Source organism: Mesoplodon bidens, assembly GCF_964165515.1.
Source record: "Mesoplodon bidens genome assembly, chromosome: 19".
NCBI lineage: Eukaryota > Metazoa > Chordata > Mammalia > Artiodactyla > Ziphiidae > Mesoplodon > Mesoplodon bidens.
Window position 1 is genome coordinate 27774864 of NC_138179.1, and position 132347 is coordinate 27907210.

The 132347-nt window shown below is 52.1% G+C and overlaps 4 protein-coding genes across 17 annotated transcripts; 2 read left to right on the top strand and 2 right to left on the bottom strand.

Moving 5' to 3' along the window:
- Nucleotides 1-5048: 5048 nt before the first annotated feature.
- Nucleotides 5049-5573, bottom strand: LOC308606910 (ferritin light chain-like; the record flags this gene model as incomplete). The annotated part of the gene is made up of 1 exon (XM_081218382.1): nucleotides 5049-5573. The coding sequence occupies one exon, from the start codon at nucleotides 5571-5573 to the stop codon at nucleotides 5049-5051; it is 525 nt and encodes a 174-aa protein (XP_081074508.1).
- Nucleotides 5574-10648: 5075 nt separating this feature from the next.
- On the top strand, nucleotides 10649-25466 carry ZNF287 (zinc finger protein 287). 2 transcript variants are annotated; one of them, XM_081219869.1, is made up of 6 exons: nucleotides 10649-10860; nucleotides 11701-12300; nucleotides 12971-13071; nucleotides 14940-15066; nucleotides 15510-15596; nucleotides 21225-25466. In XM_081219869.1, exons 2-6 carry the CDS (start codon nucleotides 11898-11900, stop codon nucleotides 22787-22789), a joined length of 2283 nt encoding a protein of 760 aa, XP_081075995.1. In that variant the 5' UTR covers nucleotides 10649-10860; nucleotides 11701-11897; the 3' UTR covers nucleotides 22790-25466. The 2 variants fall into 2 exon arrangements, with proteins under 2 accessions (XP_081075995.1, XP_081075996.1); XM_081219870.1 differs by lacking the exon at nucleotides 10649-10860 and having other exon boundaries at nucleotides 10990-12300.
- Nucleotides 25467-60278: 34812 nt separating this feature from the next.
- LRRC75A (leucine rich repeat containing 75A) lies at nucleotides 60279-96523 on the top strand. Of its 2 annotated transcripts, none has more exons than XM_081219046.1 (4): nucleotides 60279-60544; nucleotides 84908-85036; nucleotides 92477-92592; nucleotides 94577-96523. In XM_081219046.1, exons 1-4 carry the CDS (start codon nucleotides 60293-60295, stop codon nucleotides 95094-95096), a joined length of 1017 nt encoding a protein of 338 aa, XP_081075172.1. In that variant the 5' UTR covers nucleotides 60279-60292; the 3' UTR covers nucleotides 95097-96523. The 2 variants fall into 2 exon arrangements, with proteins under 2 accessions (XP_081075172.1, XP_081075173.1); XM_081219047.1 differs by having other exon boundaries at nucleotides 60279-60490.
- Nucleotides 96524-96629: 106 nt separating this feature from the next.
- TRPV2 (transient receptor potential cation channel subfamily V member 2) lies at nucleotides 96630-116427 on the bottom strand. 12 transcript variants are annotated; one of them, XM_081219040.1, is made up of 17 exons: nucleotides 116191-116427; nucleotides 114544-114780; nucleotides 112455-112588; nucleotides 110341-110631; nucleotides 109435-109733; nucleotides 107746-107919; nucleotides 107193-107348; nucleotides 106551-106646; nucleotides 105686-105756; nucleotides 105054-105219; nucleotides 104855-104921; nucleotides 104436-104761; nucleotides 103407-103534; nucleotides 102501-102634; nucleotides 99175-101105; nucleotides 98394-98459; nucleotides 96630-97984 (listed from the first exon to the last, which is right to left on the bottom strand). In XM_081219040.1, the coding sequence occupies exons 2-15, from the start codon at nucleotides 114741-114743 to the stop codon at nucleotides 101011-101013; spliced, it is 2337 nt and encodes a 778-aa protein (XP_081075166.1). In that variant the 5' UTR covers nucleotides 114744-114780; nucleotides 116191-116427; the 3' UTR covers nucleotides 96630-97984; nucleotides 98394-98459; nucleotides 99175-101010. The 12 variants fall into 12 exon arrangements, with proteins under 12 accessions (XP_081075166.1, XP_081075165.1, XP_081075169.1 ...); XM_081219039.1 differs by having other exon boundaries at nucleotides 98680-101105; XM_081219043.1 differs by having other exon boundaries at nucleotides 96630-97190; nucleotides 97906-97984; nucleotides 98394-101105.
- Between the last annotated feature and the right edge of the window lie 15920 nt (nucleotides 116428-132347).

Consider the following 132347-nt stretch of genomic DNA (forward strand, 5'->3'; position numbering starts at 1 on the left):
GATCCCTGGTCGCGGAACTAAGATCCAGAATGCCTCATGGTGTGGCAAAAAAAACAGGGAACAGAGGGAGGGGGGGGAGATTTTATTTAACAAAGAAAAAAGAAAAAAAAATAGTAGTTAACTCCCCACCCCGAAGCTCTAGCCAGTCACATGAACATCACCCACTTCCCACGATGCCATGATCCCTGATATTCAGATGGTAGCACACTCTACCCCACTGGACTGCCTTGAAGGCACAGGGGCAGTGGATGCCATTTAGCAAAGATATTCAGTTTCTAGTTCTCCTTCTCATAGATGAGGGAGCAAAAGGGGGTGAAGAGAGTGAGGGGCAATTCCATGACTTTTCTGGTCACTTTGTGATAAGAAACACTCCCCCAGGCTGTGAATATGACAAGCATCCTATGTAATAGTCAAGTCTCTGAACATGAATTAAAATTGGGGTCCCTTCCCTCCTGGTCCTGCACTTCTGGTTCCCATCCATGGCTTGCTAACAGGTGTCTCTGACTCCTTCTGAGTCAGAGCAGGGGAGGAAGGATAAACAAGGGTGCAGGGAACGTCTCCACGTCAGTAGGTCAGTAGTGTCGTCGGCAGGCATCCTACTCTCTGGGACTTTGGTGGAATTTTGAGAGACTCCCTCAGTGCTGAGGATCCTTCTGAATTTCACTTGGCCCTGGTGAAAATACTATTTCAGCTGGTTGCTCTCTATTGGGGCAACATTTAGGACTCTCTTCTAGGAGATGTGGTCAGCCCTCCAGGCAGCCCTGTGGATAGCAGCTAAGAGGAACTCCCCTCAACCCCCCACCCCATGCACATGAATCACGTCTAGACCATGGGAAGAATTCATGCATCTTTTGTCCCCAAATTTGTGCTTTAAAAAGTGTGCAGACACCTCTTCCAACTCACCATGAACAGCTAGTCTGGCCAGCTCTTGCCCCTTAGGTTTCTTAAGCAAAGATATACATCAGGCCACTGAGTCCCCAAACCCCAGGGGGACACATATCAAGCTGTCCAGGTGGCCTGTTAAAACCTCTCACTGGGTTTGAACTATGGGACAAGCAACCTCCCCACCATCTTTCCTCCGTGAAGCTGTTTCCAAAAGTTTAGAAATCCTCTTCAACCCCTTCTAGGAGCCCTTTGATACTTCAGTATAGGTGAGGGGCTTAACAATCCCCTAACAGTTTCTCAGCCACTACTTTTTTTTTTTTTTTTTTCCCAATTCTGCCTCGTGGCCTGCCTCACAGCTCACTTCAGGTATCTGATATCTGCTGTCTTAGGTTCTTAGCAGAAACCCCCATTTTAACATTTGTTGCACTTAAGCAATGGAAGGGAAGGATGGGGGTGGGCGTGGGGACAGCCCTCTCATCTGCACAGGATTGGGGTTGCCCAGGGGTCTGGCCAGCCACACTGCTCTGGGACGGCTCTCCCAGGGTCCTAACTTGTCCACCGCCTCCAACTGTCTCCCATCTGTCCCTGTGCGGTCAGCACGCCAGGGCCGGCTCCCTCCCCCTGCCTCCAGACTCAAGCTCTGGTCAAGGGGATGTGGACACGTTCTCTTAGGGCGTCTCCTGCCAGGACAGAGGGCGCTGTCCAGACCTCGGTGCTGAAGCACCTCGGTTCTCTCCGCCCTTGAACGAAGTGGAGATGATCTCGGAGACGCAACAGTGAGTGGTGGCGTGAAGGGAGATCTTAATTCCCTGCCCAGGAACTGAACCTGGGGAACCTGGATGAAAACCAGGAATCCTAGCCACCACACCTCCTGGCTCTTGCCCCCAGTGAAAAACGCATTTCTCACGGAGGCAAAACTGTAAAAACAGGTACAAAGTTTATTATTAGAGACATAGCACAACAACAAGTGGGAGAGCACACAGAGAAACAGTTTGTTTAGTTAAGACAGAAGCAAGGCAGAGATGCACACCCGGAGAGAAAGGGTGTGGGCGTCCCCCCAATGAGGAGGAGCACAGTAAAGGGCAGATCTTCCAGGTCTCTTTACCTCTGGCCAATTATCTGGTTTCTTTTTCCACACCTGCCCTGCCCTAGGACCCTCCCCAACATGCGTGTGCAACTTTTTTCCAAGATGGATTACAGCCCAGAGACATATGGGACGGCCTTAGCATCACCTATTATGGAGTGGTGCCCCTTCCTTTTTGACCCCCAAGGAGCCTTTCTGCCCATGTGCAATGTCTCCCTTGCCCCAAGCATGGCAAATGTATGACCTCTTGATCTTTTAACAGGGTTTAGTCCCACTCTGTCCCTGCCATAAAAATGTCCATTGTCTGGTTATTTACCCTATTTCTGTTGCTGGTTTTTATATCGAGGTGCAGATCTCGAAATATAGACAGGAGTCTGGTCATAAATATGTAGTTCTGGAGTCCGTTTGTCTCTTGCTTCAGGAAATGTAAACAGGGGGCTGGTAATGAATGTCCTGCTGGAGCCCATCTTCTTCTCACCCCAGGAGGTGTGAACAGGAGGCCAGTTGTAAATATCTAGCCTGGAGCCCATCTGTCTCATGCCTCAGAGCCTCAGCCTGCAGCAGCCTCCTTGTCCCCGCGACCCGCCCTCCAGACCCGGCCACGCGGGCTCAATAATCCACTGCCTCAGAGCTTCCGACCATGGGCCACCAGGCCTTTGAACCATCAGCATCTCCGCAGGAGGTCCAGTCTTCCCTAAGGAGGCCTGGAGAGGGCCGGTGGCTTGGCAGAGACTCGCAGGTGAGAACGGGAGGAAATCCCAGTCCAATTCCCCAGAACAGGTAGGAAGGCATGCACCTTGGACGTCTTCACCACCGTCTCAGGCCTTTCCTGTGAGTTGTGAATGGGGAGCTGGCCCCACGGAAGCTCCTCCCACTTTCTAGGGACACAACCCTTTCCACAGGCCTGAAGAAAATCCCTAAATTCCTCGCATGCACATTCATGCAGTAAAGACACCTCCACATCTAGTCTGGGTGACACCCAGCTGAGTGGACATTCACACCCCTTGTCCCCAAGCCCAGGCAGGGAGACACACACAGGCATCCCTAATGAAGGGCATCCTTGAGGGAGTAGATGGCAAGGTTGCCCTGGAAACTTGTCAGAATCTGATGGCAGTGACGTTGGGGAGCACGAAGGAGGGGCAGCGGCCAGTTCAGAAAAGAAGGGCCGATGGGAACCCAGAAGGAGCAGCCAGGTGGGCTCTGGGACCACTACCCAAGCTCCACTGGACTCACCAGCTCCACGGCCCAGGACCTCCCACCTCCTTAGGCAGTGTAAGGGATCAGTGTGGAACCAGGTAAGAGAGGTAGACCAGGTCATGTTCAAGGGAAAGGGGTTTGAGAGGGCATCCCAGGGAACCTCCACCTGGCCCTCAGGAACCTGGGCAAGGGTCCTGTCCTGGCAGCCCTGGAGTTTCGTGGGGGGCCTTGCCCAGCTCCAACCACTGCTAGTGGCTCTCCAGTCAGAGGCTCCGCCTGGTGTAGACAGCGGTGCTTCGCAGACCTCAGGACTGTGGAAGCATCCCAAGATGTTTGGTAAGATAGAGTATCTGCTGACCACTGATGGGTGTAGCCAGACCCATGCAGCCTGCAGCCTTCTTTATCCAGCAGACCAGCTGGGATGGGAAGAGGCACTTCAGGAGTCCTAAGTAAGGGAGGCTGACACTAGCCTTAAACGGGCTGAAAGCTAATTCAAGTCTTCACCTCATCCATGGGGACCATGTTCAGGACGCATAGGGTTATACAAGGGGGCAAGTCCTTTGTGGAAAAACACCTTGATCTTCATCCATTTCCAGATGGTTATTTGAAATATATGATTTTTTACACCCTAACATAGAACACATTGATGGTACATTTAACAACGTTTTTAAATTTAATTTTTTTGTTGTTTTTCCCCCTAGCTTCACTGAGGTATAATTGACAAATCATTTAGCAAATTTTTAAACAGCAATTTTAGTTACATGCTTGGCCATCATTACTCAGCAATATGATAGCTCTGAATAATCGTAAAATTTAAATAAAATTAACATACAGTAGTAACTCCGTCCCCGTTTTGTTTCATTTTCCTTGGTTTATGAGAGTCTCACTCTTAGGGTTTAGTTGTTAGGGTAATGGGAACATGGGCAGAATATCTAGAATTGTATTCAATATTGTGATTTAGCTGATGAAAGCAGTAGGAGCTCATAGGCGAAGACAGACAAGAAATGCTCATTCTGACACCAGGTAACATTCAATCTGCTTTGCAGAATTCTTCACTCCCAAATGCAGACAATGGTCCTCGGAATCTCTGATCATATATTCTTTGATGTGTTGTCTTCTTGTGATCACTACACTTGAGGAGAAACATCATGGCAGCTGGATAAGATTTTGTCTTTCTTTTTATGTGGAGTCAACCAGGACAGATATATTTTTCTTCCACAGCTCAGAACCATGTTGCAGGAAGAGATAGTTGAGACTAACAGGGAGACTGCCCACCTGAAACACAGGTATGGAATTTTGACATTTTTTTTCAGGGTGTTTGATATTTTTAAGGCTAACTTGTTTAGTATCTAGTAAAGGGCTTTATTTTGTAATTTTTATTAAAGTCATTCTATATTCAGGAGAACTGGAAATAATTTTTTAGATGACAAGGCTACAATAGAAATGCTGGATTAACAAACTACATCCAGAAAGACACCTCCCCACCCTTCAAGAGGCTGGGAGGCTTTGTGAAAAGCACCACTTTCTTTTCTGGGAAAAAATCCACAAAAATTGCTCTCTGGTCCAACGAGCATCATTGTTATGCTGGAAACAAGCCCAAGGATTTACTACAGAGAAAATTGTCTCACAGTGGTGACCAGACTGGCTTTTTGGGCCTGTCCCCTGGGAGCTGTGGAGTGTGCCCCCTGTCCTAACAGTGAAAACAGCCCTACACATGACCTGCTGGGCTCAGGGTTACTCTTTTTTTTTTTTTTTTTGCTGCAAAAAGCTTTACTGTTTCCCTTTGGTCCAAGGCTTGGGAGAGGGCTCCAGGGTGGTTAACAAGCTGCCCAGTGGCTGCAGAGAGAGGAGCTCCTCAAAGGCCGCTGGGCTCCAGAGATTTCTAGTGCTGCTTGAGGCTGAGCCTTTGGAAGAGATAGTGGCTTAGCCCAGCCTGGGGACCAGCCAGCCTGTGGAGGTCAGTCAGGTGGTCACCCACCTTCTTGATGAGTTTCACCTGCTCATCTAGGAAGTGGCTCTCCAGGAAGTCACAGAGTTGGAGATCTGCGCGGGTGGGACCCAGGGCATGTAGATCCAAAAGGGCCTGGTTTGGGTTCTCTGTGAGAATGGTGGCTTCCATAGCATCCTGGGTTTTACCCCACTCATCTCGAGATGGCTTCTGCACGTCCTGGAAGAGGGCAAGGCAGCCGCACTGGTTTTGCATTTTCAAGACACGCTCTGTGCCCTCGCACTTCTCCTTGGCCAATTCGCGGAAAAAGTGGCCTATGCCCTCCAGAGGCACCTCATTGCGGTTGAAATAGAAGCCCAGAGAGAGGTAGGTGTAGGAGGCCTGCAGATGCAGGTTGACCAGGCGGTTGACAGTGGCTTCTATCTCGATGGAATAATTCTGACAAATCTGGGAGCTCATGGTTGCTTCGGTAATAAGGAGTTAAGCTCAAAAAATGGTGTTGGCTGGTCCCAGTGGCCAAGGATAGCTTGAGTGGCTGATTCTGAAGATTGCGACTGGAAAAAATGTTGGGGGTGGTCGGAAGCTGGAGCAAGGGGCGTCCCTGTGTCTGTTCCATCCAAACACTGTTGAGGCAAGAGACAGATCTGCGGGGACTGCCGAGCGCACAGCTCAGGATTACTCTTTATGAAGGGACTTGAGTAAGTGTGCCTCCCGGCTTGCAGTAAACTGTTTGAAAGGTTCTTTTTCCTTAATTTGAAAAATCTTACACAGATATTTTACGAAGTGGGCTGTCTACCCAGAATAATGAAGAAAAGTTTCTTAATTAGTCTTTGAGGATAAACAGCCCACTGCAGTCACGATGGGGTCCTTCAAGAGAGAAAACTGAAATTAATGAACAATTATTTAAGATTGTCACTGAGTGTGAGAAATTGCCAAACATGTCAATTATCTCAAGTGAAACGAGATAAGGTAAGAAGCATATTTTTAAAATGTTATTGATGAGCTTGCTTCCAGTAAAGCCAGAAAAGTAGACATATAATAAGTTTTCCTTTGGTAATAAACTAAACATGATGTTTTAACACCCCTACTTTCCAATTTTTCAATGTTTTCAAGTAGTTTAACGTTACAGGAAAAGCGAAACATTAAAAAATTTATAAAAGCAAGTCCAGGAGAGCGCTTGTTTCCCCTCCCACTTCCAGCTCATATTGGGCTCGAAGGGACCAAGATTCTGTCCGTTCCTTCACCCCCGTCTGCGTTTCTTTCTCTGAATTTTATAAAATACTCCCTCACGTTAAGAGTACGACATTCAAAGGCCTCAGTGAGCGCTATTGTTGTAAAATAGGTCCTGGTACCATGAGAAAGTAAAGAACGAAATACACAGGATATTTCTAGAAAACGAAAGCTTCTGCATAAAAAGCCCGGAACCGCATTATAAGCTTTTTCCTCTTGGTGGACCAGACGCCCCATCCGCGGCCGGAACACGCATGCGCTCCAGGAGGGTCGGAAAGGGCGAGTTCGCGCGCCCTCTTGTGGCCAGAGGTGGGCAGCGCACAGAGGCCTGCCGCCTGTCGAATCACTGGAATTGAATTTTCAGTTTCATCTAAATTACCTAAATTTGTGGGCATACATTGTTCATAGCACTCTCTTATAATACTTTTCATTTATGTAAGGTCCTCAGCAATGTCTCCACTTTCCATTCTAGTTTGATTATATTGTGCTTTTCCTCTGTCTCGGTCAGTAAAGGTAAAGGTTAACCTCAACCTCCGGATCACCCAAGCCTTTATCCCACTGGATTGTATACACTGAGCCACCACCCTGTCGAGACGGCTTATTCTATTAATTGTCCTCATCGCTCTCAGAAGGTAAAGCACTCCCTCCACTCTCCCACCCCCCTTCCACTCTGGCCTTACTTCTCATTGAGAGAAGTCTTGTCTCTGAGGTTCAGTGAGCCGAGTTCTGCAAAGAACCCCTACCGTTGGCCCCCACAGAGCTTCTCAATGATGCCGGTGACCCCTCCCACCAGCACATTCTGTATCTCAGCGGACGGTCTTCCCGGCCTTCCAAAGAAGCAGAGCTTGTACATTTTCCAGCCCTACATCCTCTGCCTGCTCTGGATTGCCCACTTCTCTGAGCCTAGCAATTATGGCATCTCCGCTCAGCAAAGAGCCATCTATTTCTCCAAGCCGCTGAAAGCCCTTCTTGCAGTGTGTTAGCACCACCTCCTGGCATCCTCAGCAGAGCATGTAAACACTTATCACGGAAGTGTGCTCCTTTGCAATAAACTCTCCAGCACTCAGCTATATGTTCTACACTCCGTGGTCCAGCATCCTCCGGATCCAGACCCGTACTCTCCTGGTTCCTACAGACACAGATTGGCCAGGCCCACAGCAACTGAATTTCCTCCCTTATCAAACCCAGCGTTTCCCTGGTCGGGTTTTGTAGTGACTTGACCCTAGTTATTGGTCTAGTTATCTGGAGGGAAGGAAAGAGTAGACTGTGAAAGGGGCACCGGTTTTATCACAAAGTAGAGGCCTTGTCTGCATCATCTTCAAACAGGACTGGGAGGCGTGGGTCACATTTGCAGGCCCAGAGGGACTGGTGTTTAAAGGTGTTTGCCCACATCAACCTGAATGTCCCCATCCCAAGTCTCAGGGTTTCCTCCTTTCCAAACAAGATCTTGACCTTGACATAGCAAACTTTCTGGGATTGAGAATTGAACTTATCTGAAGTTATGCTACTCTTACATTTTTGCCATCAGGCTTCAAGAAGCCCTCTGATTTTCACATTTTCCCTTTACTTGGTGATTAACCACCCTCCGCCTGTCCTTGTCGATGGCTCCCAGTAATGGCCACTCAATTCCGCAGTCTGGAAAATTGCTACCTCCCCCAAACTCCTAAAGATCTAAGGTGCAGCACCCACCAGCGGTTCCCTCCATCAATATCCCATCCTGGTTCAACACCAGGGACAGTTTTAATGATTGTGCCACTACAGCCTGACATGTGCTATCAGTAGTCCATCAATCACAAGTGATAGGGTCCTCATTGCCAGCAAGCTGACAAGTGATCTCTCACCCAAATCGCATCTTAGAGTCTGCCTTCCTAGGACCACAGCTGGTACCACTTGTCATAGTGTAAGATTCCGTGGAAGCAGATTCTGAGATGGAAATTGCGTGCAGAGGTGTTATTGGATAGTGTTCTCTAGAAAAATACCTATTAAAAAGTGATACCTGGAGGGAAGAGTGGGCGGAGGAAAAAGTTGAACTGCTGTACAATTGCAGCAGAGGCCTCATTTGATTCTACAGGGAACTCAAACTAGGATGGCCCTTTAGAGAGATTGCAAGTTGAGGCAAGGGGGCAAGGTCTTTGAACCCCTGCAGCGAGCACCACTGGAAGTGGACTGCCCCTGGGGAGGACGTGGGACCTGAGAGAGGCAGCTCCCTTCAGCCAGGACAATTCCCAGGGAGGTATTCCCACACTGGCAGCTGGAGGAATGGGTGCCCCAGTCCTGAAGGGGGACTCTGGCAGCCCATCACAATGTGCCCTATCGAGTGTACTAAAGTTTCCAGGTTCAGTTGTTGATTTCTCTCTGCAGTTATATCAGTTATTGCTTGGTATCTTTTGAGGCATTATTTTTAGAGATATATATTTATGATGGATATATCTTCTGTCAAGTTTTATAACTTTTATAAGTAGATGTCATGCTTATCTTTTCCTAATGATTTTTTTGTGTGTGTGTGTGTGTTACATGGGCCTCTCACTGTTGTGGCCTCTCCCGTTGTGGAGCACAGGCTCCGGATGCGCAGGCTCAGCAGCCATGGCTCACGGGCCCAGCCGCTCCACGGCATGTGGGATCTTCCCAGACCGGGGCATGAACCCGAGTCCCCTGCATCGGCAGGCGGACTCTCAACCACTGCGCCACCAGGGAAGCCCCCTAATGATTTTTTAAGATTCTATTTTGTCAGACATTAGGCTTATGACTTGCATCAGTCAGGGCTCAGCCAGAGAAGCAGAACCAGTAGGTCATACATACTAGGAGGAGTTTTTTTGTTTTTTGTTTTTTTGCAAGGAATTGGCTTACTTGATTGTGGAGGCTGACTAGGCAAGTTCAAAATCTGTAGGGCAGTCTGTCAGGAAGGGCAGGCTAGAAGCTTTGTCCAGAGTTTCTTCTTTATCTAGGAAGCCTCAATTCTGCTTTGAAGGCCTTTCAACTGATTCATTCAGACCCACCCAACTTATTTCAGATAATCTCCTTTACTTAATTCATCTGAGTTTATGGGCTTTAGCCACACCTACAAAATACCTTTACAACACCACCTAGGTTAGGGTTTGATTAAACAGTGGGAGACTTAGCCTTGCCAAGTTGACACATCAAAGATCACCAAACTACCCAACTTTCTTGTTGTTCAAATTTGCCTGGTGTGGTAATATTAAGACTCTCTGACACTCCACCCATCATGAGATGGGGTCTACATCAGACTCCACTTGATTCTGCACAGACTTGTAACTGCTTTGACCAAGAGTACAATGGAAGTGATGCTTTGTGACTTCTGAGGTTATGTCACAGTCAGCTTTGGAACTTCTCTCTTGTTCACTAGAACACCTGCTCTTGAAGCCCAGAGCCGCCATCTCAGCTGCCGGCTGAGGCCTGCATGCCGAAAAGGCCACATATAGGCACTCTGGTCATATCCAAGCTGAGCTTATCTTTGAGCCATCTCAGCCAGAAGAGGAGGCATGTGAGTAAAGAAGACATCTTGGAAGTGGACCCTCCCTGCCATCAAATCATCTCAACTGAGGTTCCAGACACAGTGGAGCAGAGAAAAGCCACACCCACTGTTCCCCTTCCAGATTCCTGACCCACAGAATCCAGGAGCATAATAAAATGTTTGTTCTTTAACTCCATTAAAGAGTTTTGCCAACATTATCTAATGTTGGTTTGCCAACACAGCATTAGATAATGGGACCCCCTGAATGTTTTTCTATCCTTTTATGTTCAAGCATTTTATGTAGGCTGTGAGTCTTTCATAAACAACATGACGCTGGATGTTGTTCTTTTTTCCGATCTGAGAGTCTCAGAATCAGATTCCTGCGGAGGGATTCGGAGCCTTTAAGAGTGAATGGCTATGAGCAGTAAAGCCCAAACCAAGCACTTCGGGTCTTTCTGCCTTAAGACCCACATCTTCCCTGTCCATCCTTCCTCCGTGAACTCTGCCACCAGGTTTTCTCTGGTTGATTAGCGCGGGGCTCCAACCGCCCCCGCCCAATCCACATTCCCTTCCCCCAGGTGCTGTAGCTCCCCGACCTCCCTCCCAGTCGTCTACCAGACCTGACTCTGCCCAGGGAAGCTTTAAAGTTCACTCAGAACCTCTGCGGCTAACAAGCAAGTCCCAGCAATGGGCGGAGGAGGTTGCCATGGAGACGGGTCCATGGTCCGCAGCTCGGGCGGGGAGGGCCGGGCGCGGCTTCCGATTGGCTCCGAGGGTGCGCGGCGTCCTTCCTGCGCACATGCGCGGTGGCGCCGAGGCGAGGTCACGGCGGAGCCGGGGCGCGGTGGGTTCCGGGCCGGGCTTCCCAGGACCGGCTGCAGGGGCGGCTCCAGCAGAGACGCCGTTCTCTACGGGACGGACGCGGCGGGGCCGAGGCCCCTCCGCAGCGCGGGACCGAGCCCGCCACGCAGGCGCCGCGCCCGGCGCCATTGTTGCCCGGGGCTTTTCGGGCCGCTCGGCTGCGCGTCCCCGGTCCGGCCACAGGTCAGGATACGGGCGGCCTGCGGGGTCGGGGCTGCGGGGCAGGGGCTGCGGGGCAGCCCCCGCGCAGCGGCCCGCGAGCCTCAGACTGCGGAGTTAGGGTGACCTCGCGGGGTGGGGAGGCGAGGAGTGCCTCTGCCCTGTAGGCCTGGTGCGCAGCCGGCTTTGGGGGACACGACGGGTTGAGGGGGGCTCAGAGCTGGAGCCCGTGGACAGGTGGTGTCGGTTCTCCTCCAGGTCAGGCCTGCAGTGAGGTTTTCTGCGGGAATCCTGGTTTCAAATGTATTCCTTAGGAATTGTGTCCTGTAGAAGCTCTTCACGGGCTTCAGGTTACACCAGTCTGCTTCTTTCCCGTGCCCAGCCCTCTGGTAGTGAAGGGCTGGAACAGTCTGGCATTGATGTGCAGAGCGGGTAAACGGCTCGCCCTTTTTCCCTGACCGTTCCCTTGGGAACCTTGAGTTCTTTAAGGAGAAGTTCTCCTCCCATTTTTTTCTAAATAACAGATGTGCTGTTTTTTAGAGGCACTTCACTCATTACAGCTTCTGTAACATCAGTGACTATAATACTGAAGCTTTTTTTTTTCTGTAAAAAATGTTTGTTTCAACAAGTTAGAAGTTTGATCTGTCTTTTTGCTTTGCTTCTATCACCACCCTTTTATGGCAGTCCCAACCCGTGCCCAGGGCAGGCTGCATCTATGTTACAAGCCTAAGGATATCAGGGAGGTAGAGCACGGTAGACTCTCTGTGTTCATTTGTACACTGTGGGTCGCCTGCCTATTACTGTTTGTGCGTATGGCAGAGACCACCAGGAATTCTTGACCTGGTGTCTGTTCTTGTGTTTCAGGGTCTCTTAGCCACCCCTACAAGTTCTGGGCTCAGAGTTTGTAAGGAAGACTGCTAACTCTCCCTTGCCTCTGTCCTGCCCCTGGCCGCAGCAGCCCTTGGTAAATGCCTTTGTAGTTCTAGCATGCGACTTCAAGCATTCGGCTCACTCCTGGAGAAATAAAGGCTGTTGCCAGGTTGACTCTCCTGTGTGTAGCCATGTTCTCCCCGAGCAAGAGGACGACCAGTTCGTCACGTGCCCAAGTCCTTCTAATGTGGAAGCCGGACAAGGCTCAGAGTGGACCCCGCAGTGCTGAGAAGGAAACCCTCGCCTCAAGACTCCTGCGTGACACTGAGACCTGTCGGCAGAATTTTAGGAATTTTCCATACCCAGACCTGGCTGGTCCTCGAAAGGCATTGAATCAGCTCCGAGAGCTCTGCCTTAAGTGGCTGAGACCCGAGATTCACTCAAAGGAACAAATCCTGGAGCTGCTGGTCCTGGAGCAATTCCTGAGCATCCTGCCTGGGGAGGTTAGGACTTGGGTGAAGTCCCAGTACCCGAAGAGCAGCGAGGAAGTGGTGACTCTGGTGGAGGATTTGACTCAGATTCTAGAGGAAGAAGGTAAGACTTGTAAGGGCAGAGAGAGGAGGAGTCCTGAGTGGTCTGAGAAGACAGCCATCACGTCAGAGAGCAGCCCTTTGAGGTGATTAGGAAAACGGAGGTCAGGGAGTGAGTGAGAACAGGCTTCACTGAGCCCCGTCCTACCTGGCATTCCTCTTCCAACTGCTTGGAAGCCAACACACGTTCTGTAAACCCAGAGGACGTATCATAAACAGAGGCCAGACACAACCAAATTACCCCCATGTGCGCCCTCAGGAAGTTTCCCTGCAGAGGTTTGAACCATTCTGCCAATAAATCATTTGCTTTGTGAATTGGGTTTTATGGTAACATACTTCCAAATATGTAGAAAAGTGTCCAGAGAATATTTCTTTACTAAGTAAAAAGACAGCTCACAAAATTTCTATCACGCAAGGCTTTAGTAGAAAACTGTGAATTTGGTACATATTCTGAAGCATCCCAGAGCAGACTTTGTTTTTGAAGCCTGCTCAAAAACAGGATAAGTTTCAGGATAAGTCATTGCCCCTTCCCTTTGGTTCTGTGAAGCAGGGGCGCTGTTTTTGGTTTCCTTCTGATTCCTCGCTTTAATAAAATGTAGGCTTCTATTGGTGAAGAGTTTCCTAGGCTATTCAAACAGGGCTGATCTCCACCACGGTCTCTTTCTCTTCACTAGCTGCTCCTCAGAGCTCCACCCTTTCCCAGGAGACCCCAGAGGAAGACCCCAAAGGAAGACAAGCTTTCCAGGCAGGGTGGCTCAATGACTTCGTGACCAAAGTGAGTGTCAGTTTCTTCTGGGATTTTAAAATGCCTTCGTAGTGTGTGAGGACATTTTCTAACCTGGCCCTCTACCTTCTGTGACCCCAGAAGTCCTATGAAGGACCTAAGCCTCAGGTTTTCTCCTTAAGTCACCATGGCCTGTTAAGGTAGGTGAATGCCTTGTATAGGAAATGGGATCCATTGCTTCCCGTGATATCCCTTTCTTCACTTTTTTACTTTAAAGCAGTGGTAGTGCATAGAGGTTAAGGGATTCACCTCCACAGCCACATGGATCTAGATTTGCTTCCTGGTTCTGCCACTGAACCTGTGATTTGGGGCAAGACACTTAACCACTCATAGTCTGAGTTACTAAGCTCTAATGAATATTCCTCTTAGATTGTGACAATTAGATATTATGAGACCTGTTAGCCTGTATTACAGTAAGTGATCAAGAAGGTCACAGGAAGATTAGACAATAGTTATTATTTTACTTTGTTAACAAGTAATTAAAGGCCATGTATTGTATGATGTTACTGTTTATTACGAGTCTGTTATTTTAAGGAAGAGCAGCTCAGGCCATCTTAAGAGAAAGGTTTACTGTAAAATACACTGTAAAATATACATGGTCTGAAATTGGTAACCAGAGTAAATTATTATTTGTAGATAATATGAATGTTTACCCAAAAAACCTAAGAAAATCAAGGGAAAAACTGTTAGAAACAATAATAGAGAATTTGAGTAAAGTGACCACGACAGAAAATGGCATACAATAATTAATCACTTTCTTAAATATACATAAAAATCAGATGCTAAAATGAAATAAAAGGTTCCATTCACAGTATTACCCCCACATTTAAAATAACTACGACTAAGCATAGTATAAGCTTTGCAGTTCTGTGTTATTCTGTAGACATGAAAGAAGCCTTGAATACTGTAAAACTGCCAGCTCTCCCTAAATTATACACTTACATGTGATTTGAAAGATTCCAATACAATTTTTTAAAGAAACTTAGAGTTCATTTGAAAAACATGTGAGAGTAAGCAAGAATTTTTTTTTTTAAATGAAGGAAGAGCAGAGGGATGCTAACTTTACCAGACTGTGAAATGTATCTACAGGTGCAGTAGTTCAGTGTGGTTATTGGTACCAGTTTTATTTTAGAAAGGAAGAAGGGGGACTTCCCTGGTGGTCCAGTGGATAAGAATCTGCCTTCCAATGCAGGGGACGCGGTTTCCATCCCTGGTTGGGGAACTAAGATCCCACATGCCGTGGGGCAGCTTAGCCCACATACCGCAACTACAGAGCCCACGCGCTCTGGAGCCCGAACACCACAACTAGAAAGTCCACATGTCGCAACTACTGAGTCTGTGTGCCACAAATAGAGAGAAGCCCGCACACCACAACGAAGAGCCCACGCACTGCAACAAAAGATCTGCGTGCCACAACTAAGACCCAGTGCAGCCAAAAATAGATAGAGAGATAGATAGAGAGAGAGAGAGGAGGGAAGAAGGAGGGGCTCTGCATTCCATCATAGAGCACAGAAAATATCTTAAAATGTCAAACTGTAACACATTTAATTTATTTGTAAGGCAATGCTTGAAAGTCAAACCATTCTCTCTGTGTCATCTATGTTTAAATCCTTTTATTCTTTAAGATGGAGCCACCAACGCATGCACTGAAACTGATGTATTCTACTTTGTTTTCAGACTTCCCCTCAAGCCATTCAGGTCTGCTTATCTGTACATTGGGTAAAGGTATTGACTAGGTAATTTTTAGGGTCCTACCAGCGCTCAAGACTCTGGTTTCCCCCACCACACACACACCTGTGCTGTCGCTGTCCCCTTCCTACTAGTTCCTGAACCAAGTTAAGTCACGTTTGATGTTTCAGGAATCCATGACATTCACAGATGTGGCCGTGGACATCACCCGGGAGGACTGGGAGCTCATGCGTCCTGTGCAGAAGGAACTATACAAGACGGTGACACTGCAGAACTACTGGAACATGGTTTCTCTTGGTGAGTGTCGTCTGCGCCCGGCCCTCCTCTCTGCATACACACCCGAGTCTTTCTCCCCTCAGCTGTTAAAAATGGTCGGGCCTAGAGGTGAGCGTGCTTGTCCGTTCAGGCACAGAAATGGCAAAGTTCTACTCCCTTTTCCCAAATGAAAGGTTTCTAAGTGAAAGGTCATCAGAAGGTACGACGCACAGCCTTCCAGGGCCACCACCCCATGCCGTGCCCTGCCCAATGCCTCCTTCCCCGTGATCTCTAGGCCTGCATCCTCCAGCATGCAGGAAATTTTTGTCCCAGCTCCGAAAAGGACAGTGACCTCATTCATGAGGTCATGTCCGTGAACCATTCTTTTCCTGTAGAGATCTGTCCTCATGGGTAAGAAGTCAGGTAGTAAAACTTGAACAACTGTTTATCTCCAAGGTAAAACTCACTCTGTTCCTCCTAAACAGGACTTACAGTGTACAGACCAACCGTGATTCCCATATTGGAAGAACCATGGATGGTGATAAAAGAAATTTTAGAAGGCCCTAGTCCAGGTGAGAGAACCACCAGCCGATGAGATTCTTTGTGCTTAAGAGCCTGTACTATCCTAAGTATGGTGAGATGTGTTTTCACATGTGGCCAAGTCACTTTGCACAAAGACATCCCAGCCTGTTGAGAACACTGGGCTGCTTGGCGTTGCTTCCTTACAGAGGCCGTCTTCGGAAGAGATTTTCCAGGTGTCATTTTTACATGCTGCCAACCAACCCCCAACCCCCCTCTTATTTTGTGCTTCTCCATGACCCTTGGGTTCCCTCCCTTAGAGTTTTGTCTGGGGCTTTCTGTGTGTTCCCTCCCTCTATTTTAAAGCATGCATGAATGTCCCCTAAAATCTTAAATTTCAAACCTTCTCAACTTCTCTTTGAGTTTCTTTTATTCTGTTTATTGACAAAACCCTGTAGCCCCCTGCCTCCACTCTCCTCATTCCTTTCTTTTTTATGTTCTAATTATTGAAAAAGATAACATGTTTGCAAGATCAAAAATTGTAAAAATATACAAAGCCAGATCTATGCAGACAGAAGTCCCCACCTGTTTGCCGCATTCACCCAGTTCCTGCATCTTTGTCGTCACCTGTGGCTCGACACCTAGAGGTCACGTGACTGTTCTATTCCCTGATGACCTTCCAGTTAAGGTTCTGTGGATCCGCTGTGGATCCTTGCTTTATTACATTGCTGGTTGCAAAATGGTGATTTTTTTTTTTTTTTTTTTGCGGTACGTGGGCCTCTCACTGTTGTGGCCTCTACCGTTGCGGAGCACAGGCTCCAGATGCACAGGCTCAGCGGCCATGGCTCACGGGCCCAGCTGCTCCACGGCATGTGGGATCCTCCCGGACTGGGGCACGACCCTGTGTCCCCTGCATCGTCAGGCGGACTCTCAACCACTGTGCCACCAGGGAAGCCCAATGGTGATTTTCTAATTCCACCATCTCTTCTAAATGATTAATCTGTAAAGAATACCTATCCCTCCCACCCCATTTTTATGTGTATATGTCACTATGAACTAGTGGAATTTTTTAAAATTCAATGTATTGTTAGTCCATTAATTCCAGTTGGGGGGGTATTTGTTTTTGATGCTCAGTTGTCCCAAATTTCGGCGATGGGAGCCTTTCAGATCAAGTCCTTTTGAGACGTCCCCATTAGTCTTTGAGCATTTCCTTGCTTTCTGGCAGAGAATGGTCTGTGGGCTCACTTCATGCCTACCTTAGACCTGGAATTTCTCTAAGGAACAGTGATTCATCTTAGTGGGGGTTAGTGATGAGAGGCCAGGATCTGGGCAGTGAGTGCGCTCACTACTGTGGGTACCATTGCTTCTAGATCTGTTCAGTAGATAGAGCTGTGAAGAGAGAGAGAGAGAGAGAGAGAGAGAGAGAGAGAGAGAGAGAGAGAGAGTGTGTGTGTGTGTGTGTGTGTGTGTGTGTGTGTGTGTGTGTGTGTGTAGGTTTTTTGAATCCTGAGTTCATACTGGTGACTTGAATTCAAATCTAGCACCACCAGTGCAGTCTATCTTGTACCTCCCCATACCTGTTTTCTACTTCCTTTCCCACAGAATGAGTCATCTGGTTCCCAATATCAGTATATCTGCTCATTTGCTCTGTCATATAATCACACAAAAATGGTTTCAGAAATATATCATTATCTCTCAGATAACAGACTGCTCAGGTGACGTTCAAAATTCCTTCATGTCCTTAGAATATATTCCACTAAAGATATAGAGGATACTGGGTTCAAAGTTACTTGAATTCTTCCTTTCTGGTTATCTTAACAGTTTGATACACAGTTAAACTTGTTTGATTACATTTGTGTTCAAGTTTAGTATTTTCTTCTTTCTTGATTCTTTTTTATTTAATTTTACATTTTTGAGTCTGTAAAAACATTAACGCAGTTCAGAAGTAAAAACTATAGAAAGGTGTACACTCCCATCCCTTCTCTGCCCTGTTCCCGTCCACTTCCTGTAGGTTACAGGGCTCACTTATCTCTCGTTTATCCTTCCTGTGTTTCTCTTTGAAGAGATAAATCATAAATATAGCCTTATCTCTCCTTTTGTATACAAAAGAAGTACACTGCACTCTTTTGCATTTTGCTTTCCTACTCCCTTTTTTTTTTTTTTTTTTAATTTAAGCCACTGCCTTCTAGTATGTCTACTAGTATTGATGCTGGAATCTAGCATTAACAGCAAATTAAACAATAATGACAATATAATACACTACTTTAGAGTGAATTGCTTAACTTTTTTACAAAGTTAACTTTATCTGGTCATCTGGTATTTTGAGGGTCCTACTACTTGACAAGCTAGTTCTTCTCATAATTTATGGCCTATTTGCTTTAGTTGGCAGAATGACCCAAAATATACAGTGAATTCTTTAGGGAGTGAGTTCAGCACACTCTCAACACTGAGAAAACCCGTGGCAAGATGGAGCTAGGCCTTTGCTGGAGTCAGGACCATCTTCTGGGAGGTGCTGCCCATCTGGGGCCACTTGAGGTTTTTAGATGATTCAGGTTGAATTAAGGCTGTGAACCCACAAGAGGGGCAGTTTATGATTATGTATTTTGGGGAGAAATTTTGGCTCCCACCAAAGAGCACAAAACTGAGAAAGGCAAGGTCCTCTTTTCCTTCTGTAGAGGTGAGGTGTTTGAGTTTTGTTTGTTTTTCTAGCCTGTCCTTATACAGGGTGTAGCACAGAATGTGCATACTCCTGCCAGCTGCCCCAGGTTGGCTGCAGGCTTTGTCTTCTGGCCCCCAAGCCCCTTGCACCCTCAAGGGGAAGCTGAAGGTCGTCAGCAGGATGGAGGAGTGTCTCAGGAAGCCAGCTTCAACTTTCGCTGACTTCTGGTCTTCCTCCTCTCACTTTATTTTTGGCTTTGAGGATTTCACTTTCTTATCAGATCAGAGACGTATAAGTTGAACCTTTGGTTAGGGCATCTCATCAGTCATACCTGAAGGAATGGAAACTTTGATGATTCACAAATCGAGCAGTAGTGTTGGCTTTCGATGGCCATTCCTGTCTCAGAACTTTATGGTCTTTACATCATACAGGACCCAGCCATTCTTTCAGGTTCAGCCCAAACCAGATCTCCCCTAAAAGTGTTCCTTCATTACCTGGGCAACACTGATCTCTTCTGCTAGAAATATTACACCACTGTTTGATATTTAACACTTCTAATTGGTCCTTTCCAGTTAGTTATATACACATATTTAAAACCTGCTTAATGATCTTAATTTCTGAATTACCAGTAAACTGACTGGCTTAAAAATGTGTGCTTATAGTAGTGATTTCTTCATGCTCATCATTCAGACTTGTTACTTTAAGCCTGTTAATTATAACTTTAGTACTTCCTTCTCAGGTGTATGGAACAGTCTGTCACAGACTGATTTTGATTACACAGGCACTAAACTCAGCTTCTGGACTATCTCATTGTTTTTGTGTATGTACGCACCTACCCATGCAGTCCGTTAACATTCTCATTTCCTTTTTCTAAGGGGGGAGTAATAAATCCTGGTTTGAGAAAGTAGTTTTTAGATTTTTTTTCCTCTAGAAAAAGTAATATAGCAACACTTCTAGTACCCAATAACAATAAAAGAAATATAACCAATTTCTTGAAAATCAGAAAATATTTTTTGAAACTTAAACTCTCTTTGTTAGCATTTTGGTAACATATATCTAGTTCTAATGAGTTTTCATGCTAGTTATGGTAGTCTTTTTTTCATTTAACATTACTCCTAAGCATTTTCTAGTGTCTAATTTTTGCATTTGAATCAAGATAATAAAAGTAGTTTGTAAATTCAGGCAGCACAAGGAAGCATAATGAAGTATGTGTCTCCCTCCCCTCACTTAGCTATGTACACAGACCTGCAGGGAGTGCTGATCTCAGGGGAGAAGGCCCTGGTTTTGGGTGAGGGGTTGGAAACACATTTTTACACAGATGGGATCTTTCTGTGTGTACCATTTTATCCCTCTCTCTCTTTTTTTCACTTAATATTTCCTGCACACCTTTTCATATCGATGTACCTATTTTTATCAGTTATCAATATTCCATTATCTCCTATTCTAACTAGTCCTTTACTGATGGATGAGTCTACTGAATGTATATATTTGTAAAGTTATTATACTTTGATCTGCATTTTAGAAAGTTTCTGGACTATCCAGCACCATTTTTGATATATTATAAACTCCATATTTCATTATATTTCATATATATAATTCTTAATATTTGCAAGTTATATGTTATCTGATTTCAAAGGAAAAAGGTATTGCAACTTAAATTTGCTTTAAACCATCATAATAGAAACATAATAGGCATCAACAAATGTGTATTTGATGGCTTTTCAGTCAGATTTGGGGGTCCAGGTGTGTGTGTTTGTGTGTGTTTGTGTGTTTGTGTGTGTGTGTGTACGCTTTCATTTGAGTTCACCTTTTTACAACAAGGTATTGTCATTTATTTTACCAGTTCCATTCAGTGGCCTTCATATCCAGAGTCTTGGGCCATTTTCTGAAGGAAATGTAAAAGAAGCATAAGCCATTTCCAGAGTTTGCATCTGAGTTGGAAATACAAGAAACACACAAAACTGTGAAATAATAATATAAAGCCAAGTTCTGCCATGGGCCCAATATTTTATTAGGTTGGACCATATGAAACTGCTGATATTCAGCCAGATTGACCTACAAAAAAAGGCAGTTTCATATGATTCAACCTAATCTGTACTTTAGGATTCTAAGAAGGAGGAGAGAAACATGAGCTGGGCCATAAGCATCTTTTTCAGTAGGTGGAGAAGGTGTCATAAGAGAAGCCTGGAGTCTGGAATTAGTGGCACCTTTAGAAGATAATAAGGACATAGTTCTAAGTTATGTGGATAACTTTGAACTTTAAGCTGAATATGAGTTGTGACAGAGGAGGGAGTACAGTAGAAAAGGCTAGATTATTTGGGGTCTCAAAACTGAGTGGAGGTATTTTAACTTTTCTTTCTTTAACTTTTATCCTTTAAGCCGCTGATCCTGAAACTTCAGTGTGATTCAGACCTCCTAGAGGGCTCAGCCCCACCCCTGTTTTCTGACTCAGTATGTCTGGGAGGGGCCCATTCACTTGACATATTTCAGGTGACAGTGATGCTCACGCCACTGGTCTGGGGATTGTACCCCTGAGAACCATGGCTTCAGGCTGTAAGAGTTACTAGACGTATTAAAACACGGAACACACACCATGAAACTGCCTCCAGAAACTTACGTACTGTGTGCAGGGTAGATTGGAAGGAGGGGTGGTGACAGCCTGCTTTATGACCCATTATGTAAATTACAGCTTATATGATTATAAATGTGTGTGTAATAAAAGTCACCCCAGGTTGTCCCACAGTTTATCGTCTATTTTCAGTTCTTAGCTCTGTCGCCTGACCTAACCTATTCTATTAACTCCACGCCCATGTTGAATAGGGAGGAGCCTCTCCTTCTTCAACAATTTACTCCTGTTTTCTGCCCTTTTATTCTCCTTTCCCGAGCATTAAGGACCATGTTATGAGGTTGTCAGAGCCATAGTCTTTTTAGTCATTTTATTTATGTTCATTACTTTGTTTCTGCTTTGGCAGTTTCCTTTCTCCAAATAGAGGAAGCTTTTTATGTACTTTTTAAATTTCAGAATGGGAAACAGAAGCCCAAGAGTGTACTCCGGTGGAAAATGTTTCTAAACTCACAAAGGATGGAACCAGGACCATCAAGCTGGAAGAACCCTATGACTATGATGACAGATTGGAGGGGCAAGCACCAGAGACCTTCAGGAGAATTCCCACCAACGAGAGAGATTTCAGTTTGAAGTCAGTCCTTTCAGAAGAAGATGATTGTGCAGAAGACTATAAATATGATATATATAGAAGTAGTTTTGAAAAGCACTCAAACCTAATGATACAGTTTGATACCCAATCAGATGATAAAACTTCTGTGTACGATGAAGGCAAGGCCACCTTCAGTCACGTCTCTTATGGTATCGTACACAGGAAAATATATCCTGGAGAGAAGCCTTATAAGTGTAATGTGTGTGGGAAGAAGTTCAGAAAGTACCCATCCCTCATCAAACACCAAAGTAGCCACGCCAAAGAGAAGTCTTATGAATGTGAAGAATGTGGGAAAGAGTTTAGACACGTCTCATCCCTCATTGCACATCAGAGGATGCACACTGGAGAGAAGCCCTACGAATGCCACCAGTGCGGGAAAGCCTTCAGCCAACGCGCACACCTCACCATCCACCAGCGGATCCACACGGGAGAGAAACCCTACAAGTGCGACGACTGCGGGAAAGACTTCAGCCAGCGTGCACACCTCACCATCCACCAGAGGACACACACGGGAGAGAAACCCTACAAGTGCTTGGAGTGTGGCAAAACCTTCAGCCACAGTTCATCGCTGATTAATCACCAGAGAGTTCATACCGGAGAAAAACCTTACATATGCAACGAGTGTGGGAAAACGTTCAGCCAGAGCACACACCTCCTTCAGCATCAAAAGATACACACAGGAAAGAAACCATATAAATGCAATGAGTGTTGGAAAGTGTTCAGTCAAAGCACTTACCTTATCCGACATCAGAGGATTCATTCTGGAGAGAAGTGTTATAAATGCAACGAATGTGGAAAAGCCTTCGCTCACTCCTCCACTCTTATTCAGCATCAGACCACTCACACTGGAGAGAAATCCTATATATGCAATATATGTGGGAAAGCCTTCAGCCAGAGTGCAAACCTTACCCAACATCACAGAACACATACTGGAGAGAAACCCTATAAGTGCAGTGTGTGTGGGAAAGCCTTCAGCCAGAGTGTACACCTTACTCAGCACCAGAGGATTCACAATGGAGAAAAACCCTTTAAATGCAATATATGTGGGAAAGCATATAGACAGGGTGCAAATCTTACTCAGCATCAAAGGATCCATACCGGAGAGAAACCCTATAAATGCAATGAATGTGGGAAAGCGTTTATTTATTCGTCATCACTTAATCAGCATCAGAGAACTCATACTGGAGAAAGACCCTATAAGTGTAACGAATGTGACAAAGATTTTAGCCAGAGAACATGCCTTATTCAGCACCAGAGAATTCACACAGGAGAGAAGCCCTATGCATGCCGTATATGTGGTAAAACCTTCACCCAGAGTACAAACCTCATTCAGCATCAGCGTGTTCATACAGGTGCCAAACATCGTAATTAATGCATATGGGAGACTTCATTTAGGTTTTAAAACTTAACCATTTAAAATTCTATTTTGTATTCTGTGTTAGAAACATTATTCAAGAGAAGTGCAATATGGGTTAGATTGTCACTCAGCAGAAGTATCAGAATTAGTGATGTGGATATAACCTATTTAAATGTACTGTGAAATTTAAGAAGAAAACATTCACTTCTAAACCTTTATTTGATACCAGTTTAATTCATTCCAGAAAGAAACCCTAGGAAAGTAAGAGTACTCAAAATCCTGTAACTCATCAACTCTTACCATGTTTCAAGTACTTCTTAAGGAGGCCTTACATATGTAACTTGGGAAAGCTTCCATCCAGTAGAGCTTTCACACCAGAGAGTAATCCTGGGGTAACAGAAAAAAAGCTGCTTTCAGGCCTTTAGTTCTTCTCAGCTTTGAAGCCTTAAATATGTAAAGGTCCCTCCCCCCTCCCTTTTTTTTTTGCAGTACGCGGGCCTCTCACCGCTGTGGCCTCTCCCGTTGCGGAGCACAGGCTCCAGACGCGCAGGCTCAGCGGCCATGGCCCACGGGCCCAGCCGCTCCGCGGCATGTGGGATCCTCCTGGACCGGGGCACGAACCCGTGTCCCCTGCATCGGCAGGCGGACTCTCAACCACTGCACCACCAGGGAAGCCCCCCCTTCCCCCTTTTTACTTCCCTTTTCCTATTATGCCATAACTGCCATGTGGAGCCAGTAGGTTTGCAAAAAAAAAAAAAAAGTTGAAAGTATCTTAACGATTTCTTTGTGACCACAGTTTAATTACGCTTTCCTTTAAATACTGAAACATTAAAGAAAGAGAAGCTTAATGAAAGATGATCTGTTAGGAGAAACTAATGTGTCTATAATCCTTAGACATGTGTACAAATTTACAGGCAAATATTAAACCCCCAGGCTTAATATTTAAGACATACTAGCCTTAGTTTCACTAGCTTTTGACACCTGTCATCCAGAAGGAAAAAAATAAGAATACAATTCTTTTTTTTTTCCACCTGACTCCAAAATTCATACCTTAAAGTTCCCCTGTGACTTACTGTAGAAAGTCTGTTTCTTCCTTTGAAACACGTTTCTTGAGTGCCTGCTGTGCTCAGGGCCCAAACTTCCTAACTGGATTCTTCCAGGGCTTAAATGCCGAAAAACACAGCTGATTTAGGCAATAGAAAGCTTTCTAAAGTAATGAAAGATAAAGTCAAGGACATGATGTTAACCAGTACGTCATGGAATGAACCTAAGAAACCTGCTAAAATGGGTTGCCAGATGCAGCCCCATTATCTTAAGGAAGTAATGAAAGCAGCTGTTTAAATAGTATGAGGAAAAAATAAGTAGTGGAAAATAGGTTTGAGTTCAGTGCAGAAAGTGGGTTGGGGGAAAAAATTGAAGACGTAAGGGTGAGGAAAGAATACAGAGGCAACTGTTACAACTGAAGTGTTGCTGGACTTGGTTTACCTAAGAAAATGAGTGACTACTTGAATAAAAAAAAAAATTCAGCATGTTTATAAGAAGAAACTGAAACTGAAATGACTGATTTCAAAAGGATAATTGAAATCGGTATTCCTTGAATGTGTAAGTACGATAGGGATTACTCTTAAAATAACAGGGAAAAAAGTTTCATTGGAAAAAGCATTGATGCAGAAACTATCATTGATACAGTAATCATTCAACAATAATAACTGAGTTTGTGGGGTCCCAAACAGCATAAAAGGAAAACTGGTAGAAATGCAAATAGAAATGGGTGAAAATACTATTGTATTTACTATCCACAGCATTGCACTCAGAATTTAAGACCATGTCCTGAGAGCTGACCTTTCCTCTTGCTCTTGTTTGTTTCTTCAGTGCCTTGCATATGGTAGGTGGTCAAGTTATGTTGGTTGAATTAATGAATAAATAGTCAAGTTAGACTTGAGTAATAAGGTAGAAGTAACTGATACAGAGTGAAATTGGCAAAATTTTAAATACTTTTTGGTGCATACATGCAAAGATATATTGGTCATTTGTTAGTGACAGGAACTACTTAAAAATGAATGAGAATCCCCAAATCTTAACAATGGGGATATTCCTGAAAAATCATGGGACATCTTTGCACAGGAAGTTTTCCTGAGCTGGGTGAGGAAAACCTGATATAAATTCTGGTGTCATAAATACCAATTTAAGCATGTGTTGACCATGCAGCTTCATTTGGACGTTGGAAAAACCTGGTTGGCTGGAGGCGGGGGTGGGGGATGGGGGCAGTGGCGAAGGACCTGGGGTACCAGCATCTTCAAGTCTTTCTTGTTGAGTGTTTTCTTCAAGAAGTTGCTTTCCCCTTGTCCTCCTAATAGTTAACCTTGATGTCACGGAATCATCCTTCACAAAGTGCAGATTTTCTCCAGGTTGCATAATACTCAAATTATGCTTATGCCATAGTTATCATGTTAAAAAATAACCATTGTGTTTAAGATGCAATTTTTATAATAGCACTTCATACCTTACACAACGTTTTCTCCTGGAATGAATGTGTGGAATGTTACAGTCCATAGCACCTTTCTTTGCATTTATTTGTATTTCCTGCCTTTGTGTGTTTTATGTAAATAATGCATTTATAAGGTCTTCCACTGAAACACTGAGGCAACTGATGCTCTTATAAAATAACAATAATAATAATAGTGGAGAATCCGAGATCTTTGTGTTTTTCCCACTTTTACAGTTGTCTGATCCACGCTTTGTAGGTTTTTTTTTTAACAGGTAGTCTTATTTCCAACTTTTTATTATGAAAATGTGCAAATATACAGAAAAGTTAAATAATAATAAAACAAATTGTATATCCACCTAGATTTAAAAATTAACATTTTGCCATATTTTTTACTGAACAATTGGAAAGTAGCTTACAGACATTTCACCTCTAAACACTAAGCACGCATCTCATAAAAACAACCACAATAACATTATGTACATCAAAAAATGAACAGTAATTCTCTAATATCTAGTGCTCAGCCCATGTTTCCATTTTCCCTATTGATCCAGTCTCATTGCAAGCCTTACAAGTGTTTGTCTGTTCCATCTACCTGGAACAGCTTCCCACCTTTGGTTTTTTTCCAGGACTTTTTTTTTTTATTTAAATAGAGCAGATCAGTTGTAGAATGTCTGACTTTCAGGATGTACCTGATTGTTTACATGTGGTTTGTTTTTCTTGTTCCTGTAGTTTCTGTAAATTTGCAGTTAGGGCCAAAGGCTTGCTGTATTCAGGTTACAGATTTTTGACATGAACACCTCACAGATGTATTTCATATTGCATCACAACAAAAGTCTCATTAATATCTGGTTGACTCAGTATCTGTGATGCAGAATTTGATCACCACATCTTCCCAATGTAAGGTATGTTTTTGCTGTTGCGGTTAATAGATAACCTGTGCACTGACACCAGCAGTGCATGGATAGCCCGTTTACCAACAGCCTTGTATCTGGTGGTTTGGGGATCCAACGATGATGATCCTTGCCGGAATCAATCATTTCGGCAAGATTTGCAAAATGGCGATTTTCTTTATTTTTTTTGGTTGCGCCATGTGGCGTGCGGACTCTTAGTTCCCGACCAGGGATCGAACCCACGCCCCCTGCAGTGGAAGCGAGGAGTCTTAACCACTGAACCATCAGGGAATTCCCCCTGCAAAATGGCAATTTTCTAACATTCTTTTTACATTTACTGACTGGCATTCTTTAAGGAAGAGCTTTCCTTCATCAGCTGGGAATGCACGCAGGGTCATGCTCAAGTCTTTCCTTAAATTACCAGTTTTCAGAGAGGAGTCACTGGCAGTGATGACAAGTGATTCAGTGTGTCACAAACAATTATGATCATTGTTTCTGATGCTCTAATTATCCCAGATTTGGCCAGTTAGAACCCTTCAAATAGCCCTTGTGTCCTTTGACATTACCCCTCCAATCTCTGGGCACTTAATGGCCTTTTTTTTTAATATATAAATGTATTTATTTTATTTATTTATTTTTGGCTGCATTGGGTCTTCGCTGCTTTGCGCGGGCTTTCTCTAGTTGCGACGAGGGGGCTACTCTTCGTTGTGGTGCACGGGCTTATTGTGGTGGCTTCTCTTGTTGCAGAGCTCAGGCTCTAGGTGCACGGGCTCAGTAGTTGTGGCTTGCGGGCTTTAGAGCACAGGCTCAGTAGTTGTGGCACACGGGCTTAGTTGCTCCACGGCCTGTAGGATCTTCCTGGACCAGGGCTTGAACCCGTGTCCCCTGCATTGGCAGGCGGATTCTTAACCACTGTGCCACCAGGGAAGCCCTGGGCACTTAATGGCCTTTTGACAAAGCTACCTCAGGTTCACCTTGCACTTTAAATACCCCAGGTATGACATGATCCATTTCTCCAGGAATCGGCGCTTTTTTTTTTTTTTTTTGCGGTATACGGGCCTCTCACTGCTGTGGCCTCTCCCGTTGCGGAGCACAGGCTCCGGACGCGCAGGCCCAGCGGCCATGGCTCACGGGCCCAGCCGCTCCGCGGCATGTGGGATCCTCCCAGACCGGGGCACGAACCCGTATCCCCTGCATCGGCAGGCGGACTCAACCACTGCACCACCAGGGAAGCCCCCTGGCTCTTTTTAATAGACAGCAATTTAGAAACCAGATCTGGGCAGTGGGCAGGCTCACTGCTACTGGGCGTGCTTAGCAAGTGGGCTGAGCCCTTCCAACCATTGAGTCTGCATTAAGGCAACTCTGCCTTCAGTTTCATCAGTTACATAATATCTATGTAATGGGAGACATAATTACCTCCCAGACAAAGGACTCTGGGAGCAAACAAGTCTTGTTGAGCAAACTAAACTGGAAAGATCACAAGTGTTACGCTTACTAGGAAAGCAGCAAACTTAACCACAAGAGGTCTTTTGCCAAGGCCGTCAGCAGCGCATTTCCAGAGGACGGGAGCTTGTCAGTCAACCTGGCAAGTGGGTTAAGTAGAGGGCAGTTAAGAGCAACGAAGTGAAGGACACCAACTATGTTGTGTTTTAACTATGAAGTGTCTTGATGATTTACTGTGTTGATAAGCTAATCACACTCCTTTCCCATCACATTTCCTTAAGGCAGGTTTCTGATCTAAATTTGAATTCTGAGGGTCTATTTCATGCAAAGTACTAGTTTTTCTTGCTAAACTTTTATTTGGTCTTTAAAACTTAAAGCCATTAGTGTTCACTCGACGCTCTATCTTCCGGTACTCGACGCTCTATCTTCCGGTATGAATTCACTTGCATGTGCCTGTAAATGGACTTCCAGCCCTCTAGTTCCATTACTCTCCTCGTGGTGCTCTATTTCACTATAATTATCCCACCTCAGAACACTATCACCATTGAACATGGCAAGCATGGGCACTGCGGTGATACGTATGCATGTGTGTGTAAGCTTGTCAGCAGCATCGAGTCTGCTGTGTAGATGGGGAAAGTGAAGCCCAGGATGCTGACCTGAGGTCACGTACACAGTGTGACAGAACAAGGGTTGGAACCCATGGCTCCAGCACTTAGTTGACTTCTTCCTGTAAAATACTGTTAAGTGAAAACTCAGGACAGAGGAAGTATGTACCTAATTACATATTTTGATGAGATTAGAGCATTGAAAGTTTTTTGTCTCCCTTCACATGTTTTTTAAATTCAAATCTTTATATGAGAAGGGCCCAAAAAACGATGCACTCCCCTCCCCCTTCCCATTCTGATCTCCCACCCAGATCTTTTCCCCGTTCGGCAACCATGTGGTCAATGAACACCTGGACCATCGGGTTTGGGCTTTACCCCTCCATGTTCCAGTTCATTCTTCTCTATCCCAACAGCCACTACCTCATTTCACGCCTTTCATCAGCTCTTGTTTATTTTGTAGCCAGGTAAGTGTTCACCCTACCCCAGATCTTGCACCTCTCACTTTATCTGCCATATTTGCCAAAGTGAAGACATGTAACCAGGACCACCACATGCAGCTGTGCAGGTTGAGGAGTGCACGTGACTGTGTCACCATTTGCTGAAAAGCCCTCAGCATCTCACCGTGCACGGCAGTGGCTCTCACTCTTAGCTGAACGTTAGAATGACCTGAGCAGCTGATTTACTTCATTTGGGATGGGCCTGGACCTCAGTGTTTCACTGCCCAGGTGATCCTAATGTTCCAAAGTGGAGCAAGGGCAGAAGCAGTGAAGCCAATTAGGAAGGTGTGTTTACAGGTGATTCAGAGGAGAAGTGGTCACGGTAGAGGTGCTGAGAAGCAACCCAGCGCGAGGTGTTTTGCAGGTAGAATACAGGACTTGCTGGTGACTTGGAGTGGGGTGTGAGGCAGAGAGGAGCCATGGACGGCTGTCGTTGCTCCCAGGAGGAGAGACTGGCATATTCACTTCCGTATCTCCTGCACCAAGCACGGCGCCAGGCACATGGCAGGAAGTAGGCCCTCAATAAATGTTTGATGAATGCATCTCTGCAGGAACCTCTGCACAATAATCAAGATTGTTTCCTCAGAAAAAAGAATCATTTTACATGTCCGTCCAGAACTGCAAAGGGTCTGGGATTTTACTTGACTTCCAAGATAATAAACTAGCCTGTTATTTTCATGGGTGCTGGCACAAGACATGCGACTCCTGGGTCAAAGACAAAGAACTTTATTACTCATGGCAAGAGCAGTAGCCAGACTTCACATCCGAGCCATTACCCTTGCTTTCCTTCATCCCCACCCCAATCACAGGAGGGTGACCGGTGGGCCTAGATGGAGGGACTGCATCACAGGAAAGCAACATTTGGGGAAATCACTCCTTTTATAGTGAACAGCAATCAAGCATGCCCTGTCCTGGGACACGCGGCTCGCTGTAAGCACAGCCTGAGAAGTGGCCCAGGTAAAGATACCAGCACAAACATGTAGGGATATTCAGGGCCGTGGCCTTACTGCCTCTCCCAAGAATACCCTTCCACTGAGAAGGGGGGTCGTTCTTGCCTACAGGTAAGAAGAGAGGAAGCAAAATGAAGTTGCCTGCTCCAAGCCTAAGGAGTAGAGGCCTTTTCCTGAAGAAAAATCTTTAGGTCACACGAAAGCAGACCTACACCCGGAAGTTGAAAAGTAATGATCTCCCCGCACTGTACACTGATTTAAAACTACACCTGGAGTACTTGATCTCATTTTTGAGCATCATGCTTTACACTAGAGTGTAATACATTACATGAAACTTAAATGGTTGAAAAAAGAATATCTCGACAAATGAAATTCAAATTTCAGCGTCAATAAATAGTTTTATTGGAACACAGCCACACTTATTCCTCTAAATATTGTCTATGGCTGCTTTCCTGTTGCAAAGACAAAGTCGTGGACCATCAAGAGACCTGAACTATTTACCATCTGACTCTTCACAGAACAAATCAGCCGACTCTTGCGTCTGCACAACAGGGTGCGGGCTGAGGTCTACCGGCTAAGCGAACACCAGACGAATTAGCAAAAGGAGGAACACTCGGGGTGTGCAGAGGAGGGCGAGAGCGCTAGGACGGAAAAGTCAACCGGGAGAGCCCTGGAGCACTGAAGCGAAGGAGTACAGACGCGCACAGCCGGCAGTCCGGGCTAACACGGGAGGGGCGGCCAGCTGCCCACGAAGCGAGAGGCCAGGGCTGCCGAGACCCGCGCCCAAGCCATGCCGCCCCTGCCGACCACTCCCTGCCTGGCGCCCACGAGCCCCGTCCCCATCCGAGCGGAGGCCCGCGGGTCGTCAGAGGTCCTCGCTTCCCGGAGCGGCCGGGGTCACGGACTCGCTTTCCAGTCTTGCGGAAGGAGACGTGGGTGAACTCGGCAACCTCTCCTCTAGTTATTCAGCCGTTCACTCAGTACACAAGCGGGGAGGTGGCCCCTCGGCACTGCGCCCTCCTTCCACTCTGAGAAATTCTCAGTAAGCCCCTCCCCCGGATGCCCACCTTCCGCACGCCCCGAGCGGGGTAAGTCCACCCAGAGACGGGGGACCCTCGCCCGCTCCGGACGGCCCGCCGTCAGGCTGAGGGGAGAGAACGGCCAGAGACCGCGCTCACCCTCTACAGGGAGGGGTTCGGACCAGAGCTGCCCTCCCGGGACCACGGCCGCGGAGCTCTCGAGACGCACAGCCCGCCCAACCCGACACCCCCGGCAAACGCCCAGCTTCCGGCTTGCAGACGATTCTCGGATGCTGGGCGGGGCCAGGCGCGCGGGCGTTCCTGGGAAATGCGGGCGGCACCTCCCTGCGCAGGCGCACCGCCTGTCGTCGTGGCTCCGCCCCCGCCACTTATTCCCCCACGCCGCGCGAGAGCACCTGCTGGCGCGCTGCGGCCAGGCAGGGAGGGCTGGAGGGAGCGGGGGCGTCCTTGGGGGCGGCCTAGCCGCGCACCCCGACACCTCCTCCGAGGTGCCCCCTGAGCTCTGCCCTCAGGGGCGGAGGAGATTGTTGGTGCGGATATTCAAACAGCCCCTTCTAGCCGTTCCCATCGCCTCCCTCCAAGAGTGCAGCAGCCGCTCTGGTCTCCAGAGGTAAACCTCACGTACCTGTCCACCTGCTTGGACAGTCAGCCAGTCTCGCTTCCGGTCTACAGTCCACCACCAACACTCACCGCCCCTTATCTGGAACCAGATCTCAGCATCTTATTATTTTACCTGTGAACATTTCAGTGTACTTTTTTAAAGAAGGTTTTTTAAAAATTAATTAATTAGGGCTTCCCTGGTGGCGCAGTGGTTGAGAGTCCGCCTGCCGATGCAGGGGACACGGGTTCGTGCCCCGGTCTGGGAGGATCCCACATGCCGCGGAGCGGTTGGGCCCGTGAGCCATGGCCGTTTGGCCTGCGCGTCCGGAGCCTGTGCTCCGCAACGGGAGAGGCCACAACAGTGAGAGGCCCGCATACAGCAAAAAAAAAAAAAAAAAAAAAAAAAAAAAAAAAAAAAAAAAAAAAAATTAATTAATGTATTTTTGGCTGCGTTGGGTCTTCGTTGCTGCCCGCAGGCTTTCTCAGCGAGCGGGTAGGCTTCTCATTGCGGTGGCTTCTCTTGTTGCAGAGCAGGGTCTCTAGGCGTGCAGGCTTCAGTGGGTGTGGCTTGCGGGCTCAGTAGTTGCAGCTCGTGGGCTCTAGAGCGCAGGCTCAGTAGTTGTGGTGAACGGGCTTAGTTGTTTCGCGGCATGTGGCATCTTCCTGGACCAGGGCTTGAACTCGTGTCCCCTGTGTTGGCAGGCGGATTCCTAACCACTGCGCCACCAGGGAAGCCCCCCGCCCCCCCCCACACACAAAATCTTTTAAAGTTATATTCCCTTTGCATTATTTTAATTAGAAATCTCAATCCTATTAAAAAGTAAAGTGAAGTACTGAAGTACATAACCAACACCAATGTTCACTCTGTCTTGTCCATTCTTAACCTGCCCGATTTGTCTGATTTCTTATTTTGTTAAGAAATAAAATATCTGAAGTAGGCTCTCTCTTCCCACTGATTCCAGGCTGGCAGCCAATTTGACTCCTCTTAAAATTGGCCGGGGGGGGGGGACTAGTGAGGCCCAAGATAAGAGAACTTAAGGCTGCAGGATTGTCCAGTTGTCACCGACCCTCCCAACAAGGGTCCCAACAAGGGTCCTCCTGCCCGGTGTCATTCGAGCCAATAGGAGACCAGGCTGGGGTGAGAAGCAAAGGAAGGCTTTATTCTCCGACCGGAAGGTGGAGACGACAAGCTCTCCCGACAACCCAGACAGGTCATGGTGGGTCTGCTTTATAGGGTCTCATGGGGGGGCGGGGTTCTGAGGGGGCGGCCCAAGAGCTCAGTGTCAGGCGCAGCGTCTCTGCACACGGCCCGCCGCCGCCATCTTGGACTGAGTGTCGTGCGCGGCGCTTCTGCACGCGGCCCCGAGCTGAGGTGCAGGTGCACCCGTTTCCCACCGGCAACTCCAGGCTGAAGGGCCGGGTGCCAGCCCTGTGCCCGCGGCCCGCTGTGAGCGAGAGAGACTGGACTCAGCACAGAGGAGAAGAAAGGTTAGATTTTGTTTTATTACCCAGATTCTGTGTTTATCTCCCGGAATTGTTCATGGGCTTTGCGGGTGGCACGAAGCCTGGAGGGTGGTAGAAGCATCCCCTTGTCGACAATGAACAATCTATGATAGGAATGGGAGAGAGTTTTATCTGAGGCAAAATGAGGACTGTGGCCCAGGAGACGGCCCCTCAGTAGCTCTGCGGTCTGCTCTGGAGAGGCAGGGTTTTCAGCGCGGTTTTAAATCTTGTCAGAACAAAGGTCAAACGAGTCAGGGATACATTCCTTCAGTGTTTCCAAAAAGACCAGCACGGACACATCGGGACAATATGGGCTTGGCGCCTGGGAGGGCAGTGTTTTCATCGAAGGGATCCCAGGGAGGGAGGCATCTCATCTTTATTGTTAACAGGAACGTTCTTTACTTCTGGTCAGTGTGCCCTTTTCTTTAATGGTTAAAGCAGACGTCCGATGCATGTCATAGGCCACACGCAGGCTGTTCTAGTTAACATGAAATTCGAGTTAACTCATGTATAACCGGAATAACTTCCCCACACCTGAGTATGCGAAAACTTCTTCCCTCACCTTCTCACCAAAGAAGAGTGGGATCAGGAAAAGGAGTTTTTCCGTTAAGGATGGTGACGAACTTCTGAGCAGGATATTGGCTGCAATTAAGAGGAAGGGAGTAAAAAAAAAAAAAAAGAGGAAAGGAGTGACCTGGGGTCTTAGACCATTGCTGCTCCCCGCTGACTCAAAATGTTGAAAAGAACCATCCAGAGAACCTCCTTCTAGGGGCTGCAGGAGAGGCAGCCTGTGACTTAAAGGAGAGTCCGGTCAGAAGTGTGAAGTCAGTCTTTACTGCTGGGCAGCAGCTTCCCGGCAGCACGCTGTTGGCAGCAGGACTGAAGGCAGGTGTCCACAGGTGACAGATGTTCCCCGCAGTGTGACTGGGCTGACCCCAGCTCCCTCATCTTCCTTGTCCATCCATGTCATGCCAGGCTCCAGCCCCCGCACCACCAGCACCGCGGCCCACACTCATCAAAGTTAGAATTAGCTCTGCAGTTGTACTTCCTACAGATTTCAGCCCAACCAGATACTTTACAAATACTTTTAAAGAAACAACCCTCCACGGACATCTCCTCAAGCGAGCAGAGACCCTTTACCCACCCCAGCAAGCCCTATCCTTTGAGGATGTTCCCGGGGAGGAGGGCCAGTCACTGCCCAGCTGGGAAGGGCTCCTGGCTCTTCGAAATCTAATTCCTCTGGACTTCTTTGCATCCCTGTCTCACCTGTGTGTCCTTAAAAATGTCATTCTTAAAGTTTATTCCACCTTTCTGTGTGCTGTCGTGGGCGCGCTGGTCTGTTGCAACCTTGTACATCAGGTTGCAACAGACCGTGCAAGAGCCGTGCAAGAGCCATTATTATGTGAAAAGGTGAATCTTGGAAGCAGAGAACTTGAGAGTGGGCAGGATGCCAACTACAGGGAAATGGCAGCATTTCCAGGTGCGCTGGTTTGAGTCTTTCAATCGTGCATTTAAAGTGAGGCAAACTTCACACAACTGTGTAATCTTTCTTTGAAACAAGCAGTCATTTGAATGTAGGCCTGGAGAAGGAGGCCACCTGAGCTCATCTGAAATGTGGGTTTTATGGTTAAATAAGGGTTTTGTGAGGAAGTTGGGGGCATTGCAAGGAAGTAACTGTCGTGACCAACTTGCCAGGCGGTGTTGTGGATGGAGCGCTCCCAGAGGTACAAGGGTCTGAGCATCGCAGGTTCTTGCGAGCTGACTACCGTGGGGGAGAGAATGGGGCTTTGAAATGGATATTCCAGAGGGAGCAGGTTACTGGTGGTGGCAGGGTCTGTGGGGTGAAGCCTCAGTGTGAGAGCTTAATGTGGGTGGCGAGGAGATACTCCAACAGCAGCGTGTCTGGGTGGGGGTCAGTCATCCTGTGGACACTGACCGCGCTGAGCAGGAAGCTAAGACTTGGGGTGGAGAGGGAGTTTGTGGGCAGAAGTCTTCAGTAAAGAGGCCGGAGGTGGGTGGCCAGCAGGTTTGCAGGAAATGAAAACACAGTGAGCATGAAGCTGTCTCCTGGGTGCCGTGAGATTTAAAGGAAAATAATTGAAAAGCAAATAATTGAAATCTGGTTAAGCCTTCTAATCATGCTGTCCTGTCCTCTATGTATTTTTCTCATGAGGATAAGAGAAATGGAGAGTCTAGGACATACTTACGTGCAGTGAAGGTAGATATTGGCTGTCTTTCACATATGAGAGATCTTAAGCTTGTAAGAAAGTGAAGAGAATGTTTAAAATGTACTTTTTTGTATTGTGAAAATGGTTATATCATGGAGAATTAGAGTGGAATCGCCATTTCACCAATCACTCCTCATCTAAGAGAAAAGTGCACCTTTAAGTCTGTAGAAATATTTTTAGCAAGTTAAGCACAGGGCATTCTGGGAAAATGTCTCTGACAATTTTAAAAAGTGAAAAGCAAATAAAAATCAGTGGTGTTCAAAGGAGCGGCTTTGCTCAAGTCTTTTACACTGAGTGGGTAAAAATCCCACAGCTCTAATGCTGCTGCTAAATTGTAAAAGACAGTAGGGAATATAGTTCATTTTATTACTGATTTAGAAATTAATTTTGCCTCATTTCCAGGGTTTGAGAGTATTGTTACTGAATGGACTTGGGTCCGCTCGCCTACCGCACAGCGAAGCCAATTTGCTTCACTGGGTTTTGGTGAAGGAAGGTCCAGTGTTCAGTTGCAGGACACCAAGCAAGGAGTCTGGGTGGCTTGTGCTCAAAAGACCCAAACTCCCAGGCGGCTATCAGGGAAGGGTTTTTAAAGGCAACATTTGGGGGAAGGCTGCTGGGTGGCTTTCTTCTAGTTTGTTGGAGGTGAGATAACAGGGTGGTGTTTCAGGAATCTTAATCATCAACCTTCTGATTCCAACCAGTCTGGGGTCTACGAGCTGGTGGTCAGCATCAACCTGGGGGTGGGGGGATGATCTTAGTTCCTGCAGAATACTCTAAGGTATGCATCAGATTGTTATGTATATCCCTTGGGAGGAACCAGGACTCTGTTTTACCACTGACCTATTGTCATTACAGAAAGTCCCCTACATACGAACAAGTTCCATTCTGAGAGCACATTCATAAGTCCAATTTGTTCATAAGTCCAACAAATTTAGCCTAGGTACCCAGCTAACACAATCAGCTATATCATACTGTACTATAATAGGTTTATAATACTTTTCACACAAATAATACATAACAAACACAAAAATAAACACTTTTAATCTTGCAGTACAGTACCTTGAAAAGTACAGTAGTACAGTACAACAGCTGGCATACAGGGGCATATTCACATCTTTGAAAGTTTGCAACTTGAAGGTTTGTGCATAGGGGACTTACTGTACTTTTCTTGCTTAACTGCTTTTCCTTTGTTTCTGCGTTCCCTCACTTCCCTAATTGGTAACTGCTTGTGCTCTTTGAAACTCAGGGAAGGCCTAGGAGACTAAAGTCTTTCCCTACAAACAAGAAATGGGGGACACAGAGGGCTTTTGTACCCTTTAGGGCCCCAAAGTGTCCTGCTCGGTTTCAATATCACCTCCAGTGGGAAAGTCCTGCCCCAAACAGAGCAGCTTACAGTGCTGCAAGGATGGGTCCATACACAGGGGCCCTGTGTCAGCGGCAATGATGTTGCTCTGGCTGGGCTGTTGACCAGATACAACCATACAAGTTTAACTATTTTTACTGTGATATTGGACTATAATAAGAAATACGTATTTGGGGCTTCATCCTAAGCTCCTGGTTAGAGCTCCTAACACCGTCGTAATTTCCTAAGTAATAAAAGAAATAGCATCATTATTTGGTTTCTGTGAGTCACAAGCGTGAAAAGAGTATCTTTTGTTATTCATAGCAACACCTAAGTTTATATGAATGGGGTGAATTTTGGAAAGCCCCCTAAGGATGGGGGGGCTGGTTGCCAGGGGAACCAACCATGTGAGTCAAGGGTTGGAATTTCAACTGGAGGGGACCTCTGGGGAGGGGAGAGGACTGGAGATTGACTTAATCACAAATGCCCAATGATTCAATCAATCGTGCCTATGTAATTGTCAAGGAAAACCCCAGTTCTTCACTACTTCGTCTCTCTTTTCTGTGAGTCACACAAAACACTTCACTGCTGGTCACCAAATGTTTTCTGGTGGAGTTTTTTCCCAACATCAAGCAGTTCTCCACAACACCAGCTGGGTGTCCTGCAGTTTAACTCAATTCCAACACTGTATTCCTGGAGGTAGTGTCAGATCCCACAGATTAAGGGCTCAGTCCCATAAGACTGCCCCCACAAGCACACACACACTTCAGATGCCAATCACAAGTCCAGGTTACCATCTGTGCCCTGACCAACGGCTATAGATGGCAGGTTCCAACAACTCCCTCCTTGGGTTTGATTGATTTGCTAGGATGGCTCAGAGAACTCAGAGAAGTGTCCCTCAGTATCTGCTGGGGATTTGTTCCAGAATACCAAAACCCTCGGATGCTCAATTCCTTATATAAAATGACCTAGGGATTCCCTGGTGGCGCAGCGGTTAAGAATCCGCCTGTCAATGCAGGGATACGGGTTCAAGTCCCGGTCTGGGAAGATCCCACATGTCGCGGAGCCGCTAAGCCCGTGCATCACAACTACTGAGCCTGCGCTCAAGAGCCCGCAAGCCACAACTACTGAAGCCCGCGCGCCTAGAGTCCGTGCTCCGCAACAAGAGAAGCCGCCGCAATGAGAAGCCCTCACACCACAATGAAGAGTAGCCCCGCTCGCTGCGCAGCAGCTAGAGCCCACGCGCAGCAACAAAGACCCAATGCAGCCAAAAATAATAAATAAATAAAATATTTAAAAATGGCCCGGGGGCTTCCCTGGTGGCGCAGTGGTTGAGAGTCCGCCTGCCGATGCAGGGGACACGGGTTCGTGCCCCGGTCCGGGAAGATCCCACGTGCCGCGGAGCGGCTGGGCCCGTGAGCCATGGCCGCTGGGCCTGCGCGTCCGGAGCCTGTGCTCCGCAATGGGAGAGGCCACAACAGTGAGAGGCCCGCGTACCAAAAAAAAAAAAAATCATCAAAGAGTGGTTTCCCTGGTGGCACAGTGGTTAAGAATCTGCCTGCCGATGCAGGGGACGCGGGTTCGTGTCCCGGTCCGGGAGGATCCCACATGCCGCGGAGCAGCTGGGCCCGTGGGCCGTGGCCGCTGAGCCTGCGCGTCCGGAGCCTGTGCTCCGCAACGGGAGAGGCCACAACAGTGAGAGTTCCGCGTACCGCAAAAAAAAAAAAAAATGAGAGAAAGCCTTATGAATGCATTATGTGTGAGAAAATCTTCACTTAGAGCATAGAACTTATTCTCCATGTCCTCACACTAGAGAGAGACTCTATAAATGTAATAACTGTGACCCTATAAATAATAATAAAAATCATAGCTCTCCCTTCTTGCGAGCTGAGGAGTCCTATTACGGGAGAAAAAGAACCCTCTAGATGTCCTGAATGTGACACAGTTGTCAAACAGAGTAGATATCTTATTAAAGATCAGATCTGAAAATCTCACTAGAAAAAGATCTTACCACTGTAGAAACTGTGAGGAAATCATTTCACCAAAGTACACACCTTCCTAAATAATAGGAAATTCATAGTAAATAAAAATCTTATGGGGTTTTTTTTTGGGTTTTTTTGTTTGTTTTTTGTTTTTGTTTTTGGCCGTGCAGCTTGTGGGATCTTAGTTCCCTGACCAGGGATTGAATCTTATGATTCTTAATTAATGTACAAACATTGACATGATCATTCAGCCCACTTTGGCCTCAGAAGATTTTTACTGGGGAGAAATCTAATAAAGTATGTGCAAAAGATTTCAGACAAGGTTCATACCTCACTGCATATCCTTCATTGCCTGGATATCATCATATAATATACGATGGAAGGAAATTTTTAAATGGTGTTGAGTGTGAGAAATTCTTCTAAGATTTCCCTCCCCTGTGGTCTGTTCCCAGATCCTGGTGAAGCTGAATAAGTCATAGGAAAAGGGAGCTATTTTTTAGTGTATGGTCACAAAAATCCAAACATTCTCTAAAAACAGAAATGCATTTGCTAAAACTAAAATTATAATATTTAGTTTAACAAACTTAAACTTAAAAATAACCTTTTAGTTCAAAAAAGTATTCACACATTAACCTGTAACCATGTTTCTAACATTATATTATCTTCCCAATCTAATTACTAAATCTGTTTATTCCAATGAATAGATAAATAGCCTTTAATCTCATGGTAAATTTTAAAGTTTTATTTGGCCCTAAAATATTGTAGTCTAAGTTCTTATCTAATTCTCTTTGTTCTCCAACATCAAGGTGCTTATGATTCTTTTTTAATATGGGCACAAAATCTGGGAAATTTATGAGGATTCCTAAATCACCATTCAGAACTTCCTCTTTTGGTGGCCTTTTAAGTTCTATAATCATTTTTTAATTGTAATATCTTAAGCTCCTAGGTAATATCACATGATTTGTTCATGAGATTATCTTTTGGGGGTGCATTGAATCAAAATGTGAAATAAGAGATTAATGAAAAATTCTGGAATTAACATTTCAATAATTAAAATACAGTCAGTTCTTCTGTAATGCTGGTTTTGAAAACAGATTTGTTGCATTGCAACTGCTGTATCAGGAAACAGTTTGAGCCTAATGCAGATTTTGAGTTTGATAATATGTGATTTCACTCATGAAAAACATGAGGTGAATGCAGATAACTGCACCCTGCAGAACCAAGCCATGTTCAGGAATATACAGAATGCACCCCACTCTCAGCACTGACGCCAGCCCCTGAAATGATGACTGTGTGCTTGGCTTTTGCAAAAAACTTCCAGAAGCCCGGCCGTATTTGAACTTGAACGAGCCATTGTTAGGCAAATCTTGGTTTGTGCAGAGGCTGGAGAGGTCAATCTACAATACTGCTGGGCAAGTGATTGGCTTGGGACAATCCGGAGAGGTGGCATCAGGTTTTCTGTGTTGCACTAATTATTGAGATGGGCTCGTTTCCTGCCCCTCCCTCGTCTCTCCGGCCGCAGCTGCCCCAGTGCCGGGAAAACACCGGGCCTTGGGCCTCTGCACATGCGGCTCTTACCACAATTTTTAAAACAAGAAGAGCCATGTGACAGCCTCTGCACTTGCTGCGTAATTACTGTTCATTGCTTTGTTCGATCATTCTTATTGAACAAACCTTCTCCAGATCCTGTGTTAGGACTGCTGCTCCCAAGAGGAATGAGACACAGGCTCTGCCCTCAGAGCTTGTGGTCGAACAGGGGCGAGGCATCCACACAGTGTGGGGAGTAAAGTGCTATAAAGTGCCCTGGGTGATAAAGGCCTGTCGATGGCATATGGGGCACTGGGCAGTGACTGGCCAGCTCTTCTTGAGAGACCAATGGAAGTCAGGAAGCCTTTCTGGGAAGCGTAACACGTGACCTGAATTCCGAAACCCGGCAAAGTGGTCATCGAGCTCTGGAGTTCGCTGGGGAGAGAAATCTGGGCAGTGCAGGGCCAGGCATGTCCTGCTTCATTGGTAGCCATGAGGAGGCCGGGGCCAGCAGCATCCAGGGCTTGAGAAGGAGGCAAGGGCCAGACCCCAGGGGGCTCTGGGCTCGTGAGAACCATCCCTCAGCAACACCAGATTGGTTAGTCTGCTTTTCATTGTTATTTCCAGACTAAATAGCAACTGGTAAAAAGCCAGAAAAGCCTAGTGTTTTCAAGCCTGCTCAGAGAGAATGATCCACATGGATCTGTGAGGCATCAAATGCTTATTCAGACCCAAATTGCTCATCATCCGAAGGAGTGCTTAGCTATTTGCACACAAACCTCAGTCTGACATAAACCTGCTCCTTTGTGCAACTGCAGCAGCAGAGAAAATGTCTCTATTCGTTTTTCTCAGCAGTGTTTCAAACTGAGCTTTATTGATTATGACCTTGTAGTCATTTCAAATAAAAGACTTATGTAACTAGTTTTATTTAATATTCAGGAGCCTTGCATATTCCCAGTGCATCAGGAAACTATACGTTTGTACTGGCAGCTACACACAAACCTGGGCTCATTGTTGGGGACTACAACCCAAAGCCTGAAGCGTGTCCCAAACTTCTCCATGGAATGTGAAGGAATCCCCATCAGCTATAGCCAGAAAACTGTTTCCTGTGAAGTCAGAACAGCACTGTTGGGTTTCTAGGAGATAAAGCATACTGTTGACATCCTAATGCTTTGCTGGATGGCAGTACTTTGGGTTTCCACCAGGCTACAAGGAATTCTCACTGTTATTCCAGGGCAGCCCATTTCCTGCAAACAAATATGTTCTTAGGGGTCAGCCCTAGTTCAGCATGTCCATCCAGAGCAAGAACTCACCAGGGGCTTACAAATATGGCCTCCTGTTAGAGAAGGTATCAAAAAAATCTTATTTCTCACAGAAATTTCAGGGAATCAGCACCAAATAATTCAGAAAACCTGTTTTTGAAAAACAAGCCAGTGCCATTTTGGGTTTTGTATTGAGTGAAAAGACTTAGAGCATTTCTTTGCATGCTGCCCTGGCTGTGATGGGCATCTGCAGAATCTCCTAACATCGTTCTCATAGCGCACTCAGGAGGCTCGGGGCTGGGGTTCGAATCGTTCACTCCTCTGTGAAACTTCAAGTCGGCACCTCAGCTAATCTGTCTGTCAGCCTCGTGAGCACAGACCAGCAGGCACGCCGTGAGATTCCCGAGTGACAAAGTGAGAGCAGGTAATTTCACTGCATTTCCTCCCTGGTTGACAAAGATTCTGACATTGCTTTCAGTGTCTGGAGCAGTGATTCTCAATCAGTGGTGACTTTGTGCTCCAGGGGCTTTGGCAATGCCTGGAGGCGTTTTTGATGTCATGACTGGGACTGCAGGGGAGTGGGGGGAGGGATGCTACAGCCATCAGGTGAGTAGAGGCCAGGGATGCTGCTAAACGTCCTACAATGCACAGAGCAGCCTCCCTCCCACCCTCGAAGAACTGTCCAGTTAAAACATCAAGAGTGTCAAGATTAAGAACACCTGAGTGCCTCCATTTAGTCCTCTCAAGTCAAACTTTTCTGCCCAAAAAAATCTTCTCCCTTTGTAGCAATGGGGGTTATAGCAAGGTGCGAGGCTGGACTACATTTCCCAGCCTCCTTTGCAGTTCAGTGTGGTCATGTGACCGGTTCTCACCAATAGAATGTGACCTGAAGTGATGTCTGTCCCCTACTGCTGGCAAGATGTAGATGACAGCTAGGCTGTGGTAGCGCCACATGTTGGATCCTGGATCCCTGAATCATCCCATGGGACAGAGCCACCATCAGCTAAAAGCACATGCTGCAGTCTGGCATGTGAATGAGAAATAAACTTCTGTTGTGTTTGAGCCAATAAGCATCTTTGGGTCTGTTTGTCACAGCAGCTTAGCTCATCCCAGCTAAAAACAGACATTCCCCCAAAAGCCCATTTTGGCCCTCAGAGCCTTAGGAAGCTGAGACCTGTGAGTGAGGTAACCATGGCGGGAATCTTTGCCCTGGGGTTAGCATGGGGCCCCCTCCCCTAACTGTCAAAGCCCACTGCCAGGGGCCCTGCTTTGCTCAGCATAACCTCGACTCCAGAATACGTTGTGATGTGATCCCAGCTCTGTGTGACCTTGGCTGCATCATAAGGATTGGGGCACTTGAGTTGCCCCTGACAGAATTTCAACGGGGACCAGCTTAGGCAACAAAAGGAAGAGGCTGAGGAAACCAAACCACAGTGAAAACAGCAGGGTGGACCTGCCCCAGAGACGGCTGGAGCAGCGGGACTCCCCTCCTCCACCTCTCGCCTCCACTGTTCTGGGGGTGTTGGCTTCGTTCTGGATTTCTGTGGTCGAGCTTCTTCACACAGGAGGGAAAAGGCATCTTCATCCTTGAGCTCATATCCTCATTTTGAAAAACTCAAGGAAGGACTTGGGCTGAGCACTCCCGCTGTGGCTGGAGAGGGGTGTGCTCTGGGAGCAGTAAGGAACAGGCCTGTCCCCACATAAACAGTGAGCGTGCACACATTCTACTCAGTGGAGATGTGCTCACCTGCCCAGTGACCCATCTTTTCCCCAGTCCTGCTGCCCTGAGCCAGGGGGTCGGGCTGAAGCCTTGGGGAGCACGTCACAGAACTGTTTTCCCCACGGCCTCTACCCCAGCGCCTACCACTGCCAGTGAGTGCTGTCTGAAATGTGACAGGAGAAAATTCTAACTGTGCAAGATCTAACTGTGATCAGTCATAAAATACGATGGCACGTGAAGTCTGCTATGTGACTGAAAGTTGGAAATTTTTCAACAAGATAGACTGACTACCATCTATCTCAAGTAATGCTCTCCTGTTTCTACTGGCTCATCCTAGTTTATTTCATCCATAGCACTTATCACACTCTGTGATTACTTGGTTTATCTGTTTACTTGTTTATTGTCCACCCCTCCTACTAGAATGCAAGACCCCTGAGGGCTGGGATCTTGTCTGTCTTGGTCCCTGCAGTGTCCTCACTGAGCCTGGTGCCTAGCATGGCCCTGGCGTGACATGTGCAAGAGAGCATTGCTTCTGCCGAAGCTCGGGCGTGTGGGGCTTTGCTGAGGACCATTCCACCTGTCCTCTGTGTGTGATGACCTAAATGTCTGCGGGCTCTTCTTGGAATCTGCTCTTGTTGGCATCACCCCTTGTAGAAGTTCCTTCAAGTCTCTGAGACCTGAACATGTGTTTTCTCCTAATTTCGAGTGTAATTTCCCACTCCTTTGTAATCCCCTTTTATTTCTTTCACTGATCACTGGGAAGAAGGGGATTTCTCGTACAAACAGAAGAGTCAAAATGAGAAAGGCATGAACCCGTGAGACAGTGATCGCCCTTTGGAGATGGTGTTCAGAGTCTCACCTCCCAAGTCTTTCCCATTCGTTCCATAAATATTTATTTCTTGGCGGGGGCTCAGTTCACTCTCTTAAACCCAAATTGCCAAGTCCTTGCGGGGACCTGTCTGCAGCATTTGCCACTACTGACTGCTCTTTCTGGAACTTTCTCCACCCTTGGCTTCCACAGCAGTGGTCCAAAACCCTGTTTCTTCCTCCTTTGCTGTCTTCCTCTGACCTCACCTCCAAGTTCTTTTCAGAGGCTCACCCCCGTCCCCTCCAGCATGACGCAGCACCCTCCGATCTGTCCGTCCGCGTCCTCATCGCGACCTCATTACTCACTTGGGTTCAGTTACTTCTAAGTGTGGTGCTTCTCGACCTCACACGTCTCGTTAGGTCCTGCGCTCTCCCAGTATGCATCCCAGACTCCACGTGTGCGGGACAGAAGTCATTTTCTCCCCACACTCTCACTCCTCTAGATGCTTCTCTTTCCCTCGGCATTTTCCTGTCCCTCATCCAACTTGTAAGCAAAGCCTGTCCATCCTGCATGCTCAGCGTCCCTCTCTGACCCCGCCTCTCCTGCCTCTGTTCCAGCCTGCATCCCTGTTCCCATCTGCTAGTGCAGCCTCCTCTGCTCACCTCCAGTCCTGCCCTCCTACTGGCTCTCTCCACACATGTCCTCCAGAATAAACACAGCACAGCCCTGTCTCAGTTCACTCTCTGACCCGAGCTCTTCAGCACTTTGATACCCTGAAGGCAGGATTAAGCCCCACGGGGACCTAAGGCCCTCCATGGCCAGACCCCTGCCGCCCTTTCCAGCCTCCCTCCAGCCCTGGCACCCGATACTCCAACTCTGTGGAACCTCTTGCAGGTGCCCCATGTGCCTAGCTACAGCACGCTGCTTCCTCTTTGCAGAAGGCCTCCCCTTAGACAACCTCGAAAATGCCACCGCCTTTAATAACCAGTTTATCGGGACGCCTCCTCAGGGCCCTCTCCCTCCTTCATGACTCACTGTCCCCAACCCTGTGTTTATCTCCATCACAAGCCCTATTACACTTTACTTCATTTATGTGATTACAAGTCTGTCTTCCCTGCCAGACTATAAACTTGGCGACACATCGTAGGCTTTCAGTATGCTCCCTGAGTGAATATCACACACACATAACCTCCATGAAAGGGGCACTTTATTTTGTCACGGCTGTATCAGAGCCTGCTTCATAGCAGATATTCAACAAATATTTGCTGACTCTGTGAATGAATACAAGTAAAAAATATACACACCAAATGTATATCATATGCACATATTCCAGAGGCCAAGGTTCCAGGAGTCTATGAATCTATGGAATTTCTCTTCAAAGCCCAAGGAGGCATCACCACTCCTCTTGTCCCTCAGTGGCCAGCTACCAGCCGAGCAGCCGTGGCCTCCTCCTGGGCCTCCGGGTGACTCACGGGACGACGTTTTCTTGGGGAGGCGTGGGGGGAGATGAGGGGTAACAAAAATAACCACAGACGCTGGGGGTCATCCAGCCTGTGTCTGTGGAGTGAACAGCAGGAGCGAATCCCAGGCTCTCCCCGGGCGGGGCCAGGCAGGCGTCCGTCCCCTGCGGCACCAGCGGGCTCAAGCATGCACGTAGTGCGGGAGTCAGCCAGACTTACGGTCGCTGCAGTAAAACAGCCGCTGCTCCTAAGGCACCCGCTGCAGCGTTACGTGCGAACATTCCTTGTAGGTTGTGAAGGACACACACACGGGTGGAGTGATTATTAAACATCAAGTTGATCGTTCCCCCTGTGTGTCTTTTTTATTCTTTACAAAGGGCTTTATCTCATTTGATGGTAACATCAACCAGGAAAGAAGGGCAATTTCACAGGTGAAGAAAAGACGCAGAGAATCAGTAACTTGCTTAGAGCATGATTCTCAAAGTGGTCCCAGGACTGGCAGCATCGGCATCACCTGGGAACTTCATAAACATGCAAGTTCTGGGCCCCACTCAGATCTCCTGAATCAGACGCTCTGGCATGAGGCCCACCCCCTCCAGGTGGCTCAAATGCATGCCCAAGTTTGGGAAGCCCTGACCTAGAGTCATGCAGGTGGCAGTTTACAGACCTGGGAGAACCCAAGGATGTCCTTAGGCGCTGTCCTTTGTGGAGCTACTTGCATGTTAGTAGCTAATAGTTTGCTGAGCCTTCTTGCTCCAGGAAGCCCGTTCCAGCTACGTCTCAGCCTCCCTCCAGTCCACTCTCTCCCAGCCCCCACCAGCCTCCGGTGTTCCTCAGACCTGCCAAGGTCTTTTCTGCCCCAGGACCTTCGCACAAACTGTTTACTTTGCCTGGAATGTCATCCCTCCTGGCTCCATTCTCCTCACATTGAGTCTCAAGGCAAACATTCTCTCCTCAGAAGGACCTCCTCAGGGCACCTCCATGACCCTGTCATATCCTTCTGTTTATTTTCATCACAGCATTTGACACCTTCTGAAGTTTACCTTGTGTGTTTGCTGGGAAGTAAACTCCCTGAGGCAAGGTGCTGTCCTTCTTGTTTACTGTCGTTTCTGCACAGCCCACCACAGCGCTTAGCACACGGCACACACTCAAACATTGATTGCGTAAGTAAACCACAAGCTAGAGGCAACTCGGAAGAAGGAAAAGGCAGTTTCCTTCTGTGAGAAGGGCCAGTCTAGGCTCTCCTTTGGGGAGGGGGGCAGGGAGAGCAGTTTTCAGTTTCTTTGAATATCTGGGGCACCTGATGGAAGCTACCACGCAGGACTTGGTTCCCAAGGAGAAGCAGGTCAATGAGTTAAGCTTCAGTTTCCACAGATGGGGGCGGGGAGGGAAGGTGGCTCTAGATGGGATGAGTGGAGCAGTGGGACCCAGGGGAGGACGTGGCTGCCCTAAGACTGGGAAGGGACAGCGCTTAATTTTATTATTAATATTTGTGGTTAAAAAAAGATACCATAAAATGCGCCTGCTTAACAAATATTTAAGTGTATAGTACAGTGCTGTTACTCTACATTGTTGTACAGCAAATCTCTTGCACATTTTATCTTGCAGGGCTGAAACTAATATTCGTTAAACAACAACTGCTCACTTCCCCCTCTCCCCTCCCCCCGGCAACCACTGCTCTACCTCCTGTTTCTACGAGTTTGACCCCTCTAGGCACCTCATATACGTAGAATCGCATAGTATTGGCTTTGTGTGACTGGCTTATTTCACTCGGCAGAATGTCCTCAAGATTCATTCATGTTGAAGCACATGGCAGGATTTCTTCCTTTTTTAAGGCTGAATAATATTCTACTGCATGGATAGGTTTCATTTACTTTATCCATCCAGTCATTAACAGACATTTAGGTGGTTTCTGCCTCCTGGCTATTGTGAATAATGGTGGTCTGAACATGAGAGTGCAAATCTCTCTTCTTTGAGAGCCTGTTTTTGATTCTTTTGGGTAAATACCCTGAAGGGCAATTGCTGGGTCATATGGTAGCTCTATTTTTAGGTTTGTTTTTTGTTTTTTGTTTTTCTTTTGCGCCGTGCGGGCCTCTCACTGTTGTGGCCTCTCCCGTTGCGGAGCACAGGCTCCAGACGCGCAGGCTCAGTGGCCATGGCTCACGGGCCCAGCCGTTCCGTGGCATGTGGGATCTCCCCAGACCGGGGCACGAACCCGTGTCCCCTGCATCGGCAGGCGGACTCTCAACCACTGCGCCACCAGGGAAGCCCCTATTTTTACTTTTTTGAGGGACCTCCATACTGTTTGTTCTCCATAGTGGCTGCACCATCTCACATCCCCACCAACAGTGCACGAGGGCTCCAAAGTCTCCACACCCTTGACAACACTTGCCATTTTCTGGGGGGTTTTTTTGGCCATTCTAACCATTCTAACAGGTTTAGGTGATATTCCATGGCTTTGATTTGTATTTCTCTGATGATTAGTGATGTTGAGCATCTTTACACACACCTGCTGGTCATTTGAATGTCTTCTTTGGAGAAATGTCTATTCAAGTCCTTGGAAGGGACAGCTCTTTTTTGTTTTGCTTTGTTTTTAGAAATTTATTTATCTTGGCTGCCTTGGGTCTTCTTTGCTGCGTGTGGGCTTTCTCTAGTTGCGGTGAGTGGGGGCTGCTCTTGGTTGCGGTGCACGGGCTTCTCATTGCGGTGGCTTCTCTTGTTGCAGAGCCCAGGCTCTAGGTGCACGGGCTTCAGTGGTTGCGGCTCATGGGCTCAGTAGTTGTGGCGCACAGGCTTAGTTGCTCCACAGCATGTGGGATCTTCCCAGACCATGGCTCGAACCCGTGTCCCCTGCATTCGCGGGTGGATTCTCAACTGCTGCGCCACCAGGGGAGCCCTGATGGCTCTGTTTTGGAAGGAAGCTCTGCAAGAGGTGGAGACCCATCGGTGCCCTTACATGGAGCGCTCTACACCGAAGGCCCTGGACACAGCCCTAGCACGCAAGCTTGACGGAGGGTGAGGGGTGGAGACTCGTCGGTGCCCTCCCGTATCCAGAGGGGCCACGCAGGCCACACCAGCTGCTGAGGTGCTGTGGTGCTTACACCATGTTCTGGACTGTGTAAACCCCTGGGTTCCAGAACAATCTTAAGGCACGCACTGTCCTGAATGTGACAAAACTCCTGTGTCTGTCTAGTTTTGTTTAAATTGTGATAAAATTCACAGAACTTAAAATTTACCATCTTGGCCAGTTTTAAGTATAAAGTTCAGTGGCATTTTAAGTAGGTTATGGTGCATCCATCTATAGAACTTTTTCTTCTTGCAGAACTGAAACTCTGTATCCATTACTTGCTAATTCTCCCATCCCTCTCCTTCCCGGCCCCTGGAAACTACCCTTATGCTTTCTGTCTCTATGAAGTGGCCGACTCTAGGGACCTAAGGTGTGTGGAGTCATATAGTCTTTTCGTGTCTGGCTTATTTCACTCAGCCTAATGTCCTCAAGGTCCATCCATGTTTTAGCATGTATCAGAATTTCCTTCTTTGTTTTCTTCCAGCTTTATTGAGATATAATTGACATACAGCACTGTGTAAGTTTAAGGTGGACAGCATAACGATTTGACTCGCACACATCATGAAATGATTGTCACAGCAAGTTTAGTGAACATCCGTCATCTCATAGAGATACAAAATTAAAGAACTAGAAACAAGTTTTCCTGTGATGAGAGCGGTTTACTCTCTGAATAACTTTCCTGTCTAACACACAACAGGGTTAGTTATCTTTTTGTGTGTGTGTGTGTGTGGTACGCGGGCCTCTCACTGTTGTGGCCTCTCCCGTTGTGGAGCACAGGCTCCGGACGCACAGGCCCAGCAGCCATGACTCACGGGCCCAGCCGCTCCGCAGCATGTGGGATCTTCCTGGACCGGGGCACGAACCCGTGTCCCCTGCATCGGCAGGCGAACTCTCAACCACAGCACCACCAGGGAAGCCCCAAGGTTAGTTATCTTGATCATGCTGTGCATGACATCCCTAGCATTTATTTATCTTATAACTGGAAGTTTGTGCCTTTTGACAGCTTTCATCCAATTCCCCTTTCCCCCCTCCCCCTGCCTCTGGTAACCACGACTCTGATCTCTTTTTCTATAAGTCTATTTGTTTGTTTTGAGGTATAATTGACCTGCAACACTATGTTAGTTCCTGTTCCACAACACAGTGCTCAGATATTTCTATACATTTAAAAATGATCACCACAGTAAGTCTCCTTACCGTCTGTCACAACACAGACATTGCATAATTATTGACTCTGTTCCCCACGCTGTACATTTCATACCCTTGACTCATTTATTTTGCAACTGAAACTTTGTACCTCTTAATCTCCCTCACCTATATCTCTCCTCCCTCCACCCCCTCCCCTCTGGCAACCACTTGTTTGTTCTCTGTTTCTATGACTCTGCTTCTGTTTTGTTAAAATCTCCTTCTTGTTTAAGGCTGAATAATATTGCATTGTATGTATAGACCACAGTTTGTTTAGCCGTTCATCCATCAGTGGACACCTGGGTTGCTTCCACCTTTCAACTATTATGAATAATGCTGCTATGGACATGGGTGTATAAATATCTGTTCAAGTCCCTGCTTTTAATTCTTTTGGGTATATACCTGGATGTGGAATGCTGGATCATATGGTAGTTCTGTGTTCAATTGTTTGAGGAACCACCATACTTTTTCCCATTATGTTGGCTGTGCCATTTTACATTCCCACCAACAGTGCACAGAGGTTGCAGTTTCTCCACATCCTCCCTGAAACTTCCTGTTTTTTGTTTTTTGTTTTTTGCATTACGTGGGCCTCTCACTGCTGTGGCCTCTCCCGTTGCGGAGCACAGGCTCCGGACGCGCAGGCCCAGCGGCCATGGCTCACGGGCCTAGCCGCTCTGCGGCATGTGGGATCTTCCCTGACCGGGGCACGAACCCGTTTCCCCTGCATCGGCAGGCGGACTCCCAACTGCTGCGCCACCAGGGAAGCCCCTGTTTTTGTTTTTGATAGTAGCTATCCTAATGGGCATAAGGTGGTATCTCATAGTAGCTTTGATCTGCATTTCCCTAATGACTGGTGATGTCGAGCATCTTTTCATTGCCCATTCATTCATCTTCTTTGGAGACATGTCTATTCAAGTCCTTTGCCCGTTTTTAAATCAGGTTGTTTGTTTTTGTAGTCATCTATTAAACTTGCTATCTGCCATTCATGAAGTGTAGTATATGTCATGGATTATGTAAGCCAGTAATACACACGATCTCATTTTATCCTCATAATAACCTTGAAATGCAGGTACAATCAATATTCGCCTTTTATAGAAGAGGCACCAAGGCCCAAAGAGGTTAAACCACCTGCCCAAGGTCACACAGCTGTAAGTGGTTGAGCAGGGACTTAGACCAATCCTGTGTGATTCTAAGCCCTGCCCCATGACCCTGCAGCTCTCACCATGTGGCAGTTGATAGGGGAGGCTAGAACCAGGCCCCCTCACAAGTCACCTGGGTCTCTCCCCTGAAGCCCAGCATCCTAGGAAGACCCCCAGGTTGGGGGTTAGGAGCATGGGATATGCTAGTCTCAGCGCTGAGACGGGAAGCTTCCAGCACAGTCCCCCCATTGCACTCAGCCTGTGACAGCGTCAGAGCCAAGGGAGAGTGTGGATGGGAAAGCGCTTTGAAAAATATAACATGTCGGGAAGAAGTGAAGCAGTGTCAGGACACGTGAGGCAGGTATGTCTCCTGGCACCTGGGAACATGGACCATCCCGGTGGCCCGTGGCTCAGAGGGTCTGCGGTGGCAGGGCTTTGCTCTCTCCCCAAACACCTACAGGGGCCCGGTGGAGAGGGTGGGGAGCAGGTGCAGCCAGCGCTGGCCTCCATGTGGGACTGGCCTCTGCTGCTCCATCCCGTTCAGGGCTCTGCTCACAGCGACCATGAAGAAGGCGAGAGCGCAAGTGTGACAGGCAGAACAGCGGTCCTCAGCGAAGTCCACGCCCTGATCCCCAGAACCACTGAATATGTTGGCTTCCATGGCAAAGGGGACTTTGCAGATGTGACTAAGCGAGGCATCTTGAGATGGGAGATGATGCTGGAACTTAGGGCGGGGGGCAGTGTCATCTCCAGGTCCTTATACGAGGGAGGCAGGAGGGTCAGAGAGAGCAGAGATGTGACAACAGAACCAGAGGTCAGAGTGATGTGATTGCTGGAGGGGAGCATGAGCAAGTCACACAGGTGCCGCTAGACGCTGGAAAGGGGCAGGAACAGGTTCTCCCCTAGAGCCTGCAGGAGGAGCGCAGCTCTACCAGCACCGTGATTTTACCCAGCAACACCCATGGCAGACTTCGGACTCCAGAACCGTAACTGGATAAAGTTATGTTCTTTTGAACCACAAGTTTGTGGGGATGTGTTACAGCGGCAGTAGAAAACAAATTGAACAACCCAGTTGAAAATGGACAAAAGAGGTGAACAGGCATTTAACAGAAAAGGAGATGCACGGGCCAGTAAGCAGGTGAAGAGCTAGCCAGCATCACCGGCTGTCCTAGTCGGCTGCCGTAACAAAGCGCCATAGACTGGGGGGCTTAGAATGGACATTCCCATTCCCAAAGGGGGAAACAGGAAAGAAGGAGGGGGGTGACAAGTCCCTAGCAAGTCCAAACCCTAATCTATGGTATTTTGTTTGGCAGCCTGAGCTAAGACACCAGTTATCGAGGAAATGCAAATTAAGGCCCCAATGACATTCCACTGGGTTAGCCAAAAAGTTCATCCGGGTTTTTCCATAACATGTTACAGAAAACCCCAAACGAACTTTTTGGCCAGCCGAATACTTTAATTGGCAGAGTAATCGGAAAAAAATTAATAAGCCTGTCAATAACCAGCATTAGGGAGGAGAAGAGGACGTGGATGGGGGAGGGGTCTTTCATACAGTCTTGGGGGTGGGGCAGTACTTTGGTGGGAAACAACCCCCTGTTAATCCTAAAGCCAAACCTTTCCACTTCTAGAGCTCTACCAGGAGTACGACAAGAACATCAAAGAATAATCATAAGAGCACTCTTCCCAGTAGCAAAAGGCTGGAAACAACTTGAATGGCCATCAGCGGGAGGGTGGAGTAATAAACCAAGGTACATTCGTACAGTGTACCATGATACACCAACCAAACGGACAAACTACAGTGACAGGTGGCAACAGGCATGATTCTTCCCAACACAACACTAAGTGAAAATAGTAGCTCTGAAAAAAATTACACAGAGCAAGATATTCTTTGATATATCATTATAATATATAGATATATATATAAATTATATATATATATTTATTTATTTGATGCAAAACAGCCAAACTAAAAATAGATACCCTTTAGGATCACATAAATACAATACAGCTACCTAAAGAATGTGGAAACAGAGAAAATGGGTAAAATAAGAGTTGGGCATGATTTGAAAAGTTAAAATCTGGACAAGAAGGACATGTGGATTCACTGGTCTCTCTAGCTTTGGATGTGTTTGATGTTTCCGTTATAGAGAGAAATGTTAAAATAATATGAAGAGAAAGGCAGGGGGTCAGAGTGATGGGATACAGGGAACCCTATGATGAAGTGTCGGTTGTTGTCATAGGTTTGGCTTGGCTCATTTTGTTTTGGACGGTGAGTTCATGGGCACTTGTTACATAACTAACTAAATAACCAAATTAAAGCAAGTCACGCATGGAGCAACAAAGAAACAATTTGGGAAGTAGAGAGAAATCGTGCAGTCAGCCTTGTGTGCACTTCTCAGTGGCACTGGGTGGATCGATACCAGGACGGTCCTTCTGGAGCTCCATCTGCAAGGGGAGCCTTGAAACTTGTGGAGCCCTGGCTGCTCGCTCGTTCTCCTGCCCTTGCCAGCCCTTCTCCCCGCCCAGGCCACTTCTCTAAATCCTCTCCAGCAAAGGCCTGGGCCAGCTGTCCTGGGGCTTTGAGCTTCCTGATGAGAGCTGGTCCCATGTTTGGGACGTCACAGGTGATCTGCTTGTACTTGGGGACACACTCGGGGGTTCACATTCATCCCCAGCACAGGGAAGCCTTCAGGGGCCCTGAAGGAGGGACCGCGTGTGGGAGTAGCTGCTGGGAGAGAAGTAGGCGGGGGGGGAGGGGGGAGCACCCTGCAAGGGGGAAGGGGTCTTCCTTTGAGAAGAAAATGGACTAAGAGACAGGGCCCCTGCATCGCGTGTGCCTGTGCTTGTGTGCGCGTGTGTCTCTAGTGTTCGCTCGGGGCCAGTTCTTCAGGGACGCCTTGAATTCCTCTGAGCCCAGATCTGGCCTGGCCCCTTGGCAACCTTAATGAGCAAAAACTCTTCCTCACTTCTTCCACACACCCAGCTCTTCCGGCTCTTCTCCAAGTGTGGTCCCCTAACCCTAACCCTAACGCTAACACTGTCTCCTGTCTCCTGCCTACAGAAGGTTCTGGACGTGCCCGTCCTGCCTGACCTCCCCTCCAGCTGCCTGGCAGCTCCCTCTCCCCTCAGTGGAGGTCCCATTGCACCTCTCTTCACAAGCCCCTGCCCTGCCTTCCTGGCATTTTAGCAGGTAGTTACGCCCCTAGTTTCTCTTCCATCTGCAAACTTATTTGTGTCTTTCTTCCTCCTTTCCCACATCTGTGCTGGAGTCTCCCTGAGGCTTGTCTGAAGCTCATCCCTTCAGTGATGTTCTGGACCACCTCCCAGCACCTGGGCAGGAGCCTTCCTCTCCTGAGCTCCTCCTGGCTAAGCCCTCTCCCCACATTCAAAGATAAGCAGCACCAACATGACATTTTCAAACAAAAAAATTTTAATTATGTTGAACATTTATATTCTCTAAAGCAGTGCAGACCTGGTTTTGAATTCCAGCTCTCAAGGAAGCACTGGCCAAACTCTTTACTTTTTTCTAAACATTGGTTTCTTCTGCTGTAAAAAGGGCTATCAAAACATTTTTGCATGATTATTAAGAAAAGGGTTCAATATTATCAGTGTAAAATGTATTGCAGCAAATCAGAACTACAATGAGGTATCACCTCACACCGGTCAGAATGGCCATCATCAAAAAATCTACAAACAATAAATGCTGCAGAGGGTGTGGAGAAAAGGGAACCCTTTTGCACTGTCGGTGGGAATGTGAATTGGTGCAGCCACTATGGAGAACAGTATGGAGGTTCCTTAAAAAACTAAAAATAGAATTACCATACGACCCAGCAATGCCACTACTGGGCATATACCCTAAGAAAACCATAATTCAAAAAGAGTCATGTACCACAATGTTCATTGCAGCTCTATTTACAATAGCCAGGACATGGAAGCAACGTAAGTGTCCATCAACAGATGAATGGATAAAGAAGATGTGGCACATATATACAATAGACTATTACTCAGCCATGAAAAGAAACGAAATTGAGTTATTTGTAGTGAGGTGGATGGACCTAGAGTCTGTCATATAGAGTGAAGTATGTCAGAAAGAAAAACAAATACCATATACTAACACATATATATGGAATCTAAAAAAAAAAGAAAATGGTTCTGAAGAACCTAGGGGCAGGATAGGAATAAAGACGCAGATGTAGAGAATGGAATTGAGGACACAGGGAGGGGGAAGGGTAAACTGGGATGAAGTGAGAGAGTGGCATGGACCAATATACACGACCAAATGTAAAAAGATAACTAATGGGAAGCAGCCGCATAGCACGGGGAGATCAGCTCGGTGCTTTGTGACCACCTAGAGGGGTGGGATAGGGAGGGTGGGGGGGAGACGCAAGAGGGAGGAGATATATGTATATGTATAGCTGATTCACTTTGTTATACAGCAGAAACTAACACACCATTGTAAAGCAGTTATACTCCAATAAAGATGTTAAAAAATAAAATTAAAAAAATAATAAAATAAAATGTATTGCAGCAATAAGAGCTTGAATCGTGGATAAAAATATTTAGTGTTTGATCCATACATTAGATTTTGTTTGTTTGTTTGTTTGCGGTACGTGGGCCTCTCACTGTTGCGGCCTCTCCCACTGCGGAGCACAGGCTCCGGACGCGCAGGCGCATCGGCCACGGCTCACGGGCCCAGCCGCTCTGCGGCATGTGGGATCCCCCTGGACCGGGGCACGAACCCGCGTCCCGTGCATCGGCAGGAGGACCCCCAACCACTGCGCCACCAGGGAAGCCCATATTAGATGTTTTTACTTCAGCATTTATATAATCTGAAAGAGCTTTAATTTTCACTAGGCATCTTATACTTCAAATTCTTACAACAGGAGAAGAAACTGAAGTGAGTGTTCAAAGAAAAATCATGATGAGAATTCCATAATTCCAGGTTTGATGGAGAAGGCCAGTGCTTCTCATGTTACAAAAATTACCTGCTTAAAACAGAATGACTGAAGGGATAAATTCCCTCTAAATAAATGATCCATCTGTCTTGTAACAAACCACCAACAAGGAACAGCAGCAGCCTCTCTGCCCCATGTCCCTCTGGTCACCAGCCCATTCACAAGCAAGTTTCTTGAAAGAACAAGCTACATTAGCGCTCTCAACTTTCTTGCCTGCTTCCCGTTTGCTTCTCAGTTGCCTGCAAATGGATTTCCTGAGGGTCGTCTACGTCAACACACCCCACCGGCATATCAGTGCTCTGGTTCCTGAGCGCCTGGGGGCTCACTGGATTTTCATTCAGCAAATGTTTGCTGAGCTCCTCCCTGATGAGATCACCGGCCACAACAGCAGTATCGACACAGGTGGTCAGACTTGGAGAAACACGAGATGGACACCTAACCGGCTGGTGGGAGGCAAGGGAAGAAGAGGGATTGGCCAATGAAGGGATGAAGAAGGATGCTCCAGGCAGAACAGCAGCATGTGCTAACAAACTGTAGAAACAAGATACGCAGTCGTATTCACGGGTATTGTAGTCACATGGAGGCAGGCATGGGAGGCATTCAGGGAAGGCTTCCTGAGGGAGGTGATACCTAAACCCAGACCTGAGGAAGGAGTAGGCATCTGTTAAGGAGGTGAAGGACAACATCCCAGGAACACATGCAGTGTGTGCAAAGGCACAGGAGATGGCATCTTGGGAGTTCCCTGGTGTCCTAGTGGTTAGGATTCTGAGCTTTCACTGCCATGGCCTGGGTTCAATCCCTGGTCAGGGAACTGAGATCCTGCAAGCCGTGCGGCATGGCCAAAAAAAAAAAAGGAATATGGCATCTTGGGACAGGTGTAAGTAACACAGGATGATGACAGTGTAGCACCTGGAGAACAGCAATGCATGTTGAGAAGTTTGGACCGAAAGGGATAGCAGTCACTGAAGGGGGAGAGGTTGTGTGTGTCTGTGTGCCTGTGTGACTGTGACCGCGTTTCCCCTTTTAGAATGATGGCGCCTGCTGCTCCATGGAAGATGCACTAGAAGGGGCAAGACTGGCGGTGGGGAGACAGGTTAGAAAGAAGGCTATTGTGACGCAATGATTGGGGTGAAAACGACAGGTCGTCCACAAGGCCGGGGCTGTACCGTGTAATGTGTATCCAGTAGGATCCATGATATCAAGTCATATTCACAGCTAGGCTCTCAGGGTAGGCAGACCTGAGTGTGAATCCCCTCCCCACCCATTACTAACCTCTCAAAGAGTCCATTTCCTCAGCTGTGAAGTCAGGACAATAGTAAGACCGACCTCACGGCTGTTGAAAGGATGAAAGAGCACTGTGCTGGAGGGCACAAAGCCCGAGACGGAGCACGCAGTGAACACACACACGAGAGCTACCACCCTGGGCACCATCACCTGGACTCGGGGACCAGACACAGATGCTCAGAGACCTGAGTGCACAGTGGCTCCAGGGTTTCTGGCTGCCGCTACTCACAGGAAACAGAGCCCAGAGTGGGCAGGTTGGGAAGGAGATGTGCTCGTTTGTGGAGTCTGAAGTACCCACCGGTGGAAGAGAGAATCCTCCACAGGCCTCTCTCACTCCTTCACATCTCGCCACGTGTGCCAAGAAGGCAGGACCTGGCCACTTTGCACCTGGACCACTTCTCAGCACTGTGTTTGTTTCCTCCAGACTTGCTTACTGGCTTCCTATATAAGCAGTAGATTCCCAAGCTGGGTGTCCTCCACCCTTGATGATGCAAACCCGCTGCGTGTGCAGCATCCCTCTGGGCCCAGCACACTGCTCCTGCAGGACTCAGAGGCCAGGGGAACTGATGCAAATATGCTGATGCTCACGCTAGGTGCTTTGGGTGCCTGAACAGAAAGTCCTACATCTCTGACCCAGCGTCATGTCTTCTGCCAGCATCCAAGATTCAGTGACAGGTTAACTTACCAGCTTGTGAGTTGGAGAGAGAGACTTAGAGTCATCAGTGTGTGCATGTCAGATGAAGCCATGAGTATAAATAACATTGCCTAGGGCTTCCCTGGTGGCGCAGTGGTTAAGAATCCACCTGCTAATGCAGGGGACACAGGTTTGAGCCCTGGTCCGGGAAGATGCCACATGCCGGGGAGCAACGAAGCCCATGCACCACAACTCCTGAGCCTGCACTCTAGAGCCCTCGAGCCACAGCTACTGAAGCCTGTGTGCCACAACTACTGAAGTCCGCACGCCTAGAGCCCGTGCTCCGTAACAAGAGAAGCCACCACAATGAGAAGCCCGTGCACTGCGATGAAGAGTAGCCTCCGCTCGCCACAACTAGAGAAAAGCCTGCATGCAGCAACGAAGACCCAACGCAACCCAAAATTAATTAATTTAAAGAAAAAAAATTGCCTAGGAAGAGGTCTGGAGCCGCACCCAGGGTAGCAGCAATGAGTAAAGGATACAGCTAAGAAAGGGAGCTCCCAGAGGACGTCAAGAAAGAAGCCTGGAGGAGAGCAGTTCCTTACAGGCCAAGGGAGTGCAGTTTCCATCAAAACAGAGTAGGCAACAGGATCAGATGATGCTTAAAAGTCAAGGAAGATGAAGACTGAAAGTAGTCACTGAGCTTAGCAACTAGGTCACTGGCAAGCGACATTTCAGTGACATGGTGCAGCCAGAAGCCAAGCTGGAGTGGGTGAGGAATGAATGGATGTACATACAAGGTATTTCCAAGGAACTTGGCTGAGAAGGAAAGAGAGAGATGGGGCCTTGGTAACCGGAGGGATGGGAGCAAACACAAGTTTCCTTTCTAAATAGATGGAAGAGATTTGAGCAGATTACATACTGAGGAGAACAAGCCAGAAAAGAGGGAAAATTGGGGATGAAATTAAGAGCAAGGAGAAGGACGGAACCAGGTCTCTGGAGAAGAGGAAAGGGATGGCACTCAGATCCCAGCGGTGGATGGCCTGGGCCCTCTTCCACTGAGATGGCATTGCCCCAGCCACACGCCCTCCCGCCGGCCAACCTGCCAGGGGAGTGGAGCCCAGCGTCCCTAGGGAGGGGCCTGATCAGCACGTTTCCTGGAGGCCACTTTGCCTCGTGGTCCTGCAGGTTAGAGATGAGAGGCACCAAAGTGTTTCCTGGCCGGGGTTCTCTGGAGATGCCAACAGGTGTGTTCTACACACAAAGGGTGCAGGTGAATTTGGAAGGTGTCGCCCAGGCCTGCGAAGGCAGCCTTCAGGAAGACTGAGTGTTCTCTGCCGGCAGAGGTGGGCCCTTGCGAGTGGGGCGTCCAGAGGGCAGAGGAAGCCAGCTGGGGGACACAAGGCCGCCCTCCAGGTACTAGGGGCTGACCCAGCGTTCACTCACAGAGTGGGAGGAGGCGAGGCCTCTGTGGGGCACGTGCACCCTGCTTGGAGTTTCTGTACCCCTCCTCTCACCCTCCCAGCCCAGGGCACAGTGTTCTCCTCCCACGCGGCCCAGGAGGGAGCTGAGGACTTGCCTGACGCTCCGGGCTCAGGACACAGTGGACTTCAGCTCTCTCTGATTCAGGATCCGACTCTCCTGCCCTACAGCCCACGCTGTCCTTTCCCCCAGAGCAGCACCCAGGGCCTGGGTCAGAGACAAGCGACACAACTGCTCCTCCCGCAGCCGTGACCCTGAGACCAGGGTGGTCTGGGTCGCGACAGAGGAGGTCCCCGGGTGCCTGAGCCTTCTCTCTGGCAGGGCTGTGGCCAGCTTTCCTAGCACCGTCTGACCCCGGGGGATCTGCCGCACCAAGGGGGTGAGGGCTGGTCTGGCGTGGAGCCAGGAAGGGAGGGGACGGTAGGAACGTGCCGTGGGGCTGCTTGCAGGCATGCTTCTGCTTTTTCACACGGGGGTTACTCCCAGGCCCCTTCTCCAGAGGTGTGAGAGCGAGAGCAAGAGAAGACAGCTGTTCTTTGCACCTGGATGGTCCAAACCCTTTGACACTGACAGATGCAAGCAATGGGCTCTCCCTAAAAGAACACGCACACAACACGCAGCCTTGCACCTGGATTCTGGTTCATGCACCACCGCCCGCCGCCACTGGCCGTCTCAAAGGAGTGTCCGTCAGAATCAGCCGAGAGGCTGGCTAAAAATGCAGCTCGCCAGGCCCCGCCGCGGAAACTCTCATCGGGCGGGTCTGGGGCGAGGCCCGGGAGTCTGCGTTCTCAACCAGCCCTCGGACGACTTGGGCTCTGACGCTCAGCGGCGCCCACTTTGAGAAACCCGACTCCGGGGCTGAGACCCGCCCGCTCACCCCACAGCTTCCATGCTCCAAACCTTCCCCACGTCGCCGAGCGCACGGGCCCCCTCCCCTCCCCCCGCCTCCTATGGGCCTCATCCGCGCGCGGTCGTGGAAGCATCTGGGGAGAGTGATGCCGGCCGAGAGTGAAGCCCCGGCCGCCCCCTTCGCCCCGCGCCACCGCCCGTGAGGCGCAGCGCGGCAGCCGGCAGGGGGCGCGGCGCGGGGACCACACGGAGGGGGCGCCAGGCGGCCCAGCCGGAGCGGAGGAGCGGGGAGGGGAAGAGGGGGGCACGCGAGGCCCGGGAGGCGCGCGGCGGCGGAGCCGGGGGCGGGGCGGCCAGGCCGGGGCGGGGCCGGCGGGCGGGCGGCGAGCGCCGGGGGAGCGCGCCCGGGGAGCGCGGAGGAGGAGCGCGGACGCCGCCGCCGCCCCCGCCCGCCCGCGCGCAACAGTTCCCCGAAAGTTGCCGCCCGGGAGGCGCGCGCGTCGGGCGGCAGAGGGGCGGGAGGCGGCGGCGGGGACGCGGCGTCGCGGCCCGGCGCGGAGAGCGCGGGCGGCGGCGGCGGCATGGGCACCCGGCAGACCAAGGGCAGCCTGGCGGAGAGAGCCAGCCCCGGCGCGGCGCCCGGCCCCCGCCGCGAGCGGCCCGACTTCTGGGCGTCGCTGCTGCTGCGCGCCGGGGACAAGGCGGGGCGCGCGGGCGCCGGCGCGGGGCTGCCCCCCTACCACCGGCGCGTCGGCATGGTCCAGGAGCTGCTGCGGATGGTGCGCCAGGGCCGGCGGGAGGAGGCGGGGACGCTGCTGCAGCACCTGCGCCAGGTGAGCGCCGGGAGGGGGCGCGGGGGCGCCCCGCCCCTTCCCGCAGAGGCCCCGGAGCGCCGTGGGGCACCGCCCGGGCCCCTGCTCGCGGGGATGGAGCCCGGTCTGGCCGCAGGTGCCTCGGCGCTGCCCCTGAATTCGAGGCCTCAGGACAGGGCGGAGGAAGGCTGGCCCGGTGAGGCCCGGCTGAGGGGGACCTGTTGGAATAATGTCCCCGCTTCAGTCCTCCGCAGGCAGAGGAGGAGGCTGGTCCCGGGGACGGTTCGTGGGAGGGGATGCCTCCCTGGGCTGAGGCGCTTTTCTTCCCCTCTACCCGCCGGCAGTCACCACTGTCAAGGGTCCTCAAGGAATGCGCAGTCGTCAGCTCCCCCAGGGGGCGTCCAAGGGCGCAGCCCTGGGGCTGGTGAGATGCCAGTCCCCAGGCGCTTTCCCCACCCGGAGGCCTCCTGGAGGAGAGGCGTCCCGGTTGGCGGTTCGGGTGGGCGACAAGGTTTTCTCTCCCGTGACTAACTTTGGCAGGCGCCCAGCCGGGAGCCCCGCGGAGCAGTGGAGGGGGGCGGGGGTGGGGCTGGACTGGGTTCCTACGTGACTGTCTATCTGCAGGGACCTCAGGAGGCTGCCTGCACTCTGCCCTCAGCCTGTTCCCGTCCCTGCCCCGCTGGTTAGGGACCGTCTTTGCACATCTGGCTGGTCCCCTCTGCTTTGGGGCTGCCCTGGGGCTGACGCTGTCCCCCACCTCTCTTTGGCTTTTTTCCTTCCTCACTTTCTTTTGAGGGAGGGGGCGGCCTGCGCCGTGGATTTCGTGGAGTGGCAGAGAGGCAGGAGGGTGCACCTCCTGCATCCCCAGAGGTTGTCTTGGCGGGGCTTTGTGAGGGTAGCTGAGTCCAAGCCCGTATTCTTGCTAGATTGACCCCGTTAGTGGTGGAGTCCGGAGGGGATGGGGCATGGGGCCTCTCGGGTGGCCTTTCTGAAGTTCTTCCATCACTGATGAGAGAGGCTGTAGGAGAGCCTTCCTGGGAGGAGCTTCCAAAATCGAATCAGACCCACATCCCTCCTGGAGTCTGCAGCAGACCCCCAACCCCCTTTATATGTGGTGTGGGTTACCCTGGAGTGTGTGTTCCCAAGGTGTGTGTTGTACAGGGAGAGGGAAGCAGAGGCCTCTGCTCTGGCCTCCACTTTCCCAAACAGCATCCGGAAGGCTGCCTGAGATGCCACAGGATCCCCAGGTGCCTTCTCTGAGCCCAGTCATCAAAGAAAGATGACATTCCGCACCACATAACTTTCCTGGTGTGTATTTCTTTGTCTTTCAAAAACTGGAAACTAGTGTATGGCCTCTGTGGAAACTGTTTTGCTTTCAAACAGCATAATGGATTTTCCAAACCATCGTATCCATTTGCACACCAGACAGTGAGAAGGTTTTTCTGATCATGTGCTGTACCCTCGCACTGGGGTGGGTGCTTCGGAGGATTCAGGACCGTGGAGGGGCTGACGGTGGAGGTCCAGACAAGCCCTTCTGGGAGGGTGAAAGAGCACAGGGCCGCCAGTCAGTCCGCTGGGTCCTGCGGGGTGAGGCAGACCCTCGAGGCTGAGTGTGATTCCACATCCTGGGGAAGCTCGTTTCGGAGAGTAATGCATCCCTGTGACCCCCACAGGGTTCCTGAGACAGAGAGCATTTCCGGAGAGATGGTGTCTTGTCGGTGTCCTGACATCCTTCTCGGTGGCAGGACTGCGAGGGCTGATGGAGGGCAGAGGTTAGCCAGGCTCACCCTTTTCTGTGAAAGCAGCCGCATAACTTGCCCTCCAGTTCCAGCCATGTGCTGGGCTTTCCTGACCTCTGGGGAAGGACTGTGGGCCTCTCTGGAGCCAGTGACGGGCCTGCCCAGGGCGCCTGGAGAGCTGTGTTGCCTGGAACTTGCAGATCAGGGCCCCTCCAGGAAGTGGCGGTGGGCCCTGGGCAGCGTGGGAGGGGAGCCCCGAGTGTCCAAATGTCTGTGAGAAACGAAGAGGTGGTTTTTTAGGACCCTGAGGCTGTTTGGAGGAATGTAGAGCTGCATCTGTGTTGTGCACTGAAGTGGCTCTTTCTCCTAAATCGTATTTTCCAGTTTTCTCCTCTAGGCTGGAGGTGGTGATGTTCAGGAAGGGAATAGCAGTCACTGAGAGAGGTGCAAACACCCGAGGCCTCGGCGGGGTCGGACCAGCGAGGCCCCGTCAGTAACAGTGGGCGGAGGCAGGGTGTGCAGAGCTCGGGGCTGGTCCTGCTGGGATGCTGTCCCAGCCCCACAAGGTGCAGGGTGGCGTTGATGAAGAGGAACAGGCAGAGATGATGGCAGCCCGACAGTCACGGCCGTCCTCACTTTCTTCTGTGTTTGACAACGTGTGTGGCTGCCCAGAACCCGAGGCGGGGAGGAGGCTGGAGGTCCTCAGTCCCTGTGGTTCTTCACCCCCTTGAGTCCGTGAGTTTTTGTGGCCCTGCAAGAGTTCTAGACACTCTTCCCAGACCAGTGCAGCAACATTCACAATCTTGCAGGTATTTCGGAGGGTTCGCAGACCCCAAGTTCAGGATATGCCCCCATCTGTGACCTCCCCTCCCCCGACCATGTGACTTGCTACAGGCTCAGGATGTGGAACTAGAGACCCCAGGACCACGTGTGGCAATTCACAGTGGGCGGAAGGATAGTGGCTGCCGCTACTGCTGCTTCTGAATCTAGGATTCTTTCCAACCTAAGATTTGGGGGGCGGTTTCCCTGATGGGAGACTCTCCAGCCTGTCCGTGCCTGTCCCTGGCTAGAGAGGAATCAGGAGGCCTCCTTATGTTAAGGATGCCGAGCTGTGCTGGGGGTGCAGGCAGGATGCCAGGAAGCTGCCAGCTGCCTGGAAGGAGCAGAGAGCCGCCCCCTTCCCTTTAGGAGCCGTGTCATCTCAGTAAGAGCCTGGGGCCAAGGGTCAGCTCGGGCAGCTTCCCTTCTGGTCCTCAGTCTGCTTTGACCTTGGACCCAGCTGATAACCTCTGTGTGGCGTTTCCTTGTTTCCCAAAGGGTATCTGAGGTACTGAGCAGAGAAAATGCTACAAAGTGTGTGAAATTGCCTTGGTTCTGCAAATCAAGACTCTTTCTCAAGGCAACGATGATAAGAAATAGGAGAATCTGCTTGGGGTCTGGGCGGGCTGCGGGCAAGGTCTCATACCCTTTCTCAGGCCGGGCCCAGGATGTTTTAGATTCTGTCTACCTGACCAGGGCTCAGTCCGGGTCAGAAGCTCACTGCAAGTTCCGAAGCAGTGTGGGGCAGCGTGGGGATGAAAGAAGTCAGCTGTGGATAGAAGAGGCGGCTCCTCTCCCCTCCCCCGGCCCCGGCCCTGCAGGCCTCACCTTTCCCCAGATGTTGCTTCCTGAGTCTTAGACTTACACTTGCCATCTTCAAGGAGCCCTGGGGAAGAAGTAACCTTTAGTCATGGAGAGAGGGCAAGTGCCAGGCTATGTGAGAGGTGGGGTGTCATCTTTTCAGAGCAGTGGTTTCTCTGAGTCCCCAAATCCCAGACTGGGCCATCAGCCAGCTTCATGGAACACCAGAGTAAGGGCTCAGTTTCCCCGGGATACCCCAGGCTGAGGTGGCCTCCTCCTCCCTGCCTTCCCATAAAGAGGGTCTGATCTGGTTGGCTTACTGCTGCTCAGTATGGCGCAGCCCCACTGAGCAGAGCTGTGCCAGGCTTGGCCCGACGGTGTGGCTCCTGGGAACCTGAGCCTCGCCAGCAGTGCAGAAAGGAACCCTCAGGAACCAAGGGTGACTGGCTGCCCCAGGAGGCTGGCTAAAGGACGAGCACGTGCAGGGCCCTTGGGAACCTGGAGGCTGGGTGCTCTTTTCTTCCTGGAGGCGGAAAGATGAGCAGGAGTTGCTTTTTTCCTCTGACAACCCCCCAAGAAGATCGCTTAGGTGAGCAGGTTGAAGACCAGCAGACAAAGAGCAGGGAGTTCCCCACCGTCAGCCTCGATCTTGTTCTTTTCCACCTGGGATGCACTTCCTCCTTTCCGTGAAATGCTCCTTACCTTTCCAAGGCCACCCTCCTGAGCCACGTCAGCCCACGACTCTGAGATCCGGTTGCCGGTTAGGCTGTGTGGATTTAATCGTCCATACAGACATAGTTTTCCCCGCTGTCCATTTTGTTTGTCAGACTATGTCACATGCTTCCTGAGGGTGGAGACCCCAGCACCGCTTTTGTGTTGAACACCAGCTGCTGCAATCTTTAGCGAGTCGTGTGCTGGGGACGCACTGTCACGGCGTGTCCTCAGCAAGCCCTTGGATCTGGGCTGTGCATCCAGGGGCTTATTTGCCCGGCCTGCTGGTATGGTCGTGAGATCTGGCGAGTTTGCTCTCATTTGGTTGGATTCCTGGGAGCCGTGTCCGCAGGGATCGGCTGTGCCTGGCAGCCGGCCAGGCGGTGGTGTTCTTGGAGAGGGGAGTGGCATGGTGCCCGGCCTCCGCGGGCTCCGTGGGGATCCCGCTCGGCAGGTGCAATGTAGGCCCTCTGCTGAGGTGGCGGGAGAGAGTGGAGCCTGACGGGGGCTGGCCTCCACCTTCCTCGCTCGCTGCTTGTGCTGAATCATGTTCGTTCCATCCGCAAAGAGAAACCTGCCTTTTCAAATGCTGCTGCTCTCTGACCGGGCTGGGCATTTCCAGGGCTGCAGAAGCAGGAGGAATCCCACGCCAGGGCCTGCTCTACTGGTTTCCAAGGCCAGGGACACGGCCACCTCAGTATGGCTGGGGGGAGACGGCAGAGCCGGGTCTGGGCCAGCTATCCTGGCTTCGGGTCTGGTGCAGAGGGGGCCCTCTGCTAGAGCTGATGCCCGCCCCCTCAGAGATGCCCACAAACAGCCTGGGCTCCACCGGGGACCCCCGCCTTGCCTTAACAGCGCCTTGGTGCATCGGTGCACCCTCCCCTTCCCCAGAGTCATTTCATTTCCAAGTGCACTTTGCTGACAGAGGCCACAGATCGTATACCGGGCACAGGAAATCCTTGTCGAGAGGATTTTAAGCTTCTCCTCAGGGATGCTTCCCCCTCCCCGCCGTCCCACCCCCCCACCCCCCCCCGCCCAGTGTCCTCACTCAGGAGCCAGCAGGGTCTGGCTCAGACCTCTTGAGTCATCCTGCCAGTACCAGAGGCATTGGTAGTCAGCCTCCCCCATCATCAGGGTTCCAGCGGCTCCGCTGGTCCGCCCACACAGCCCACACGCGCCTGCAAGCGGGAGCCACCTGCACAAGGGTTATCCAGGTGATTAGGGTTTCTCTGGCTTCCCCATCGGGGCGCCCAAGGGGTGGGGTCAACATCCGGGGAGATCCCCACCCCAAGTGGAGGTCTCAGCCAGCCATCTGCCCTCCGTCACTTTCCCACCAGGAGCAGCACCGTGGGCGACCTGTGAGAAGGATGACACACACACACCCCTATGCTGCATCCCCTGGCCCACTGGCTGTGTCACATCCACCCTCCTTAGGAGAAACGGGGGGTGGGAGCAGTTGTGTAAACCAGCGGGCTCCACCACTGTCACTGGGAGAGTCTGCTGTTCTAATGAGAGCAGTGACCTTGACAGGCCAAGCCGGGCGGGGCCGGGCCTTACCGTGCCTGCCTTCCTCCCCACCCCACCCACTGGCCCGGGCAGAGCCCACGTGGCTCTCTGGGAACATTTCCCAGCCTTTTTTTTTTTTTTTTTTTAACTTTTATTAGCTCAAACTCCTGGCTGCTGCAGCCATATGGAGTTCTGCCGAAGGCTGCTGCTCAAGGGATGTGGCATTTTGATGTTTCTAACTTCATCTTAACCAGGATAGACGCAGAGTCCGGTGAGAGTGGAGGATGTCAGTGTTTGCCTGCAGGGTGGCCTCACGTTGGACCTGAGGTCCGTGCCCACCTCCATGGCTGCCCCTGCCTGCTCTGGCCTCCGCCTCCCGGCCTCTGTCTGCCTCTCTCCCGCCTGCCTCCTGGGCCTTCTCTGGGTCTCTCCCTCTCCCTGGGCGAGAAGCAGACTTTTCGTCTCTGTTATTTGGCCCGATCTTGTTCAGCTTCCCTCTGCAGCCGCCACGCCCCAGCCTCCATGGCAGGAAGGCAGCCATGGGGACCGTGAGAACTGGAAGGAGTCAGCGGCGGGGGGGTTCGTTGTCTGGTCTGGTCGGTGCCCGGTGCCTTGGGCGGGAGGTCAGGCGCTGGAGACACCCCTCCCGCCTGCGTGCTGCTTCCCAGCCCATAAAGCATTTTCTCCTGTTTATTTTGCTCCTTAAATAGTCTTGTGAGGTCAGCAGGATATTGCTTAAAGCAAAAAATGGGGGGTTTTCTTTTTTAATATTATAAAAGCAGTGCATCATCATTGTACGAAAACAAGAAAATACAGATGAGCAAAACTAAGACCTGAGAGTGAGTCACGTGTCCCACAGTCTAGTGCCCGCTCTTCCAGGCAGTGGTCTAGGCCCCAGGAGGCAGAAGAGACAATACTAATTGTCCCCCCACCTCATGGAGGGGTTGTGAGGATCCAGGAGGCCGGTGCTGGTGCAGGTGCTTAGCGGGGCTCAGAGAAAGGGCTCCGCTCTGGTGGCCGCCTTCACTGGGAACTGGGGGGACTTTGGCTCTGGTCCCGGTTCAGGCTCTAATTTGCCAGCCCCTTCCCTTCTCTGGCCTCAGTTTCCCCACCAACAAAGTGAAGGGCTGTGTGGCTGAGATGACCACTGAGGTTCCCTGCCACCATGCAGGTTCCACCAGACGCCCGTGGATTCAGGGATGGACCCGTTCATTCCCACCTGAGCCGGATTCACAGTCATGCACTGATGTCACTCCCTTGTCCCCAGCTTATGCAAGAGCTGGGACAGGGGGAAGGGCTTCTGGAGGGAAGCAGACCCCTGGGGCTGACCTCTGCACACCAGCACAAACCCTTCCTCCCTCCGGGCTCCCAAATGGACCAGGAGCTGGGCTGGGAGCTGCAGGGCGCCAGCCCCCCACTTCCTAGTTGGGGCTTTGTCTCACCTGCCCTGCCTGGCCCCTCCCAGCGGTCCTGGTGCTCAGACCTGTGCCTCTCCTGTCCACACCCCCTTCCCAGGCCCTTGGCCCCCTGTCCCCCAGCACATCCTCCAAGTGGTACTTTTTCAGTGGTTTGTTTGTTAAAGTGGGATGATGAGGCAGTGGAGGCCAAGATGAAATTGGAGGAGGTGGAGAGCGGAGCACAGCCCGAAGAGAAGGTGGTCCCAGTAAGGAGTGTGTTTCATGAGCTCGCTACCCGCACAGTGGAGCGTGGCCACACCCCTGCTCCTGGCAACCAAGGACTCTGGGGGCGTGAAGGCCATTCAGTGAGTGAGTCCAGGTGGCCCAGTGGTGCCTCATCAGCTCAGTCCTTCATTGAGATGTAAGGCAGCTCCTGGCCCATACAGTGCCTTTGTGAGAAGTAGAAGAAGACACCTCTCTGGTTGGCAGAGACAAAGTCAAGGCTTGGTGAGTTCAGGCCCACCCAGACACCCTTGTGCAGTGTGCATCCTACACAGCTGTACTTAGCATCCTTGGTGAAGGTGCACAGAAGTTCAGTCTTTATCAGCTGAAGCCAGTCAGGAGGCTCACCCCTTCTCCCATTTGCCCCCTCGGGCATGGCCTTCCCACATCACCTACGGCAGGGAACAGTGCAGTGTCAGCCAGAACATGATTTCTGCCTCTGAGCTGAACACTTGCCCTCTCCCTCCTGAATCAGGGAGCTGAAACGATCGGGCGTCTTCTTCTAGAAGGTTCCAGGTCAACACTCCTGCCTCTCCAAGGGCGTTGGACAGATGCAAAGACATCAGTGGGTCTGGAGTCAGGCTCAGGGGGGAGCATCAGCGGGGACACAGGTAGATCAGAGAGTCCTTCCTTGCTGGGCTCCCACGGACTCCAGCCCCTCCCCCATGTCCTGGGGACCAGGAATTCCCCTCCAGCTTCCCAGACTGTTTGCATCCCCGCCTCCACTGATTCTGCGGGAAATTAGGTCTGGATGCTTCCACCCCCTGTAAATAACCTCCACGTCTCCAGATGAAATAACTCCCTTCAGTTTAGTTTTTCCTAGTACGAGCCAGTCTTCTGAGCGTCTTAACATTCTCATCGGCCAATCTACGTTTTCTATTTTCTTCTGCAGTTGTGGAGTTTTGGGGTAAAAATTCCCATGGGGTTTCCAAACAGCTGCCAGCCCAGGGACCATCGGAAGTGGGGAGGTTCTCGGAGATGCAAACTCAGACACAAGTTTCCAAGTTACCTGTTCTGAGAATTCCCATCTCTCCAGAAATCACCTGCTGGTTGAGAATCGGCCCAGTCAATCAGGGGGAGAATAATAGAGATGTTTTCAGTGTGACACATCTCAGTGGGAGGCTGGTCCACATGCGAGGGCCCAGAGGCTCAGGAAGTTGGGGGAGCAGGATGGAACTGGAGAAACAGTTTTGGAAAGCTGGAAGGAGCTGGCCAGGAAACCCAAAGGAGCAGAGGCAGCTGGCTGGGGACGTGAGAGCCAGTGTGTTGCGCCTGGGCCATGCTTTGCGGGGGAGACGCCATCAAGGAAGTCCTGTGGGCAGAACCCAGGGACCCTGGGACGGGGAGAGAGACCTGGGTCCCGGGCAGGAGGCTCTGGGCCTCCACTTTGGCCTGTCACTTTGGCCCTTTCACTTCACCCACTTCCACCTCCACCCCGGCCCTCCCAGGGTCCCTGGAAGCTGTGGACAAACTCAGTGACCTCCCAGAGACCAGGCAAAAGCCCTCCCTCCCCAAGGACACTGCCCTTTGCAGCCTTTGAGGCTCACTGATTCTTTCTTGTTGCTGCTGGTTGTGGGTCCTGGTTCTTCCACTTGTGGGGCAGTGAGGCCCCGAGGTGGAGCAGGGCCTTAAAGATGGGGAAGAGTCCACCTGGCCGGGGCTCCTTCCCTGGGTCCACTGCTACCCCCCCACCCCCGCTGCCCAGAGAAAAGGTCTTGGGGAAATCAGCTGAGCTGGAGCGCAGGCAGGGCCTCGCCCGCGGCCGTGGACCTGGGGTACCTCTTACCCCTGCACTTGGGTGTGAGCTGCATTCGAGCTGGACTCCCTGTCCTGTGTGACTCATCTCTGCTCACCCGGATTCTTGGAGGCTGTGCCCTGGCCTTGCCTCTGACCTAGAGGTTTTTTTTTTTTTTTAAAGAAGGTGTTGGGGGTAGGAGTTTATTAATTAATTAATTTATTTTTTGCTGTCTTGGGTCTTGGTTTCTGTGCAAGGGCTTTCTCTAGTTGTGGCAAGCGGGGGCCGCTCTTCATCGCGGTGCACAGGCCTCTCACTGTCGTGGCCTCTCGTTGCGGAGCACAGGCTCCAGACACACAGGCTCGGTAGTTGTGGCTCACGGGCCTAGTTGCTCCGTGGCATGTGGGATCCTCCCAGACCAGGGCTCAAACCCGTGTCCCCTGCATTAGCAGGCAGATTCTCAACCACTGCGCCACCAGGGAAGCCCTGACTTAGAGATTTAAAGTGGTAAAGACCCCTAGTTTGTGGGGGGTGGGGGTGATTTTATGTGCCATCTCGGCGAGGCCACGGTACCCAGTTTTTGGTCAAATGTGAGTCTAGATGTTGCCGCAAAGATATTTTTTAGATGAGATTAACGTTAAATCAGTCAACCTTGTGTAAAGCGGGTGACCTGTAGTGTGGATCGGCCTCATGCGATCAGTTGAAGTCCCTTGAGAGAAAAGGCAGAGGAATTCTGCCCCAGGCTGCCTGCCTTCAGACCTGCCAGTTCCCACAGTCACTATTCCCCACACATCCCTCTCTCTCACACACACCCCTCTGATCAGCTCTGTTCCTCTGGAGAACCCTGACTGTTACACTTGTCCTCCAGGGCTGATGTCTGGGGGAGGCGGGTAAGAAACTTCTGGAGGCCCCCGGGGCCCCCTTGCGCTGCCCCTGGATCACAACCCTCCGGTCCTCGACGTCTCACTCTGAGAAGTGGGCTCTCCCATGAAGCCTGTCCTGCTTTGAAAGCAGGTTGTCAGGGAGCCAGAAGGAGCCTTGAAGTCACTCCTCCACCGCTTCTTCTTCTGCATTTCCTTCCACAATGGACCAAACCTTTTATTTAAAATGGGCAACAGTAACCACATGGAAAGACAAATGGGCTTAAATGCATTCACCGGAAGCCATCAACAACAGATTATTTCCCAAGCACAGATCAGGAGGGCGCGGGATGGATGACAGAGTGCTGAGAATCTGTGGAATGTAGGAGCGGGTGGACCTCAGGGACCTGCTGGCCCCAGCCTTTCTGCAGAGTCATAAGCCCACAAGGTGCTCTGGGGAGCGGGCGGCTGGAAAATAAGTTTGGGAAGTAGTGCGAATGCTCCCAGCCTTTCAGTCTTAAAGCGGTGGCTAAAACATCAGATGGGAGGAAGGCGCAGGGGTGGGGGGCACGTGCCCGGGGCCACACAGTGACCTAGGGGCTACCTCAGGCCTGGAGCCTGGGGGACTCCTGCCCTGCCTGAGCAGAGCCTGGGTGGACCTGTGACCACAGAGAGCAGAGCAAACCCTCTTCAGGCCTGCTGTGCCTCCCGGCTGATTTTATGTTTTTCTGAAGAGACAGCGGCCTTTTATTTATTTGTTGCTACTGCTGTTTCTTGGATTTTAATTGCATTACACTTGGCAATGGTCAAACATCTGTTTCCAGAGGCCTGCTTTGTGCAGAGAGTGTCATTTTTAAAGACCTCAAAGTTAAAACACAAATAACGTGCAGCCGTGAAGCCAGCACGCTGCGTCCTGGCGGGGAGAGCAGACCCACCAGGCACTTGTCACAGTTAAGGAGGGTCGCCTGCCAGGGTGCCCGCCTTCAAACCCTGAAGGGCCGGTGGTTGTGGAGGAGCCCCCAGCCACCCCTGGGGGACGGCGGCCCTGTGATGGGACGAGAGAACCGGCTTCACCCCTCAGCCGGACAGGCAAGTGGGCAGGGCAGCGGCGACCGGGGGCCCGAGGGGCAGCGCCCGCCCTGGAGCCGGCGGGAGCAGCCTTGCCAGCAAGCAGGCCAATGCCAGTGGGTTTCTTTCAGGGAGAGGCCAATGTGGCGGTTGTTTTTATGACTTCTTCAAGTTTGCTTTGCTGTTTGGTGTTTCTGAAGTCAGAGTGTGTGTGTGTGTGTGCGTGTGCGTGCGTGCGTGCGTGCGCGCCTCTGGCCTCCCTCCCCGGGCTACACACACAAGGACAGCTGCCCGCCCGGACCTCGGCCTCATCGTCGTGTCCCTGGGAGGTTTATGGTGTCCTTGGGACGTGTTTGTGCACACACACCACACACACATACACGCACATATATACAGACACATGCAGTACTCACGGGTGCTAGATTTTCTCAATTACGATTCAACATACTGAACGAAAAATGTTAAAGCCTACTGTTTCCCTAAGATTTTAAGTCTAAGCTACAAATGCCATTATTCTGTTTATGAATCTAGTAGATTTAAATGATCACATTTAAGGGTAGAGTGCTTATAACTTGGTTAAGTTTCTTTCAATATCTTAGTGATTTTACAAATTTACTACATCCAGTTTTCTTAAGTTTATAAATAGCCATCCTAAAAAGCAGGACTTTCCCAAGCTCCTGAACAGTTCTTAAAATGTAATAAGCTTGGGCTTCCCTGGTGGCGCAGTGGTTGAGAGTCCGCCTGCCGATGCAGGGGACACGGGTTCGTGCCCCTATCCCGGAAGATCCCACATGCCGCGCAGCGGCTGGGCCCACGAGCCATGGCCGTGGAGCCTGTGTGTCCGGAGCCTGTGCTCCGCAACGGGAGAGGCCACAGCAGTGAGAGGCCCGCGTACAGCAAAAAAAAAAAAAAAAAAAAAAAAAAAAAAATGTAATAAGCTTATAAATAAGGTGTATTAAATTCTGTTAAACATTTCAAAACTGTCACAAACTCAGCCAGATCCTCCTTCAGCGTCCCGCTTAAAATCATAAGCCTAAAGTCAGTTACTCACTTACCCCTTTCAAATCGGAATTGCAGGCCTCATCTGTTAGGTACTCTGACTTACGTGATTCTCTAAAGTGTTACAAGTGTGTGAAGTGCCAGATTTATGAATTTCTAGGTGTACCTGAGCTGCATTCCTCTAGTGTCTGCCGGTGTAATTCAACGCCTTCGGGGTTAAGAGGCAACGGAGGAGCCCAAGAGCGACCTTCTGTCCTCAGTACCCCGAACTGCCCCCCTCCAACTCCCCTGTCCTGGCGGCTTCACCTCTGGGCTAGATGCTGTCTGCTGCTGTTCCTTTCATCCGTCCTTGCCTGTTCTTCCTGCCCTCAGGGCCCCACCTCTTCAGCTGTTTAGCGGTGTCCTCTTGGATGGTGCACACCCCACGCCCTTGGCTCCCCGATCGCGCATCCAAGGCCACGCTAATGACGCATCCCAGGGGGCCAGAAGGAAGAGTCCTTAGCAGCGACCTTCCCTCCTGGTACAGAACTCCTGCTACAGCAGCACTAAGGGATCTCTCCCCACTGCTTACATAGTTCCAGTGTCTGTGAACTCACTACTTGATTTTTTTAAATTGTGGTAAAGTGTAGATAACATAAAACTTATCATTTTAACCACTTTTATGTGTACAGTTCAGTGGCATTAAGCACATCTACAGTGTTGTGCAACCATCCATCTACAGAACTCTTCATTTTCCCAAACTGAAACTCTGTCCCCATTAAACACTAATTCCCCATCCCCTTCTCCCCAGCCCCTGGCAACCTCCATCCTACCTTCTGCCTCTATGGATTGGACTCCTCTAGGGACCTCATACGAGTGGAATCGTACAGTATGTGTCCTTCTGTGACTGGCTTATTTCATTTAGCATCCTGTCCTCCCGGTTCATCCTGTTGAGTGCGTGTCAGGATTCCCTTTACCACTTGTTTTTATTTTTATTTATTTATTTTTTTGCGGTACGCGGGCCTCTCACTGCCGTGGCCTCTCCCGTTGCGGAGCACAGGCTCCAGACGCACAGGCTCAGCTGCCATGGCTCACAGGCCCAGCCACTCTGCGGCACGTGGGATCCTCCCGGACCGGGGCATGAACCCGTGTCCCCTGCATCGGCAGGCGGACTCTAAACCACTGTGCCACCAGGGAAGCCCACCACTTGTTTTTAAATGTTCTTTCTCACATTAGGCTGGAAACCGTCTTAGGGGATGTGGTCCTGTAGGGAGCATTTCTTTTGTTTTTCTGGCTGTGCCACCCGGCTTGTGGGATCTTGGTTAACCCTGTCCAGGGATTGAACCCCAGGCCCTCGGGAGTGAATGCACGGAGTCCTAACCACTGGAGCGCCAGGGAAGTCCCTACAGGGAGCATCTCTGACTAGCCCAGTCCCACCTCTGGGAGCAGACAGCAAAGGAGAGTGTGTCGGGGGTGCACGCACCCAGAGGACCCATCAACTGGTCCCAGAGGACCCAGTGGGCAACTGGGATAACGGTCCCAGTTGCTCACAGCTGTGCTCCTGGTTGAGGTCAGCACAGGCCAGAGAAGGAAAGGGGTCCCCGCCCACTTGCCCTAACCTTTCGCCTTGGTGCGTCCCCTGGGGAAAATGCCACCACTGTTTCCATCCGGTGTATTAGTTTCCTAGGGCTGCCATCAGAGACAACCACTGTTTTGGTGGCTTAGAACAACAGAAACTTCTCTCACTGCTCTGGAGACCAGAAGCCTCAAATCAAGGTGTCGGCAGGCCACACTCCCTTGAGAGGCTGTCGGGAGATTTCACTCTTTGCCGCTTCAACTGCTGGTGGCTCTGGCTGCATCCATCTTCCCATCCCCTTCTTCTCTGTGTCCGTCTCTTGTAAGGACACCTGTCGTTGGATTTAGGGCCCAACTGGGTAACCCAAGATGATCTCATCTTGAGATCCTTATCTTAATCTGCAGACTCTTTTTCCAAATGAGATAAATGCACACATTCTGGGGACTAGGGATGTGGAGTTGTCTTTTGGGTACTGCCATTTAGCCCGGCGCATCCGTTTCTGTTTCTCACACGTGGTGTGTACCTTGCCCCGGGTGTCCCGTCCATCCCCAGTGGCACTTTTAAGACTCTGCCCACCTTCCTTAGAGGCCGTGGTCTTCATTCACATCGAGCTCCTCTGGCTTCTCCCCCTGGCGGCTTCCTGGGGCTGCATTTCCCTGACAGCACCTGGCAGTTCCCGTCCCTCCCCTGGGAATCCTTGAGGCAGCCAGAATGTCAGGGGGGAGGGGACACGGAGACCGGTCGCCCAGGCAGGCCAGTACCGCAGACTGTGTCCCTCCCCCGGAATAGTGGCCTCTGATGTTCCGGAAGAGGATCACTGCCTCATTATCACCCCGCGCACGTGGGCTCCGGTGGCTTCAATGCAGCTGGCTACCTTTTCTGCTTAATATGCGGAGCCTGCTGCCTGCTCCTTCCCCGGGCTCGGTTGCAGGAGCCCTAGCTTCATGCCTGGAGGAGAGAGACAGACACAAGCTCATTTCCCGCAGGGCCTTCCTCCTGGGAACAGGCCCAAAACCTGGAACTTAAAAGGCAAGAGGGTGCTCGTGGTTTAAAATAGCGAGTGCGTGGCAGCCTCCTGAGTGGCTTCGGCCTAAAATACCTGCGGAGACACACCAAAAACAGATGAAAATTCCTGAAAGCCTAGAAAGGTGGGCGGTCTGGGAGGAACCCCTTCCAGCTCTGAGACAGATGGAGCTGCCCCGGCTCCCCCCGGAAGCTGAGACCTCCCAGAGGAAGGGGAAGCCCCCTTCTCCCCAGTCGGAGGAAGTCAGGCAGCTGCCCCTTTCCCACGCGAGCAGTGATTTGGGGGCAGAAATGCTGCCCTCACTGCACCCTCCCCAGGCATCTCTGCGTGTATTTGGAGAAAGCCACCCTCAGACGCTACCTCCACCAGGCAGGTGGGAGAGAGGGAAACCCGCGAGCGGTGGCCGCTGGCAGTCCAGCGTGGCCCGTGGGCTCAGCCAGGGATGGGGAAGTCCTGGGATATGGATACCACTGTGGGTTTCCACAGACTCCACCTTTGGAGTTTTGGCGGCCCAGGCTGTGGAGGCGGGCAAAGATGTCCCTTCCCAAGGTCAGAGTCACATTAGCTCAGTGTCCAGGGTGTGTTCCCCAGGCTGGACTCCTTACAAACCAGAACCTGAGAGGTGGACTCAGCTCTTATCCAGGGAGGCAGCCGTGGGACAAGGTCAAGATTCTGGTTAAAATTCCAACGTACGGGTGTGGTTTTCACACCAACAAGCAGTTCCTTGACACGAGCTGGGTGTCCTACAATTCAACTCTATTCTGATGCTCTCTATCCAGAGATGGTGTCCGATCCCACAGGTTAAGGGGATCCCACAAGGCAGCCTCCCACTTCAGACTCTAATCACAAGTCCAGGTTGTTACCTGTGCTTCTGACCAATCAGCTATAGTTTGGAGGTTCTCATGACCCTCTCCTTGGGTTGGATTAATTTGTTAGAGTGGCTCACAGAACTCAGGAAAACATTTTACTCACTAGTTTATTATAAAAGGATGTAACTCAGGACTGCCCTCGTGGCGCAGTGGTTAAGAATCCACCTGCCAATGCAGGGGACACGGGTTCGGGCCCTGGTCCAGGAAGATCCCACAGGCCACAGAGCAGCTAAGCCCTTGCGCCACAACTACTGAGCCCGCATGCCACAACTACTGAAGCCCGTGTGAGCCTAGAGCCTGTGCTCTGCAAGAAGCCACCGCAATGAGAAGCCTGTGCACCACAACGAAGAGTAGCCCCCGCTTGCCGCAACTAGAGAAAAGCCTGCGCACAGCAACCAAGACCCAACACAGCCAAAAATTAATAAATTAAAAAAAAAAAGATGTAACTCAGGAACAGCCAGATGGGAGAGAGGCACAGGGCCAGGTGTGGGGAAGGACACGGAGCTTCCAGCCCTCCAGGTGTCCACTCTCCACACCTCCCCGTGTTCACTGACCCAGAAGCTCTCTGAACCCCGCACTTTGGAGAGTTTCTGGAGATTTCACCACGTAGGCTCGACTGAGTACCTCGTTGGCCATTGGTGACTGATTCTCTTCATCCCCTCTCCCCACTCTGAGATAGGGACGGGACTGAAAGTTCCAACCTCTAATGACATGGTTGGTTCCCCTGGCCTCATCCTCAGGTGACCAAGGGGCCTTCCAAAAGTCACCTCATTAACCAAAATAAAGTCATTAAAAAAGTCATCTCATAACAAAAGACACCTTTGTCTCTCTCATCAGTTAGGAAATTCCGCAGGTTTTAGGAGCTCTGTGCCAGAAAGAGGACAAAGACCAAATATGTATTTCTTATTTTAAATCATAACATCACACTAGACAGATGGTGGATGGGGTCTCACTAGGTCACCCCTCCTTCAGGGGTGAGCAAGTGGGGAAAATAACCCTGTGCGTCGGATAAATACTGTGGAGGCTGGACCCTGACTCTGGAATGATCTACGGCAGGATCCGGGGGAAATGAACTTTGTGGGAAAAGAACAAAATGTCATGAAAAGAGGCAAAAAAGGAAAAAAAACAGAGGGTGGGATGAAAAGGGAGATTAATGAGCAAAATAAGAACTGCAAGGATTCGAAACACTGGCCAACACACAGTCCCGACTGGAAGCAGTGGGAGTGGGGTTGACGGTGCCGGACATGAAGTCAGTGGCAGAGGCAAACCCGGCCCGTCCACGGGCGTGTGTTACGGGATGAACACGAGAAGAGGTCAGCTCAGAAGGCGCTCAGAGCCAGCATCCGCTCTCCTGATGAGGAGACAGGCTATAACAAGGTCCATGTTTGTAGATGGAATGACCCCAACACTGAAGGTAAATTCAAAGAAAACACCCACAACTAGACACACAGTGGTAAAAAATTGTAATAACTAGGTGTGGCAGGCAGAAAAACAATGGCCAGAAACATGTGCTCCCTCGTTATCTCAGGAAGGTGTCTGTTTTTGCCTTCCTGGGTCGCAGGACCTTTTTTAAAATTTAAATTGTTGCAAAATGCACATCACATAAAATTTACCATCTTAAATTAACCATTTCTACACTTCAGTATCGTTAAGCACATTCACATTGTTTTGCAACCGTCACCATCATCCTCAGAACTCTTCATCTTGCAAAACTGAAACTCTGTCCCCATGAAACAACAACTCCCCAGCCTCTCTCCCCCACAGCCCCTGGCACCCGCCGTTCTACTCTGTGTCTGTGAAGTTGACTTCTCTGGGTACCTCATATGCGTGGAATCATCCTTTTATGACTGATTTCTCTCAGCGTAATGTCCTCAGGGATTATCCACAGTGTAGCATATGTCAGATCTCATTCCTTCTTATTCCGTTGTAGACATATACCACACTTTGTTTATCCGTGCGTCTGTAGAAGCTGATGGACACTTGGGTCGCTTCCGCCTTTTGACCATTGTGAATAATGCTGCTATGAACATAGGCGTAGAAGGATCTGTCTGAGTCCCTGCTTTCAGTTCTTTGGCATATGTACCCAGAAGTGGAGTCGCTGGGTCATATGGTAACTCTGTTTTTAATTTTTTGAGGGATCGCCGTAGTGTTCCCCACGGTGGCTGCACCACTTCACGTTCCTACCGGCAATGCACAGGAGCTCCAGCTGTGTGTCCATCCTCAACACTGGCTTCTTCTGGTTGGAGTGGGGCTGGCGGTGGCTTGAGCTAAGAGCTGGATGAGCCAGAGGAGTTGATTTGATTTGTGTTAGGAAGGGAAGGGCTGGGTGCTGAGAGAATTTGCAGGGTCGAGATGAGCCACTGAGGGACAGGTGGGGTCTTGGGGGAGACACAAGGAAGGGATGTTAGGAGTTTGGGTGGGCTGTCACGAGGGTGCCCTTTTGGTGACCTTGTGAGATTGCTGTAAAGACATCGGCTGCTTTTTGGGCTACGCCGTATGTTGAACTGATGTTCCTGGGAAGCGGGGGACCGTGTGCTGAGACCATCCAGGAGAGGCAGCTAGAGGTTATTGTCAAAGACAATCCCATGGACATCTGGGCAGAAAAAGCAGCTAAAGACACAAAAACCAGACTGCCTCAGAGTCGCCTGCCATGCTGAGTACCAGGGGGCTACCGCGTTTTGAAGGTTAGTTTCTCTCTAGCCAGGTTGCCTTCAGGTACGACGTTAACATAAAGGTTTTTCAGGTAGGCTAGAGCTCAGAAAATAACCACCCATGTATTCATTCTGGATGACGTTCTCGGGCAGTGACGGCATGAGGTGCAGGTATGGGAGCAGCTCCAGGGAAGGGCTGAGTGGCGGCCCTGAACGTTAGCTCAGTCCCAAAGACGTGCAAATCTGTGCTCAAACTGAATGCACATGGCCAAATTTTATCATCGATGGAGTGCCTTTAACAATTAAAAAAAAAAAAACCCACAAACTAAAACAATAAGAGCAGTGACCTGGATCTAAAATCTCTGATTATACTCAGAAAGGCCAAGAAGAGGAGAGGCTGGCCGTCAGGCAAGTGTCAAAATTCCCCGCTGACCCTCCACCCCAAGCGCTGCCGAGGTCCTGGGTGCCCCCTCTGAAGCTGCCCGGGGTCCCCATGGTGCCAGCTCACTAGTTCGGGGCCAGCCCCCGAGATTGATAGCGCTTCTGCTCCCAGACACCAGACACGAGCTGTGGGCATGGGCTGAGCTTCCTCTCCCAGACCCCCGACCCCGCCCCACCACCAAAACCACACCCGCATCAACAGGGAGCCTCGCCGAGGGTCGGAGTGATGGGAGAGAGCATAGCAGGGAAGCTACACCCTCCCCAGGGGTTCCCTGGCTCCTAGCCTGGCTCAGCTTAGCCCCTTTCTCCCAGGGTACCCCATGCTTCTAGCCCTGCGGTTCTCCAGCTGTTTTCGGTATCAAGAACCCTCTTTATTTTTTCTAATTTAATTGTTTTTGTTTTTGTTGCTGGCCGTGCTGCGTGGCGTGCGGAACTTCCCAGACCAGGGATCAAACCCACACCCCCTTGAGCGGAAGCGCAGAGTCTTAACCACTGGACCACCAGGGAAGTCCAAGAGCCCTCTTTATACTTTTTTAACTCTTTTAAATTGAGATATAATTGACGTATAACATTGTTTAAGGCCCACAATGTATTGACTTGATACATTTATATTGCAATGTGGTTGCCATTGTAGCGTTAGCCAACACCCCTGTCTTGTCCCATAAATATCATTTCTTCTAGTGTTGGTAACAATAGTTTTGTTGTCTTTCATAGTTGTACTGTGTATTAGTCTCCAGGACTTATTTTTCTTCTAGTTGCAAGTATGTACCTTTAAACACCGTCTCCCATTCCCCTACCCCCCAGCCCCAATCCACTCTGTTTTTCAGAGTTTTCAGTTCTTCTTAGGTTCCACATATAAGTGAAATCATACAGTATTTGTCTTTCTCTGACTTATCTCAGTGAGCATAATGTCCTCAAGGTCTATCCACGTTGTTGCAGGATTTCCTTCTTTCTCGCGGCTGAATAGTATTCCATTGTGTATATAGACCACAGCTGCTATATCCAGTCATAGGTTGATGGGCACTTAGGTTGTCGCCGTGTCTTGGCTATTGTGAATAATGCTGCAGTGAACATGGGAGTGGCGTTGTCTCTTTGATAGTACGTTTTCATTTCCTTTGGATATATACCCAGAAGTGGGATTGCTGGATTATATGGTAGTTCTGTTTTTAATTTTTTGAGGAACTTTTTTTTTTTTTTTTGCGGTATGTGGGCCTCTCGCTGTTGTGGCCTCTCCCATTGCGGAGCACAGGCTCCGGACGCGCAGGCTCAACGGCCATAGCTCACGGGCCCAGCTGCTCCGCAGCATGTGGGATCTTCCCAGACTGGGGCACGAACCCGTGTCCCCTGCATCGGCAGGCAGACTCTCAACCACTGCGCCACCAGGGAAGCCCTTTTGAGGAACTTTTATACTCTAAATTATTGAGGACCTCAAAGAGGTTTTCTCTATGTGGGTCATATCTTATAAATGCTATCTGCTGTATGAGAAATAAAAACAAAAATATTTTAAAGATTTATTTATTCATTCACTTAAAGTTAATAAGCTTGCAATGTGAAAGAAATTTTTGTGAAAATAACTATATTTTCCAAAAGAAAGAATATAGTGAGAAGAGCGGCATTGTTTCATAGTTTTGTGACTCCCTTTCATGTGTGGTTGGCTTAGTAGAAGACAGCTGGATTCTCACACGCACTGCTTCTGCATTCGATGTCTTGTAGTAGGTTGTTCTGGTTGAAGTCTACAAAGAAAATGTAGCATCATGCTGCTGTGTCATTGGAAAAGAGGCCCTCACAGAGGCCCTGAAAGGGTCTTGAGGACCCCCTTCACACTTTGAGAAATACTGTGAATCTCTGCTTGCTTTTTGGAAAGCCGTACCCCTCACTCTTCGCACTGGAGTGAGTCCCCAAACCTGGTTCTTCAAGCTTCAGTAACATGGGAGCCCCACTTCTTTGAGGTGACACGTGCTTGCCGTTCACCCCCTTGGTCGCAGGCCAGCGACACTCTCCGTGCCAAGCTGCCCAAAGCAGTGACTCGGGCTGATGTTCCCAGGTTTTCTGATCAGGAACCGTCCACACGCACAGGTCCTAGAGATAGTACCATTTAGATACACAATGAGGAAGCTAGGAGTCTCCTCAGTGCCTGGTATTTGCAAGGCAGGCCAGCCCCTCCAAGGCCAAAGCAGTCGCCCGGGGCAGCCTGGAGGAGCCGCACATCGACTTGGTTCTTCCACCCGCCTCATTCCCCCACCCCGACAGGCAGCCAGGGAAGAGCGGAACTGTGAGGTCCCTGGTGGGCAGGGTATGTAGCACTGTCAGTGCAGTCATGACACATTTGTCCCCAGTATGGGTGACAATGTGGGTGGCTTGGTGGGTGACACGGAGAGGACACCAAGGACGCCAGACGTGGCCCGAGGCCCTCAGGACATGTGAGGTGTCTGAAAGCCGCACAAGCATTCCAGGGGCCTAGGTGGGGTCGAAGTAAAGGAATAAAGCGATGAAACTGCAGCAGCGTCTGTCAGGCCCCCATCTGGGTCTCCCTGTTGCAGCTTCTTGTAACCCAGAGCCCTGGGACCTCCGGGAGCCCCACCCCAGCTGGAATTCACAGGGCGGGCGGTGGCCATGACTCACAGGTAATTTACCCAGAGCACATCTGCCTTCCTGGGGAGACCCCCTCCCTCCCCCCTCCCTTCTCCCACCCTCTGCGCCCTCCCCAGCCACAATTCCATGACCCCAGACAACAGCAGCAGCGTGGAGAGAGGGACCCACTGTCAGCAGGCTGGGCACCCAGACTGACAGGGAGGGTGGGGACATGCAGGGCGGGACGTGCGTGGCAGGGGGCGGGGGGCTGGGGAAGGACAGTTTACATCTTCCCACACCTGCCCCAGCGTCCTGGCTTAGCAGCTAGGGTTTCCTTGGTCCTGCCAGGATGGGATGGCCTCTACTGGCCTGGAAAGGAAGGGGAGGGGAGTGGGAAGACGGGGCAGGGCTGGTAGGAACCCAAGAAACGCAAGCAGCCATCCAGTCCCGGGGTTTCAAACTTCTCTGACAACAGAACTACTTTAAAAAACAAAAACAAACAAACAAAAACCCTGAAGGACAGTCAGAGAGCTGTTGCGTGGAGAGCTGGGCCCAAAGCCTCGCTGACTCTTCTGGCCTCTCTCCTGTCATCCTCAGCCCCAAGGTCTTGGGACACGGCTCAGTAACTACGAGTATGGTCCGTTTGCCCCTTTCACAGATGGGGAAACGGACCCCAAGGGGGAAGAGGTCTCTCGTCCACGTATTGACAGCCTGAATTCCGCTTCCTATATTCCCAGCCTCTCCTACCACACAGAGGGCGGCGCCAGGGTCTGCACTTTGCTTGGTGACAGTTAGCTTCCCCGCGGCCCTGGCATGCCCTGCTGACCATGAGGCCGGTGTGGACTGTGCGCCAGGCTCCCTGTCCTGCCCCGACTCCCGGGCTTTTCTAGAGAGAGAGGTCATGGCTTTTGTCACGTCCTCAAATGGGCCTGGTATCCAAAAAGAGACTAAGAACCTGTGCACGTGGCGGGGGGGGGGGGCACCGAAGGGGGAGGGGAGCTCAGCTGGTGATTCTCTTCCCTGCAGAGTCGTTACCTTGTGTTACTAGGTTTATGTCCCTCGCCCACCTGTGACGCGGGGTCACCGTCCCCATTTTACATACGAGGAGGCTGAGACGCAGTGACACAGGTAGCTTGCCCCGGATGCCTCCCGGGAGGCTGAGGGGCTGGACAAGCCAGGTGGGGACAGGTCCACGGCACGATTGGACCTGTCCGCACCCTGAGCCGGCGCCTCCCTCACCGCGTCCACGCCAGACCGTGTCAGTTATCTCCGCAGCCGGAGGACCTGGCGCTGGGCACGGCCGCTGCCTCTGAGGCTCATTCCTGCCAAACAGAAACAGCCCAAGGCTGGCCCGTTGTGTCCTCGATGGCACTTGAGACCCATTTCTTCCAACAGGGAGGTGGAGGCAGAGCTCCCGGAACCAGTGCGGAGGGGGGGACCCCGCTAGGAGCTGGACTCGCGAGGCTTCCCGTGGGACAGAGCGCACGGCCCCTCCAGATACCCCAGCAAAGCTCTTTCTCCCTTTGCTCTTAGAAAGGTCAGCGGCCAAACCACAGGGCAGCATCCCCGCCCTCCAGCCTGCTTGCTGCCCAGCTCACCCCAGGGGTAGACAAGGCAGATCCTCCCAAGACAGGCCCCAGGCCCACGTGGAAGCCCACCCCTACCATTTCTGAAATTCTTTTTTTTTTAACATCTTTATGACATGCAATTTATTTTTCTTTCTGTGTTACTGAGGTATAATTGACTTGGCACTAAGTTTAAGGTGTATAGCATAATTACTTGACTTACAAATATTGCAAAATAATTACCACAGTAAGTTTAGTTAACATTCATCACCTCATATAGTTTGAAAACATGTTTTCTTCCTTGTGATGAGGATTTTTAGAATCTACGCTCCTCACAACTCTCAAGTGTCCCACACAGCTGTGCTAACTGTAGTCACCAGTCCTACATTCCATTCCTGAAATTCTGACGGTTAGTTAAAAAAAAAGTCAGCTGCTCTGAGCCTTAGCTTCTTCCTCTGTAAATTGGGAATAAGGATACCCAGCCTACTTGCTTTCAGGGATTTCTAAGAATCACATGGGGAAGGTATTTAGAAAAGTTCAGGATTACTCACCGAAATGACAAGGGAGCAAACCCCAGCTGGGACTCACCTGTCACCACACATTCCTGTCCGCAGGTGGCTGGACCATGGCAACCCAGGCTGGGAGCCTGCCTTCTCTGGGCGGTGATGGGGCAGCTCCACATATGGCTTGGGGGCCCAGGGGGCCTAGGGTGGGCCAGTCCTCAGATGGGAATGCCCTTGTTCCTTTATGCTCTGTGCAAGGCCCCAAGCTAGGAGGGAACCACAGCTCCGGCCAAGGACAACAGAAACTGGAGAGGGGGTTTGAGAAGAGTCAGAAGCCGTACCCAAGCTCTTCCACAGACAGAGGGCACACGTTTAGTCCAGCACCCTGGGGTAGAAAACCATCTTTCTTTACTTCTCTAAAGCAATTAACTCTGTTTCAAGCCCCCGCCAGCTTGGCTGGTGGGAAATTCAAGCTTAGCCGTGTCTGGGGGGCCTGCCCCTTCCCTGGGGTTGGACAAGAGTCTTCAGGTCTTGTACAGTCCAGAACATTTGGAGCGAGGCCCCGGGAATTAGGACCCAGACTGGTCACTGCTCTTGGCCAAGCCCGTGGGGTCTCTTGCTGGTGGACAGGGGTCTCTGCAGATGCTCCCAGCCCTTGTCCCTCCCGAGGCTTGGGGAACCTCTGCCCCAGAGGTTTCTGCTGTGGCCCCCGCCCACTCCGTGCCCCTTGCCTCTGTGCTCCCGCCCCTCCTGTTACGAGGACCTCACTTGACATCCTTTCTTAGGGGGAGGGCTGGTGGGGTTTTCTTCTGGGTGCCTGGCAGCTTCTCCTTTCAACCCCACAACTCAGAGACCCAACCCCCCAAGGCAGAGGAACACCAAGGCGGGGTCCTTCACAGAAGGAGCAGTAAGAATGACCTCAGAAGCAAAAAGAAAGCAAATAAATATCAATACGTGGTCCTGTCACAAAGCACAAGAGTTTTACTATCACCCCGTTTCCAAATTTTGTCCCAGGTGCAGAAGCAGCCACCAGCGCTGTGGCCCACCACCCTTGGCTTCCTCCTTGGGGGAACTGGAGAGGCAAAGGCTGGGGGGCTATCTAGGGAGGGCCGTCTCTGCAGGGGCTTGTCTGGCCCCCCGGGGGACTTTCTGTAAATGCTTCCGTGTGGGATGGGAAGCCACTTTGGAGGGGTCTCCTCCCTGGCCAGGGGGCAGTCTGGGCATGTTGGGCGGGGCTCCAGGGTGAGGTGGGGCCTCGCTGAGCTCTGGGCATCCCTCCCTCTTGCAGGACCTAGGCATGGAGTCAACCTCGCTGGACGACGTCCTGTACCGCTACGCCAGCTTCAGGAACCTGGTGGACCCCATCACACACGACCTCATCATCAGCCTGGCACGCCACATCCACTGTCCTAAGCCGGTAGGGTGTCCGTGATCTGAGCCAGCAAGCTCCGGGGTGTAAGGGGGGAGCTTCCTGGGCAGAGCAGCCCGGTGCCCAAGGGGGGCTGGCCAGCGCTGCCTGGGCCCCTTGTGCAGCACCTGAGGTGCCCACCCTGCCCTGAGGCCCAGCATCCACGGCGGAGGCTGCATACCAGCACCATCAGCACCGGCCTTGTTTGGCCCACGGGCTGCAGTAAATCTGGATTCACTACCAACATGTAAACCTCAGGGTATTTCATACAATCCCCATATTAGCTGCCCTTGAAAAATGGGAAGCTCCTCGTTTCTACAGGCCTGGAGTTGAGTAGCCACCCCTGTTACATGGGGCCAGAGCCACCAGGTATGGTTGTGTAGGCTGTACCCTGCACAAAGATGTGTACACAGAGGTGGCAGGGGTCGGGGAGACAGGAGACAACTTGGTCCAGCCCTCTCTCTGCCCACCAGCCAGGGGCACGGGTGCAAGACTGTGTCCACCTAGAGATGGGCTTTGTCCTTTTTGCACAAAGGCGCTGTGTAAGCAAATGTAGCTGTGGCCCTACATGCCGCTCTGTTTGCTGCTGTCCCCACTATGCCCACTTGTCCTCCTCTCTGAGGCCAAGTGTCATTTTACACCCACCCACTTCACTCCTGTCCACTTCCTGCCTGGCTCCGAGGCTCTCCAGACTCCGCGGGCGCTGCCCAGCCCCTCTGGGTCTGGGGGATCTGCCCCTCTTCCTGCTGGCTCCACAGTCCAGGCTGGGACCCAGGCAGGGACAGGAGGGCCAGGGCAAGGGCAGCTCCACACTTGGGCTTTTCTCTCTGTTTTGGTTTCTTCGCTCCCATCCCTCAGTTTCCAGCAGCTTCCAAGAGATGCAGTTCCTTGCAGCAGGAAGGAAGGGGCAGGAAGCCAGGGCAGGATGGAGGAGTGCCTGGGGCGGCCTCCACTTCAGAGCAGGACCTAGGATCAGGGCGAGAGGTGGTTCCCAAGCCCACCCCGCACCTGGCCCGGGCGCCCAGGGGCTGGAACCTTGCTCTGGGGTGACACCTCCATCTGGGGCTTTGTTTAGGGCCTTCTCTCTGGCTTCTCTCTGGAATGCCTGGTGTCAAGACTTCAAGGTGGGGTGCTGGCCATGGAGGGCTGGGAGCCCGTCGGGGCAGGTGTGGGGTGGGTGGGTGGAGGGATACAGCAAGAGGCAGGGGTGCTGGGCTCAGACGTGTGACAGTAATGAGCGTCGGCGGACTGGGAGCCCGAAGGCCTGGGGACGAGGAGCTGGTGCAGGGGCCACAGGGGACCGGCTGCAGCTGGAACCACCTGCTTCTCATTCAGGGTATACCTGGCTCTCCTGGGGAGCTGAGACCAGGCCGTAGGAGGCCTTGTGGGTGCCAGACCCCTGCCCTTTCCAGAGCATGGATTTAGTTGCCCACAGGTGAGAGGAGTGACAGATGACAGGGCACTCAGAGCAGCTCAATAGGAGAGGACTGTTTTTTATGCCCATCTTAGAGTTGAGGAAGACGAAATACAGGTGATGAAGCAACCTGAGAAAGGTTACGGCCCAGGTGAGAACCCCAGTGTTTGGGCCCCAGTGCTGGGCAGGGCAGGCCAGGCCAGCGCTCAGGTGCTGGATCTCTGGGCCATCAGTGCTCCGTGGGGCTCGCAAGACCTGGGCTGGGCTGGGGAGGAGGGGCCTGTTTGGGGGCAGTTCCAGTGCCCCCCTCCCTCCACGTAGGCGGGTCTGCAGGTGGTCAACTGCCCATGTCGACCCCAGGAAACAGGACAGGACTAAGGGGCTGCGGGCTGAGGCCAAGGGGTCCTGCACTGCCATCTGTCCCCCCCCACTGGGGAGGGCTAGAGGGCCATTCACAGGTGGTTTTGCTCAGGCTCCTACATCAAATTACCATTGACAGGGTGGCTAATAAACAACAGACACTTATCTCTCACGGTTCTGGAGGCTGGAGGGCTGAGGTCAGGGTGCCGGGCCGGTCAGGTTCTGGTGAGGACACTCTTTGTGGTTTGCAGACGGCCACATTCTCCTTGTGGCCTCACATGGCAGAAGGGAGGTGAGCTAGCGCTCTGGTCTCTTCCGATAACCCTCGTGGCCTTGTCCGATCCTAATCACCTCCCAAAGGCCCTCCCTCCAGACACCATCACGTTGGGATTGGGGTTCAACATATGAACTGGGGGCGGGGGGGGACAAACACTGCTTCCGTGGCACAGGTGTAACCTTCTCAGGTCACTTAATTAGCTGAACTTGTTTTCCTCAACTCGGATGTGGACGTAGCCATAGCCTCCCCTGTAAAGCTGTCTCGAGAGCTCAGTGAGATGATTACAGGAAGCGTGGGTGTGTGCCTGGCACGGCCGAGAGCCTCACACCCAGAAGCCGAGGTGTCACCAGTCTGTGGGCACTGACCACATGCCAGGCGGGGTGCTCAGACTTAGCAGGTCAGTGGGGGACGCAGAAGCAAGAAAGTCACGGCCTCAGGCCCAGCCCCCGTGGACTCAGAGTCTTGGAAATCAACAGGCTTATCTCCAACCCAGATTTCTAGAGGCAGCCAGAGTGGGGTCCACCCTGCTGGAGGCCCAGGCCCTGGCCAGTCCCCTACCCGTACCCAAGGCCACGTGGCAGGAGAGGCCCTCTGGAAGGACTCTCCCAGCTGAGGTTGAGGCATGGGTGGGAGATCCTGGCTCTGGGGTCCCCAAGGTGATGATGGGGGCGGCCTCTGCACACACAGACACACACACACACACCCATGTGAGCTGGCTCAGGGCTAGCCAGGCCTTGCTGCTCGAACCTCTTTCATCTGAGGATTTCAGATCAGCCCAAGTGTGTGCCGAGAGGTTGTAGACAAAAGGGGGGGGGCGGGGTCTCCCTTAGCTGTGAGATGGGACGAAGAAAGTAGCCCTTTCTGGTCCAACTCCTGGTGAAGCATCCACAAGACAAATAATCCTTCCCGCCGCTAAGATGACCACCTCGAATGAGTCCTGTCTATTTTCTCAACCTACCAGAGACCCCCTCCTGTACCCCAGCAGGGTGTGGGCCGAGACCCTAGAAAGGGCTGGGTCTGTGCCTGCCCGCAGAAGGGGGAAGAGGCATTGGTATGATGATGGTATTGATGAATCCCAAGTCTGTATCTGCAGCCTGTCTTTAGACTCAAAAGTCTCCCCACTCCTGGACGTTTCCGCCTGGGTGTCCCTAAATCACCCAGAACAAATCCCCCTATCAGCGTGGATCATGTAGCGGGAAGTTTTAGGGACTCCTTCCTTCCCACCCAGCACGTCTGTTCCATCATGTCCACCATCAGGCTTCCCACCAGCAGACACTAAAATGAGGGTGTATGCTCAGTGATTTGTGGAGGAGCTCTCCCAGAGCCACCTTGTGTTTTTGTTCTTCTTTTATATTTTATTGTATTTTCTATTGCTGCATAGCAAGTCACCCCAAAGCATTGTGGCTCAAAACAACAGACATTCATCATTGATCCACCTCTGCAGGTCGGGAATTCAGGAGCAGCACAGGCGGGGGGTTCTAGTTAGGGGCTCAGGACATTGGCCCAGGCTGCGAGTCCTGGTGGCTCGACGGGGACTGGCAGGGTAGCATACCCCATGGCTGCTGGTGGCAAGCCTCAGCTCCGAGCCCCGTGGCTGGTCCACAGGACTGCTTGAGCTTCCTCACATCAGGGCAGCTGGCTTACCCCAGAGGGGGTGATCCCCGAGAGCAAGGGAGAAGCACAGGGTCTTCTATGAGCCAGCCTCAGACATCACATACTGTCCCTGCTGCCGTAGCGTATTGATCACCCAGTCAGCCCTAATGCAGTGTGGAAGGAGGCTGTACCCTGCCAGGAGGCCAGCATCCATGGGGGCCGACTTGGAGGCTGGCTAAAGCAGGGAGAGAGTGAGAAGAGTTAATCCTGGGCCTTTCTCTCCTGCCCTCTTTCCTCCGTCCCTTTAGCTGAGTCCCACTGACAGCCAGGAGCAAGAGGGCCGGGTGGTGCCGTCTGTAAGAGCTTAGCCTTCCCAGCACAGAGAACGGGGTGGGGAGTGGACCAAAAAGCCCAGCACAGTCTCCGGATCTGGAGCAGCGTCCAGGGTGCAGTAGACAGGGCAGTCGTGTCTGATGACTGAGTGAGGAAGCCTTGAGTGCAGAGCAGTCAGGGCTGTGCTTGCTACAGTTCTTGGGGTGGGGGGTTGAAGACGGCAGGGGGCGTCAGAGGGACACGGTGACCCAGTCCGGAGGGGCCTGCAGGTCTGCCGTGGGCCTCTCTCCTGCCTGGTCAGTGAGTCCCTCAGGCAGGGTCTTCTCCAAGGCCCGCGGTCAGCGGCGCTGGGCCGGTGCCCAGTGTACCCGACTTGCGCCACAGCCCCTCCCCCTCCTTCCTTCTCCACGGGTGGGAGGGAAAGCTGCAGATTCCGCAGCCTGCCTTGCAGCCTCCTCCGTTGCAAGCAACAGAAGCCCCCACGGCCTGCCTCCAGCCAGGAAGAGGACTTATCCTTCCCGGTGGCAGCCAAGCTTGAAAGAGGCACTAGAACCCCAAACAGCACAGACACCTGCCCCCCTCCCTCTGCTCCACCCAGCCTCACTCCCCGCCCCTCTACCCACACCTCATGGCTGCCCGGGGCTCCTGAGTTGACTTGTCAGTGTTCAGCCCCCGAGGAGTCTTGTCCCAAGTCGGGAATCCCCCAAGGTCCGCCTCTGGACCGGTCAGCTGTGGCTTGGGAGTGGGGTGTGGTCCCACAAAAGCGCTGCTGGGCCCCGCGGCTTTCTGAATGAGAGGAGAGGGGCCAGCATCCTCCTTCTTCGCCTCCCTCCCCTTCCTTCCTCATCCTCCACGCTGGGCGACTCCTGCTTAGTCTAACTCTTCCTGCAGGAGGAGGCCTGGAGGGGGCTTCCAAAAGTGATGGAGTTGGGAAAACGTAGGTGGGCTTGCTTGAGGCTTTTCTGGTTTGCAAACGATAGAAGCTACTTGAACCAACCTTCGCAAAAGATTCATCCCTCAAGGGCAGAGCAGAGCCCAGCCTCAAGGCGACTGCGGGGTTTGGATCCTGATGCCGTCCTACACGTCGAGTGGCCTGCCATCCCCTCCACTTCTTGGTGCCTCCGTTCCCACATGTGTCAAGAGGGATTAGAGGGGCCCCTGTTTCATGGGATGGCTATGAGTTAGTGCCCAGCGTATAGTAGGTGATATAACTCGGTAAAGGTTAGCTGTGTTTCTTTAGTCCAGACAAGCGGAGGGGCTTTCACTTCCGAGAACATTAGCTCACGTTTGGTGTCAGGTCCGCTGTTAAGTGACCACATCTTCCGTCCCTGTTTAGTAAATGAGGAAACAGGCTCAGGTTGGGGGCCTCGCCCTGCGCGCGGCTGCCCCCTGGTGGCAGTGTCGGCGCACTGCGGCGGCTGCTTTGCCGCCCCTTTTCCTGTTCCTTCCTTCCGGCCCGGAGGGCGGAGGGAGAGTCCGTGGCCCCTGATTTTGGAACCCCTGCGGGAGGTTAGGTTTAGGGCCAGGAGCTCATTCCTCGGCTTTGGAACGGGTGCTGTGGGAGACTGGCCACGTTCTGTCCCCGGTGGCCGCAGGGGTGATGCCGGGCAGACCACCCCACCCCACCCGCTGGCCCTTCTTGTCTGTAAAGTGTGTCCACCTGGTAGCACAGGGGCGTCACCGGGGGAGCTTTGAAAAGTCCCCGTGCCCGAGCTGCCCACCCATCGCTGCGGGGTGGCCCAGGCAGCAGTGTTGTCTAAAGCTCTGGGTGATTCCAGCATGCAGGGGTCCTGGGTGCAGACCCTCAGCTCGAGATGTTCCAGCCCCTCCCCTTCTCCCTTTGGCCTCCAAAGTTGGCCTTCACCCCGGCCAGCACCGTGACCCTTGGGATATGTTCCAAGACCTTCATGGGATGCCTGAAACCGCAGATAGCACCAAGCCCGAAAAACCCTGTTTTTCCTACACTAAAGGGCAGGTAACATATGCAGTGATAATGCACTGTACAAAGGGATGATTTATGTCCCAGGCGGGAAGGAGTGGGACAGCACGCAACTTCATCACGCTACTCAGAATGGCGCACAATTGTAGACTTCTGAGTTTATTTCTGGAAGTTTCCACTTAATATTTTTGGACCGAGGTTGACCACAGGTAACCTGAAACCTTGGAGGGCCAAACAGCAGATGGGGGGTGGGGGGACAGCACTAACAGAGTGATGATGGTAATGGTGATAATCAAGCCAGCCTTTACTGAGCAGCCTCGCTGTGCCAGGCGCCCTGCTGGGCACTGGCCCCTGGCTCGTGGCTGACCTCACCACATCGCGTTGCTGTCTGCAAGTGGGTTTGCATCCGTGCCTGGCACTTCCTGGCCTTGGCCCTTGGCACCGGACCATCTGGTGGGAGCGCACGCTCTGGGCCACTCGGTCTCCCAGGCCTCGGGGACTCTTTGTTGAATTGACTCCCCTTGGGACAGAGTTGGAGCCACTAAAATCTCTCTGCTGCATCCTTTAACCCAGAGTATTTGTTTGCTGGGGCTGCCGTGACAAAAATACCACTTAAACAACAGAAATGTATTTCCTCACAGTTCTGGAGGCTGGAAGTCCGAGATCAAGGCGTCAGCAGGGTTGGTTTCTTCCGAGGTGTCTCTCCTTGGTGTGTACACGGCCGTCTTCTCCCTGTGTGCTCATGTGGTCTCCCCTCCGTACGTGTCTGTGTCCTGATATCGTCTCATGAGGACACCAGTCGTATAGGGTTAGGGCCCAGCGCAGTGATCTCATTTTACCTTAATTACTCTTCAGAGGCCCCATTTCCAAATACAGCCACATTCTGAGGTGTTGGGGATTAGGACTTCAATTTAAGAACTTGGCAGAGGGACACAATTCAGGCCATAACACCCAGGGTCTCAAGGTCAAATGCTGATGGGCCAGACAGGTAAGGAAGATGAATGAACTGGGCCGGAAACCACTTGGCACCTCATTCTTTTATTTTCCCACCGTTGACATGGGCAGAAGAGACGCGGTAAAGTATTGTGCTGTGCCCTTTGCTGTGTGGAATACGCGAGCAAGGACGTTTGCTTGTGGTTGAATCCCCAGCTTCTAGAGCAAGTGCCCGGCACCTAGGAGGGACCCAGCGGGTATTTGTCTGGCGAACGAGTGAGCAAGCTGGCCCTGGGCATCGGGGAGCGGCAGGGACCGTGGCAACCCTGGGGTCGACTGTCAGCTCACCTGGAATCCAAACTTCTGTAGAAATCTCAGGTGTTTCAGCGATAGCAACGCGTTCACAGAAACTAAAACCATCATGCAGATGAGTTTGCAGCCCCTGCTCCCTGCTCAGGGCGGCCACCTTGGGCCCGCACAGCAGGCCTCCCCAGCTCGGCCTGGGGTCCGTGCTGGTCCCGCAGAGGCAGGAAGCTGGAGGTGGGGGCCTGGGCTCCCTGCCTGCTCCCTCGACTCAGGGACCCGTGGCTTCCTCTGCAGGAGGGTGACGCGCTGGGCGCCATGGAGAAGCTGTGCCGGCAGCTGACCTACCACCTCAGCCCCCATTCCCAGTGGAGGCGCCATCGCGGGCTGGTGAAGAGGAAGCCACAGGCCTGGTGAGTCACGGTCACCCGAGGCAGGTCTCCCCCGCCGCCGCCCAGCCGCCTCCTACAAGGGCAGCTCAAAGCCAGCTGTGCTGGGCCGGGCGTTGGCGGGACAGCACCCCATCCCGGGGCCGTGGATGGGGGGGCAAGAGCTGCTTGGAGAAGGTGAAGTGAAGGGCTGGGGGCCAGGGGGAAAGGGGCAGGCAGGGTGGGCATTCCAGGTGGGCAGGAGCCCTGGGAGATGCTGGCGGCTGGGCCCCGCTCTGTGTGGTGGGATCTGGGGGTGCGCGCCCGTCCTGATGCTGGGGGAGGGGGACAAGAGGGGTTTCTGATCCTGGTGCGCTGAATGCGGGCACTCGCCCCAGCCCTCCTGTCGTCTCCCAGGGGCACCCAGACCCCAGCCTTGTCCCTGGCGTACAGCAGTGAGGACCCTCAGGGCTCGTGTGGCCCCCTGCACCCTGGGGGCAGAGGGGACACTGGGACACAGGACCTGGGGGCCAGAACAGCACCGCAGAAAGAAGCAGAGGGGAACTGCTTGCGAATCACGGAGCGGAGTGGCCCGTGTCCTGAAGGCTCTGGCCGGGCCCTGCTGGCGCGCAGGCTCCTCCTCCGGGTCGCACAGATGGGAGGGGAAGGCCAGCCCCCTCGCTGAGCAGAAGAGCTCTGGGCCCCCTTCCCTTCTTCTGGACACCACCCCCCGCCCCCCAAGGCAGGAGAGGAGATGGATCCTCAAGGGCCCTTCCCTGGTGGAGGAAGTCGCCAAAGGGGGTGCCAAGTGGGCTGAGGGCAGGGACCAAATGCGGGGACAGAGCAGTTTTGTCTGCTTGTGCGCTAGTTCTGGAGGAGGGAAATGCGGGAGGGTACGCTCTGCTGGGACCCAGGGGCCTCCTGTCTCCCCAGCACACAGGGCGCTCAGTCCATTCTTCGTTCAGAAGCCTCACTCTGCTCGGACGCCTCCTTCAGTCCCGCTGACTGAAACCCACTCAGGCCCAAGTGACGGTCCCCCACCCGCCCCCGCCCACACACTGGCCTTCCTGCTGGTTCACAGACACGCTGAGCTCTACCAGCCTCAGGGCCTTTGCACTTGTCTTCCCTCCACTGAGACTCTTACCGAGCTCTTCCCTTGGCCTGTTTTTTCTCCTAAGAGGCCGACAAGGAAGCCCAAGCTGTGATCCCAGGGCTGCTGATGGTAACAGGTGCTGAGCCCCCTCCAACTCCCTGTCCTTCCCAGGGTTGGAGCCTCGGGGCTTGCCTGGGATATCTGGAAGCTGGGAGATCTGGGCCGCCGAGCAAGGGAGCGGGTGAGAAAGAAGAGCAAGGGGTGGCGGGCGGTAGGGAGTGGAAGGGGGTTGACAGCAGCCCACACCAGGCTCGGGGCCCCTGCGCCCTCCCCCGCCTGCTGTCCCGAGGGCCCCCCCAAGGACCCTCTGTCTGGCGGGGAAGATGGTCTTGAAGGAGGGGCTTCCAAGGTCTGTGGCACTCGTGGGGTAGCAGGGAGCTCGGCCGTTCGCCGCCCTCCTGCACAGGGCGCCGTTCTCACTGCGTTTATTATTTCACATGACGACCCTACGGTGGTACCCAGTCGGCTTCATTTCTGAGGCAAATAACAGAGGCGCAGAGGTTAAGGAACTAACTAAAGGTCGCATGAGGGACGAAGCCTGCCTGCCACAACTAAAGATCCTGCGTGCCGCAACTAAGACCCGGTGCAGCCAAAATAAAAAATAAATAAATAATTTAAAAAAAAAGAAGGAAGGAAGGAGTCCAGTGCAGACCCTGGCGTTGGCCCCAGAATGTCCCCTTCGTCACTGCAGAAACACCTGGGCCTTGCCCTGTGATCCCCAGGCTCTGCCTGCCGGGCAGCCGGGCTGCGATGTGGGCAGTGCAAGGGGACCGGGGCCCCTGGCCTCTGCCCCGTGGGCAGAGGGCTGAGTGGAGGCTGCCTCGGAGCAAAGCCTGCCCCACCCGCTTGAACGCTGCTGTTTCATCTCCCCTTCAGCCTCAAGGCAGTCCTGGCCGGGAACCCTCTGGACAACACAGTGGACCTGTCTGGCATCCCGCTGACCCCCCGTGACCTGGAGCGGGTGACCGGCTACCTGCAGCGCTGCGGGGAGCAGGTGGACAGCGTGGAGCTGGGCTTCACGGGCCTCACGGACGACATGGTCCTGCAGCTGCTGCCGGCACTCAGCACGCTGCCCCGGCTGACCACGCTGGCCCTCAACGGCAACCGGCTGACGCGGGCCCTGCTGCGCGACCTCACTGACGCCCTGAAGGACCCCAGGAAGTTCCCCAGCGTCACGTGGATCGACCTGGGCAACAACGTGGACATCTTCTCACTGCCCCAGCCCTTCCTGCTCAGCCTGCGCAAGCGCTCCCCCAAGCAGGGCCACCTGCCCACCATCCTGGAGCTGGGCGAGGGCCCGGGCAGTGGGGACGAGGCCCGGGACGAGACTGTGGGCCAGGAGGACCCTGGAGGGGACCAGGAGGGCAGGGAGACTACAGGTGCATCTCAGACGTGACAGGGAGGTGGGGGCCTCTCCAGGGAGTCCTGCTGGGGTAGGATGGCTGAGGCAGGGCGGGCGTTCCCAGCCGGGTGGCAGCCACCATCCAGAATGGGCCTGGCAGCACCTCCCCCCGACCCAGGACGCCAGATGGTAGCATCTAGGAAAGGAGGACTGTAATTCCTCTCCGGTCCTCTCCATCACCCCCTTGTCAATCCACATCTGCCTTTTGGCTCCTGAGCAGTCATCCCTGGCTCAAGAGGAACCAACCCTCAGCTTCCCAACTTGTGGGTGCCATGTAGGGGCTGGGGATGCTGGAGGCTTGAGTTAACGTGATCGGTCACAGAGCTTTCCCCCCAGGAAAGGAAGTGTAGTGGGGGCTCTGCATCTAACCCGGGATTTTCCAGTCCTGAATGACAAATATCCAGATGCCGGATGTGCCCCTGATGGAGGCAGGTCGGAATCCCTAGCTCCTGGCTGAAGGTTGGGGTAGGGGACTGGCTGCAGGAGACCCCAGGAGCCTCATCCCCATCTGAACTGAGGGGTGTCTGCCTCCTCCTTGTGGCGCCCTGGCTCCTTGGGACCAACTTCCCAGTCTCAGCCTCCGTTTACAAGGCTCACCCTTCAGCCTGTGACCCCAGAGGCCTAGCCACGGGACCAGCCACCCCCCTATATCCTTCAATATTTAGGACATCCTAGAAGTCTGGGGCAGACAGCACATGCCACTCAGAAACCCCCGCACAGCCTCTCCGCAGACTAGTGGAATTCCACATGCATCAGTGTTCCTAGGGTACAGGCCAGAGTAAGCCTTGCTTCCTTTCGAAAGGACCCTTTTCCCATAAAATCCCTCCGCATGGAGTCCCCAAAGTAAACCTTGCTACTCTGAGCACATTCCCGAGAACGCAGGACCACAAAGATGAGGTGCCTCCAAGCAAGACAACTGGGAGAAGGTGAAAAAAAACGGAGGTCCCCGAGGGGAGAAAGCCAAGGTTTTCACCCTACCTTCCCCTTACCCAAGGCCTACGGGTTAAAAAGTCATCCCTTTCAGGCACAATTAGCAAGTCCAGGGACATTGGGAACCAATCGTTCTTGAGCTAGAGAAAATCATTCTGGGTGCCCAGTGTTGGTGAAGCAGACAGAGCCCCTCAGGCAAACAGCAGAGGACTAGGGAAGCACAGCCTGACATGCCTCCAGCCTCAAGCCCAGTAGGGTAGCCAAGACCTTCACACCGGTGAAAGGTGGCAAGATGGGGATGGCTGAAGAGCCCAACAGTGGGTCCTTGCCTGCTGCTGTCTGGGCAGGTGTGGGGTAGGGCTTCAGGAGCTAGAGGGAGGCTATGCAAAAGGGCAGACAGAGCCCAGAGGGACGGGGACTGGACTCAGTTACAGATGCCTTAAAATGCTTTGGGGTTTTTGCCCCAAGTCTCAAGAGGGGAGAACAGCTTAGACCTACCTTAAGGGAAGATGACAAGTACTAATACCTGGACTGCTAATATTTGTCAGCAGTGATCAAACTGGACTTTTTCTTCAAATACACATTTGTAAGAACCAATACCAAAGACCGTACTTTTATTACATTGTTTATGGTTAACTGCATGGAGATACAAATTTCAGGAAGCTTCCAGTTCAAAAACCTCAGGCTGGGCTTCCCTGGTGGCGCAGTGGTTGAGAGTCCGCCTGCCGATGCAGGGGACACGGGTTCGTGCCCCGGTCCGGGCTGGGCCCGTGAGCCATGGCCGCTGAGCCTGCGCGTCTGGAGCCTGTGCAACGGGAGAGGCCACAGCAGTGAGAGGCCCGCGTACCGCAAAAACAAACAAAAAACCTCAGGCTCTCACCCAAGAACACATTTATACAACATTTAAAAGTACAAAAGTTCCTTTTGGTTAAGGGACGATACAAGAAAACTCATGAATTTAGTGACACCAGAAGTGCCAGTCCACGCGGTCCCAGAAAATCCACTTCTTGGCTCCCTCATCGGTAAGAATGTCCCTCTGCCACTCAGCACAGGGTGAGTGTTTCTACACCAAATGTGGGAGGCCTAGGTTTTCAGGGCCCACGTTGATGGCCGCCCCTGGTCCTTAGGACCTCAAATTCTGCCCCGCCGCAGCACAGCCTGCAAGGAAACCAAGTATCAGTTAATCTTACTTTATACTCCAAGAACAGTCATTCACAGCCTAAAAAGGTATCTTCAGAAAACCGTAGGCTCACCACCACACAATCTGCCGGTAATTCCAGCTTTTTTAGGTGGTTTCATCATTTGATACCCTTTTCTGCAAATCCATTTCAACAAAACTAGCTGCTTATCCATCCTCCCGTGAGGGTGGTCACTGCAGACCTAATCTTACCTCTTGGGCTGGGGTGCTGCCGCCACTGCCGCCCACTTTAGAGCTCTGCTGCGCCGATCCCACTCTTCAGTGCTCAAAACCTGGCGGGATGAATGAGGCATCCATGGACAGACAGCAGATGCCAAAGGCAACTGGAGGCAGTTCCCATCGTCTTAACCTCCGTTCAGTCACGTTGTTTCTGCAAACAGACCTCAGGCTGTCCATTTTCAGAGCATCTCAGAGCAGATAAGCAGTTTGCTCAGGACTGTACAGCCATGACCTCAAAGGAACTCCTGGGCTCACCCTGCAGTCTGGTCCAGACATCACGAACCAAAATCATTCTCCGATATTCTCTCAATAATGCTCAAGGGCTGCACCGACACGAGGTATTAGGTCAGCCGGAGGACACTGCCAATATCTGGTCCAGTAGCAACTTCACGTGAATCATCTCAAGAGCTAGGCCTCCTCAACCACAAACTTCTCCAGAGCCCAAAGCTAGCTTACCTCGGAGCAGGCCAATGCTCGGGCTCCCATACCCAGCTGTTGGTGATCACGCGCTGGCCACCCTTCACTAACTTGCAACCTGGGTGAAGAGAGATTATGGGTCACAGTCCAGACCAGCTTACTCCTGAGCACCAGCTGGTGAGGACGCGTGACTGCAGTCAGCCAGGAACTGGTATCGTCAGTTATCGCTTCTGACGGCACTTCCTATTAGTGATTTCATCAGAGCAGCCAAGCACCTCACCACAGTACCGCCCCAGAGACCTGGGCTTCGGCTAAAACCGCCTTAAGGCATCCGTTTCTGAATACAGATGCGGTTTAGACGTAACTTGGGGCCGCAACCTCCTAACCGTTGCAGTTATGCAACGAGGCAGCGCATAATTACGTCAAATGCATGAAAGCGACAACAGGGATAAGACACCAGGCAGTTATCAGTGCATTTAAGGTTGCAAGACCGACACGGCTAAGTTACAATACATATTAATCCTTACCCAGACTGGCTCTTAACCTCGGGTAGGGATGTTGCTCCCGTCTCCAAAATCGATTGTGTCTGCCCTCTGAAACAAAGATTAGGGCGCGCATTTAGGGCAGACTCTGGCAGCTACAGTAACGTAAAGCATCAGGTGTCAGCGACTGAGATCGGATGGGCGTAGAAATCATCAGTCCTCGTGTCTGACGGCACTTGCTACGGAATCATCAGGATAGCCGAGCAAGCCTCCCTTGCGGCCCCACTACGAACGTCGTTCCGCGCCCTAGGGTGCAGGCAGCCCTTCTTACCTAGTTCTCTCGGGGGGTGCTCACTCCCAGCGGCGAGCCCGGGGTCAGGGGTCCCGAGACGGCGGCTGCCCGGCCGGATTAAGACGCACGCGGTCCTCGGGCCTCGGCCCCCAAACTCGGACACAAGGCCACGGCGCCCGCCCTAAGGCCCGCGTGGATGCAGCCGCCCGCCGCCCTCCAATTAGGCTCCCCGAGGACATCGTTCGAGAAAATAGAAAAGCTCTGGGGCTTCCCTGGTGGCGCAGTGGTTTAGAGTCCGCCTGCTGATGCAGGGGACACGGGTTCGTGCCCCAGTCTGGGAGGATCCCACATGCCGCGGAGCGGCTGGGCCCGTGAGACATGGCCGCTGAGCCTGCGCGTCTGGAGCCTGTGCTCCGCAACGGGAGAGGCCACAGCGGTGAGAGGCCCGCGTACCGCAAAAAAAAAAAAAAATCAAAAAGAGAAGCTCTGGCTCCCTCGCCCTTGCGGCCCGCGGACCGGCCTAGACAAACTCACCACCAGCCGCCCGACACCTAGAGTGGAAAGGCCCCACACCCGCCGTCCCAGCCTCTTAAGCAGTCGGAACATTCCACCCCTCACAGAAGGGAGGGGGATTATGGCAAAAGACTCACGGAACTTCCAGCCCGTTTAATGGTGCAGGCCCCGCCCCCGGACTCCCCCCCCCTGCAGAGCCCATGGTCTCTTCCGAGGCCGTGGAATTCTGGGTCACAGGGGCACAGCGAGCCCCAGCGCGCGTGCGCAGGTCCAGTGCGCGCCAGCTGTTTGGAGGCTTTCCCGCCGACCCGCCGACCCGCAGCCGGGTGGTCCCGAGCGAAGAGTCCGCCGTCGTGAGCTTCCGGTTGCTCCTCTGGAAGGTGGAGCGACCGAGGCCACAGACGGCGGTTCTGCGCATCACGTGCGATCACGCCCTTGAAACCCTGCAGAGCCTGGGCGCGCAGCAAGTGTGCACACACCGTAGCTGCTTCTGGCCCTGGGGGGCGGTGCCGTCTGCTCTCCCTGCACGAGCCTCTCCAGCCCCCTGCGCTCCGACCCCCCTCCTCAGTCTCTTTCCTCCGTCCCCTCTCCCTCGGGACTCCTCCAGCTGTGGCCCGTCTCACCAGCGGCGAAACCTCCCCCGTCCCAGCGTGGGAACAGGCTCGGCTCTTGCCACTTAAAAAACATTCAACCCGTGCACGCGCGTCTTACGAACACACATTACCCTAAGGGTGAAAACTGGAAAGGCGGTAGTGAGACCTAGGTTTTTGAGCTGGTTTTAGAAATAAGCGTATTATTTTAATGGAGAGAGAGGAGGCTTCTAGGGAGAGCCAAGCCACACACGAGGTCTACCATCCTGCGTGAAGGATATACTGCAGGTGCCAAGGAGAGCAGGAGGCGTCTGCAACACCGCGGAGGGCTGGGGGTGCCAGCTAGGGCCCCCGTCGGCGCCGGGAGCCTCTCAAGCCTTCAGAGACGGGGGGTAACTTGTTGCCCTTGTGTCTCAGGAAGGTCCCTCTGGCTTGGAAGGGTGGGAACTGCGCAGGAAGCCAGCGGGGAGAGGAGGCAATAATCCACAGCCTGAACTAAGTAAGCCCAGGAGTGCAAAGGCTTTGAGAGACGTCCTGGGGTGGCTTTAAGGGGTGTCTGGAGGCTGTGGGAGAGGAAGGACAGGCGGCTGTGCTTGCTGGTGTCCACCACCTCGCGTCTGTGGTGACAGCAGGCACAGCGCCTCGGCTAGCTGCCTGCACCCCGAAGAGGGCAGCTGGGGGGCGGTAGGTGAGGGTGCCTGTGCCCAGGAGAGGGCGGGAGCAGCCTGGCCCCAGACACAGACGTGAGCTCACAGAGATATGCAGACGCCGACCAGCTCAGGGGCCCAGTACATTTTTTTTAAATTCTTTTTTATTTTATTTTTGGCTGCGTTGGTCTTTGCTGCAGTGCGCGGGCTTTTCTCTAGTTGCATTGAGCGGGGCCTACTCTTCGTTGCGGTGCGTGGACTTCTCATTGTGGTGGCTTCTCTTGTTGCGGAGCACGGGCTCTAGGCACGTGGGCTTCAATAGTTGCGGCACGTGGGCTCTAGAGACCGTTGTGGCGCACGGTCTTAGGTGCTCCGCGGCATGTGGGGTCTTCCCAGACCAGGGCTCGAACCCGTGTCCCCTGCATTGGCAGGCGGATTCTTAACCACTGCGCCACCAGGGAAGTCCTGGGGCCCAGTACCTTTACTCAACTAATGTTTCCAGGAGAGTTAGCCACAAGAAATTACTTATTTATGTTTGCCACCAAAGTCCCTTGAGGTCCCAGAGCCAGTAGGTGGGGCTGGAAACGTTCCGTGCTCTGTCCTCCCGGCCCCCTGCTGCATCAGTGGGACTCAAGGAGCTGGAGGGGCACATGGTCTTCCTCCACGGCACTGTCCTGACTGGATTGGGAGGCCAGGGCTGGTTTCTTCAGGGTGCCTGTGAATGGGATGAAGGGAGTGTCCCCAGGACGCAGGCACCAGGGAAACAGGAGGGAGCCACAGCCATGAAACCACATCATGCCAGGGGACAGCAGCCTCGGGGTCCCTAGCAGTCCCTCTCCTGCCTCCCTGCTTCTGCAAGCATCTCTTGAACCCCTGCCAGGTGCCAGTCAGGGACCTCCTCCCAGGAGCTGAAAGTCCCTGCAGGTGACTGGCCTTTGTGTTCGAAACCAGAACAGCCGAGATGATGTGCTGAGGAGCCAGAGGGAGGGGAGCGTCAGGTGCTCAGAGGAGAGAGGAGACACCCCCCACCCCGCCACCAGTGGGGAAGGTGGAGAAGGGACGCCCCCCCGGAGGATGGACGGGCACTTACAGAGACAAGAGCCCAGGAAAGGAAGGGACGATGAGCACTGTGGAGGGACCGGCCGGCACATGGAGGGAGGTGCGGGGAGGGGGCTGGACAACGGCTCTGGGCCTTGACCCCGGGGGGAGGGGTGCGGCCTGCCAGGGAGTGGGAGGCGGTGTGTGGTGCGGCTGTGTGTAGTTTTCATCTACGTAGGAGGGATTGGAGTAGGACGAGCCTGGACGTAAAGCCTTGTCTGGGGTCCGGGTGCCAGCTGAGCAGCCCCCCCGTGGTGCAGACGTGGGAGAGGTGAGGCGCAGGGCAGAGGGGCCACCGGAGGTCCCCAGGACACTCAGCGCCAGGGGAAGGGGGAGGGGGAGGGACCCGCAAGGCCTCCTGCCTGGGCCAGGAGGGGCGGCCGACGTACAGGGCAGCCCAAGGCTGTTCCTGTTGGGGGTGTCCAGCTGGAGGCGGCGGCAGGTGGGTGGGTCGGGGTGGCTTGGGGCAAGATGAGGGACAAGGGCGCTTTCTGAGTCTTGCAGGGATGGGACGGCAGGACTCGGAGGAAGGGCGACACAGAGACGCGCAGGAAAGCTGTCGCTTCGTGAGGGCCGCGGTCAGGGACCCAGGAGCCCGGGCGGCCGGAGGAGACCACGTACAGGGTGTCGGGTGGCCACGGCAAGTGAAGGGGTGGGAAAGAGCACGAGAAAGGAGAGGAGGGGGGCCGAAGACTGGAGGTGGGCGCCTGCCGGCCGTGGAGGGGGCCAGCGCCACCCTAGAATGGAGGGGACGCGGGCCTGACGGGGACAAAGGCGGAGGAAGTGGCCTCTCAGCGGTGTGGCGGCAGCGAGGCTGGCCTGTCGGGGCGGAGCCACAGGGCTGGGGGGCCTCCCTAACTTGTCCCCCTGCTGGCGGCTCTGCCCGGAGGGGAGGGTGCCCAAGAGCCGGTTTCCCAGGCGACGGGGTTGTGGGGGGAAGCGCCGCTTTAAGGGGCAAATCCTTTACACACACGCGCGCACACACACACACACACACTCCACAGCTACTCACCAGGGCCGCCTGGCCCCGAGGGCTCCTCGCGCACCGTGGGCAGCGTCTGCTCCCACGCAGCCCAGTTCACCTCCTCTACCCTGCGGGCCACAGGGCAGCTGTGAGGCTCCGGGAGGCCGAGGCGGCAGCGTGCTCTGCCCCAGGAGAGGGGCCCCCGAGGGGTGCACACCAGGGCTGTGAGGAGGACGGGGCTTCTCTCCGCAGGACGCTGGGCCACCCAGCAGCCCCCGCGAGCCCCATCCTCTCGGCTCTCAGACTGACTGCCGACCCGGCCAGGCGCCCACCAAGGGGAACAGGCGTCTGTCCCCTCTGGCTGTTCACGGCGACCTGGGTTGCCCCCAGCATCCAGAGAGGAGTTTAGATCAGCTGGATCTGTGTGTTCCCAAGTTCTGGGGCCTTTTCACAGCTACTCCACGTGGCTCAGACCCACCGCCCTTGCTTGGCTGCTACCTCAGGAAAGTGTGTTGCTGGCCGTGCACTTGTCACCAGGTTCCCGCCCCCATGGGAGCGTCTGCTCTCCGTGGAAGGGTTGTAGCCTCCGTGGTCAGGACGGGGGCGTTGGGAGGGCAGAGCAGACCAGGCGGGGCAAGCTTAGCATGCTCTAACCCGAGGATGCCTCTGGCTTCTTGGCCTCCTAAATGTGCCCCATTTCAGGCCAGAAGGAGTTGGTCAGGGACCACTGGGGAGGGACCTCCAGTTTCAGTCAGTGGGACAGGAAGGTGACCAGACAGGAAGAGCAGGCAGTGGAGCCCGGGCCTATGAGATCCAGCATCACTGACCTCGCCTGTCCAGGGCGGAGTCCCCTGGTGCTCCGAGGCCCTGCCTTTCCCACCAGACCTGACTCCTAGCCGCTGTTGCCTGGTTTTCAGCAAGGTCCCCAGGCCGCCCCCCAGCCTCTCCACTCACCTGAAGCACCAGCGCTCGTCGGGGCGACCATCTGGCCTGATGCCAACTGTCAGCCTCACACCTGCCCGCTGCTTCTTCCTCCTGCACCACCAGTAGCCGTTCTCCATCTCCAGGACAGAGATGGCTTTCTGGGGACAAAGGATGCATCAGACAGAGTGGCCAGCACTTTACAGTAGAGTCAGCATCTGCTAAGTGCGTGGATTTGAATCCAGCCCCAAGGTTTGAGTACCTATGTGGTGTCAGGCCCTGCGTCCCTCTGAGTCTCTTTCCCACTTACAGACTGAGGCCAATATGCCTTGGGTGGCTGCTGGGAAGTCAGCATGTGACGAGCGCCCTACAGTTCCTTGCAATTGCATCGTTACAGGTTCTAGAATTCCACCAGGTACGGAACGTCACATGTGCCTGCTGCTACCGCGCAAGCGAGCTGGGGGCGGGGGGCGGGCACAGAACTTTGCAGGTGAGGCTCAGAGAAGATAAGGGGCTTGCCCAAGGTCAGCGGTGAATTGGTCACACAGCCCAGCCCCCCGGGGCGAGGTTCTCCCTGCACCAACTGCCTAGGCCCACCCCCGACCCTCCCCAGTCAAGAAGCAGCTCTTGCTTCCACGGCAGGCAGGTGTCACATGAGCTCCCGGCTACCCGAGCCCCTGCTCCCAGAGCTCCTGCAGCCTGGGCCAGCTGCAGGATTGCGCATCCCGCCTGCCTCGTCCACCAAGCCAGCCCCATGGAACAAGCGACGAACACAGAAGGGGGCTGTATGAGGGCGGGCTCTCCGTCTTGTTCTCCGCCGGGTCTTTAGAGCCTAGAACTGTGCCTAGCCCTGCACTAGGCTCTCAGGAAGCACTTAGTCCTAATGATGATGGTGACGAACACGCTGAGCACCTACTGTGCGCCAGGCGCCGCCCTCGGCCTTACTGGAGCCTCACGTCAGCCCTGCGCGGGAAGGCGTGGATGAGGGGGGTCCCTGTGAGGGGCGGGCCCACTCCTGCCGGGCCCAGGACACTGGAGGGGACGGGGCACGTCGCTGGGCACCTGCAGCTTCCAGATGCTCCAGCTGTCGCTGGCGACGCTGTTGACAGTCTCGCTCATGAGCGCGATGAGCATGTTGAGCAGCAGGACGTAGGTGAGCAGCACGTAGGCCAGGAGCAGCAGCAGCACCGCCCCGCGGAAGCGCAGCTGGGCCTGCAGGGCCAGCTCACCCATGCCGATGGTGAACTTGAACAGCTCCAGGGAGGCGTCCAGGACGCCCTCGTACGGGGCCGTGCTGCCCTCCTTGTCCCCCTTTCCCGCCACCTCCGTGGTGTTGGAGCCCGCAGGGGCCCCGGGGGCCTCGGCCTCCCGGCTCAGGCTCACCAGTGCTGAGGAGATAGGCAGGGGGTCCTCAGCCTGGGGAGACCAGCGGGCAGCCTCGAGGGGGGGCGAGGAGTGGGTGGGGGACGGGGGGCCTTTACCTACAGCGAAGCCGAAAAGGAAGACCAAGTAGACCAGGAGGAAGCGGAGCAGGTCCCGCAGGATGACCTAGAAGGCATGAGCCGGTGGGGGGTTTCAGCTTGGGGGAGGCACCTGCCCGCTGGGCCCACAAGGAGCTCCCCGGGGTGTGGTGTCCAGCCCTGCCCTGTCTGGCTGCACGGGGCCACCCCTGCCTCTCACCTTCTGGATCATGACGCTGTAGATGCCCGTGTGCTGCAGGCCGCGCGTGTAGTACAGCAAGTTCAGCCAGCCCAGCGCCAGTGAGCACACGAGCAGGGGCAGGTACCACTCGATGGCCAGGAAGCGCAGCACCTGGGACAGCACGGTGAGCAGCGCCTGGACCAGGCTGCGTGGAGGCAGGGCGGGGTCAGCTTGCAGGCCTCCTGTGGCCAGCGCTGACCCCCGCTGCCTCTCCCTCCACGGGCTCAGAGATGAGAAGCTCCGCCTCTGTGTGGGACTGGATCCAAGCATCCTGACCTCCACCTCGGGCAAGGCGTTCAACCCCCGTGGACCTCAGTCCCCTCCCCCGTACAATGGGGGTAACAGTAATAACGCCCGGCTCGGAGAGTGTCGGTGAGGATTCAGGGAGACACGTGTGTAAAGACTTCAGGCTCCACTGGTGCGGAGCGAGGGCTCGGTCGATGTGACTGTCATGCTCAGGACCCGGAACAGACAGCAGCCCGACTCTGGAGTCTGGCCTGTGAGCTGCTCCCAGCCTCCTGGAGCTCCCTGGCCCAGGGTCCTCACCCCCAAAGCCCGCCTGGTGCCCCCTCCCAGGCAGGAGACGGGAGGAGGAGTGAGGTCACACGTACAAGAGGATTTCAAAGTAGCTGTCCATGAACGAGATCCAGATGAACAGACGGCGCCTCCAGAAGTACCACAGCTGTGGGGGAAGGAGGAGGACAGGCCGTGACACCTGCTCTCCAGGCCACAAGCAGCCCCGCTGCCCTCAGGGCCGCCGGCCGGCCTGCTTGTAAAAGTCTCGCCAGGACCACCTCAGGGGCTCGGGCGGCAGCTTTGAATTTTGGGGGTGCTCATGAGTCCTGCTGGTAGCTGAGAAAGTTTGGACCCTGTTTCCAAAAAGTGCAGACACCCAGACAATGCCAGGGGCCTCCTGTCTCCCTGTGGATCCAGGTGGAGGACTCACACTCCACATGGTGAAAGAGGCTCCTTTCCCTCCCCCTCCCTGGCCTCACAGGGACCACCGGGTGCTCCAGCCAACCTGGCCTTGGTGCCTAAGTCCTGCCCACTCTCAAAGACTCACTCAAGAGTCTCAGTGCCACGGCCCAGCCTGTCTCCTGCAAGCTGGCAGCATCTTGCCCTGAAGAGGCCGTGCTGGAGGCACGCCACCCTTCTGTGCTCTCCAAGTGAGGAATGAGCCAGGGACCTGGGGTCGGGGGCTTCCAGCTCCATTCCCAGGGGAGCAGAGCTGGCACCGCCAAGGAATCACAGGAGATGTCTGCTGCCCCGTGGGCACCCCAGAAAGCACAGCAGGGGGGGTACCGAGCCCAAAAGGCAAGGCCAGAACCCTCGGCCCTCAGCTGCCCTGAGGCTGGCCAGGATGGGACCAGGCGTGGGATTCAGCTTCCCATAAATGAAGGCACTGTCGTGAGCTCACTCTCAGGCTTCTTGTAGCAGAATTCCAGGTTTGGGGTGGGGGATGGGAGGAACCCTCACCTGGCCCATGAGGATGTTGGCCCCCACGACCAGCAACAGGATGTGGCCCAGCAGCAGCATGGAGTTCCCAGCAGTCACTTCCAGCGGGAGTAAGTCCTGCACGAAGACACACTCGGGTCGGGCCTGGGCACCCCCCCAACAGCAGCTTCCCGCTGAGAGCGAGGCTGGGGGCCCATTCCTCGTGAGAGCTATGGGGAGGCCCCCCGAGCAGCAGAGAGAACATGGGCTCTGGAGCCAGACTCCCTGGGTTCAGAACCCAACTCCACCACTCACAGCCTGTGTGACCCTGGGTAGGTTCCTTAAACTCTCTGTGCCTTCCTTCCCTCAACTGTAAACTGGCGATGATAAGAGTTCATCATCTCAGAGGGTTGTTGTGAAATTAATTAAATACATTAACACACGTCGTCAATCACTTGAATACTTTCTCACGTGTGCTGCACACTCAGTAAGTACTATTATTGTTGTTGTTACTACTGTGTTGTTACTTCCATATCATGACCAGCTATGTAAGCGCCGTGGGCAGACCACCAAGCAGTCAGGCCTCCAGTCAGCATTTGCAGGGCGGGGTTGTAATCCCTGCCCCATCTTCTGCCAGGACTGTTTCCAGAAGGCCTCCCCAGGATGTGCCCCTCCCTGCCTTGCCTTGTCCAGGGCAGGCTGGTGGTAGGTGACAGCGGTGAAGATGGACACGTAGGTCAAGTAACACAGGAAGTTGAAGAGGAACCTGGGGATGAGCAGATTCCACTTCGCCTGCAGCAGTTTGTTCAGCGGCTCCAAAACCACCATCCGGTGCCGGTGCTGGGATGGGAAGGCGAGAGCCAGAGGCGCATTCAGCAAGGACATGCGGAGGCAGCAGGGGAGAGCGCAGAGGGTGCGGAGCCCCGAACGACCCCTCCCCGCCGGCCGCCACCCCACCCTCATGGCTGTGGAGTGACCAGTCCAGAGCAGGTGCTGGTCAACAGAGAGGCCCCCAGTGGTAGCCACCGGGACCCCCGTGTGACCCCCGTGTCAGGTGGGACCGGCCCGTGTGGAGCGAGTGTGTGCCCGGCGGCCGGGTTCGCACGTGCAGCCACACCCCGACCGCTCAGTTAAAGGGCAGGGGTGGTCCTGCAGGCAGCCCCGAACTGTGGACCTTGCAGGGAGCTCTGCCAGGCCCCCTACGCACACCCCCGCCCTCGGGGTGAAGCAGGCTCACCGGGCTTTGGCAATGAAAGGCGATGATCTCCAGCACTGAGTTCTCCTCCCAGCTGTCCACAGAGGCCAGGTCATACAGCGACACCCGCACAGGCCCGTAGGACCACTCCGTGAACTTGCGGGAAAGGGACTGGCACGGCCCCAGGAACTCCCGCTGCAGGATGTGTCTGAGAATCTACAGGGCGGGCACATGAGCTTGGTGTGCACAGAGCTGCCCACCGCCCAGACACGCGAACACGCCCTGCACCCACGGGTCCTTGCGCATATGAACTCTTACACAGGTCCACGCACACTCAGCCACCGTGTAGACACTCCCACCCACCCGCCTATGCCAGCCTGCCTCTTCCTTCCGCACTCCTGCCCCAGTGCCTCTTTCCTGGACACTCATGTGGCCGAGGGACCCCCAATCCAAGGGTCCTTAAGGCCCCATGAGATCAGAGGCTACCAGCTACACACGTGTGTGCACGTTTGTGGCCAGAGTCTAGAGCTTTCAACAGACTAGAAGCCACCCCTAACCCGGACAGGTCCAGAAGCAATTTGGTCTTACAAATGAGGAATGGTGGGGAGGCTTCCCAGATTGGGGGACGGCTTCCATAAGCCACACAGCCATGCCTCTAGACAGCAAAGAGAGGTACCCACACCCCAGGGACCTTGGAGGGCAGGAAAAAAACATAAAACTTCCGCTTATGTTTATTTTTATCTTAACCTTTAAAAATACCTGTATTCTAAGCATTGGGCCCTGTGTCAGCTGTGTGGGTTGTAAGCTCCCCTAATAATAAGGACCAGACAACAGGAAAGTCATTTGGGAAAAAAGTAAAGCTGGATCATGCTTTTTTTTTTTTTTTTTTTTTTTTTTTGCCGAGCGGCTCTTAGTTCCCCAACCAGGGATTGAACCTGGGCCCTCGGCAATGAAAGCAAAGAGTCCTAACCATTGGACCACTAGGGAAGTCCCTCGTGCTTACTCTTTATAAGAGTAACCTATAACTTTCAGATAAATCAAAGTTATAGGCATTAAAAATCAAACTGCAAAAGAAAAGTCTGGAAGCAAATATGGATATGGAGTATACACACTCACGTGCACACATATGCACACGCACACACAAAGTTTTAAAACCTTGTAGAAGGAATTAAGCAATAGCAAAACCAAGGAAACGATAATAACACTTGGATACATAAAAATGTAAAAATTCTGTGTCGCAAAAAATGCCATAAAATTTTTTTTAATATTGAACTGGGAGAAAAATTTGCAACTGTTATAGTAAACAATATGATGATGTGTTCGTTATCAAGAACACTTAGCCATCAATACGAAGAAAACCTGAGAACAAAGAACATGAGAAGACTGTCTCCTAATCAAGAAACCCAAGTGACTTGAAAAAACAATCCCTGAGAGTTCCCTGGTGGTCCAGTGTTTAGGATTTGGTGCTTTCACTGCCGTGGCCTGGGTTGAATCCCTGATCAGGGAGCTAAGATCCTGTAAGCTGCGCAGCCAAAAGAAAATAAATAAATAAAATCCCTGTTGTAAAATGTAATATATTCATTCTGTAGCTCATATATAATTTATCAACAAACACACACACAGGAAAGGTGCATGCTGAAACTGTCCTGAGCTAGACACCACCCCAGGCTCTTTCTGCAGAAATCCTGGTTGAGTCCTGCTGCTTCCTGGAAAGGGGGGCTGGCCACTCACCTCAATTTTGCCCTCCTTGGCAGCCAGCTTCAGGGGCGTGAGGCCCTGCAGGTTGGGGATGTCCTCGAGCCGCACCGTGGGGCAGAGGCGGGCCCCCGCCTGGAGCAGCCCATCGTACATGCGGGTCACCAGCTCCGTGTTCTCGGCCGAGTTGTCTGCGATCATCACCAAGGCGTGCAGGGCCGTGTTGCCCAGCGAGTCGGCAGCCTGCAGGCTGGCGGGCTGGTGCGGGTTTTCCAGGAGATAGGTCACCACATCCCACTGCTTGGTGCAGGTGGCCAGAGAGAGGGGCATCTCACCTGGGGGCCGAGGGGACAGCTTGAGCCTCGGGCCTCCCAGCGTCCACCCGCCTGCTTCTCACGCTCCCTGGACCTCCTTGAGGCGGGTCAGGCGCCCACAGGAGAGGATGCGCACTGCCTTGGGGTCCCGGGCCCACCCAGGCCAGTGCAGTGAGCAGAGAAGTCCCCGGGCCCTGCATCCTCCTAGAAGCCCCAGTCAAGGTGACTCTGTCCAGCTGTGACCCAAGGGAGAGGGGCCCAAAGCTTTTCACCATCTAAGGGAGCAGAACGGTAGCCTGCCAACCAGTGTTCCCGCTCCCCGCCTCTTTCTCTTTGCTTTGCCGGGGCCCAGACACCCCTTCCACCAGGCCCTGTCTGGTCTAGTCTCCTCACACACCAGTTCTACACCCCTGTTCCCCTGCCCTGGTCTGAGCTCGTGTGGTGAGCTTCCTTGGCCAGACAAGGATACAACACCTCTTAAGACAAACTGCTTTTGCAGGCGGCCTAGCTATTAGAAGCATGAGCCTCAGGGTCAGACAGATCTGGGTTTAAGGGTCACATTAACCCTGTGACCTTGGGCGAGGCCTTACCCCCTCTGCAGCTCAATTTATCCAAGAAGCCTCCTCACCGAAGTAAAAGCAGGTCTCTTGGCTCTTCTGGAAGAACTGGCCACAGGCCCGGGCATGCACGTCGGCCCCATTCTCCACCAGGAGCTTCACACACGGCAGGCTCCTCTTCTCGATGGCAATGTGCAGGGCGCTGTGGCCTTTGTAGTACTCATCTGTGCACTGGGCGTTGACCAGAGGCCGAGGATTGCCCGAGTCCCGGTCAATCTGCAGCAGTGGCTCAATGCAGGCGTTGGTCCCGTCCCGAAGGTTCAGCACGGCCTTCATTAGGCATGTCTTCCCCGTGGAGCCCTCTGTGGGAGGAGGGAGAGGGCACCGCAGTGCTCAGGCCACCCACCCGCCTGTACAGTGAGCCCATGCCCCAAAGTACCCCGGCCGGCTGGAGGGAGCCCAGCCATGCTGCAGGGAGTTAAGACTCCAGCCAACAGGTGTTAGAATACCAACAGGTATGACTACAGTTTCTGCCCTAGAAATTAAGTTTCTAAGACAGAGTTCGTCATGTGTGCAACAGTGTCTACATGACAACATTTGGAGCAGTATTTCTTTTTTTTTTAAATTTATTTATTTATGGCTACGTTGGGTCTTCGTTGCTGTGCGCGGGCTTTCTCTAGTTGCGGTGAGCAAGGGCTACTCTTCGTTGTGGTGCACGGGCTTCTCGTCGCGGTGGCTTCTCTTGTTGCAGAGCACGGGCTCTAGGAGCACGGGCTTCAGTAGTTGTGGCTCGTGGGCTCTAGAGTGCAGGCTCAGTAGTGGTGGCGCACGGGCTTAGTTGCTCCGCGGCATGTGGGATCTTCCCCGGACGAGGGCTCGAACCCGTGTCCCTGCATTGGCAGGTGGATTCTTAACCACTGCGCCACCGGGGAAGCCCTGGAGCAGTATTTCTTAAGTGGCTCCACCACTTAATGACTCTGTCTCCTCTGGGCAAGTCACTTGGCCTCCTGTTTATTTATTTATAACTTTGGCTGCAGTGGGGCTTTGCTGCTGCGCGTGGGCTTTCTCTAGTTGTGGTGAGCGGGGGCTACTCTTCGTTGTGGTGTGTGCGCTTCTTATTGCGGTGGCTTCTCTCATTGCGAAGCATGGGCTCTAGGCATGCAGGCTTCAGTAGTTGTGGCGTGCAGGCTCAGTTGTGGCTCATGGGCTCTAGAGCACAGGCTCAGTAGTTGTGGCCCACTGTACCAGGGATTGAACCCGTGTCCCCTGCATTGGCAGGCGGATTCTTAACCACTGCGCCACCAGGAAAGCCCCTTGGCCTCTCTTAACCTCAGTTTTCCTCACTGTAAAATGGGACCATTCCAGGGTTATTGTAAGGATCACGTGGAATCATATACAAAATTCTTAACCCACAGAGGGGCCTGGCACACAGTGTATTGAGGCCGAAAACTACACACAACCTAAATGGCCACCAGTAAGGGGTTAGTTAAGTAAATTGTGGTAAATGTACCGGATGGGAAACTCTGCAGGTTGTTACAGTGACTGAGTTAGAGGCCTGTGTACTGAAATGGACTAAGTTGGGGGAAAGCCCATTACAAGCACATCATTATGTATTTACATCAATGGCATGACCCCATTTATGTAAATATATGCCTAATGTATTTAAACAGTTTGAAAATATGCACCCCAAATCATTATCAGGGGTCCAGGATGACAGACTGTTTTTACCCTCAGCTTTATACATTTCATTACTATTTGAGCCTTCTAGAAGGCACACATGTTCTTTTCCTAATCAGATATCCCCAAACAATACAGATATTTAGATTTGGGGCAAAGAATGCTCTGAGATGGATAAAGTGTAAGGTACGTGTATTAGATCTCAGCGATGCTGTTACTGAAAAAGAGAGAGAGACAGGGAAAGGCTGCATTGAGGAAGGCTGTGAATATCCCTCCATTCGGCCACTGAAACGGCTGAGGGCGGCAGAGGCAGGCTGGGAGCCGGTGGGGTGAGTGCAAGAGGGAACGGCCGTCCTCCGCTCTGTCAGCAGGGCGCCTGCAGTCGTCCTGGCAGGAGGGCTGCTAGAACTCCGCCCCTCCTCGCCCCTCAGCTCCTGTGGCCAACACCCAGCCGGCAGCCTGGTCTCAGCACAGCACATGGCGGCTCTGGCCCGAGCAGCAGGCCTACCTGTGTACTCCGAGTCCGTGAGGTACTTGCTGGTCCGGCGCAGGTACTCTGGTAGCCCCACCAGATCCTCGGGGACCCCCCGGGCCACCACGCTGAAGAGCCGGTCACGGTCGAAGCGGTTCGGGTCTGGCTGGCTGTGGGGATGTGGTTTGTGACTGACGCTGCAGGAGAGCCCTGGGCCCCCAGAAAGTCCCGCTTCCCAGGGAGCCTTTTCTGGGGCCCAGGAGCCCCTTTTGAGAGCCTCTATGCACCCAGGCAGACCAAGGAGACCGCAAGTGCTCAGACCCCCGGAGGAGGGGCCTGTCTGGGGCACCGGACCACGTGTCCTGACTGCAGGCATCTCCTGTCATTTGCTAGGTGCCCCGCTGCTTGCAACAGCCTCATTGTCCATTTCAGCACAGGAGCTCGTCATGGCTCTTGAGCTGGGCTACCGGGTCGGGGCGGGGCTACCGGAGGTGCCCACAGACTGTTGGGGGCCGTACGTGCCTCTGGCCTCACCAAGAAAATCAAGAAAAGCCCCACGTCCTCTCCAAAACCATCTATGGACGAACAATGGAGTACCTGCCCCTTTGGCCCTCACTTCTGCCCTGCGTGAGTAATCTCTATTTTCTCCATCAGACAAACAAGGAGGTAGAGTAACTTTCCCAGAGTCACATGGTGCAGAGCTCACGGGGTGTGGCGTGCTGGCTGTTCAACTAACTCTACACCCCGACTCCCAACCCCAGAGAGACTCCAGGCTGGACAGACGGAGGATACTCAGAGACGTGGGGTCCAGAGTGGACACCAGACACTCACAGAATTTTCCTGAGAAGCCACACCTCTGGGAAAGGCCCCGGGAGGGGCTGGTAGCCCTTCTGAATCCAGCGTGTGTGGGCATCCCCGCCTGGGCTCACCCCTGGGGCTCCTGGTACCAAGACCAGGACAAGAAAGGGGGGACTATTTGATGCTTTGGGGACCCTCTGGTCTGCCATGGAATGGATCAACCAAGAAAGGGTTGGGGGCTCTAATGAGTGGGGGGATTATTGGGATCAGTCATGTTTTAAGCCATGATCACGTGATTGATAGGGCAGGAAGCTGCCTGGCCAGACGCAGCATCATCCGTCCAGCAGACCATGCGGCCATGACGTGACCAAGAGGTCACTGCGGCTGACTGGGGAGTCCCGTGGGCAGTCCAGCCGGGGGAAGTGGCTATTTGGACAAAGCACTTCCTGTCACAGGGAGGCATCGCGGTCCTGGTATAGGGAGGCCCCGTGGGAGCACAGATTGAAGCACCAAAGGGCATCGAGGGGCCGGTTCTGCCTCGGGCAGGTGACCCCACTCCCAGAAGCCTTGCAAGCATCCTCTCCTGCCCTGGTCTGAACCTGACCTCGGTCCTGCAGCACAAACAGGACAGGCGGCTCTGGGCTGGGAGGTGGAGGTTGGGGGCTGAGTCCCAGGCATGAGCAGGGAGGGAGGGGCTTCCCTGGCAGAGAGCTGCCTGGCCCATGCAGGTTCTCCAGCCTCGTATGTCAGACCTCACACTGTGGGGATCCAGGTGCACCCTTCCCCCACACCCACAGGACTGGAGGTGGCGCTCCCACAGTGGCTCCCACAGTCTGAATTAGAAGACATCACGGGAAAGTCACAGTGAAGGTGGCTCCGAGCAGAAGGCCACCGTCCTCAATCCCAAGAGTCCACGATCCCAGGGCAACAGGTCCAGCCTTGGAGCAGGGCCTGGGAACCCCCGGGACATTTCCAGGTGTCCTTGATTCTCTTGGACTGGAACGTGGATCTTGCTAGCACCCCCCGCAGGGACTGTGGCTGGGAAGGGGACGGCACCAACAAGGGACATGCCAGGAGGTGAAAGAGTATGTCCCTACAAGAAGAACACAACCCCAGGAGACAGAAGGCCAAGAATGGGGAAGGTTCTGGAAGGAGCAATCCCAGAGAGCAGAGCAGGGTTCAGCCTGTCGGGCCCAGGAGCCATCAGAGCCAGACCCAGGACCCCCAAGGCTGTGGCACAGGGGCACTGGGGCTGGGCTAGGCCACCCAGTCTGACTCTGCTGGCGGTGAGGCCCCCGGGCTCCCCCGGCGCCGCTTGCTGCCTCACCTGGCACCTGCCCCCTTTCGGAAGCCGAGGTTCACTTTGATCTGAGGCGAGAAGTTCCGGTCCTCGCCCTGGAATGGTGACTCCATGGGGGACGGCCCGGCACCACCGCCCAGTTTTCCTTTGTCCACCTGGGCACCATCTTCCTGGCCTCCATCTGTCGTCTCGAGCCTGAAAGCGGGCGGGCTGGAGGGCGAGGCCATCCTAAGGGGAGGAGGCTGCTCCTTCTGGCTGGAACCTCTGTGGGAACAGAGGTGTCAGAGGCATCTGCTTCTCCCAGTAGGAGTGGGGGCAGGAGGGCTGGCTGAAGCCCGGGCCCAGAGAGGTTTAGAAGCTGGGTAACAAGCAGACCAGCCGCCAGCCGGGAGCTCAGCCCAGCAGGAGCGGGGAGGGGAGCAAGGAGGGAGGACCAGGATCTGCTGGAGGAACAGGGGCCACAGCTGTCCCTGACCTTCCCTCTGGGACTTCCTGATCCCTGAGAGGCCACAGCCCCTGGTCCGAAAACATCTGTGTTAACAGCACACCCCTTTCTCTACACAACATCTTGCCCAGTGGCCAATATTTACATCAAAAAAAAAATGCAGTTTTGGGTGGGGCAGGTCACTCAACCTCCCACACAGGGGGTGTGGGGTGCTTTGGGGAAATCGTTAGAAAACCCCTGGCCTATCAAACCCCTCATTTTGCTGCCAGGAGGACTAGGGCTCAGAAAGGGGAAGTGACTTTCCCAAGGTCCCAAGCTGCTGGCAGAGCCTAGTCTGAAACCACCGCGGCCTACCGTGATGTTCCTCTTCAGTTCTCAAAACCTTTCAGGGCCCGTCTGTACTTGCAGTCTCTGAGGAGTGCCACCTCTGTGTGCCTTAGGGTCTCTAGGGGCTTCACAGCAGGAGGGAGACGCCTCGCTGGTGCCCAAGCCCCCTCTCACCCAGCAGCTCCCCGGCAGGCCCGAGGCCAGGCGGGGGAGCTCAGCTCACCCTCCCAGGAGAGCTGAAACCACAGCCGCCAGCGCTCGCCAGGGCGGGGCCCCAGGGCGGGGAGGGGGAAGCCCCGGGGGGGGCCCCCCCAGTGGGTGGGCAGAAAGAAGGAAACTGAGTCCAGAGCTGGGGAGGGGGGAGACAGCTGGGCTGGCGGGGAGGAGAAGGGGGCAGGGAGCAGAGCGGAGCTTGGGGACGGGGAAGCGGAGGGTGGGAGGGTCAGGGCCTGGACCATCTTCTGCGCAGCTTCAGCCCCCGGGGTGGGGGGCGGAGGGGGCGGGGGGCATCTTCCCACAGCAGCAGGAGAGGCCAGGGCCTGTCGACTGCCTCACCATGCAGTTTCAACCCAGCGTCTTTCTGCCCACCCTGGGGCGTCCTTCCCGGGCCACACGCCATTTAGCCTGGCTGATGTCCCCAGCCCCTCACCATTCTGCCTCCCAGCCCACTGCTCCCAAGTCTCCGCAGCAACAGCTGTCTGCCCAGCCGCTGGACCCCCGGACCCTCCATCCTCCCGGCCGGGGAGGAAGGATCTGGTAGGCCAGGTGGAGAAGAGAGCCGGAGCCCCTCGAAGACCCTGGCTCAGGGCTGGGGGAGCCCACCCGGGCTTCCCGGCCGCCACCTTTCACCGTCAGGATTCGGGGCCCGGGCCCCTGGGAAGCCCGCATCATCCCTGACTCACCGGCTCGGCGGAGGCTGCGCGCGGCGCGTCCGGGCGGGCGGCGGAGCTGCCGAGGAAGTGTGGCCCGGAGGGTCGCGGGCTGGCTGGGAGCGCCGAGAGCCGGCTGGGTCCGTCGGCGTTCCGCACGCTCAGCCCATCGGCCCTCCCGCCTGGCCGCCGCGGGGTCAGCTCTCCCCCGGCAGGACCCGCTGGCCGGGAGACTGACCCTCCGGATCATGGGCCACACCCTCTCTGGGGAGACACGCCCCTCCTCCCACCCGCCCCCACCCCACTGCCTGCCGCTGAGGCCCCCAGATGCGGGGGGGCAGTCAGAGGCAACCCTTGGGTGCGGGGCCCTGCCTCGGGGGAAGCTGGCGTGTCGCGTGGGGTGGGGAGGGGACTCGCCCCACTGCACGGACATCCACCCCTCCCCTTCCCCTCCACTTGCCCCCCAGCGGCCATGTGGCTCAGCGTGGGAACTGGTTGACCCGTCGCAGGGCAGGGAGAGCTGATGTGGACGCCCCCCGGAGAGGAGAGACTCAGCCCAGCACCTCCCCCTGGAAATGCACCCCGCCCACCCGACCTTTCGGGGCCTTCCCCCAGCCCCCCAGCCCCCCAGCCAGTGGCCCTGACGGCCGCTGCCTTCCTTCTCTGAGCTAAAGGCGCTTCCAGCACCAGCCAGCAGGAGCCGACAGGAGCCCGACCTGTGCTTCGAAATTAGACCTCCTTTCCAGACCAGCCCTGGTCCAGACTCAGCGCTGGGGCTTGGGGACGCAGCCACCATCCAAGTAAGTATCCAGCCCTAGGTCACCTCCCTCTCCCTCATTCCTAAAATCCAAGCCGTCAGGAACCCCACACCCGGCAAACCTACCAATTTGTCTCTATCTCTGCCTGATCCAAGCAACTATCATCCCTGCCGGGGAGACCACAGCTGCCTTCAAGCTGGTCTCCCTGGTTCACTCCTGTCCCCAACACCCCCATAATCGATTCTACTTACAGCAACGAGAGTGGTCGTTCAAAAATGAAAACCAGATCACCTAACTCCCCTCCCCACAACTGGTGGCTTCCCTCGACACTTGGAGTAAAAGGCAAAGTCCATACCAAGCCGGTGCAGTCTGGATGCCCTTCTCCACACTCCACCTTCATCTCTGATTGAAGGTACACACTACACTCCAGTGTAAACACCTGTGCTGTCCAATGTAAGGTCGCCAGCCACAGTGGCTATTTAAATTTAAGTCAGTTACAATAAAATTAAATCAAACACTCAGTTCTACAGTCACATTAGCCACATTTCAAATGCTCATAGTCACATGTGGTTAGTGGCTGCCACATTGGATAGCTCAGAGATAAAACTGTGCCATCATAGCAGAGAATTCTATTGCACAGTCCTGCTCTGGACATTCTGAACACTCTTCAGTCTCTCCAGATGCCATGCTCTCTTCTGTTGCCTCCAAGCCTCCCAAGACTTTGCACAAGCTGTTGCAACTGCCAGGAACACACACATACACACACACACAAACACACACTGCCTTGCTGTAGCCAATTCCTACCTCTCTGTTTAAACATCACTTCCTCTGGGTAGCCTTTCCTAGACCCCACTATGTGTTCCATGACACTTTGCATTTCTCTGATCATAACTCATTGTCCAGTATTGTTAACATTTACTTAATCATCTGGCTTCATCTTTTTTTTATATAAATTTATTTACTTATTTATTTTTGGCTGCATTGGGTCTTCGTTGCTGCATGTGGGCTTATTATCGTGGCTTCTCTTGTTGCGGAGCACGGGGTTCTAGGTGCACGGGAGTCAGTAGTTGTGGCTCGCAGGCTCTAGAGCACAGGCTCAGTAGTTGTGGCGCACAGGCTTAGCTGCTCCACAGCGTTTGGGATCTTCCTGGACCAGGGCTCGAACCCATGTCCCCTGCATTGGGAGGCGGGTTCTTAACCACTGTGCCACCAGGGAAGACCTGGCTTCACCTTTAACAATAACAGATGCCTTGTGAGCAGTCACTACGTGCCAGACGCTGTGCTAAGTGCTTTACGTGCAACTCTTAGAGCAACCTTATTTCACAGATGAGGAAACTGAGGCTGGGAAAGAGTAGATACCCTGTCCAAGACCATGTGGCTGCGAGGTGACAAAGCAAGGATTCAAATCCAGAGCCACACCTTTACCCACCAAGCTCTCCAAGAGGTGAGATCTTGCTTTTTTTTTTTTTTTGCAGTATCTCATCACCCAGCACACCATCCAGCCCCCAGTCGGTGCTCAGGAAGGCTTTGAATTATGATCATAATGCAGAGGGCATTACTGTGCTGTTGGGGAAAAATTAAAGAGTAAATGGAGACCCTCGGGTCCTTCAGAGGCATCACCACATCAGGTGACAACGACAGTTGGCAGACAACTCTAATTGCAAATCAAGTTTTTAAAAAGTTCTCAGATTATCAGTCATCAGGAAGATGCAAATCAAAAACCACAATGAGATACCACTTGACACCCACTAGGATAGCTATAATTTAAAAGACAGATAACACACTACATTGTAAATCAACTATACTTGGATAAAATAAAATTTTTAAAAAGACAGATAATAATAAGTGTTGGTGAGGATATGGAGAAGTTGGAACCCTCATACACTGCTGGCTGATTATATGGTGCAGCCACTTTGGAAAACAGTCTGGTTGTTCCTCAAAAAAATTAAACATAGAGTTACCATATGACCCAGCAATTCCACTCCTAGGTAAGTACTCAAAAGAAATGGAAACTTAAGTCCACACGAACACCTGTACACAAATGTTCACAAGAGCATTATTTATAATAGCCAAGTGGAAACAACCCAAATGTCCATCAGCTGATGAATGGATAAATAAAATTCTCTCCATACAATAGAATATTATTCAGGCATAAAAAAGAATGGAATAATGATACATGCTACAACAGGGATGAACCTTGAAAAAATTAGGCTAAGTGAAAGATGCCAGTCACAAAGGATTTATATTGCATGATTTCATTTATGTGAAATGTTCAGAATAGGGGACTCTACAGAGACAGAAAGTAGATTAGTGGTTGCCTAGGGCAACAGGACTTAGGGGGTAATGGGGAGCTGAAAGTTACAGGGCTTCTTTTGGGGATGATGAAAAATGTTCTAAGTTTGTGATGATTGTAAATATGCCAAATACCATTGAATTGTATGCTTTAAATTAGAGAACTATACGTGAATTTTATCTTAAAAAAGAAAAGAAAGGTCCTCTGAGCAGAGAAGAATGCCTGTGTTTTTAGTCGGAAATGAATCAAGCAGAGAAACACAGCTTCCTCAATTCCAAGGCCACTGGACTCATGTTTCAAAAAGCTTCAACCAGTCCAGTCTCCATGCAAGGAAAATCTCCCCCAAGCAGTCTTTAGGCTCAATCTTTCCATGTGTTTCACTTCACACTTAGTAACTTTTTGTAAAGGCATGTTTTTTCACTTGAATTGATTTTCAGAGTCGATTTTAACAAAAACAAGTGAGAGGTTCAAAAAAGGTGCAGCATGGGACTTCCCTGGTGGTCCAGTGGTTAAGACTCCGTGCTTCCACTGCAGGGGGCATGGGTTCCATCCCTGCTCTGGAACTAAGATCCCGCATGCCACGCAGCAAAAAATAGAGAAAGAAAGAAAAAAGTGCAGCTGAGATATCCTTTGGAGAGGGGAACTAAGGGTGGAGGGTGGGAAGGCAACTTCCTTTTCCATATGCATCATTTGGACTATTTGAATTTTTTACCACTGCCTTTAGAAAAACAAATATGGCATCTCTTGCAGAGTTAAAACAAACAAGCAAACAAAAAAACCCAACTCAACTGTGCAAGAGATGTCTAAAGACTGTGCGTAATTAATGTAAATTCTAAAGAGAGGTGGGAGAGAGGGGTCTAGAGTGGGAAGGAGGGAATTGCTCTGGCCTCGGAGGGAAGGGAGGGTGGGACTTGGGGGGGAAGCAGGGTGCACAAGCCAGAGCCTGCACCTTTGCTTCTCCCAAAACTTGGTCCAGAGCCTGGGCTGGGCCTGTTTACTGGCCAGATGCAGCCTCTCTGAGCAGCTTTGTGTCTGAGACTGACAGAGAAGAAATAGCAATAAGTCAGTTTAGGAGGCTGGACAGGCTTCCTGGAACAAGGGAGACAGGAACTGGAGTTGAGCAGAATCGTACTGGGAGAGGAAAATACTGGCTGAGGTGGCACCCTGGCACCCTCAGAGGGCCACGGAGGCCAAGGGTGCCTCCTGCAGGAGAACGGGACCAAAGTCCTGCTGCTGTGGGTGGGGCCCTCCTGGCCTGGGAGGCTTCTGGCTCTCAGGGAAAGCGAGATGCCCCTTCCCACACGGCCTCAGCGCCCTGGAGGCCACTGCTCAGCCAGGCCCAGATGTGGGGCCTCTCTCCCGGAACTCAGAATAACCACAGCCAGGCCGAGGGCCAAATCCGGGGGCCCAGTCCCAAGCGCATAGCCTCTGGGGAATTTCCCCGACCTCGGGCTGGATCTGGGCCCGTTCTCAACAGCCCCCGCTATTGGCTAATGGATGTCTGATTTAACTACCGAAAAGACCGGGAGAGAAGGATATTCTGTCGTCTGGGAGACAAGAATAGAGAAAGGGGGTGTGGGGAGGCGGAGGCGAGATACAGACGGGGCAGAGAGAGGAAGTTCTGGTCCAAGGGACAGAGTCAAGCCCGATAAGAGGGGCACAGCCTGAGGCCAGATAGGCAGGCCAGAACCAGCGACAGCGACAGGAGAAAGACCAGACGCAGGGTGAGTCAGCCTGGACCAAGGAAGCATCAGATAGCCTGACCGAGACGAAGGACGAGCCGGGATGCGTCCGAGGTCGAGCCAAAGAACCCGCGGTCGAGCACCGAGGGGTGAATACCAATCAGGAGACCAAGCGGGTGACGCAAAGGGCCCGCCTCAGCCACGCCCACACCCGCGACTCCTCCCCTCCGCGCCTCAGCGTCGCTCGCACACCCAGTTTCCCGAGGGAGCCCCTCCCTTCGCGTCCCCTCAGTTGCCCGCCCAGGTGAGGCCCCGCCCCTTTCCCCGACGCGCCGCGGGAGCCCGGTGACCGCGGTCCTGCTGGGCCTACCAGGTAAGGACGCGGTAGGAGCGCGGCAGAGCCTCCCCTCTGACGCCCCCCTCCCCTCCCCTGTCACAGCGCGGGAGTGCGGGCGTCCGGGCTGGGGCCCCCGCCTCCGACCAGGGAAGCGGGTGCGCGCCCACGGGGCGCTCCCAGCGGGTAGGAAGGCACCTGCCTCGGGCTCTCTGGGCGCGGGCAAAGCTGGAGGCGCGCGCTCGAGCCGGCGCCTCGCAGGCTTTCTCTTTTTTACGCCCCACCTCCACGCTGGGAGGGAGATCTGTGGGCGTCTCGATTTCAGAGAAGCGGAAACGGAGTCTAAGTCAGGTGAAGTTAACTGGCTCGCTCTCGATTACAGCTCAGTTCGCAGGTGATGGCGGTGGGATTGGAAGCAGGCGGTCCCGTCTCCCTTTGCGTTCCCATCTCTTTTTTTTTAAAGTCAGGTTTATTGTAGTATAACTTACACCCTTTAAAACTTTAATGTGCTTTGTAATTTTTAAGAATTTACACCCCTTTAAAGCCAACAGGTCAGAGAATTTTGACAAAAATATACAAGCATGGGCTTCCCTGGTGGCGCAGTGGTTGAGAGTCCGCCTGCCGACGCAGGGGACACGGGTTCGTGCCCCGGTCCGGGAAGATCCCACATGCCGCGGAGCGGCTGGGCCCGTGAGCCATGGCCGCTGAGCCTGCGCGTCCGGAGCCTGTGCTCCGCAACGGGAGAGGCCCCAACAGGGAGAGGCCCGCGTACCGCAAAAAGAAAAAAAAAAAAAAAAAATATATATATATATATATATACACACACACACACAAGCATATGACCACCACAGTGGTCAAGATACAGAACACTGTCGTCACCCCAAAATGTGCTCTGGTGCCCCTTTGCCCTCTCCTCCCCCACCGCCATGCTCTGGTAACCACTGATGATTTCTGTCCTCTACATCTGCGGTCTCCACAATGTCATGTGAGTGCAGTCACACAGGATGTGTCATCCCTGGCTTCCTTTAAGGTCCCAGATGTCTTGCTTTTGCTGCAGTTCCCCTTGGCAGTGTCTGACCACCTCCCAGACCCCTAGACTTTGAGGAAAGTTTGTTGTCCCTGCCTGGGGCTAGTGCAGTCCTGGAAAGGAAGGATGTTTTGAAGGTGCCTTGGACTACATAGCATATAAACAGACATTTATTTCTCTTAGTTCTGGAAGCTGGGAGTTCAAATCAAGGCCCCAGCATGGTCACCTACCGGTGAGGGCCATTGTGGTAGCCAGGGCCTTCTCCCTGTGTCCTCACCGGATGCAAGGGCAGCATCCCTCTGGGTCTCCTTTATAAGGGCACTAATGTCATTCATGAGGGCTCCATCCTCCTGTACTAAGCATTCCCAAAGCCCTACCTCCTAATACTGTCATCCTGTGCAATAGGATTTCAACCTGTGGGTTTTGGGGGCACACAGACTTTCAGACCACAGCAGAGGGAAGGACAAGTTGACTCAAGAACCAGGGACAGGAGTGCAGAACAAGGGTTTAGGACGTTTCAGAAATGCCATTCACATTTAGACTTTATCATGTAGGTCGTGGAGAGTGAGTTAGAGTTGAATGTTAGACCCTCCCTCAGAGCCCCAGGGTGCCCCAGGGGGCTGCCTCAATGTTAAAAACCCATCTCAGAAGAGAAAGATTGTTGGCCAGAAAGGCTGAGTGTCCAGGCCAGCACAGCCTGAAAGCAGCACTTTGGTCCAGAGAGTTGGAGCGAGAACAGGAAAGCTTATGCATCAGAGTCTCCTTTGTTTCTCTGCGTGGTCTCCTTTGGTCCCAGTTCCACTTTTTCTGTTTGTTTTGCGGGGATCTCTGCCTTTCATGGAAGAGGTTTTCCTTAAATGTCTGGCACCAAAAAGCCAGCTGTGTGGATGGGGCTTCACTGAGCATCCTCCATGGGTGATGTCACAGTTCCCACAGTTTAGCAGACAGGTGTCCACTTCATTCCCCCTGGTCAGCAGGGTCTCCTCTGTGCTTGGCTTCCCAGGGCACTAGGTCTCAGCTTCTCTACTGAGTTACGAGTGGCCATCCACCGTCCATGGTGCAAACACTGATGGCCGTGCCTCTGCCTGGTCTCCCCTCCCACTCTCTTTGTCCCTGTGGATTTACTTTTTTTTTTTTTTAATCTTCTTTGATCACTTTAGAGGGGCTTGGGGAGGAAGCCATTTTTAAACCATGGTTGTGATGTTTTATTTCTTTTTTCAAGACAATCTGAAGTCATCCCCACCCCCTCTGCCCACAGAAGGTGAAGAAGTTGAAGTTGGGACAATGTGCAGACCACCCTTTGGAGGTGTTTCATTATACAGGGAAGCAGGGAGGTGGCACAGTAACTAAGGAGACGTGAGGTCAAGGTGAGGGGGGATTGTTTGTTTAAAGATCAACTGTCCATGAAATGACAGATTCTGTTTGTATGCTGATGCATGTCCAGTGGTCAGTGCAGGGGGGAGGGTACCTGCAAGAACAGGGACCTCGAGAAGGTGAGAGGATGGCCCAAGTGGAGGCTTTCATCTCTGTTCATGGAGCGAGAAAAGGAGTCAGGTGGTCCAAATGTGGACAGGTTTCAGGCCAAGGGTGGGAAAGTCTGATGGCCGGTGTTTTCTCAAAGAAACATGAGGTCAAGGTCACCATCTGGGAGTAAGGGTGTGGGAAGGTTGAAGAAATAGAGCTTATCACCTCTTAGAGAAATGGAGGAGAACTGCAGGGCAGTGTTCAAACCCCTTCGAGTTTTGTCGTCATGAATTTAAAATGAAGCCAGTCAGCTGAGATGTGTTATACCCTCCCCCAAAGGCAGGTGCAGGACTCTTCCAGGCTTTAGGTTTTGCTAGGTGACTAGGGAAGAGGAAGAGGTGTGTTTCCAAGGGAGGGTATATGCAGGGATCAGACTCTCTCCTCCCTCCCCCACCCCAGCAGCTCCCAGGGCCCTGGGTACCCCAAGGCTAAAGGGGTTCCCAGCCTCTCTAGTAAATAAGCCAGGTACCACATGACAGCTGGTGCAGAGATCTGCCCGAGCCTGAGAAACTCAGGGAGAATGTCAGAGAAGGAAAAAGAGGGAAGGGGCTTTCCAGAGGCTGAAGTAGGGGGCCTTAATTAACCTCCAACCCAGAGAGCTGACCCTGCCCAGTAAAGGGTTCATGCCAGGGGCTGGGGCTCTGAATTCACTTCTGTACCTCAAACCTGCAGAAGTGCCAAGGCTCTACCCAGCTCTGAACTCACGTGTGCAAAAGTTATTTTAATTCTGACTTCAATGGTTGGTTTTATGAAAGTATTTCCTCTTTTTCTTTGCTCTTAGCTATATATATTTTCCTTCTTTCTTTTCTTTTTTTTTTGGCTGCGCCGTGTGGCTCGCAGGATCTCAGTTCTAATTAGAGTTTTTGTCTTTTTTGGATATATGCCCAGGAGTGGGATTGCTGAATCAAATGGTAACTCTATTTTCAGTTTTTTAAGGAACCTCCATCCTGTTCTCCATACCCTCTCCAGCATTTTTATTTGTAGACTTTTTGATGATGGCCCTTCTGACCGGTGTGAGGTGATACCTCATGGTAGTTTTGATTTGCATTTCTCTAATAATTAGTGATTTTTTTTTAAGGCTGTGTTGGCTCTTCGTTGCTGCACGCGAGCTTTCTCTAGTTGTGGCGAGCGGGGGCTACTCTTCGTTGCGGTGCACGGGCTTCTCATTGCGGTGGCTTCTCTTTGTTGCGGAGCGCGGGCTCTAGGCGAACGGGCTTCAGTAGTTGTGGCTCGTGGGCTCAGTAGTTGTGGCTCTCAGGCTCTAGAGCGCAGGCTCAGTAGTTGTGGCACGTGGGCTCAGTAGTTGTGGCTCACAGGCTCTAGAGTGCAGGCTCAGTAGTTGTGGCGCACGGGCTTAGTTGCTCCGCCGCATGTGGGATCTTCCCAGACCAGGACTTGAACCCGTGTTTCCTGCACTGGCAGGTGGATTCTTAACCACTGCGCCACCAGGGAAGTCCCAATTAGCGATGTTATTAGTTAGCACATCTTTTCATGTGCTTCTTGGGCACCTGTATGTATTCTGTGGAGAAATGTCTATTTAGGTCTTCTACCGATTTTCTGATTTTTATTGAGCTATATGAGCTGTTTGTATATTTTGGAAGTTAAACTCTTGTCTGTTGCATCATTTGCAGATATTTTCTCCCCTCCCATAGGTTGTCATTTCATTTTGTTGATGGTTTTCTTTGCTGTGCAAAAGTGTATACGTTTGATTAGGTCCCATTTGTTTATTTGTGCTTTTATTTATTTTACCTTTCCTCCCCTCCATTTTTATCTCCTTCTTCCAGGACTCCTATTTTCTAAACGTTACCACTTCTACTTTTATCCTCCATATCTCTTAGCTTCTGTTTTATATTTTCTGTTCCTTTGTTCTTTCTTTTTTCCTTTTGGGGAATTTCTGTTCTTCCAGTTCACTAATTCATTCTTCAGCTGTCTAATTCATCCATTCAAGAGAATGTTTAAATATTATTTTTTAGTCCAACTGTTACGTATTCAACCTAGTCTCTCTTATTGGTTCTTTTTGATGTTTTTGTTTTCTTGTTTTGTAGTTCCAATAGCTTCCTTATATCTTTTAACATGTTTATTAATCTAATTTAAAATTCTTATTCTGAAGATAATGCAGCGTGTAGCTTTTCTCTTGAAAGTGGTAATGTCCTTAACCTGTGGAATCTGGCCTGTCTCCAAGCAGATAGTGTCAGAATTTAGTTAAATTGTAGGACACCCAGCTGGTGTTGCTGAATTGGTTGGTGTCGGGGGGAAAAAAACAACCTCACATTTGATGACCAGAAGTATCAGAAGTGCCGTATTGAGAGCAGAGGAGGTTGCCATACTATATCCTCTGGGTATATTCTGTTCTATCCACAGGCCCCAACGAGCTCAGCGCGTGGGGAGTAGATAAACCCCAGAGGGAGGCTCCAGAAAAACACAGCCAGCCACCCCTCGACCCACAGAACAACCCCTCCAGGCCTGTTTCCACACTGTGCTCTCCAGAGGGAATCAGCATTAGGACTTACCCCTACAATGTCATCCGTTAGGCCTGGTTGTTTGCAGGGGGGATGAGTAGGCGATTGCCGAAATCAGTCAGTCCCAGCCTGTTTTTCTCAGCGTCTCCCAAACGCAGGAGGTCTGGGCTGCCCTGATTTGGCTCCAGAGGCCTGGAGCGGAGATGAGAGTCACTGGAGGGGTGGCAGCAGGTACTGCGTGTTCCAGCGCAATGGTCGGGGAGAGGCAGGAGCAGACCCACTCCTCCATTTCATCGTCCTGGTTCAGAACAGCGCGTCCTGCCCCACCCAGCACCCCAGGAGACTTTCACACCCTCTGCTCTCTTGAGGAGCAGCCCTCAGGGTGCCTGACCCTGACCTAGCTTGGTATTTATCATCCCTGGTAAATGGGGATGTTACAGGCCTGTTCCACTTGATGACTGAGCATGTTTGTCTGGGTGGCCTCAGCACTTTGCACAGGGTAAGAAGAACCAATTTTTTTTTCCTTTTTTAACTGAAGTATAGTTGATTTACAATGTTGTACTAATGTTTGCTGTACAACGAAGTGACTCAGTTTTACACATCTAGACATTATTTTAAATATTCTTTTCCATTCTGGTTTATCCCAGGAAATTAGACAGAGTTCCCTGTGCTATACAGTAGGACCTTGTTGTTTATCCATTCTAAATGTAATAGTTTGCATCTACTAACCCCAAACTCCCAGTCCGTCCCTCTCCCTCCCCTCCCAGAAGGGCTAATTTTATTTCCACACACGTGAGGCTTTGGAGTAAGGCTCAGAGCTCGTATCCCCAGGAGATGTTTAGGCCTGGATTCACACAGAGCTGTTCGGCCCCATCTGTCCAGATGGAAGTGGTGATATTTGCTGATTTCTGGGTGAGACCAAACCATGCCCCACAGAAAGTTTGTGTCTCCACCTTCTGCCCCTTACGTTCTGTGTTCCTGGGTCACCCCAGAGAGCCTGCACAGATGGTGTATTTACTTTGGGGTATGTCTTTAGGCATGGGCCCCGTATTTCACTATAAATTTCCATGTGAGAAGACCCATTTCATGCCCCACTCACCGGAACCCCGTGGCCAGAGCTTGGAGCCGTGCTGCGCTGCTCTGGCCTGAAATACAAGTGGGGACGGCAAAGCTGGAAGTGAGATGAGTGAATTATTTTAGGTGGGTGACGTGAGTCTGCAGGGGAGCAGCCTCTTAGAGGAAATCATCAGCACTTAACTGGGACTGAGCGGTCTCCACCTGCCTTCTTGTGGTTTTACAGAAAAGAGGAGAGGAGGTCGCAGAGGTTTCAGCGTCGGGAGGTGGAGGGGGGGCAGGTGCCGGAGGAGCAGAGGATGCGACGTGCAGACTCCTGCAGCCCCCGCTGCATGCCTTCATCCTCTGCCTTCTCGCCTCTGGAGGTCTCTGTTTGTCTCAGCTCCCTGCTCATGCCCTTGGGTGGCTCGGGGCCTTGGTCCCTCCCGAGGTCCTGGCTGGTGTGGGAACAGGAGCCTCCAGGAAAAGCTTGGGGAGGAGTAGGATCATCTAAAAGGCCGTCAGAGCATCTGAATTGAAGTATTGGCTGCAAAAAGAGAGCACGCCGCTTGAGCTTCTAAAGGTGATTACGCTCAGGCCTGATGCTCAGAAAAACAGCTTTCACAGGAGTGGGAGGGGTTGGGGTGCCGATTCTCAGAAGCCAGGGCAAAGCAGGAGGTGTTGGGGCTGCCAGCTAACCCACATGTAGCAGGGTGGGAAGGCTGAGGATTATGGAAGGGGAGAGCATTCTCCCTGGGGAGTAAGGCCTTCTTTGGGTAAGCCCCAAAGGCCCTTTTCTCTCCCAAATGCTGAAGCATCCCCTTTGCTGGATGCAATGGTCAGTATTTTCCGCTCTGACTCAGGGCAAGCAGAGCAGTTCTGAAAACTAGAAGTCTGAAGAAAGGCAAGCTGAGCAGAGCCAGGCCTCCCTCCGGCCTTCTCCCGCTCCAGAGCCTGCTGCGCGGATGGATGTGAACTTGCTGCTGCTTCGCGCAGCAGCCTGAGTTCTGGGGCCAGGTGGCCCTGCTGGCCCAGCCCCTCCACTCCTTCAGCGTGTGGTCCATGCCTCTCAAACACTGGACTGGAGGGATGGAGGGAAGGCCCCCAATTTTCAGGACGGCTCTCTCACTTCTTTGGCCCAGAAATCATAAAGAAAAAGATTGGCAGATTCCTTTTGAAATCCAAAACTTCGGTTTTTACACAGACACCATAAACAAAAAGTGAAATAACCCTATTAATAACACTATTAATCACAGTTATAACAGAAAAATGATTACTTTTTAGAATGTATAAGGCGGTCCTACAAATTAATAATAAGAACGGGCAAAGATGTGAACAGGTAATTTGCAGTACAAACTAATGTCAAAAAATGCAAAAAGTGTTTAATCTCACAAGCTTAATCAGGGACATGCCAATTAAAACAGTGTCATTTTTGCCCTTCAAATTATCCAAAATTAAAGTGATTATTAATATATATTGGATATGGTCACCTTATCTTTGATAAAGGAGACAAGAATATACAATGGAGAAAAGACAGCCACTTCAATAAGTGGTGCTGGGAAAACTGGACAGCTACATGTAAAAGAATGAAATTAGAACATTCCCTAACACCATACACAAAAATAGACTCAAAATGGGTTAAAGGGCTTCCCTGGTGACGCAGTGGTTGAGAGTCCGCCTGCCGATGCAGGGGACATGGGTTCGTGCCCCGGTCTGGGAAGATCCCACATGCCGCGGAGCGGCTGGGCCCGTGAGCCATGGCCGCTGAGCCTGCGCGTCCGGAGCCTGTGCTCCACAACGGGAGAGGCCACAGCAGTGAGAGGCCCGTGTACCGCAAAAAAAAAATGGATTAAAGACCTAAATGTAAGGCCAGACACTATAAAACTCTTAGAGGAAAACATAAGCAGAACACTCTATGACATCACTCACAGCAAGATCCTTTTTGACCCACCTCCTAGAGAAATGGAAATAAAAACAAAAATAAACAAATGGGACCAAATGAAACTTAAAAGCTTTTGCACAGCAAAGCAAAACATAAAAAAGACAAAAAGACAACCCTCAGAATAGGAGAAAATATTTGCCAATAAAGCAACTGACAGAGGATTAATCTCCAAACTTTACAAGCAGCTCATGCAGCTCAGTATCAAAAAAAACCCCAATCCATAAATGGGCAGAAGACCTAAATAGACATTCTCCAAAGAAGACATACAGATTGCCAACAGAAGCATGAAAGAATGCTCAACGTCACTAATCATTACAGAAATGCAAATCAAAACTACAATGAGGTATCACCTCACAGGTGAGAATGACCATCATCAAAAAAATCTACAAACAATAAATGCTGCAGAGGTGTGGAGGAAAGGGAACCCTCTTGCACTGTTGGTGGGAATGTAAATTGATACAGCCACTATGGAAAACAGTATGGAGGTTCCTTAAAAAACTAAAAATAGAACTACCATACGACCCAGCAATCCCACTACTGGGCATATACCTTGAGAAAACCATAATTCAGAAAGAGTCATGTTCCACAATGTGCATTGCAGCTCTGTTTACAATAGCCAGGACATGGAAGCAACCTAAGTGTCCATTGACAGATGAATGGATAAAGAAGATGTTGCACATCTTCAATATACAATGGAATATTAGCCATAAAAACAAACGAAATTGGGCTTCCCTGGTGGCGCAGTGGTTGAGAGTCCGCCTGCCGATGCAGGGGACACGGGTTCGTGCCCCGGTCCGGGAAGATCCCACATGCCGCGGAGTGGCTGGGCCCGTGAGCCATGGCCGCTGAGCCTGCGTGTCCGGAGCCTGTGCTCTGCAGCGGGAGAGGCCACAACAGTGAGAGGCCCGCGTACCGAAAAAAAAAAAAAAGAAACGAAATTGAGTTATTTGTAGTGAGGTGGATGGACCTAGATTCTGTCATACAGAGTGAAGTAAGTCAGAAAAAGAAATACAAATACTGTATACTAACACGTATATGTGGAATCGAAACAAAAGTTTAAAAATGGTTGTGAAGAACCTAGGGGCAGGAGAGGAATAAAGACGCAGATGTAGAGAATGGACTTGAGGACACGGAAAGGGCAAAGGGTAACCTGGGACGAAGTGAGAGAGTGGCATGGACTTATATATATTACCAAATGTAAAATAGATAGCTAGTGGGAAACAGCCACATAGCACAGGGAGATCAGCTCCGTGCTTTGTGACCACCTGGACAGGTGGGATAGGGAGGGTGGGAGGGAGACGCAAGAGGGAGGGGATATGGGGATATCTGTATATGTATAGCTGATTCACTTTGTTGTACAGCAGAAGCTAATGCACCATTGTAAAGCAATTACACTCCAATAAAGATTTTTAAAAAAAAAAAATATATATATATAGGGGATTCCCTGGTGGTCCAGTGGTTAGGACTCCATGCTTCCACTGCAGGAGGCGCAGGTTTGATCCCTGGTCTGGGAACTAAGATCCTGCAAGTCAGGCAGTGCAGTCCCCAAAATATATATATATGAGGGTCTGGAGAACTAGGTACTCTTACGCAATATTGGTAGGAATTCATATTGGTATAGTTTTCTTTTTTATTGTGTTAAAAAATACATAACAAAATTTACCATTTTAACCCTTTTTAAATATAAGATTCAGTGGCATTAAGTACATTCACATTGTTATGCGACCATCACCATTATCATCTCCAGAGCTTTTTCATCATCCCAAACTGAAACTCTACACCCATTAAGCACTAACTCCCCATCCCCTTTCCTCAGTCCCTGACAGCCACCATTCTGCTTTCTGTCTCTATGAATTTGATTACTCTAAGGACCTCATATAGGTGGAATCGTAGAGTACTTGTCCTTTTTGTCTGGTTTATTTCACCAAGATTCATCCACATCGCATGTGTCAGAATTTCCATCCTTTTCAAGGCTGAATAATATTTCGTTGCATGTAGTACCATCTTTTTTTTAAATAAAGCATTTTATTTTTTAAATTTTATTTATTTATTTATTTATTTATTTATTTATTTATTTATTTATGGCTGTGTTGGGTCTTCGTTTCTGTGTGAGGGCTTTCTCTAGTTGCATTGAGTGGGGGCCACTCTTCATTGCGGTACGCGGGCCTCTCACTGTCGTGGCCTCTCTTGTTGCGGAGCACAGACTCCAGACGCGCAGGCTCAGTAGTTGTGGCTCACGGGCCTAGTTGCTCCGTGGCATGTGGGATCTTCCCAGACCAGGGCTCGAACCCGTGTCCCCTGCATTAGCAGGCAGATTCTCAACCATTGCGCCACCAGGGAAGCCCTGTACCATCTTTTTGAAGGGCAACTTTGTAGTAATCACAGATTTAAGTGCCATATTCTTTGATACCATTCCACTTCTAGCTATATCCTGAAGAAATATTTGCACGTCTGAGATGAGACGTTCTCAAGGATATTCACTGGAGCATTGTTTTATTTGTTTGTTTATTATTTTTTTGGCCACCCACCGCATAGCTTGTGGGATCTTAGTTCCTGACCAGGGATTGAACCCGTGCCCCCTTCAGTGGAAGCCCGGAGTCCTAACCACTGGACCGCCAGGGAAGTCCCTGCAGGGTTGTTTTAATAGCGAAAAAACCCCACAAATATCCATCAGTAAAGAGATAGGTAAAATATGGTCTATCTGTACTGTGAAATATATTGTAGCAATTCAGAAAGAAGCAGGGAGATCTATATGTGCTGGCTTCAAGCTACATGAGTATGTTCTGTACAATTCCTTTTATGTATAATTTTTAAAGTATGTTTTTATATAATACATACATATGTAAACACATTAGAACAACCTGGTGGTAAATACACTAAACCTTTACCAAGTGACACAGAGAAAGATAAGTGTGGTGAGGGATTCCGAGGAGGGACACTGAAAAAGGACTTTCAAGTTTTATTCTATACACACACACACACACACACACACACACACACACACACACACACACGTATCCATTGATTGAGTCTTGACAACTGGATCACACTCACTGTTATTTAAGTAAAAAATACTGAGAAAATAGGAAATATGCTGAATTGAGTATATTTGGATTGT

Bases quoted from the DNA above. Each gene is read 5' to 3' on its own strand.
- ZNF287 (XM_081219869.1), top strand. From the start codon at position 11,898: ATGTTCTCCCCGAGCAAGAGGACGACCAGTTCGTCACGTGCCCAAGTC. The intron at 13,072-14,939 runs GTGAGTGTCAGT...TTGATGTTTCAG, and splicing joins TCAATGACTTCGTGACCAAA to GAATCCATGACATTCACAGA. The intron at 15,067-15,509 runs GTGAGTGTCGTC...CCTCCTAAACAG, and splicing joins CTGGAACATGGTTTCTCTTG to GACTTACAGTGTACAGACCA.
- LRRC75A (XM_081219046.1), top strand. From the start codon at position 60,293: ATGGGCACCCGGCAGACCAAGGGCAGCCTGGCGGAGAGAGCCAGCCCC. The intron at 60,545-84,907 runs GTGAGCGCCGGG...TCCCTCTTGCAG, and splicing joins TGCTGCAGCACCTGCGCCAG to GACCTAGGCATGGAGTCAAC. The intron at 92,593-94,576 runs GTGAGTCACGGT...TCTCCCCTTCAG, and splicing joins AAGAGGAAGCCACAGGCCTG to CCTCAAGGCAGTCCTGGCCG.
- TRPV2 (XM_081219040.1), bottom strand. From the start codon at position 114,743: ATGGCCTCGCCCTCCAGCCCGCCCGCTTTCAGGCTCGAGACGACAGAT. The intron at 112,589-114,543 runs GTGAGGCAGCAA...ACATCCCCACAG, and splicing joins CGAAAGGGGGCAGGTGCCAG to CCAGCCAGACCCGAACCGCT. The intron at 105,757-106,550 runs GTGAGGGTTCCT...CTTCCCCCACAG, and splicing joins CCAACATCCTCATGGGCCAG to CTGTGGTACTTCTGGAGGCG.